The sequence below is a fragment of the Stenella coeruleoalba genome, assembly GCF_951394435.1.
Source record: "Stenella coeruleoalba genome assembly, chromosome: 10".
Lineage (NCBI taxonomy): Eukaryota > Metazoa > Chordata > Mammalia > Artiodactyla > Delphinidae > Stenella > Stenella coeruleoalba.
In genome coordinates, this window is record NC_137156.1 from 104860005 (window position 1) to 104999941 (window position 139937).

At 53.9% G+C, this 139937-nt stretch overlaps 1 protein-coding gene across 1 annotated transcript; it reads left to right on the forward strand.

Moving 5' to 3' along the window:
* Positions 1–2694: 2694 nt before the first annotated feature.
* On the forward strand, positions 2695–48795 carry CFAP100 (cilia and flagella associated protein 100; the record flags this gene model as incomplete). Its single annotated transcript, XM_079934355.1, has 17 exons — positions 2695–2767; positions 3121–3216; positions 11991–12104; positions 24009–24109; positions 25889–26075; positions 27622–27689; positions 27762–27925; positions 28114–28194; positions 28576–28757; positions 28993–29225; positions 29737–29825; positions 30940–31264; positions 31342–31493; positions 44971–45106; positions 46213–46418; positions 47415–47508; positions 48281–48795. 17 exons carry the CDS (start codon positions 2695–2697, stop codon positions 48392–48394), a joined length of 2415 nt encoding a protein of 804 aa, XP_079790481.1. The 3' UTR covers positions 48395–48795.
* Positions 48796–139937: the final 91142 nt, after the last annotated feature.

Consider the following 139937-nt stretch of genomic DNA (forward strand, 5'->3'; position numbering starts at 1 on the left):
CCCAGCCTGGACTGAGGCCACAGCCTGTCCCCTTGGCCAGCAAGGTCTCCTGCCCCTGGCAAATAGGTGTGACTCAGAAAACAGAAGCCCTCGGGGGTTTCATAGAGAGGGAATTTAATACAGGGAATTTGTTACACACACGATGGAAGTAACTAGATACCAAAATGGGGATGAATTGTGAGGGAGGGGACAGATGCTCTGGCTCCACCACGTCTCCCGCCCCCCAATCCCTCCCCCGCTGGACCCACCCAGGATCCAGAGGAGGCAGGGCTAGGACGTGTTGGCGGCTGGACCCGGAGGATGCAGGCCGTGACGGCACAGAGCAGCAACATGCTCTGCTCCAGGGATGCCTCCTAGGAGGCCAGCCCTGAACTGAGTCTTGAGAAATGTAGTGTCAGCGAGCAGGACCCTATAGGGCCTTCCTGGGACAACACCCCCCTCCCCACGTCCTCCACCTGCCTCTTGTCTGTAGAAAAACTTTACCCGAAGAATATATTTAATCAGAGAAATGAGAGAATGCGGAAAGAAAGGAAAACAGTCAAGCAAGACAAAACAATGATGGTTTAGCCATTAAACAAAGTCAAGGACCTTTAGTTCCTCCTCAAGGGCTATAGACCCTATTCTGAGCCATGTCCCTTGAGCTGTTTTGCAGATACTCAAGCCCCCACCAGGTGGGAGAAGTTAACTGTCTGCTGCCCACTAGCACGTAGGCCCAGACTAGCTGGAACCAGAAGGTTGATGAGGCCGACTCCCTGTTACCTCACCACCAGCCAATCAGAAGGATGTCCACGAGCTGACCACGCCCCCACAGCCCTCTCCTCAGCACGTAGCCCCTTCCTCTTTCCCCTATAGAATCTCCGAGCGAAACCTGGGGAGTGGGGAGCTGGTTCTTTGGGACACGAGTCCACTGTCTCCCCAGGATTGCCGGCTTCCTCAGTAAAGCCATCCTTCCTTTTATGCAACACTTGTCTCTCAGTATTGGACGCTTGAGCCGCAAGCAGTGAACCTGGGTTTGGTAACACGAGGAGTTTGACAGGAGAATAAAGGTCATTCCAAAGAAAGGGGTGGATAGAAGCACAGGCACAGAGTCGGTTTTGCGGGAGTGACCTGAGACCTGGCGCCATGGAAACACACCAGCTCCTGTCCTCAGGCTGGACCACCTGTACCTCTGACACCCCTCCTGGGCTGGGGGCCCCATCTTAGGAGTCCCCACTTCCCACCTTAGAAGATCTCTCTCCCGCCTCTCTTGCAGTCAGGGCGGAGGTGGGACCCTTAGGCTCCTGCCTATGAGACATGAAGTGTGGGCAGGTGACCCAGGTTCTGAGGATGAAAATCACACATCAGGACCCCCATCACAGCCAAGGGGTCTCCTCCAGGACACACCTGCAGCCGGCTTTGGGCTCGCTCCTGGTCACACCATCTCTCAGCCTGGCTCCCACGCCCTGCAGATTCGGGGAGCCCCCCTGCCCCTTTCCCCTTTAACCGGCTACTGTTGCTTTCTGTTTCTGTTCCCAAGAGCTCTGACTGCCACACCTTCTTCAAGGAGGAAAATAAGCTCACGTGTTGTTAACAAGGGATTGGATTTTCTCCTTTCGGGTTGCCTTTTTTCCAGATTCCTAAAGTCTCGTTAGAACAGGTGTTGCTTGAGATGAACCCTCTCAGAACTCTGTGCTCTCCCATCTCAGTCGCTGGTTCACAGAGCCTGTTGTGGCTTCTAGACCCCAAACTCAGTGCCCAGCTCTCTCTTCCGTGGCTCTGACAGCTAGCAAGGAGGCTGGGCTGCAGAGTCAGGCAGCGGCTGGATCAGTAGATTGTGAGAGTCCCGGGGGTGGGGGAGACACTTGTCTGCTCAGGGCACCCGACACCAGCTGCTGTAACATATACTCCCCCATACGTACACGCGTGTGCACACACACACAAATCCCATGTGTGGCTTAACACAATAGAACTTCCTGCCTTGTACGAAGAACACCGTGGTTACTGCCTGTTGGGTCCCACCCCTCCAGGGGTGATTCAGGGATTCTCGCTCCTTCCACCCGCGGGTTTCCCCCCTCCCACTCGTGGAACTGGTCTCCCCACCCACTAATCCCGCCTTGGGCAGACCCAGGAGCTGCTGGGACTCCCACTGGCACTACAGTACTTTGTGCCCTTGTCAATCTATAAATCCCCGAGATGCGTGGGCAGAAATGGTGGCCACGGTCAAATCTCAAGGAGGGGCCTCCTGCTGTTTTGGGGGGAAAGGGGGCCCTCAGCCGGGAAGGCAGAGGGCAGACCCTGGTGCCCGTGGCCACAACAGCTGGTGAATCTGGGCGATTTAACCGGGATCCCTCCCTCTTTTTACTGACAGATTTGTCACTCTGCCTTTATTTTATGTCTCATGCACCGTCTGGAGCGGTGGTTCTCCAACCTGAGCCAGCACCGCAGTCACCTCCTGGCGGGCTTGTTACAGCCCAGATCTCCGGGCCCCGCAGCCCCCACAGCTTCTGCTTCGGCCGGGCAGAACATCTGCTTTGCTAACGAGTTCCCAGCATGTGTGATGCTGCCGCCCGATACCACACTTTTAAGAGCCGCCCCTCTAGAAAGTGAGGTCCACTCCGCAGGAAGGACCAGGTATATTTTCGTACCACGAGCAACCTGGTGCCCGGTGAAAAAATGAATCAGAGAATGAAGGGAAATGAGCAGAAGGGGGGCGGAATGGTGAAGACCGAGAAAGGAAAGAAACCTGGGCCGGGCGCTTGCTCTGAGCTGCGCAGCCCCCCTGCGGCTCGTGGGCAGCAGGGCCCCCGGAGCCTTTGTTACGTCACAGCCCCGCCTGCCGGGAGAATGGTTGCCATGGCGACGTAAACCGAAGGCCCGGGCTCAGGGAGACGAGTCCAGGTGCGCAGAGGCTTCGGAGCGAGCGCGGTCGTGCGGATCCCGTGAGTGCGCGCTGGACCCGGGCTGGGGGCGCGCGGGGTCGGGGCGTAGTGTGGTGCGGGGCGGGGCCGCACACCTCGGGCGCCCTTCCAAGCCCCCGTTGCAACGCTCTCCCCCTTCCTTGCCCGTACTTTACTGGCCTTATCACATACCCAGCCATCTGGGCACCCTTCTTGCCTCTCGGCCCGGTCACCCTTGCCGTAGGCCCGACGGCCCAGACGGGGGTGTGGGGGGACCCCGTCCTGCCCGAGTACACGGTTCCTTTCGTGGAGGCTGCAGCCGGAGTGTGGCTGGAAGGGTGCAAGTTTTGGAGTCGAGGAACCTTGGACTGGAGTCCCAGCCTGGGCCCTTCCTGGCTGTGTGCCTTCGGACAGCTTGCCGCTTCGCCTCCGCCTCTGCAAAATGCAAACTCGTTCAGTACTTAAGAAGCGCCATGGCGGGGCCAGACGCTTGAGAAGGCACGAATCAGTGCCTCACCCCGTCCTCGTGGAGCTTACGTTCTAGGGGCAGACAGGCAATCAACCGATTGTCAAAGTGATAAATCAAGTATTGGTAATCGGTCAAATGGGAGTGGATGGGGTGTTGAGAAGATGCTTCTCCGGAGGGGTGACGCTTGAGCTCAGGGCTGGGTGTGGGGGAGGCCTGATCTGGGAACAGGAAGACTAGGTAGGGCGGCTGGAACCGAGCCGAGGAGGGGAGCGAGGTCGTACGGAACGCCAGGAACTGCAGGTGTGGGCCTCGTGGCGCGCCCTCAGGGAGTGCCGCTGTTCCCAGCCACCCCGCGCGTGGGCCGGGGGCTGGGGGCGGGCCCAGCTGGCTCAGGCCGCGTCTCTCTCCCCAGGTTGGAATCTGCTTTAGCCAATTGCAAGCTTATCGGTGAGCGCTCCCTCCTTCGCCCGGATGTCAAAGGTCCTGCCTCCTCTGGTCTCCAAGGGCATAAGTTTCAACAGTAAGTTCTGGGCTGGGGTGGGCTCTCTCAGCGTCAAAGGCAGCCTTGCGGGTCTGCACAGTGAGGTCTAGATGTAATCAAGGGCCACAGTGATTCTAAATCAGGCCGCGAACCAGAAATCCCAGGTTTGCCAGGTTCCCTAGAAACTGCATGTTTTGCTTCCTAGGGCCACTGTGACAAAGCCCCGCCCCAGGCCGGGCGCTTAAATAACAGAAGTGTGTCTTTTCACAGTTCTGGGGCCCAGAGGTCCACAATGGAGGTGTCGTGGGCAGGGCTGGTTCCTTTCTGCGGCCGCGAGGGGGGGACTCTGTCCTATGCTCTCTCGCAGCTTCTGGGGGTTTGCTGGCGATCTTTGGGGTTCTTGGGCGTGTGGAAGCATCAGCTCAGCGTGTACCTTCGTCTTCACGTGGCGTTCTACGTGTGTGTGTTCCAAATAGCCCCTTTTTCTTGAGGACGGGAGGCATATGGTATTAGGCAACCACGGTAGCCCAGCATGACCTCGTCTTAGTTATATCTGCGGCCACCCTGTTTCTGGACAGGCTCACATTCTGAAGTCCTGGGAGTTAGGATTTCAGATATTCAAAAGCATTCGTTTTGGGGGGGACAGAATGCACCCCAAACAGGCTTTGAGGAAAGCGCCGCCGCGGAGGTGGGGCTCAGCTTTGCGCAGACCCGCCCCCGTGCGAAGCCCTTCCCCTCTGGAGGCACACGTGCGCGGCCAGGTGCTCCCGCTGCGTGGCACGTGACAGGCCGCTGGGGCTGAGGGGGCGGGAGGGGCACAACGTCCGCTGTCTGCACGCTGTGCATTTCTTCAGCTTTTGGTTTAATTTTCCTGTGGTTCGGATTCAAAAGTGTGTCGATAGCCGCCCTTGTGAAAAGCCCTACCTGCCTCCCAACGTGGCGGCTGCTATGTCTCCGTCTCCCTCCACGCGTGACACCCGCCACGCTCACGCCTTGTGCACGTACAAGAAAATGCGCAGAGGCGGCCTGTCCTTTCTCGCACAAACGGCCACACAGCAGCGACGCTTCCCGGGCCTTGCTTCCCGTTGACCCAGACGTGGTGGAGACAGTTCTTTATGACCCCGTCGAGCTCCCTTACACCCTTAGTGCTTGCGGCAAAGAGCGAGCCCCGTGTGCAGGTAGAATTCTTGAACCAGTTCGCTGTTGGTGGGCTGCCCTCAGCAGCGGTCACGCGTTTACACCGTGTGCTCTGCCTCTCACCTACTCTGCTCCCTAGTAAATTGAAAAACGAAGGCTGAAATGGGGTTACCAAAAAGAGAAAAAAAAAGATAGCTCTGCAATGTTGACAGATAACAAATCAACTCTAAATGCGCACCCGAAACAATGCAACACAGGCGCGCTCACAAGACAGTTGAGAGCTTTATAAACGATGCTGATCGACTCTATGGTCCCAGGGGCTGGTTAGATGGAGGGCATCCTGTGGCCCTCAAGATTCTGTGATCATACCCGTGGAGGTGACAAGCAAGCAGGAGGCGTCCCTGAGCTGGGTTGAGGGTCTGTGCATTAGGAAACCAGGCCAGGCCGGCACGGCCAAGCCGACAGACCCAGGGCATTGGCAGGCTGGGCTGGGCGCGGGAGCTGAGCAAGGCGGGTGAGGGAAGTCGACCTGGGTGAGGGTGTGTCGACTGGGGCTCAAGCCAGGAAGACTGCTGAGCCTGGCATCCTGGGTTCGGCCACAGGGGCTGGCGACCACGGTGGGGGCCAGGAACAGCCTGAGCCTTCTGGGGGGGAGGGGCTTGGGGACACTGAACTCCGAGCCTGGGCCAGGTGCAGGTGGGGCGTCTGGACCCCAGCCGCAGACAGAGGCCGCGGGCAGGGGCACTGGCGTCAGACACACCTAGTTGCTCGGGTCGCCTCGGTCAGCCTCAGCTGCCCCATCTGTGGAGGAGGAACAGCCTGTCTTCCCGAGGGCTGCCGTGGGGCGGGAGGGCTGGGCACACGTGCAGCTCTGCCAACCGTAGGCGCATCCATGTTGCTGGTGCAGTGTCTGCACCGTTGCTGTTAGCGCGCCCACCGCCCGTCTCCAGGGCCTGGGCTGCGTCTGCATGCGTGGGGCCAGAGTTGGATGCTGCAGGCTGCAGGGTGAGGGGTGGCTGGGGGTGTGGGCAAGGACTTAGCTGGGATGGAACACGGGAGGAGTGGGCTCTGGGTTTGTTCCTCATTTGCACGTGCTTAGTGAGTGCCGGCTGTGTGTGGGCATGGGTCCTAGGCCCTGGGGACTCAGGTGAGTAGCGCTGATGGAGTTGCCCGTCCTGGGACTTAGGTTGGGGCGAGGGACGCAGACGCTGGGAATCGGGCGATCGTTCTGTATCTGCTGCAGTCCAGGGGGCGGGGAGGCCTCTGGGAGGAAGCGACATTCGACACCTGTGGGTCACTGTCCTGAAAGATGAATGCGTGGACGGGTGTCCTAGGCAGTGGGCGAGGACAGCGGAGGCCCTGACGTGGGAATGGGCATGAGGGCTGGCGGAAGAGACAGAAGGCCAGTATGGACCAGCGTGCAGGGCCTTGTGGGCGTAGGGGGACCGCTGGGCTCCGTGGGGATGACGGGGAGGGTTTGAGCAGGACACAGCCTGGTGTCTGGGTTTTACGACTCTGTGGCTGGGGTGCCATTCCGTCCCCCTTGGGCAGGGGGCCACTGGCCGCGGCTCCCTCGAGACCCTGGGCAAGGCCTGGCCCTGGCACAGAGGGCAGAGGATGCCTGGTGGGACCTTGGCCTGGCAGAGTGGCCGGCAACGCCAGAGTGGGCCCCAGGCTCCCCAGTCGGGGCTGGCGGGGGCAGGGCTGCAGGACCTCAGTGCAGAGCCCCTTCCGGGAGACCTGGCCTGCAGCTGGTCCCCGCATCTCTGGGGCTCCTCGCGGGGGCGGGGCCTGGGGGCCATCCCTTGAGCGGCCGAGTGTTTTTCCCCGTGTGGGTGGGGGGAGGGGGCTGCTGGGAGGGGTCCTCCCTGCTGAGGCCTGGCTGTCGGCCTGCGTGCTCCGCCAGCGCGTGTGCACGTGCCTTCCCCCGCCGCTGCTGACCCTGGGCATGGGGGCCGGGTTCAGTCGTTGACTTTGGCGGTTTAGGAGCCCTGTTTTTTTTTTTTTTTTTTTTAACATCTTTATTGGGGTATAATTGCGTGTGTTAGTTTCTGCTTTATAACAAACTGAATCAGTTATACATATACATATGTTCCCGTATCTCTCCCCTCTTGCGTCTCCCTCCCTCCCACCCTCCCTCCCCTCCAGGCGGTCACAGAGCACCGAGCTGATCTTCCTGTGCTGTGCGGCTGCTTCCCACTAGCTATCTACCTTACGTTTAATAGTGTATATATGTCCATGCCTCTCTCTCACTTTGTCACAGCTTACCCTTCCCCCTCCCCGTATCCTCAAGTCCATTCTCTAATAGGTCTGTGTCTTTAATCCCGTCTTACCCCTAGGTTCTTCATGACATTTTTTTTTCTTAAATTCCATATATATGTGTTAGCATACGGTATTTGTTTTTCTCTTTCTGACTTACTTCACTCTGTATGACAGACTCTAGGTCCACCCACCTCATTACAAATAGCTCAATTTCGTTTCTTTTTATGGCTGAGTAATATTCCATTGTATATATGTGTCACATCTTCTTTATCCATTCATCTGATGATGGACACTTAGATTGTTTCCATCTCTGGGCTATTGTAAATAGAGCTGCAATGAACATTTTGGTACATGACTCTTTTTGAATTATGGTTTTCTCAGGGTATATGCCCAGTAGTGGGATTGCTGGGTCATATGGTAGTTCTATTTGTAGTTTTTTAAGGAACCTCCATACTGTTCTCCATAGTGGCTGTACCAATTCACATTCCCACCAGCAGTACAGGAGTGTTCCCTTTTCTCCACACCCTCTCCAGCATTTATTGTTTCTAGATATTTTGATGATGGCCATTCTGACTGGTGTGGGATGATATCTCATTGTAGTTTTGATTTGCATTTCTCTAATGATTAATGATGTTGAACATTCTTTCATGTGTTTGTTGGCAGTCTGTATATCTTCTTTGGAGAAATGTCTATTTAGGTCTTCTGCCCATTTTTGGATTGGGTTGATTGTTTTTTTGTTATTGAGCTGCATGAGCTGCTTGTAAATCTTGGAGATTAATCCTCTGTCAGTTGCTTCATTTGCAAATATTTTCTCCCATTCTGAGGGTTGTCTTTTGGTCTTGTTTATAGTTTCCTTTGCTGTGCAAAAGCTTTGAAGTTTCATTAGGTCCCATTTGTTTATTTTTGTTTTTATTTCCATTTCTCTAGGAGGTGGGTCAGAAAGGATCTTGCTGTGTCTTGCTGTGATTTATGTCATAGAGTGTTCTGCCTATGTTTTCCTCTAAGAGTTAGACGGTTTCTGGCCTTACATTTAGGTCTTTAATCCATTTTGAGCTTATTTTTATGTATGGTGTCAGGGAGTGATCTAATCTCATACTTTTACATGTAGCTGTCCAGTTTTCCCGGCACCACTTATTGAAGAGGCTGTCCTTTCTCCACTGTACATTCCTGCCTAGGAGCCCTGGTTTTAAGTGACCCAACCTTCATCTGGGGAGCTGCAAGATCGGGCCGGGCATGAGCACAGCTGCTCTGTGCCGGGCTGGGGTGCAGAGGTCGAGGACACGGAGGCGTCGCCCGCTTTTGGAGAGTTTGGGGGGAGGGTGATAGGCAGCTGTCCTCTCTGTGCTCGTCCCGTTCGCGCCACTGGCCGCCTGTGCTGCTGGGACAGACGTGCAGGGTCCCCTGCCCAGAAGGCCCTCCCCCTGAGGCTCCGTCCCCCTCACTCCCTTCAGGAGTTTATTCAGCGTGAGGCCCCGCAGTGAGCCCCGCGTGCAGTTCAGTCACGGGGCGGCCGCACCTTCCCCGCGCTTCTCCTCGCTGTGCCCGTCTTTGTTCCCTCCTTAGCACGTCCCCGACCTGCCTGACCTTTCCCTACTTACCTTGTTTCTCTCTCTCCCCAGTAGAGTGTCGGCTCCATGAGGGCAGGGGCTGCTCTGTACCTCTTACGCTGCTGCGTCTCCAGAACCCGGCACCTAAAAAGCCTTCAGTAAAATTCTGTTAGGCTGCAAGGTTTCCCCAAAGACCAGGCGCGTTCATCAGTGCCTTTCAACACCGTGCTGAGGTTCACCAGGGCATTCAGACAAGGAAGGGAAGTAAAAGGGCTTCAGATGGGGACGGAAGAGGGGAGACTCTGTTCACAGATCCTATATGTAGAGAATGCCCAGGAATCCCCAAGAAAGCTACCTGTGCTAATACCTGAATTTAGCAACATTGCAGGGTACAAGATCAGCACTCAGGAATTAGTTGTGTTTCTGTACACCAGCAGTGCACCATCCAACATGGAAATTAAGGGGCAGTTCCGTCCACACTGGCGTCTAGAAGAACAAAATATCTGTGAATGGGGTGACGTCACGGGAGGCGACCCAGCAGGAAGACCTGGGAGTCACTCTCTCCACACAAACGAGCATTGAGCAGGCAGGAACTGTCAGAACCCCGGACGAGCTCCGCGGCTTCCAGGAGAGAACTAAATGGAGAGGCCGGGAGATCCTGGTGACCTTTGGCAGTTGGTGGAGGGGCTGCCGGTCCCCAGTCTCCGGTCCCGGAGCAGTGGGGAGGGTGGCCTGAGTTCCCGCCGTGGCTTGTGGGTGCCAGGGTGGGCAGCAAGGACCTCGTCGTCCCAGATGGGGGCTGTGTGTTTCATTGCTGAGGGGCCGCGCAGAGGCTGGTCATTATTTCAGCCCCACAGCTGCCATAGCTTCCCTGCCATGTCTGTCGGCCCCTTCGCCGGCTTTGGGAGGCAGACACCTAAGGAAAGCTTTGATGAGAGGTTAATATCCGGAACACACGGAGAGCCCTGAAACTCAACAACGAGTGAAAACAGACAACCCAGTTAGAGAGTGGGCAAAGAGCTTAATAGACGTTTCTCCACAGAAGAGGCGCAGGTGGCCAACGAGCATGCAGCAGGCAGAGACACGTCGCTAGCAGGGGCTCCCCGCTCCCTTCCTCTTGGGCTGTGGGCGTGGCTCCCCGCTCCCTTCCTCTTGGGCTGTGGGCGTGGCTCCCCGCTCCCTTCCTCTTGGGCTGTGGGCGTGGCTGCTTTGGTGCTCCCCGTGCCCCACTGAGCCCAGGCTGGCAGGGGAGCTGGTGGCCGGTGCACAGTTGCCTGCAGGGGAAGGGTGGGCATCCCAGGAGCTAAAGGCTTGTGACTTTCCTGTACCCGAGGGCTGTGAGGGAACACTCACACCCCTGCACGCTCTCCTTCGTTTGTGCCAGTTCCTCAACCGCTTCCACTGGGTACCAGGACGGCTGTGGGCCGAACCAGCCTCGTGAGGTTGGGATTCAGGGGTGGAAGGCAGAAGGAAGCAACAGGTGACTCGGGTGCTTTCAGAGAGGAAGACAGGAGCTGGGACAGAAGGAAATTCACACTGTCCGGTGTGGCGGGAGTCGGGGAGCCCCTCTGTGCAAAGGCCCTGGGGCAGGCACCATTCGTCCTGTGTGAGGGGCCCAGGGAGGCTGGGTGGCTGAAGTGCGGGGGGCAGGGGACGAGGCAGAGCGGCTCAGCGAGCACCCCCCGGGGCTTGATCTGGGCAGCCGCCCTCCACGTGCACATCCATTTAACCGTCCACATCCACGCCCTGTGCCCACGGAATGACACACCAGCATCCACCGCACCTCCTCTACTGAGGGCTAATTCCCTTCCCAGTGTTCGCTTTTTCCTCCGGCGCGGCGGTCGACACCTGTGCGTGATTCCCACGTGTCTCTGGGATAAACTAGAAGGAGGATGGCGGGTCAGAGGGCCAGGCACAGGACCCAGGCTGGCCGCTCGGAACAGCACCCAGGAAGCAGAGCTCAGGGCGGCGCTGGGGGTGGCGGGAGGACGCCTGGAACGCACCCCTCGTTCTCTGGTTCTGCCAGAGGGGAGAGTGGAGCTGGGGGCCACCGGGCAGCACCCGCTATCTGGAGGGTCTCGCCTTGATCCCTGCGGAGCCCCAGCCCAAGGATGGGGAGGGCCTGACCCCATTCACAGCCCCGTCGGGAAGCACAGATCCACGCCTTTCTCTCGTGGCACCGGGGCCACGGGCGTTTCCAGAGGGCAGCACTGTCCAGGGGGTCGGGGCCGGCAGGCGTCGGGCCTGTGACGTCCCCGCTCGGCCTCGGGTGACACCCAACTCTCGCGTCTTGTCTCCTCGGTTCCTGAGGAGCAGCACGGGTCTCCCGAGCTTTGTGGGGACTGGACGTGGCGACCGGTCTGGGGCTGAGCCTGGGGAGGCGCCGGGCGGTGTGAGCTGCCGTCGTCCCACGGGAGAGAGGGCGGCCGGACGCCGGGAAGAAGCCGGGCGGGGGCAGGACGTGGGAAGGGCGGGCGTGTGGGCGCGGGCCCCGGTGGCGGGAAAGGCACGTCGAGGACGAGCGCTGGGCCTCGGGGGTCAAGCAGGGCCTGGGGGGCAGCGGAGGCTGGTGAGGGGCAGGTGCTGAGGGGAGTAGGAGGGGGCCCGGGGGCACGTCTGGGGGAAGCTTGGGGCACCGCTTTTGCTGAGCTGCAGGCATCTGCAGGACCTTCTGGGGATGCCTGGCGAGCAGAGGAGCTCTGGGGGATTCAGTGCTGATGTGGGAGCGTCATCCCAACAGACCAGCAGGTCCCTCTCCCCCTCGTCATCCCCTTGGCTCCAGCAGTCCCTTTGCTGCCTGCCTGCCGCTGGTGCTGTGGTGTCAGCGGACAAGAGAGCAGTGGGCAGGGGGTCTCCGCGTCTTCCGCTGCAGCCCTCGGAAGCCCTGGGAGGCTTGCGGCCCAAGGGCTGGCTGGGTGGGCATCAAAGGCTTAGGGGCCGTGGCCTCCATGAAAAACAGTCCCGCTCTGCCCTTAGGAGCAAAGAGAGGGGTGCCGAAAGGGACGCAAAAGACGCCTTCTGTGCGCCAGGCACGTGTGCTAGGAATTTTTGTGGCCATTCTCTTGCACAATTCTCACAGCCTCCTGGCAAAGTCAGCATAATCCTCTCCAATGTGGAAACTGAGGGTCAGCTGGTAGGGGAGACCGTGGGACTGGAGTCCTAGTATCTGGGGTCTCCCCAGCCTCACACTGTGTTCACAGCTGTACCAAGCCAATGAGTCATTTGCTGTGGCCCTTACTTTTGTGTCTCCCCAGAGAAGAGCCCGGAATCCGTGGACAATAGTTCTTCTTCAGTCATTGAAGAAAAAAAGAAACATGGGGAAAAAACCAAAGGTAATTCTGCAGCTGGGAGTTGAGGTCCCAGTTGGTGGGAGGCAGACTCTCTCCCTCAGCACCCAGATGCCTTCAGACCTAGTTTTCAGTGTGACAGACAGAGAGAAATGCTTCTGTTTCCATTCGGAATTGGGTTACTGAAACGTGAAATGATAGGAACATAAACCACAAAGTAGGGTTTATTTTTCCTCCTGTAATGAGAAACGTGGGAGGCAGACCAGGGCTCCATGGAGCTCCACCAACGGCAGTTCTACAAAATCTTCCAGGTCACCAGGTCCCAAGTCTTTCTGATCCACCATCTTTATTTTCAGGCCTTTCAACCACAAGGTTGTCACATGGTCACAAAATGGCTGTGGCAGCTCCAGCCATCATATCTGATTCCAGGCAGGGAGAAGGAGCAAAGGGAAGGGCAAAATTGCCCACCTGCTAACTCAGATCTTGGAAGACCTCTTCCCCAGAAGCCCCACCCAGCAGTTTCTGCCTACACTCCATTGGTTATGGGCCCATCAGTATCTGCAAGGGAGTCTCAGAAGTGTAGCTTTTCAATGAGGCACGTGATTGCCACCTGTTAGGAGAAGGAAGAGGAGGCAGCTGGCTGCATGTGCCTCCTCCTCTGAGCCCCTGCTGTGTCCTCCACGCCCTGGCTTCCTGGACTCCCTCCTGGTTCCTTTGCTGTCCCCACCCCCAACCCGGCCTTACGGGCCAGTCTGATCCTTCTGCAGAGATGTGCAGATGTGAGCATTTTCCCCGAGCCTGCCCTTCCCAGGCCGAGCTCCCACCCTGGGGCCAAGCTTCCCAGTCCACCCTGCCCCAACCCCAATTCCTCTTCGTTTTAGTTACCAAAATCCAAACCTGCCCAGAAGTAGAGACTGAAGTCCATGAACTTGTGTGCTCATTGCCAGGTTGGAGGCAGACAAGGTTTTGCCACATTTGCTTCATCTGTCCTTTTTCTCTGTTTTTTTTGTCTTTGCCAGAATATTTTACTTTTTTTTTAATTTATTTTTTTATTGAAGCATGGTCGATCTACAGTGTTGTGTTAATTTCTGCTGTGCAGCAAAGGACCCAGTTATACACATATATACGTGCTTTTTTATATTCTTTTCCACTATGGCTTATCCCAGGATATGGAATACAGTTCCCTGTGCTATACAGTAGGACCTTTGGTTTATCCATTCTATATGTAATAGTTTGCATCTACTAAGCCCAAACTCCCAGTCCGTCCCTCCCCCATACTCCCTCCCCCTTGGCAACCACAAGTCTGTTCTCTATGTCTGTGAGTCTGTTTCGGTTTCATAGAGAGGTTCATTTGTGTCATATTTTAGATTCCACATATAAGTGATGTCATATGGTATTTGCCTTTCTCTCTCTGACTTCACTTATGTGATAATCTCTAGATGCATCCACATTGCTGCAGATTTTGCCACAATATTTTAAAGTAAATTCCAGATACGTCATTTCATCCCTACAGTGTGCCTTTTTCAAATGTAGGGATCTTTTCTTACAAGCCCGTAAGCAGTTAACCAGGCCATCGTCAGATTTACCCAATTGTCTCAAAAACGTCTTCCCATAGAACACTTATTCTAATCGGGAGTCAGATGAGATCTGAGCATCTTTGGTCTCTTTGAATCAAGCTGAGCCCCTTTCCACGTCTTTTCATTTTCTGTGCTTGTAGAGAAATGGCGTTAATTATCCTATAGAACGTCCCCGAGACAAACGTGTCTGTTCACTTCCTGATGGTGTCACTGAAGCTGTTTCTCTGGGCCCCCCATTTCCTTTGGCTGGACATTAACCCAGGATGATTGATAGGATCCGTGTTCCCCTGTGTCTGCAGACTCCTTCCTGGGTGGGCTCTGTGCTTTCAGCTGTCTCGTGGTGGACCACCCAGTGACCTGCGGGTTCAGGTGTGACAGCCTGACCCTGCATCGCACATCCCACCAGCCATTCACCTGACAGTTTCTTCTACCTGTGATGTTTGCACTGAACTGAACGTTACGTTAAGGGTCAGGGGTGCACACTGTGGTCTGTCTGTGTTTCTTCACTGAGGTATCATTCATTACAGTGAAACGCACAAATCTCAAGGCTACAGTTTGATAAGTTTTGATAAATGTGTACAATTTTGTGTCCAGCCTCCACCCCATATTCACCATCTAGAACTTTTCCATCCATTCCCCCAAGGACAGCCCATGTTCTGCTCTCACCATGGAATCCTCTTCTCTGCTCCTGACCCTTGTGCAGGTGAAATCACACCCTGTGCTCTTTTGCTTCCGGCTTCTTTCTCAGCATCACATCCGACATGCACGTAGCAGGAGTCCTTCGCTGTTGTGGTGTGTATTCTGCTGTGTACATACGCCAACAATGTGTGTATTCTTCTACAGGTGAACATTTAGGTTGTTTCCAGTTATTAGCTACTCCAAATAATACTGCTGCGAACATTCAGTTTTTAAAAAAATTTTTACTGGAGTATAGTTGATTTACAATTCTTGTGTTAGTTTTAGGTGTACAGAAAAGTGAATCAGTTATACATAAACATATATCCACTCTTTTAGATTCTTTTCCCATACAGGCCATTACAGAGTATTGAGTAGAGTTCCCTGCGCTATACAGTAGGTCCTTATTAGTTACGTATTTTATATGTAGTAGTGTGTATACGTGAATCCCAATCTCCCAATGTGTCCCTCCCCCCACCTTACCCACTGGTAGCCATATGTTTTGTTTTCTACATCTGTAGCTCTATTTCTGTTTCGTAGATAAGTTCATTTGTACCCTTTTTTTACATTCCACATATAAGCCATATATATTTGCCTTTTTCTTTCTGACTTACTTCACTCAGTATGACAATCTCTAGTTGCATCCATGTTGCTGCAAATGGCATTATTTCATTCCTTCTTATGGCTGAGTAATATTCCATTGTATATATGTACCACATCTTCTTTACCCGTTCCTCTGTTAATGGACATTTAGGTTGTTTCCATGTCCTGGGTATTGTAAATAGTGCTGCAATGAACATTGGAGTGCACATATCTTTTAGAATTATGGTTTTCTCTGGATATATGCCCAGGCATGGGATTGCCTGGGATTGTTTTTTAAGGAACCTCCATGCTGTTCTCCATAGTGGCTGCACCAATTTATTGATACGTTCCCACCGACAGTGTAGGAGGGTTCTGTTTTCTCCACACCCGCTCCAGCGTTTATTGTTTGTAGAGTTTTTGATGATGCCCATTCTGACCAGTGTGAGGCGATACCTCATTGTAGTTTTGATTTGCATTTCTCTATTGATTAGTGATGTTGAGCATCTTTTCATGTGCTTGTTGGCCATCTGTGTGTCTTCTTTGGAGAAATGTGTATTTAGATCTTCCGTCCATTTTTTTGATTGGGTTTTTTTTTTTGATATTGTGCTGCATGAGCTGTTTGTATATTTTAGAGATTAATCCCTTGTCGGTTGCTTCATTTGCAAATATTTTCTCCCATTCTGAGGGTTGTCTTTTCGTTTTGTTTATGGTTTCCTTTGCTGTGCAGAAGCTTTTAATTAGGTCCCATTAATTTATTTTTGTTTTAATTTTTATTACTCTAGGAGGTGGATCGAAAAAGATATTGCTGTCATTTATGTCAAAGAGTGTTCTGCCTGTGTTTTCCTCTAAGAGTTTATAGTGTCTGGCCTTACCTTTAGGTCTTTAATCCATTTTGAGTTTATTTTTGTGTATGGTGTTAGGGAGTGTTCTAATTTCATTCTTTTACATGCAGCTGTCCAGTTTTCCCAGCACCACTTATTGAAGAGGCTGTCTTTTCTCTATTGTATATTCTTGCCTCCTCTGTCATAGTTTAGGTGACCATATGTGTGTGGGTTTATCTCTGGGCTTTCTATCCTGTTCCAATGATCTATAATTCTGTTTTTGTGCCAGTACCATACGGTTTTCATGAATGTAGCTTTGTAGTATATTCCAAATTTAGGGAGCCTGCTTCCTCCAGCTCCATTTTTCTTTCTCAAAATTGCTTTGGATATTCGTGGTCTTTTGTGTTTCCATACGAATTATAAAATTTTTTGTTCTAATTCTGTGAAAAACGCTTTTAGTAATTTGATAGGGATTGCATCGAATCTGTAGATTGCTTTGGGTAGTATAGTCATTTTCGCAGTATTGATTCTTCCAATCCCAGAACATGGTATAGCTTTCCATCTGTTTGTGTAATCTTTTATTTCTTTCATCAGTATCTTATAGTTTTCTGAGTACAGGTCTTTTGCCTCTGTAGGTAGGTTTATTCGTAGGTATTTTATTCTTTTTGATGTGATGGTAAATGGGATTGTTTTCTTGATTTCTCTTCTGATCTTTTGTTGTTAGTGTATAGGAATGCAAGAAATTTCTGTGTGTTAATTTTGTGTCCTGAAACTTTACTAAAGTCATTGATGAGCTCCACTATTTTTCTGGTAGCATCTTTAGGATTTTCTATGTATACCATCATGTCATCTGCAAACAGTGACAGTTTTACTCCTTCTTTTCCAATTTGGATTCCTTTTATTTCTTTTTCTTCTCTGATTGCCATGGCTAGGCCTTCCAAAACTATGTTGAATAATAGTGGCGAGAGTGGACATCCTTGTCTTGTTCCTGATCTTAGAGGAAGTACTTTCAGTTTTTCACCATCGAGTATGATGTTATCTGTGGGTTTGTCATATATGGCCTTTATTATGTTGAGGTAGGTTCCCTCTATTTGCACTCTCTGTAGAGTTTTTATCATAAATTGGTGTTGAATTTTGTCAAAAGCTTTTTCTACATCTATTGAGATGATCATATGATTTTTATTCTTCAATTTGTTAACATGGTGTATCACACTGATTGATTTGCATATATTGAAAAAATCCTTGCATCTCTGGGATAAATCCCACTTGATCATGGTGTATGATCCTTTTAAAGTGTTGTTGGATTCAGTTTGCTAGTATTTTGTTGAGGATTTTTGTGTCATGTTCACCAGTGATATTCGTCTGTAATTTTCTTTTCTTGTGATATCTTTGTCTGGTTTTGGTATCAGGGTGATGGTGGCCTCGTGGAATGATCTTGGGAGTGTTCCTTCCTCTGCAATTTTTTGAAAGAGTTTCAGAAGGATAGGTGTTAACTTTTCTCTAGATGTTTGATAGAATTCTCCTGTGAAGACATCTGGTCCTGGACTTCGTTTTTTGGAAGGTTTTATATCACAATTTCAATTTCATTACTTGTGATTGGCCTGTTCATATTTTTGCTTTCTTCCTCGTGCAGTCTTGGAAGGTTGTACCTTTCTAAGAATTTGTCCGTTTCTTCCAGCTTGTCCATTTTATTGGCATAGAGTTGCTTGTAGTAGTTTTTTATGATCCTTTGTATTTCTGTGGTGTCCATTGTAACGTCTCCTTTTTCATTGCTAATTTCGTTGATTTGAGTCTTCTCCCTTTTTTTTCTTGATGAGTCTGGCTAAAGTTTTATCAATTTTGTAAATCTTCTCAAAGAACCAGCTTTTAGTTTCATTGATTGTTGCTATTGTTTTCTTTGTCTCTATTTCATTTATGTTTGTTCTGATCTTTATGATTTCTTTCCTTCTAGTAACTTTGGGTTTTGTTTGTTCTTCTTTCTCTAGTTGCTTCAGGTGTAAGTTTAGGTTGTTTGTTTGAGATTTTTCTTGTTTTCTTAAGGTAAGATTGTATTGCTGTAATACTTCCCTTTAGATCCTGCTTTTGCTGCGTCCCATATGTTTCGGATTGTTGTGTTTTCTTTGTCATTTGTCTCTAGGTATTTTTAAATCTCCTCTTTGATTTCTTTAGTGATCCATTGGTTATTTAGTAACATATTGTTTAGCCTCCAGGTGTTTGTGTTTTTTACAATTTTTTTTTCTGTAATTGATTTCTAATCTCACAATGTTGTGGTCAGAAAAGAGGCTTGATATGATTTCAATTTTCTTAAATTTACCGAGGTTTGATTTGTGACCCAAGATGTGATCTATCCTGGAGAATGTTCTGTGTGCACTTGAGAAGAAAGTGTAATCTGCTGCTTTTGGATGGAATGTCCTGGAAATATCAATTAAGGGTATCTGGTCTAATGTGTCATTTAAGGCTTGTGTTTCCTTATTAATTTTCTGTCCAGCTGATCTGTCCATTGGTGTAAGTGGGGTGTTAAAGTCACACTATTATTGTGTTACTGTTGATTTCCCCTTTTAGGGCTGTTAGCATTTGCCTTACATATTGAGGTGCTCCTATGCTGGGTGCATATATGTTTACAGTTTTTATGTCTTCTTCTTGGATTGATCCCTTGATCATTATGTAGTGTCCTTCCTCGTCTCTTATCACAGTCTTTATTTTAAAGTCTATTTTATCTGATATGATTATTGCTACTCCAGCTTTTTTTTGATTCCCATTTGCATGGAATATCTTTTTCCATCCCCTCACTTTCAGTCTCTGTGTGTCTCTCCAGATCTGAAGTGGGTCTCTTGTAGACAGCATTTATACGGGTCTTGTTTTTGTATCCATTCAGCGAGCCTGTGTCTTTCGGTTGGAGCATTTAATCCATTTACATGGAAGGTAATTATCGATACGTATGTTCCTATTGCCATTTTCTTAATTGTTTTGGGTTTGTTTTTGTAGGTCTTTTTTCTTCCCTTCCTCTTTTGTTCTCTTGTGGTTTGATGACCATCTTTAGTGTTGTGTTTGGGTTGCTTTTTCTTTCTTTTTTTAAAAAATAAATTTATTTATTTATTTATATTTGGCTGCATTGGGTCTTCGTTGCTGCACGTGGGGGTTTCTCTAGTTGCGGCGAGCAGGGGCTACTCATTGCGGTGGCTTCTCTTGTGGAGCATGGACTCTAGGCGTGTAGGCTTCAGTAGTTGCAGCACGTGCTCAGTAGTTGTGGCACACAGGCTCTAGAGTGCAGGCTCGGTAGTTGTGGTGCACGGGCTTAGTTGCTCCACGGCATGTGTGATCTTCCTGGACCAGGGCTCAAACCCATGTTCCCTGCATTGGCAGGCGGATTCTTAACCACTGTGCCACCAGGGAAGTCCCTGCTTTTCCTTTTTTTGTGTGTATCTATTGCAGTTTTTTGGCTTGCATTTCCCATGAGCAGTGTATTATATACAAGGTTGTTTTAAGTTGCTGGTCTCTTAATTTCAAATGCAATTCCCATTTCCTGCATTTGTGCTCTCCTCTCTCATGGTTGCTGGTTTTGATATCATACTTGTGTATGGATGATTTCCTGCCTTTACTGTATGTTTGCCTTTACCAGTGAGCTTTCCCGTTTGTTCTTTTCTTGTTTCTACTTGTGGCCTCTTTTTTTCCCCCTCCTGCCTAGAGAAGTTCCTTTAGCATTTGTTGTAAAGCTGGTTTGGTGTGCTGAATTCTCTTAGCTTTTGCTTGTCTGTGAAGCTTTTGATTTCTCTGTTGAATGTGAATGAGCGCCTTGCTGGGTAGAGTAATCTTGGTTGTAAGTTTTTTCCCTTTCATCACTTTAAATATATCCTGCCACTCCCTTCTGGCCTGCAGAGTTTACGCTGAAAAATCGGCTGATAACCTTATGGGGATTCTCTTGTATGTTATTTGTTGCTTTTCCCGTGTTGCTTTTAATACTTTTCTTGATATTTAATTTTTATTAGTTTGATTAATATGTATCTTGGCTTGTTCCTCCTTGGGTTTATCCTGTATGGGACTCTATGCTTCCTGGACTTGGGTGACTATTTCCCTTCCCATGTTAGGGAAGTTTTTGACTATAATCTCTTCAAGTATTTTCTCGGGCCCTTTCTCTTTTCTTCTTCTTCTGGGACCACTATAATTCGAATGTTGGTGCATTTAATGTTGTCCCAGAGGTCTCTGAGACTGTCCTCATTTCTTTTCTTTCTTTTTTTAAAAATGTATTATTTATTTATTTATTTATTTTTGGCTGCACTGGGTCTTTGTTGCTGGGCATGGGCTTTCTCTAGTTGTGGTGAGTGGGGGCTACACTTCGTTGTGGTGCACGGGCTTCTCACTGGGGTGGCTTCTCTTGTTGCAGAGCACAGGCTCTAGGCGTGCAGGCTTCAGTAGTTGTGGCACGCGGGCTCTAGGCGTGCAGGCTTCAGTAGTTGTGGCATGCGGGCTCTAGAGTACAGACTCAGTAGTGTGGCGCACGGGCTTAGCTGCTCCGCGGCATGTGGGATCTTCCTGGACCAGGGCTCGAACCCGTGTCCCCTGCATTGGCAGGTGGATTCTCAACCACTGTGCCACCAGGGAGGCCCCGTAGATGTATTCTTGATGCGTTTCTGGGGAGAGGTGAACTCCACGTTGTCCTACCCCTCTGCCATCTCGAGGGCCCCCCGCTGTGAACGTTCTTGTGTGTGCCATTCTGGGGCTGTTTCCCCTGGGTGTGTAGGGAGGAGTGGAATTGCTGGCTGGATGCTAAACTTTCGTAGTTGCTGCTGAACAATCTTCCAGAGCGACTGTAGCAGTTCACAGCCCACCAACAGGTGTGAGGGTTCCAGTTGCTCCACACCTCTCCAACACCAGGCACACATACTTCCTTTCTGTATTACCTGGTCCTTTGGGTGTGCATTAGTATCTCACATTCCCTGTGACCAGCGAGGGGAATTACTTATGTTCATGGGGCATTGATGACTCTGTGCTGTGAAGCACCTGTTCCTCCTGTTTCGGCCCACTTTTCTATTGGGTTGTCTGTCTCCTTATTTTAATGATTCCTAGGAGCTCTTTACATATTCTGATTACAAATCATTCGCCAGTTCTGAGTATTGCAGATACCTCCCCCTGCTGTGTGGGTTGCCTTCCCTCTCTTGGTGGTGCCTTTTAATAAACAAAAGTTTCTACTTTTGTAGTTCAATTTACCGATCACTTCCTTATGGTTAGTACTTTTCAAGTCCTGTTTTAAAACTCTTTGCTGACCCCCAGGGTCATGAAGACATAGGTTGATTGTATCTTCTCTGCATTCTTTTTTCATTTCACAAGAAGATCTGCAAACCATCTCTAATTGATCGAACTGTGTCCATTTTGTTTGCAGGTGTTTTGGATATTCTACTCTACTCCATCACCCCTCTTTCCAATCCTTACACCTTTTATTCGTTTTCTCGCCTGTGGCATCCTGAGGACCCTCATTACAACACTGCTAAGATAGGCATCCGTGCCTTGTGTCCAATGTTGGGGGGAAGTATTTTACCTAGCGGTTTCTTGTGGCTACACGGATCGGTTTCCCATTGCTGCTGTAACAAATTACCACAGACTCCGTGGTTTAAAACACACACGTTTATTAGGGTTCTAGAAATCAGAAGTCCAAAATGAATGTTACAGGGCTGGAATCAAGGCGCCTCCAGAGCTGGCTCCTTCTGGGGCTCCAGGGGAGAATCTGTTTCCCGCCTTCTCCAGCTTCTAGAGGTGCCTGCGCTCCTCCACCCCCGAGAGCAGCCTCTTCCCGTCTCCGCGGCGTCTCCCCAGCTCTGCTTCTGCTGCCACTCTGCCTGCTGCTGTTCCAGACCTCCGTCCTGTAGGGCCCCTTGTGATTACATTGGGCCCATGTGGATAATCCAGGACCATCTTCCTGTCTCAAGGTCTGTGATCACATGTGCAAACCCCCTTTCTATATAAGGGAACACAGTCACAGGCTGCGGACGAGGGCACGGACGTCTTTGGGGACCATGAGTCAGCTCACCATTCTTCCTTTGATCAGATCAGGGGTGTCTGCTTCTGTTCCTAGGTCGCTAAGACTTTTATTCAAAGTAAGTTTTGAATCTTAAAAAACACTTTTCCTGCCATCTGTTGAAATGATCATATAATTTTCTTCCTCATTCTCTTAATGGGGTGTAGTACGTTGCTTGATGTGTAAATGTTAAACCGACTGAGTTTCTGGAACAGTCTGCCTGGAATGATCACCATTCTGGGTTTGGGGCTCGTCTTCACATCACCCATTGATTCCCTTCGCATTAGTGCTAAACATTCCCTCTTCCCCGAATGCAGTTGCAGTTTCTGCTTCGGAAGCTGGTCTCGGAGTAGCTACTTACGGCTGCGTGGCCTTGGGGAGCTTCTAACCTCTCGGTGCCTCTGTTTCCTCACAGGGGTCGCAGTGTTTCCCACCTCATTGGGTCGTTACGAACATTAGTCCTTGCTAACTACTGCAGTTAACCTCTTCCACAGAGGCGGGCAGCGCTGCCAGAAAGCAGGGTGGAACTGACACAGCCCCTGCTGACTCCCTCCCGTGGGCTGGGGCCAGGAGCAGATAATTTTTCTCTATTCTTCTCAGCCTGAGCACAACTCAGTTTTTAAAACTCTTTTCTGATAGGAGCTAATTCTTACAGAAAAGCTGAAAAAAGATTTTGTAGCGTGCCCGTATTTAGGCTTCTCTGACCCCTCCTCATGAGGGATGCACGTCCTGGGCACGTCCGGGGTCAGGATGCAGACTCCTCTCACCTGGGCTGGTGTGGAGGCTGCCAGGCTTCTCCACTGCAAGCTCGTTGCGCTGTGGGAACTGACACACGTCTTGTGTGGAGGTGCTTGGAGACTCTCAGGGCATAACTTCATGTCCCTTTAACGGCATCCTCTTTCTGGGGGTGAGGGCGTAAAATGGGACCGACCTCCAGGAAGGCAGGTCAACCTAAGTCTCTGAAGCCTGGAAACTGCTCACAGCCCTCTAGCCTCCCTTCGGAAAGTCACTCCGAGGGCCAGTCAGCGATGGCGCAGTGGAGGACTCAGGATGTCCAGGGCGGTGCCGTGGGGCCCGCCTTTGCCACGTGAGTGTGCCGCGTGAAGAAGAGAGTTACGGTAGCCCTTAATATTTCCTTATGCTGTCCACAAAGGGTTAGTAACTTTAAAGTGTTTTGGTTTTTTTTTTAAGGAAGATATAGAATTATCAAAAATGTGTATTGAAAAGTATTAGGAAAAAAATACCCCCAGAAATGTTATCAGCAGTTGTTTAAAATGGAGGAGTTCTTTTTTATATATGATATTTTCTTTTACTTTTGAATTTTTTTTTTTTTTTTTTTTTTTGCGGTACGCGGGCCTCTCACTGCTGTGGCCTCTCCCGTTGCGGAGCACAGGCTCCGGACGCGCAGGCTCAGTGGCCATGGCTCACGGGCCCAGCCGCTCCACGGCATGTGGGATCTTCCCGGACCGGGGCACGAACCTGTGTCCCCTGCATCGGCAGGCGGACTCCCAACCACTGCGCCACCAGGGAAGCCCGAGATTTCCTTTTTTTTTAACAATGAACCCTGTTTCTTCTAAATCAAGGGTAGTGGGGGAGGAAGCAACATAGTTTTACGCCCTTAGTTTGGTGCCCTGGGTTCCATCTTCTCTGACACCGGGAGCTGTGCTGCGGGAATCTCCCCCGGTGAGCTGTGCTGTGGGAATCTCCCCCTTACTACTGGAGAGAGGCAGCAGGATTGGAATCCTTGGCAGCCCTCACGTCCCAGATTCCTGCCCTGCCCTCCCAGACTTCAGGTACTCTGCCCTCACCAGCTCCCAGTCTCAGCCTTCCCCTGGGAGGCTCAGGGAGACCCCTGCAAGGACAAAGCGCAGGGCTCCCCCTGCCCCCTGCAGGCAGGTGCCTCAGCTCCAGGGTCAGCTGCTTCCGTCACTTACAAAGGGCAGGTGGAGCTTCTCTCCCCTATGGACTGGGGGTTCCCGAGACTTTAAGCGAGAGAGGACAGAGGGCCAGGAACATAGCACAGGTCTGAGACACAGGAAGGTCTGTGTTCACAAGGTCTCTTTCAGATGGCAGGGACAGAAGCCCGAGTCCAAACAGGTTAAACCAGAGCTGGAAGGTCCAGGGGTGGACTTCAGGCACAGCTGGATCTAAGAGAACATTCGCTGCTCGCTTGTGCTTTCGTGGAACTCCCTTGCTGGGCTGGGAGGGTGCCGGGACCCCAGAGGCCCAGATCACCGGCTGGAAGAGCTGGCTTGTTTCTCCAGCGAGGCATCTCCCTCCCCAGGGTCTGCGATTGTTCCCGACCAGTCAGCTAATCCTTTCCATGTGTCTGGGGACCTGGATTTCTTCTTGCTCAGACACCAGGAGCGGAATAAGTCTCTATCAGTGAGTATCTGTCGAGGAGTAGCCTGCCCGCAGCTCCTTCCTCCCTCACACGGCAGCAGCCACACTGCCCTTTGCTCAGGTCACTCTCTCACTCTGGAATAGTCAATGGCTCACCACTTGCGATGAAAACCACTCGCAACTGCCTGGCCCCAGCCCCAGGTCTCTTGTCGCACTGTCTTACCGGCTTCATCACCACTGTTCCTGGGCTGTTGTCAGGGTGGGGGAGTTTCTGTGGCTACAGCCTCAGCCAACATGCCTTAACTTCTGCTGTCCCCTGCATGAGGCGCTGTCCCCTCCTGAGACTCTCCCTGACCTTCAAGGCCCTAGGAACCCTCCCGCATGCTCTAACCTTGCACAGTCCCCCTCACTGGGATTCTGGGAGGCCAGACACACACACACACACACACACACACGCACACGCACACGCCCCAGGCCGTGTTTCTGGGACACACTCTCACACGCACAGGCAAGGCCTGCGTCCCGGGCTCCCTCATGGGCTGACTGTGTCCACCCCGACTCAGGGCTCAGCATGTGAGATTCCTTAGAGCAGTGGCTCCCTCTGTGACCCCGAGCGGGACCAAGGACACACAGGGACACGCAGGTCCTCCAGCCCCGCCCCTGTGCCTAGGATCCAGGCGGTGCCGTCGGTGTTCCCCACCTCCTGCCTGGAAGGCGGAGCGACAGAGGCACAGAGCCACTCTGAGCGGCACTCATGGCAACACGCGCACGCAGGACTTCCCCTTTCTCCACCGGTGCCAGCACAGCCTGGACGTTCTTCTCCCAGCCTGACGCAGCCTCAGGGAGCCTCTGCCTTCCTTCCAAAGCCCCTGTCGCCACCTCACACTCCTCCGCCCAGCACAGCCCCGACCTCCTCACACTGACCCCAAGCAGCTGCCCCGTGTCTTTAAATTGCAGACCTTCTGCCACTGGAATTCTAGCGCGTGACATTTTCCCACCTTCATTGTACACGGACGTGCAAAGTAGGGTCCCGCCACAGACTAGAGGTGGAATAGGTGTTGCACGCGGCAGGGCCAGCAGGAAGCCAAATGAAGACCCACGTGAGGGCTTATCTGATCGGGCAGCAAGATGCCCAGGACTTGGACAGCAGGAGGGGCTGGGCACGAGGCCTCAGAAGAAGAGTCCCTCGCCCCACCCTATCCCGAGACCCTCCCCAGTGAAGGGCTGGGGCCGGATGCAGTCCTGGGGGTGGCTGGCCAGAGGCCAGGCAGGGTGGAGAATAGGTAGGGAGGTGCAGAGCCCTGCATGTGACCACGGGCTGCCCACAGTGAGTAGGGAGCTTGCAGATCAAACTTGGGATTTCCAGTTTCTTTTGGAAACTCCGAGGATCTAGTTTCCCTCAACGTCGGTTTGTCAAGATTTAGCAAATCACGATACAAGACACTCAGTTTAAGTGTGAACTTCAGACAAACGAGGATCATGTCTAGTGAGTGTGTCCCTGCACCACTGATCTGGAATGCGTATCTGAGCTGGCATCCTGTGGTTCATCTGGCGCCCCGCCTCCCTGTCAACCGCTGGGTAGCTGTGCTCAGGTACCCAGAGCAGTTCCCGCAGGCTCACAGCCCCAGGGTCTTCTCCGCAAGTCACTCCGCACGTGCGCGCCGCCACACCGGCCAAGTGCGCGCCTCCGCGCCGTGCGCGCTTCCGAAGCCCCCGCCGCCCCCGCTGCCCCAGACGGGGAGCCGAGGAGAGGACTGGTGGGCGGGTGGCTGGCCCCGCCCGACCCCGCCCGACCCCGTTGCCCTACACGGCCCACCCCAGGATCGGGAGCAGAAGAAGAAGCAGCGGGTGCACGAGAAGATGACCTACTCGTCCAACGTGGCGGCCAAGCACGCCAGCCTGCGGCGCGAGCTGCAGCTGGAGGACGAGGTGGCAGAGCAGGGGGCGCGTGCAGAGCAGCTACGCATCTTCCACGAGCAAACGGCCTGGAAGCTCTCCATGACCCGAGGTGTGCCCCTCCCCCCGCCCGCAGCCCTGACGCCCCAGAATCCCGTCTTCGCCCTTGCGGTCTGAGCAGTGCGTTTAAAGGGCTCGGGAGATGCGGGGCTGTGGTGCAGTGTGCGTGTGTGGCCGGGGTCTTCTCTGTGCCTGACCTCTGCCTCCCGGGGTACAAGGATGAATTCCACATGGATTGCTGCTCTAAAAGCCTTTGAATCCCAGCATTGCACGCACTCTGAATGCTGACCTGCAGTGAACGCAGGCGGGACAATGTATAAAACGTAGGCGCTTCCCTTGGCGGCGAGCATCTGAGCTTCAGCATTGAATGGCTTCTCTGTCCCGGACAAGTCGGCTTTGTACCGCAGCTTCCGCTCCTGGCTGGTAACAGCACCAGACTCATGGGTGGTCGGGTTCAACGTCTTCAGACACTGCAGGTAGTGAGAGGAAGCTATGTGTGTGTGTGACCTGTTATTATTTTTATGACCCTGTAGGAAATCTGAAGTACTAAAAATGCACTAATACTCTGCCAGTGAAACATAAACCAGTAAACTAGAAAGAAGCAATTGAGATCAGAGAGCCCTGGACCCCATGGGCTACAGGGGCCCTGAATGGGAATTTGAGCGTGGAGAGACCGCCAGCCTCTACCCCTGACGCCCGAGGCTTGTTGTTCTGGGTAGGAGGCCCTGAGCTTGCTTGGATGTTCTGTGTGTGGAGCTCTGCACCAGGGAAGCAGCGCTGCGTGTGTTTTGTCTCTGCCTCACTGTCCGTTTCTGAGGCGTGGGAGCGGCAAGTGGCGCCTGGGTGGGGAAAGCTGGACCCAGCAGGTCTGACCTCCCGTGAGGAGCCCGGGGAGGCCAGGCCAGACCTCAAGACTGAAAACGGAACTTGTGTACACACCGGCTTCTTCGGGAAAGGAGAGGAGTTGAGGGAAAAGGCCGAGAGCCCCGCGGTTCCATCCACAGCTGGAGGCCTTCCTCTCCAGAAAGGCAGGGAAGGAGGCCCGCATGGGCCTTGAGCCCAGCTGCGATGCCTCCCTACTTGTACTCCGGAAGGTACACGTAACTTCCGCCTGGCTGGAACCCTGCCAGGGTAGACTTAGCTGCTGCCCACATTGTGTGCTTAGGGAACCCCAAGGAGAGATCACGCTGCCCCACCTTTCTCTCACCGCCCCCATTCTCTCGCTGTCCTGGCCCATAGACCTTTTATTATTAAGTCCAGCCCGGTAAAACTTCCAGGGTGGGCGTGTCCAGAGCTTCATTCCAGGTGAGAAGGGTGCTACAGCAAGAGAGACTCGAGTCAGACATACGGAAGGACTTCCCACCTGGCCAGTCTCTAGCCATGGAGGCTGTACTATGTCAGCAGAGCCTGCTTTCCGTTTGCTGGAGCCAGAGCTGGCTCTCTCGCAATCCCTGTAGTAATCTGGGCCTCACAGCCAGGTGTAGCACCAGGCCGGCAGGCCGGCTCCGCACTGCCTGGCTGTGCCCACCCAAGGCTGCAGGCTTGGGTCTCTCTCCCACTTCCTGCCCGCCCCAGATGCCTCGTGCCTCTTGTTGCAGAAAGGAAGATGGAACCTGATGACATACACAGCTACATCACCCAGAAGCGGCAAACATTCCTCCTCCAGGTAGGCTGGCTGCCCCGCGGGCCCAGCGGGCTGTCCCTGTGCGGAGCGTGACTCCCGCTTCGGTGCCCTCAGTACGCCCTGGATATGAAGCGGAACGAGATCCAGCGGCTGGAGAGGCTGGCGGCCAAGGAGGAGGCCAAGCTGGAGCGGGCGGAGAAGTTTCTGGAGAAGGACGCTGCTCGATTTGAAGAGTTCCTCAGGGAAAACGACCGCAGCTCCCTGCAGGCCCTGAGAGCGTGAGCTGCCCGGACCCCAGCCTGTGCACACCCACCGCCCACCCAGCCCGACCCCAGCCTGGCGCACCCACCACCCAGCCAGCCAGGCCCCTCCTTGGCAGCTCCCCCGCCTCCCGCCCTGACTGAAGGCAGAGTACACGCCCCTCCTGCACACCCTGTGATTGGCTCCCTCCCCGCCCCACCCCCAGGGCTGAGAAGGAGACCAGAGCGAAGATGGAGACGATCCTGGAGATCCGCGATCTGACCAACCAGATCACGATCGTCAAGAGGTGAGGTCAGGCGCCAAGCTGGCCCTGCGCCCTCTGGGCCAGCACACCTCCGGGAGCCGGAGGAGCCCCACACAACACACACCTCTGAGCCTCGGCTCTCTAGGGACCCCAAGCCCTGTGGGGCTTTTCAGATGAGGTGACCGAGGCCAGGAGAGAGTCGGGGGCCTTCCTGAGGCCACACCACCGGGCAGGGCTCGCTCCACCCTGAGAGCGGCTGCAACTCGGGGTGTGAGCCGCGCTGGTCCCGGCAGGGCGGCCTCCTTCCCCGCACACGGAGTTCCGGCGCCTGTCCTTCGGGAGGCCTGGGAGCTCTGGGCCCGGCCTCCCCTCCTAGGGGCCCAGGGACGGAGCCTGACTTTGCCCGTCCCCTCCCGGGTCTAGTGAAATCGCCAAATTTGAAGACACTCTGCAGCGTTACAAGATCTACAAGGATTTCCTGTACAAGCTGTCGCCCAAGGAGTGGCTGGAGGGACAGGAGAGAAAGCGCTCATCTCTCACAAGCACCAGGGAGGCGGTCGAGGCCTCCGAGGAGAACGTGCTGTTCTCTACACTCGGGGACAAAGGTAGCAGGAGAGAGAGGGCGTGCCGGGTGCTCCTAGAGCCTGTGTCCAGCTGGCTCCAGGCCCCTTCCCCTGCTCGCAGAGCCCCCCCCCTCCCCGGGCTCAGCCCACACACTCCTGGGAGAATCGCCGACTGTCAAAGCAAACCTTCCTCCTGCCGCTGAGGGGGACCTCGGGGAGGGTCCTGGGGAACTCTGTGCCCCTGAGCCATCTGAGAGTCCTCCTGTGCTTCCTGTAGGACCAGAGATCAAGGGCCAGACAGATCTCAGAGGTATGTGGCTGCCCCAGGTTGGAGGGGCCCTGCTCCGGGCTGGGGCAGATGGACAGCCCTCCTCTGCTTCCTCCAGAGGAGCAGGGCCCAGAGAAGGCCACCAAGCTCCTGCAGGTGCCGCAGCTGAGGCAGGTCCGGCCCAGCACTGTCAGCCACCAGGGGGGCCCCCGGCCCAGTGGGCCTGGCAGGCTGGGCCCCAGGTGAGTGGGCTTGGTGGGGGGCGGGTGATGGAGGTGACTGGCCTGCTGCGGAGCGGCCCCCAGTGGCTCCGGCCAGAGGCACCCCAGCCGGGGTGAGAGGGTCAGGAGGGGCTGTTTCTAGCCTGGACGGTCTGGAGTCAGACTTAAGCCTGAAAAGCGAGATGTTTCCCAAGCAAAGCTTTCTTTTTGTCTGATTTGGTGAACTTGAGTTGGGGTGGCCCAGTTGGGCGCTGGTGGGACAGTCAGAGGTACACAGATGAAGCAGCTAGGTGGGCGCCTGGGACAGGACGCACCTGCCCACGCCCTCTGTGGCAGGAGTGCCGGCTGGCGGCTGGCAGAGCCTCCGAGCCTTTCAAGAGAATCAGGAAGTCTGGATTTTCATATGGAAGTCCCAAATTTTAACTGTGACAGTTACTTTTAAGTCTTTAAAAAAACATGGTAAGGGACAAGCAAATCAAACAGATCCAGACCCGGTGACTTGCCCCGTGGTCCCTCCGACACCCACCTCTAGGACCCCCAAGCCCCCCGGGCTCTCCTGGGTCCCTTCCTGCAGTGCCTCTCCACCCCCCCTCCATGCCCGCTGTTCTCCAGCTGTGACAGGTGACAATGGGACAGACCTCCTGCCCCACTCCCTCCTCCGTGTCCCCTCGCTCCTCCAGCCCAGCCACCCCAAACCCCGGCCCCTCCTGCAGTGCTGCCCACGCAGCGGAGAGGGGACTGGGGCCTTGAGCAGCCAGGCGAAGCTGGAGCCCTGGCTCCGCTTCCAGCACCTGCCCTCGGGGCCAGGGCTGCAGAGTCCAGGAAGTTTCAGCAAAGCACGGCCATGATTGCACTTGGGTCTCCTGCTACTTCCTTCTCTGATACTGTAGTGTTGTGGACATACCACCAACTGCGCAAGCCACGCAGCAGGTTGACTCTGGTCCCAGGAACCCCTGTCGGGGGTGCTGTTTCCAGCTGAAGAGGTTACGTGTGTGTGCTTCCTCGCCCTACGTTGCCCTCAGCCCTGGAGCTCCCAGCAGCAGGCTTCTGTCGGGACAGACCCTGAGAACAGAGGTCTGGGCCCCGCCCTCTACTAGCCATGTGACCAGGGCCACTGAGCACGTGTGGGCAGGTTGTGGGCTGCACGAGGCACTCGGCCGAGAGGGCAAGTGGGGGCTAAAGTCCAGCCCAGCCCCAGGCTCTGTCCTCCTGGAAGGAGGATTCTTAGAAGGGCACCTTCTGGGCCAAGAGTGTCCTAGCGGTGACCTCGGCAGGTGACTGGCTCTCTGAGGAGCGTGTTTCTCATTTGCCGAATGGGCATCAATGTGCAGACGGGGTGGGGCACAGGCCTGGGAGTGTGTTAGCTGTCGGCGTGGGCCCTGCGCTGTCATCTCCGTACTTCACCTGGAGTCTCTCAGGCCTCGGCCCAGCTGTCCCCGGCTGCAAGCCCCCCTCGCCAGCTCCGGGGCCAGCAGAACCTGCGTGTCTGCATAGGGTGCAGGCTGGAGCAGGCCAGGAGGGGTGACGAAAGCGGGTTTGAGGTCGGTCCAGGGCCCCCTGCAGTGTTGCGGCCCAAGCAGCCTTTCCTGTGGCCTCTGGGCCCGCCCAGCACGGTCCCTGCCCCGTGGCATGCGTGTCACGACAGCTGTGCGTGGGACCAGCAAGGACACGTGGCACGGCCGAATCTGACAGAGGAGGTGGGCAGAAAAGGCGCACGGTGAATGGGGAGTCGCAGGTGCACAGCTGCTGAGCACCCGGAGTGCGGGAAGGAGCCGGTGGGGAGGGGCAGAGCCGCCTCGGGATGGGGGCTCACAGGCCCCGAGGGCGCGAGCTGTAGTCTGGCCGGAATGAGAGGAGCTAGTTGGGTGCTGACCCTCTCCCCCTGGCTGCCGTGTGACAGCTGGGGGCCGAGAGGAGCCCAGCGCCACCTTCTCGGCAACTTGAGGGACAGAGGAGGGGGCGAGGGGCGGGCGTCACGCCCTCAGGCCTCCCCGACCCCGTGTCTCCGCAGGGCCTGTTCCACCCTCCCCGTGCAGGAGGACCCAGACAGCGACGGGGAGGTCAGTGCCCGCTCTGGGCGGGGGCCGCAGGAGCCGGGCCCGCGCCGTCCAGCAGCTCCACGTGGCTCTGGTTGCAGGAGCTGCAGCTGTACTTCACGGAGCCCCAGCAGCTCCTGGATGTCTTCGTGAACCTGGAAGAGCAGAACCTCTTACTGGTCCAGAACACCCAGGAGATGGAGGAGGCCTTGGAAGAGCTGAGCTTCACCCTGAAAAACACCCAGATCCGCATGTAGGTCTCACGCCGCCGGGCGCCCGGGCAGCGAGGGGGCTCTGTCACTGGCTTTCCTCCTGGGACCTCCCACAGCAACTGGGAGCTGGGCTGTGCACTCCCCGCCCTGTGCATGGCTTCAGTTTTCTGGAAAGCTCCATTTGCAGACTTAAGGCCTGGCTCTGGGAAGAGGGTGTGTCTTCTTGGGCGGGGGGCTGGGGTTGGGAGCGGGTCAGGCCCCTCCCCACCCTGGAGCAGCCTGTACACAGAGGGGGAGATCTCCAAGGCCCTCTCGCGCAGGGCCTTATTGCTGACACTAGGCCCCCCAGAGCTGGTCTGGGCAGGGTCAGGCCGGGGCACCACGTGAGGCCTGCTGGGAGCCAGGAATCATCCGTTTATTCCCAGACAGTGGCTGAGCGCCTGTTCTGGGTCAGGCTGGGGTCTAGGCTCTCCAGGGATAAGGTAAGGCCCTGCCTCGTGAGCTGACAGCCCGTGGGAGCCGACTTAGAGGCTCGCAGATTTGACTTGTAGGTAGTAACACATGCTAGGAGGAAAAGAAAGAGTGACGTAGGAAGGCCGAAGTGGAGGGTCGCAGCAGATGGGAGAGGGGAGGGGAGGCTTCCAGGGGAAGGCGTCCTTTAAGCCAGGCACTTCCTGAGCAGCGGGAAGCCACATGGGGGATCTCGGGGGAAGAGGGCTGCGCGCAAAGGGAAGGCACGTGTAAAAGCCCTGAGGCGGGAGCCGGCCCGAGGCTGTGAAGTCCCGGGGGCACCATGTTCTTCAGGGCTCAGTCTTGCTGGGCTGCATCTACCCTGGAGAATTTCCTCCTGAGGGGCTCCAGAATCATACAGAAACGTAGGCTCTCAGGAAGGACTGTTTCCTGGAACCTGGGAAGTGGCAGAGATACAAGGCGAGATGAGCTGGGGAGAGGCAGGCGGCCTCCCAGACTCCACGAACCTGCTAGAGGACATACACATGCACCCATAGGCCTCACGGCAGAATCCTGGAGGGGCTGTCTGGTAGCTGGTCTTCAGCCAGCTGAGCCACCCCCAAGATCACCAACAGTTTATTTCCAGAGGAGTCACAGCCCATAGGCATTTAACTTACATGAACTCAACCATCGTTTCTAAAATAAAATAAGGAAGAAAGAAAAAAGAAAAAGAAAACTTCGGGACTTCCTTGGTGGTCCAGTGGTTAAGACCTCGCCTTCCAATGCAGGGAGTGTGGCTTCGATCCCTGGTCAGGGAGCTAAGATCCCACATGCCTCACAGCCAAAAAACCAGAAACTTAAAGCAGAAGCAATATTGTAACAAATTCAGTAAAGACTTTAAAAATGGCCCACATCAAAAAAATCTTTAAAAAAAAACTTTAAAAATACAACAAATAAACAATCTGAGTAGGCCTGTCTTTTAAGGAAATTGTATTAATAATTAATAACCTTCCATGGGCTTCCCTGGTGGCGCAGGGTTTGAGAGTCTGCCTGCCGGTGCAGGGGACACAGGTTTGAGCCCTGGTCTGGGAAGATCCCACATGCCGCAGAGCAACTGAGCCTGTGTGCCACAACTGTTGAGCCTGTGCTGTAGAGCCCGCGAGCCACAGCTACTGAGCCCGCACGCCACAACTACTGAGCCTGTGTGCCACAACTGCTGAGGCCCACACGTCTAGAGCCCATGCTCCACAACAAGGGAAGCCACCGCGATGAGAAGCCTGTGCACTGCAACAAAGAGTGGCCCCCACTCGCTGCAACTAGAGAAAGCCAATGTGCAGCAACAAAGACCCAACACAACCAAAAATAAATAAATAAAAACTTAAAAAAACAAAAAAACCTTCCAAAACACAAGTTACCGGGGCCAGATGGATTTACTGGTGAATTCTACCAAACATTTAAGGAAGAGATAACAGTTTTCTACAGTCTCTTCCAGATGATAGAAACAGAGGGAATACTTCCTAACTCCTTCTCTAAGACCAGCATTCAGCGTTAACCTACCTAGTAACAAAACCAGACAAAGACATTACAAGAAAAGTACAGTATCTCTCGTGAACAGAGAGATGTAAAAATCCTCAACAAAATGTTAGCAAATTGAATTCAACAACGTATAAAAAGAATTATACACCACGATGAAGTGAGATTTTTCCCAGGTATGCAAGGCTAGTTTAACATTTGAAAATCAATCAATGTAATCCACCACATCAATAAGCTAAATAAGAAAAAAGCACATGATCATATCAATGGATGCAGAAAAAGCATTTGAGAAAATCTAATACTCATTCATCATAAAAACCCTCAATAAACTAGGAATAGAGGAGAATTTCCTAAACTTGATATAAGATGTCTGCAAAAGCCCTACAGCTAACGTCATACTTAAAGCTTTCTTGCTAAGATTAGGAACAAGGCAAGGATGTCCTGTGTCACCACTCCTTTTCAACATCGTACTAGAAGTCCTAGCTAATGCAACAAGGCAAGAAAAGGAAGGAAGAGGTATACAGGCTGGGAAGGAAGAAATAAAACTTTCTTTGTTCATGGAACACATGGTCATCTGTGTAGAAGAAATGAAAGAATCAACAAAGAAAACCTCCTGGAACTAGTAAACTATTATAGCAAGGTTACAGAATACAAGGTTGATATACAAAAGTCAATCACCTTCCTATACATTCGCAATGAACAAGTGGAATTTGAAACTGAAGATGTATTAGCGTCCCCCCAAATGAAATGCTTACATAGCTAACAAAATATGTACAAGATCTTTATGAGGAAAGCCACAAAATTCTGATAAAGCAAGCCATGTTTATGGGTAGGAAGACTCAAATATGTCAAAGTATCGGTGCTTCCCAGCTTGCTTTACAGATTCAGTGCACTCTCCACCGAGATCTCAGCAAGTTTTTTTTATGGATATTGAAAAACTGATTCTAAAATTTATGTGGAGGCAAACGACCTAGAAGAGCCGACTCAGTATTGAAGGAGAAGATCGAAGTTAGAGGAATGACACTACCTGACTCCAAGACTTAATTGGCAAGAGAAAAGACATAGAGATCAATGGAACAGAATAGAGAACCCAGAAATAAACCCACATAAATGTGATCAACTGATTTTTCCCAGAGGGGCAAAGGTCGTACGATGGAACAAACAGTCTTTTCAACAAATGCTGCTGGAACAGCTGGATGTCCACATGCAAAAAAAAAATAGGAATCTAGACACAGACTTTACACCCTCCACAAAAACTAACTCAAAAATGGATCACAGACGCACACCTAAAATGCAAAACTATAAAACTAGAAGAAAATATAGGAGAAAACCTAGATGACCTTGGGTACGGTGATGACTTTTCAGACACAACGCCAAAGAAGACGGTCTGTGAAAGAAAGAATTGATAAGGTGGACTTCATTAAAAATATAAAATTCAGCTTTATGAAAAGCAATGTCAAGAGAATGAGAAGGTAAGCCAGAGACTGGGAGAAGATATGTACAAAATGTATGATAAAGGGCTGTTGTCCAAAATATACATTGTTAAAAATTTAATATTGTTTAAAAATTGTTAAAATTTTAATATTGTTAAAGTTTCACAATAAGGAATAAACAACCTGATTAAAAAAATGGGCCAAAGATCTGAACTGTCACCTCATCAAAAAAATAGTCAGATGGCAAAAAAGCACATGAAAAGGTGCTCGGCGTCATAGGTCCTCAGGGAAATGCAGATTAAGACAACGAGAGGGAATTCCATGGCGGTCCAGCAGTTAAGACTCCGAGCTTTCACTGTCGAGGGCTGGAGTTCTATCCCTGCTCAGCGAACTAGGATCCCACAAGCTGTGAGGCGTGGCCAAAAACAAACAAACAAAAAAACAAAAAAAACCCCGAACTACCATTACACACCCATCAGAATGACCAAACTCAGAGCACTGACAGCAGCAGGTGCTGGTGAGGTGGTGGAGCAACAGGAACGCTCGTCATCGATGGGGGTGCAGCCACTTTGGAGGACAGTTGGGCAGTTTCTAACGAAACCAAACGTACTCTTACCTTAGGATTCAGCAGTCATACGCCTTGGTGTTCACCCAAGGCGTTAAGATCCTAGGTCTACATCAAAACCTGCACATAGATGCTTATAGCAGCTGTAGTCATAATTTATTCAAAACCTGACAGCAACCAAGATGGCCTTCAGGAGATACAACCAGACAGTGGAATGTTATTTGGTGTTAAAAAGAAATGAACTGTTGAGCCGTGAAAAGACATGGAAGAAACTCAACTGCATATGACGAAGTGAGAGAAGCCAATCTGAAGAGGCTACAAAACCGTGTGATTCCAACTGTATGACAGTCTGGAAAAGGCAAAACTAGGGAGACAGTGAAAAGATCAGTGGTTGGGCTTCCCTGGTGGCGCAGTGGTTGAGAGTCCGCCTGCCGATGCAGGGGACACGGGTTCGTGCCCCGGTCCGGGAGGATCCCACACGCCGCGGAGCGGCTGGACCCGTGAGCCATGGCCGCTGAGCCTGCGCGTCTGGAGCCTGTGCTCCGCAACGGGAGAGGCCACAGCAGTGGGAGGCCCGCGTACCACACACACAAAAAAGAGATCAGTGGTTGCCAGGAGTTGGGGGGCGGAGGGATGAATAGGGAGAACCCAGGATTTTTAGGGCAGTGACGATACTGTATGTGACACCACAATGATGGGTAAAGCCCACATCCATAGAATGTACACCACCAAGAGTGAACCCCAGTGTTAACTGTGGATTCTGGGTGATAATGATGGGCCCATGTGCGTTCATCAGTTGTGGTAAGCGGACCACCCTGGCGCGGAATGTCAATAGTGGGGGAGGTGGGGGGCAGGGGAAATTCGGGAAATCTCTGTACCTTGCACTCGGTTTTGCTGTGAACCTAAAACTGCTCTAAAATATGAAGTCTGTATTCAAAAAATATATACAACAGCAAATGAGCAGTGTATTCCCACAGTGGAAGCAAGAGTGGCCGTGTTAGAGACAGTGTCCTGAAACTCTCAGGAGTGCCACAGTGGAGCCAGGCAGAGCCGCCAGGGCTGGGCTCACGCCATGTCACCAGCAGGCGAGCGGATGGACAGTGCGGCCTGCCCACAGCACTCTCGTTGGGTGTCCACCGCTGCTGTGACAAATTAGTGCAAACCGAGGGGCTTAGAGCAACCAGAGCTATCCTCTTACAGTTCTGGAGGCCAGAATCGCGACACGGGTCTTGCTGGGTTAAAATCAGGGTGTCGGCAGAGGCCCTGAGGCAGAGCCCTTTTCCAGCTTCCAGAGGCCACCTTGCCCTTGCATTTGGAAGCCAGCAGTGCCAGCGGAGGCCTCCTCCCCTCACATTGCTTGACTCTCTTTCCTGCCCCTGTCTTCCGTTTACAAGGACCCTTGTGATTACAATGCGTCCAACCAGATAATCCAGGACCATCTCTCCATCTCAGGGTTAGCTGGCTAACAGCCCTAATTCCATCTGCAGCCCTGGTTCCCCCTTGCCGGGTAATGTAACGTATTCACAGGTTCGTGGGGTTAGGGCGCGGACATGTAAAGGGGGCCGTTACGCGCCGTACAAATCTACTGAGCAGTAAGAAGGAGCAGACTATCACGCCAGCCAGTGATGCGGGTGAGGGAGAGAAGCCAGGCACCAGAGAACACCGACTGTCTTATTATTCGGGAGGCTAGAACCAACTGTGTGTGTGATCCATTGCTGCGTCGCAAATTACCCCAAAACCCGGTGGCTCAGTCTAACACACATGTATTATGTCAGGCTTTCTCTGGGTCAGGGACCTGTGCACGGCTGGGCTGGCTTCTCTGCTCCGGGGCCTCACGGGGACTGCTGTCCAGGTGGAGGCTGGGCTGCAATCGTCCCAAGGCTCTGAGCTCCGAGCTCGTGCACGCGGCTGTTGTCAGGATTTGGGTCCTGGCTGGTTCTAGGCCAGAGGCCACCCTCAGTCCCTGCCACGTGGGCTCCTGGATAGGGCAGCTTGTGTGCAAGCCGGAAAGCCAGCGGAGAGAGTCTCCTAGCGAGACGGAAGTCAGGATCCTCTGTAACCTGGTCACAGAAGGGACGTGCTGCCCGCGTTGCACTGGTGAGAGCAAGTCGATGAGTTCAGCCTGCGTTCAGGGTGTGAGCATCTTTGAGAAGCCAAAGTGAATGGAGACTTCAGCCCATCAGGTGCCTTTGGTGGGGGAAGGGGAGGGAGGAGACCGAGGGGCACGAGGAAGTTTGGGGGTGTGAAAAGGCCCTGTGCCTCGATTATGCTGGTCCTTACACAGCGTGTACGTTTGTCTAGCCCCGCCGTATACACAAAATGGTACATTTCTGATACGTAAATTAAACCGCAACCACAAAATATTATTTGGTGAATTCAGGACTTTTTAAGGCTGACTTGGCCAGTCGCCCCTGTACATTGACTGGGCGCGTAAGGTTGCAGGACGAGCCGACAGGGCATCATATATTCTCTGTCAAGGGCACCGCATGTGAGGAGTCGCATGTGACCCTGAGGGCGAACACCTCCTTGAATCGCACGCTGGCTCCCTGGCTCCCTCCCTCAGGTCCCAGCCCTTTCCCTGCTGTGAGTTGCTTGAGACGCTCACTCCCTGGGCCCTCCATTCAGGGTCAAGGAGAGCCCAGACCAGGAAGATGGGCCTGAGACACACAAGAGACACAGGACAGGCTGAGGTAAGGACAGAGCCTGAGCGCCAGGGTCAGTTCTGTGTCTCCAGACAGGGCAGAGGTGATGGGACCAGAGAGGAGCCAAGCGGAGGTGCTCAAGCCAGAGGGAACCCGAGCCCCTCCCAGCTGTGCCGTAGTGACCACAGGAGCAGGAAAGAGAAAGCCTCGGTCCCTTCCTGGAAACCGCGCAAACCTGCCTCCAAGAAGGACCAGCCCAACCAGGAAGTCAGAGAATGTGCAGGAAGGAATCCAGCAGAGCCCCAGACACCATCGCTGGAGGTGAGGGTCAGCCCTGCAGTAGCTGGGGCCACCGGGCCAAGGCCAGCCACACCCAGCAGGAAGTGCTGGCCCGTGCCGGCCTCGGCTGAGGCCACACGCCGTGTAGGCTGAGTCTTGGCAGCCACGCGAGGCACCTGCAGCCCACGACTGCCGCTCAGTCATGGAAACGAGCCTCCACGGCCCGGTGGACACCAGCCCGCATGTCAGCCTCCAGCCCAGGCTCCATCCCGACACTCGATTAAAGCGACACAACTCACCTTAGGTCCCGGGACTGGACTTGCACTGACTCCCAGCTCTACAGAGAAGCCAACAAAAACTGGCATCGGAAACAGGAGAGAAAACATTCACGAAGGGGATGAGTTTGAGAAGTCCTAGTAAACGTAGACGCTGTGAGAATTAGGAGAACGTCTTAACTCCTCTCTGGAGAGGCTTCAGCCCCGCCGGGGAAAGAACCATCGGGGCACAGGAAAGCCCACCGGGGTTAAGGGCGTGATAAGGACTGAACACGGCCGGCAGTCAGGCGGGCAAAGTGGGCAGTAGGCTGGGACAGCTACCAGAGCTCCAAGGAGAAGAACAAGGTGGCACTGCAGGAGAAAGGGCAGGGCCCAGGGCTACGCCTGCAGGTGACGAGTGGGAGGAATTCCAGGTGCCAACAGACGGAAGGCAGGAGAGGCAAAAGCCAGTGCACCGGCAGGTGAAAACCGCCCTGGACTGAACCCAAGGCCCAGGTGCAGGGACAGGAGCTCACGCTGGACACCTCCACAGGGATAAGACCGAGAAGAAAAAGCTACGATGCTGGAGCAGACGAGGAAGACAAACAAAACCCAGGTCCTGTAAAGGAACCAGAGCCAAGCGTGTGTCATTCGTTTCCTCCAGAATCCTAATGCCGGGTCTAGGTGAGCACGGCCCTCAAGTTTGAGGGGTGAGAAGGATCTCTTCTTCTTTTTTTTTTTTTTAGCAAGCCTCTGTTACCGTAATACTGGCTTTTGTACTTGCTGATGTATTTACCTTTATTGAGATTTTTATTTGTCCACGTGGCTTCAAGTTTCTATCAGTAACCTTTCATTTCACCTGGCAGGACTCCTCTGGGCCTTTCTTGCAGGACAGCTCTAGTGGTCACCAAGTCCCTCAGCTTTTGTTCATCTGGGAATGTCTTGATTTCTCCACTTTTAAAGGACCCTTTTGCCAGATGTAGGATTCATGGTTGACTCTTTTGTTTCTTTCCTTTGAACACTTTGAATATGTTGGCCTCTGTCTTCTGGCCTGCACAGTGTCTAATGAGAAATGGGCTGAAAATCTTATTGAAGGTCCTTTGGATGTGGGGATTCGCTTCTCTCTTGCTGCTTTCAAGATTCTTTGGCTTTCGATTACCCTGTGATCGTTTGTTATAATGTGTCTCAGTGTAGGTCTCTTTGACTTCCTCATACTTGGAGTTCCTTGAGTTTCCTGGATGTGTATATTCATCCAGTTTGCAAACTTTTCAGCCATTATTTCTTCAGATACATTCTCCACCGCTTTCTCTCTCTTCTCTGTCTGTGACGCCCACAATGCGTATATTGGTCTTCTTGATGTTGTCCTACAGGTTCCTTAGGCTTTGTTTGCTTTTCTTCAGTCTTTTCTTTTCTGTTCCTCAGCCTCCATCGTTTCCATCGTCCTCTTTTCAAGATCACTGATTGTTTTTTCTCCCTGCTCAAGTTTGCCTTTCAATCCCTCTAGTGAATTATTTATTTCAATGATTGTGTTTTTTAGCTCCAGGTTTTCTTTTCTGATTTCTTGTTAAGTTTTCTACTTCTTTGTGCGTATTTCCATTTTGTTCACACATCATTTTCTCGACCTTCTCCACATCTTCTTTTAGTTCTTTGAGCATCTTTTTTTTTTTTTTTTTTTTGCGGTACGCGGGCCTCTCACTGTTGTGGCCTCTCCTGTTGTGGAGCACAGGCTCTGGAAGTGCAGTCTCAGTGGCCATGGCTCATGGGACTAGCCGCTCCGCGGCATGTGGGATCTTCCCGGACCGGGGCACGAACCCGTGTCCCCTGCATCGGCAGGCGGACGCTCAACCACTGCGCCACCAGGGAAGCCCCTCTTTGAGCATCTTTTAACACAGTTTTTTAAAAGTCTTGGTAGTATACCTGCCATCATGTTTTTTTAAGGAACAGTTTGTTTGTTTTTCCTGTCAATGGGCCATACTTTCTCATTTCTATGTGTGCCTTGTGAAGTTTTGGTAAACCCTGAATATTTGAGTTTAATAATGTGTTAACTCTGGAAATCACATTCTGTCTCTTCCCCAGGGTTTTCTGTTTATTGTTGCCATTGTTTGTTGGTTTTGGTTGTTTTGATTGTTGTACGCTATCTTTGTGCTGAGAGTCAGCCTGAGGTGTAAACTTAAGGTCTCAGGTCTTTTCTGAGACTTTTCCTTGTGGATGCTGCCACAGGGATGGAGGTGGGGGATAGGTAGCTGTTACTGTGCTCAGTGCTGAAATGGACAGAAATGAACACAGTTTTACATCAGTCTTCCCTTAGAAACTGCAAGCCTCAACAGACTCCAGAGTTACAGAAGAGCTCCATCACAGTTCTGCCAGTGCAACAGTGGTCTGGATGGGGAGGTAGACTCCTGGGGCTTCCTACTCTACCATCTTCCCCGACTTCAAAAGATGTTATTTTTGTTCTTTTTGCTGCTATTTCTGCAGGAAAATGGTAACTCCTTCTCTTTTGCTTGGTCTTTGAATGACCTTTATTCACATTTGGTTCTGCTCGCTTTTCCCTCTCTCTCTCTGTCTCTTTAATACCAGTTCAGCAAACTTTCTGAGTATATGTCCCCAGGTATTTATGAAGGGATTCTCTTTCTTGTTACTGTCTAAAAAACCTATTATAACTTCTCCAGTTCAGCCCAGTGGCTCTAAGAAAATTTCAAACACATAAACATATACAAAAGTAGAGAGGTGGGACTTCCCTGGAGGTCCAGTGGTTGAGACTTCGCCTTCTAGTGCAGGGGGTGTGGGTTCGATCCCCGGTCAGGGAATTAAGATCCCACACGCCTCGGGGCCAAAACACCAAAACGTAAAACAGAAGCGATATTTTAACAAATTCAATAAAGACTTTAAAAGTGGTCCACATCAAAAAAAAAAAATCTTCAGAAGTAGAGAGGATGGTATAATGAGTCTCCAGGATCCCATCACCAGCTTCACCAGTGATCAACTTGTAGCCAATCTCCCTTCACCTAGAACCCACCCACTTCCCTATGTCCCATATTATTTTTATAAATTTATTTATTTATATATTTATTTTTGGCTGTATTAGGTCTTCGTTGCTGCGTGCAGGCTTTCTCTAGTTGCAGTGAGCAGGGGTTACTCTTTATTGTGGTGCATGGGCTTCTCATTGGGGTGCATGGGCTTCTCATTGCGGTGGCTTCTCGTTGCGGAGCATGGGCTCTAGGCGTGTGGGCTTCAGTAGTTGTGGCACGCGGGCTCAGTAGTTGTGGCTCGCGGGCTCTGGAGCGCAGGTGCAGTAGTTGTGGTGCATGGGCTTAGTTGCTCCACGGCATGTGGGATCTTCCCAGACCAGGGCTCAAACCCATGTCCCCTGCATCGGCAGACAGATTCTTAACCACTGTGCCACCAGGGAAGTCCCTCCCATATTATTTTGAAGCAAATTCCAGGCATTGTATCATTTAATCTTTAACTGTTTCAATAGGTACTTCTAAAAAGATGAGGCCTCTTCAAATTAACCACAATACCATCATAGCATTAAAAAAAGAAATCCTTAATATTGAATATTCAAAATCCATAAACGGAGTTTTTCAATCATTAATTTGAATTAGAATCCAAATAAGATCGATACTCTGCAATCAGTTGTATCTTTAAGTCCCTTTCAACCCATAGGTTCCCTCCCTGTGTGATCACTTTTCCGGTGGCAAAATGCTCCTCAGGTGCTGTGCGTTGGATTCCCCGAGGGATCTTGCTTTTTTTTTAAATTTTAGTATTTTTTAAAATTGAAGTATAGTTGATTTACAATGTTGTGTTAATTTCTGCTTCACAGCAAAGTGATTCTGGCACACAAACATATATATATATATATATTTTTTTAAAATATTTCTTTCCATTATGGCTTATCACAGGATACTGAACATAGTTCCCTGTGCTCTACAGCAGGACCTTGTTGTTTATCCATTCTGTATATAATAGCTTAGATCCGCTAACCCCACACTCCCACTCCATCCCTCCCTCAACCTCCTCCCCCTTGACAACCACAAGTCTTTTATCTCTGTCTGTCGTCTGTTTCTGTTTCATAGATACGATCATTTGTGTCATATTTTAGATTGCACATAGAAATGATGTCATATATTTGTCTTTCTCTTTCTGACTTACTGTACTTTGTTGGACAATCTCTAGTTGCATCCATGTTGCTGCAAATGGCATTCTTTTATTCTTTTTTTTTTTTTTTTTTTTTTTACTTTCTGGCTGCACCCTGTGGCATGTGGGATCTTAGTTCCCCAACCAGGGGTTGAACCCGTGCCCCCTGCATTGGAAGCACGGAGTCTTAACCACTGGACCGCCAGGGAAGTCCTATTACATTCTTTTTTATGGCCGAGTAGTATTCTATTGTATATATGCAACACATCTTCTTTATCCATTCGTCTGTCCATGGACACTTAGGTTGTTTCCATGTCTTGGCTGTTGTGAACAGTGCTGCTCTGAAAATGGGGATGCGTGTATCTCTTTGGATTAGACTGTTGTCTGGATATATGCCCAGGAGTGGGATTGCTGGATCCTATGGTAGCTCTATTTTTAGCTTTCTGAGGACCCTCCACACTGCTCTCCACAGTGGCTGCAGAAGCTTGCATTCCCTCCCACACTGTAGGAGGGTTCCCGGGGATCTTGGTAAGTGAAGTCTCTAGCTGGGCAGGTCCTAGGTGGAGCCTGGACCCTGCGTTTCTGACAGATGTGCCGGTGATGTGCACGCTGGTCTGAAAGGACCGACACTGAGCAGTGTGTCCCTCGTGCCCTGCATTTCCTGAGACTTTTCTCCTTTACCAGTGGGATCTGGTGGAAGAGAAAAGCCTGTGACCCAACAACTTGACATTTAAAGAGAACTAGTGGGGAAAAGGTACCTTTTTATCCCAATTACCTGGAGAAGAAATAGGACATCAAAATTACCCCCCGGCCCCCAACCTGGTCCACGTAGCAGAGGTGCCGGCTCTAGGGTCACTCATGGGTCCAGGCGCTGGACGTAGAGGAAGCTTTACAAAACAGGCTAGAACCGAGTGCAGTCACGTACCCTTAGGAGATGCCTCACTGACCCCGAACGCACCCGCCCTTTTGGTGGGCACTCAGGGTTGGAGGGGTGTCCGGCCTCTGTTGTTGTCCCGGGCAACCTGCGTGCACCCCACAAGGGCCCGGGGGGAGGGTATGTGGGAGCTGCGTGTGGCCTGTCAGACCATCTGCCTCTGAGAGCCCAGGAGAGCTGGCCAGACCAGGTCAGGATCCCTCATGCTCAGGCTTCTGGCCTCAGCCCCACAGCCATGGGGCTGCAGCCCGGGGGGGCACCGGGAGGCTGAGGCCCGTAACCCTGTGGCGGTGCGTGTGACGGACCGGTGGCCCCCAGTGGGCAAAGGAGCAGCAGCCCGTGGCACTTGGCCTGTAAAGGAGAAAATGTCAGTAGGTTCCATCAACCATGTGCAGAGCCACAAAATCACCGTAGGGGTAAGGGACACCTCTAGGCCTCCCGGCACTGCTGGCTGAGGGGCCGATGTCCTGCTTACCCTGGCCAGGACTTGCATGCGGCCGCCCGTACAGGACAGCCCCACGACCACCCTAAGAGCCAGGATTCCTGCTCCAGAAACCCCAACATACAATGGTCAGTGTCTGCCATGATTGTGAAAGATTTAAAAAACTTCTCAGTATATTATTTCATGTAAGAGTTGATCGTTGCTGTCCTATTCCTAAGAGAATTGAAAACGTGTCCTCACCAAGCCCTGTCCTGTCAATGTCCATAGCAGCATTATTCCCAAGAGCCTAAAGGTGGGCAGTACCCAGGTGTCCAGTGGTGAAGAAGCCATCAGCAAAGTGTGGGCTCTGCACACAGCGCACTACTGCAGAGTCATAGATGGACCACAGCGGTCACAGGAAGGAGTGAAGCTCTGGTACGCGCTACAACACGGACAGACCTGAAAACATTGTTCTGAATGAAAGAGCCAGACACAGAGGGACAAATGTCGTGTGGCTCCACGTTACTGAGACATCCAGGAGGCAAAGTAGGGGGGACGGAAGAGTGGGAGTGACCGCCTGGGTTTCTCCCCAGGTGGTGAAAATGTTCTAAAATTAGATTATGGTGACGGTTGTACGCCTTTGCAACTCTACTAAAAACAACTGAATTGTGCACTTGTGAAGAATTTTATGGTGAATTACCTACCTCGGTGAGGCTGGTTTTTGTTTTCTTTGTTTTTTTTAGTGTGGATTGTTAAAGATCTTACATTTTCCTCCCGCATCTCACCAGCGCCTCTGACCCTGGGCCTCACCCAGCCCTCAGCATGCGGCAGAGGCCAGCAGGCTCAGAGAGGTGCTGGTCCCCCATCCAGGGAGCGGGAGGTCAGCCAACTGAAGCAGTGGATCAGCACGCTGATGATGTCCGTCGCCAGGGAGGAGGAGACAGCCGCGGAGCTGGAGCTGAAAGCTCGCATATTCCATTTCGGCGAGTACAAGGGTGATCAGGAGGTAGGGCCTCTGGATGGACAGATGGCTGCCCGTGGGCGGTGGTGGGCAGAGGGCATGTGGCCACAGGCCAGGGTGGGAGGGTGGGGGCGTTCATGGGCACCTGCTGGGACGGGGCCCAGTGCTCAGAGCTCGGATGGTGGGAGAGCGAAGCCCCGGGGACGCGGTGCTCTGGGGCTGCCGTGGCCCCTTGCCAGCGTCCAGGCTCTGGGCCTGACCCAGGGGCACCACTGGACAAGGCCGTTGGCCTCAAAGCAGAACCAGCCATGTATTCACGCCCTGTGAACAGGCAGCTCCCCGACACACCTCCTCTATCCCTTGCTTCCTTCAGTGACTACATCAGCTTCTTAAACACACACAGTGTGTCTGGAAGTGACCCTGCCAGGAGCAGGGCAGGCACGTCCCCAGCCAGGCTTGGCGGGGGGGAGAGTTCTGAGGGCACAGAGGCCAGGGATGTGTCCTGGGACCGGGCACACCCCTCCTGACAGCATGCCCGGGGCCCAGGGTGTGCACCTGACTTCCCAGTTCATTCAAATTCCCGTTGAATGCCTACTGTGCGCCAGGCACCGGGCCAGGTACCTGGGATGCCCTGAGAGCAGGCCAGGCGTCCGTGCCTCCTGCAGACTAGTGGGCGCTGGCTGTGCCCTGTGCCTGCTGCTCCTCTTGTAACCACCCCGTGGGACAGCGGTCGTTGAGTTTTCTGAATGCCAGGACAGGCTGAGAGAGGGGAGTCCACCTGCCCAGGGCTACACAGAAAGCAGGTCACAGAACGTGGTCCTGGGGAGCTGAGGTCAGCGTGGGGCCAGGACAAGGCGGGCTCCTGGAATAGGGGCTGGGCCTCAGTGGGCACCCCGAGGCCCAGACGTGAGCCCCAGTAGGTGCCGGGACCCAGGATCTGGCTGACCACAAGAGGGCCAAGGGGTCAGGCACTCTGGCCAAGAGAAGTCCAGGCGTCCAGTTGTGCCCCCCCCCCACTTCCCGAGCCCCACTGCCTGCTGGGCAGGGCCCTGGGAGGTCAAAGAAGCCGCAGTGAGAGGTCTGGCAGGCTGGGGCAAGGGGCCGGCCCAGGCCCGCGTGGCCACACTGGAGGGAGGCCTCCCACCTCGCAGGACAAGCTGCTGGAGAGCCTGAACCGCAAGGTGCTGGACGTGTACCAGCACTGTGTCGGCAGCCAGCAGGAGTCCAGCCTGGGCACCGTGAAGATGCTGGCCACCATCGAGCACCAGCTGAACGAGCTGCTCGAGAACCTGGAGCGGGTGCCCCAGGTGAGGGTCGAGCAGGCCGAGAAAGCCAAGGAGAAGGAGCGCCATTTGAGGTGAGGTGCCGCTGGTCGTGCAGCTGTCTCTCAGCGGGAGGGCCCGGGGGCGAGGGACCCTCACACCCCTGCCCCGGCTCTGGGCTGGCACTGAGGACAGAGGTCGGATGCGGCCCTGCCCGCGGAGCTCCCGAACCAGCGGCAGGACCTGGTGCTGCATGCTGAGGGAGGGGAGCCGGCATCTGCGGGCGTCTGGGGGCGTCTGGGGGTCCAGACGGGACGGCACACTCAGCCCGACGGAGAAAGTCCCTGTTTGGGAGTGGGGCGTGTGGTGGCGTCAGGGAGCCTGGGAGCCAAAGTGAGGGTGCGGCCAGCCGGCCTCGCCTCCGGAGACAAGGGACGGTGGCAGGCACTGTGCTGGCTGGACTGGAGGGGGAGAGGAGCTGCACTGCCAGAGCCCGGGGTGGGGGGCGGTGGAGGGGGAAGGCGCCCGCTCGGGAGCAGCTGAAGGGAGCCTAGGTCAGCAGGGGACGCCCGGCTCCAAAGGGAGGCCCGTGGAGCTCCCCACGGGCGCAGTGGGGTGCAGGCCAGTCCCTGGCCACCTGGTTCATTCGGTCCTAGCAGAGCCCCGAGACACGGTCACCTGCAAGCAGCCGTGTCTCTGCCACATGCACAAGGGCTCTTCTTGTGTGTCCGTGGGCCCTGCTGGAGCGGGCACTGGACAGAGGTTTGACGGCCACAAGTACAGAGGACGACACGGGACCCTAGAGCTTGCTGGGGCCTGGGCCTTCAAGGGCGGCGATGGGGGAGTGGATCGGTGACCAGGGATGACGAGCTAGGAAGTCGGGTCTCCCGGGGGCATGAGCCCAGTGCCACGACCTGCACGGAGCAAGGGTCAGAAGCCAGGCCCTGCCCCCTGGCAGGGAGGTGGAGAGGAGTGGACAGTTTTCTCAGAAGATGGAGGGCTGTGGCCTGAGGGCCGTGTGGGAGGGAGCTGGTGACTCGGTGGCCTTCCCTGGCCCTCTGGTCATGAACCCCTCTCTTCCTGCCCCCGAGACTCCGGGAAGAGAAGCTAATGCTGCAGAAGCAACTGCAGGAGGAACGTGTACAGCGGGCCCGGGCCCGGGCCCAGGCCGAGGTCAAGAAGAAGGTGGGCGAGGTGGCCCTGGGGAGGCGCCGGGGCCCGGGAGGGGTGATGGCCTGCAGCCCCCCCCGGCTCGCCCCCTTTTGCAGATGCTCTTGCTGAGGTCCTCGGGGGCAGATGGGCCAGCAGAGCGGGGTCAGGGTGGAGCAAGTTCTCCCGTTCCAGGCCCGCCGCCCCACCTGCCCCTCGGGACCTGCTTCCTCTGGGTGCCCTCCCAGCCCTGCCCGGCTGCGGGCCCTCCACCCAGAGTGCTGGCGCCCACAGCTCAGCCCCCACCCCAGGGTCCCACCTATGTTTCAGCCAGACCACAGGCCAAGGTCATCATCCCTCAGTAAGGGCCCCCCAACAGCTGCGTCCTCCACCACAGCAAGTGGGCTGGAGTGGCCTCTGGCCTCCGGCCCCGGCGTCAGGATGCGTGGTCCCTAAAGCAGGCCTGAGCATCCACACGGCCCCAAGGACAAACGAGGACACTGCGGGGTCTCCCGTAATCCTCGCGGCAGGAGAGACGGGCCCTTCAGCCTGGCGTTTCCCCTGAGTTTCCAGGTTTCCCCCCTTCTCTCCCGACGCCTGGCTCATCCCAGGGGGCAGGTCCGGTCCAGGCTGGTTAGACTTCCTCCCCCGCAGCGCTCACAGTGGCCCCGGCCCGCCTGCTGACCACGAGTGACCAGAGAGGCTGGCATGGGCCCTGGGCTCCTGGTGCACTCGGGCCAGGTGTCCAGACCTCAGTGCTGGGGCTCTGCGGTCAGGGCGCAGGCTCACGGCGTGCCCGTCCCCACAGAGGGGCAGGAGGCTGGTGTGCCGCTCGCGGCCACCTGCCCTGCAGAGCAAGGAGGCGCCCAGGCACGAGCTGGTGGACAAGGACCAGGTGGAATGGCTGTTCTTCTTCACATAGCCCACGGGCCACCTGCTGCCTAAGGAGAAGCAGAGGCGGCGGGGCTGACGCCCCAGGACACGCCAGCACTGGCACCATGCCCCCCGCTCCCACGCTGTCCCTTCAGTCTCACGCGAAATAAAAGCTATGTCGCTCTGGTACCTCAAGGCCTGTTTCAGGAGGCAGACGCTCTAGCAAAATGTCAGTCTCCCCTCGTTCGTCATCTAAATCAGCAAATAATGCGAGAGGAGCCCATTTTGCATGTCCATTCAATTAGCTGCTGAGACAGAGAGTTCCTTCCTAAGGTGAGGGCTGGGATAAACCCCAGCTGCATCCTGAGACGAGGTGTAGGATCCAACCGGTTCCACCCTGAGGTGAGGTGTGGGATAAAACGCAGAACTACCTGAGACGAGATGTGAGACCGACCCCAGTTCCACCCTGAGGTGAGGTTTGGCATCAACCCTATCTCTACCCTGTTGTGAAATGTGGGATAGACCTTAGCTCCAACCTGAGGTGAGATGTGGGATCACCCCTAGTCCCCACGGAGCTGAGGTGTGAGAATAACCCGAGTTCTACGTGAGATGCGTATGGTGAGGTTAAACCCCGTTCTACCCGAGGTAAGGCATGGAATCAACTAGGGTGAGGTGGGGGACCCCCTGCAGCTCCATCCTGAGGTGAGGTGTTGGGTCGCACACTGTGCCACCCTAACTGGAGGAGGTGTGGGATCGGCCCCAGCTTTTCACCATGGTGAGGTGTGGAAACAGCCCAGGTTGAACCTGAGTTGAGGTGTGGGATCCACACGAGCTCCACCCTGGACGGAGGTGTGGGATGAACCCCTGTTCTACTTGAGGTGAGAGGTGGGATAAACCCCAGTTCTACTTGAGGTGAGGTGTGGGATTAACCCCACTTCAACCCTGAGGTGCGGTGTGGGATCAACTACGATTCGATCCGGAGGTGACGTGTGGCGTCAAATCCAGTTCTAACCTGAGGTGAGGTGTGGGATCACCTCCGTTTCCACCTTGAGGTGAGGTGTGGGATCAGTCCCCTCTCTCTGTGAGGTGAGGTATGGGATCCACCCCGTTTCTCCCCTGATACGAGACGTAGGATCACCCCCAGCTGCACCCTGTTTGACGTGTGGAACCAACCCCAGTTCCACACTGATATGAGGTGTCAATCAACCCTAGCTCCCCACTGAATGAGGTGTTGAGTCAACCCAGATTCCGCCCTGAGGGGAGCTGGATCCGCTGCAGCTCTGCCACGTGGTGCGGTGTGGGATTAACTCCAGCTCACTTGGAGGTGAGGTTTTGCATCAACCCCAGCACCATCTGGAGTTGAGGTGTGAAATCAACCCCAGTTCCACCTGAGGCGAGATGTGAGGTCAACCAGAGTTCTCCGTGGGGTGAGGTGAGTTAAACCTCAGTTCTACCTGAGGTGAGGTGTGGAATCAACTGCAGTTCCACCTTCACTTGAGGTGTGGGGTGGACCCCAGTTCTACCCTGGGGAGAGGTGTCGCATCAGCTCCAGCTCCACCTGCAGGTGATACGTGGGACAAGCCCAGTTCCCCCTTGACGTGAGGTCTGTGGTCAGTCCAGTTTCACTCTGGGTGAGGTGTGGGATCACCCCAGGTCCATCTGTGTGTGAGACATGGTTGATTGGCCCAGAGTGATCGGGCAAGACCTGTCTGTTGGATGGAGTGGAATGCATATACATAGAGTATTTATTGCAGACATTGAGTGTGCCTGGATTGAATGTTGAATTAAAAAGTTTTCTTTCTAAAGAGTAAAAATTGGATTTTGCAGAATGAGTGTATCTGAGAAGTTGGTTATTTGCACACATCCTCTGTAAACAGCGGTTTTTAAATGCACACAGTGAGGGAGCAAGTAGGCATACCTGAATGGTATCGAGTGAGTCATAAGGCGTGAAGGCTGGCCTGCGCAGAGCGTGGGTGCAAACAGTGGCTGTTGAATAAGTCCTGAGACTCCCTCTGGCAGCGTGTCCTCGTTGGGTGGGGATGGGTGGGGAACATGAAGACACGGGGTCGGGTCAGATCTTAGAGGAGCAGCCAAACAGCTCTGTCCCTGTCCCTTCCCTGTCCAGGAAAGGGAAACCCCAGAACACTGAGAGGAGAATCAGGAGGGAAGAGGGCTCTGGGTCACAAATGGGACGCTTGTATGTTGTTATTTTAGGGTCCATTTTGTGAATGTGTGTTTTCACTAAGAAATCACCAGTTTCCTCTAGATCTTTAGTCTGATGCAATATGTTTCTCTTATTCTACAGAATTGTCACATTTAGCGAACAAACACTGATACTTTATTATGAACGGAAATCCATATTTTATTCAGTTTCCCTTTATTCTACCTTTTCCGTTCCAGTATCCCATCCAGGGCACCACGTGACATGTAGTCGTCATGTCTGTTTAGCCTCTTCTGGGCTTTGACAGTTTCCCAGACTCACCTTGTTTCTGTGACCTTGACAGTGTGGAGGAAGACCGATCAGGTTGGTGTTTTTCTTGTGATCAGACTGGGGTTATGTGTCTTGAGGAGGCAGGTCACAGAGGTCAGGTGCTTTCTCATCACTTTATATGAAGGGAATAGGCCTCAAGGCAGCTTGTCACTGTTCGTCTTACTTGGACTCCTGGCTAAGTTATTATGCGTCAGCGTTTCCCACAGTGAAGTCACTTGCTTCCCTGTGTCCATACTGTGTGTCTTCTCTTGGGTGAACTTAGCTTGGGCAACCCACACTTCTGCAGAAGGGAGTGACCTTCACCTCCTTGGCGGATGACTGAGTCTCTGCATCAAATACGTGGATTCTTCTGCATAGGAGATTTTTATTCAATCTGATTTTAAAGAAGAAACCTATGCAATCACTTATTTCTCCCAGTGTGGACACCTGGGTAGGTGTTTTAAGCTCTGGGTTATAACCCAGCACTAGAGTTTTTGGTTGCTGTTTATTCCTGCTTTGGCCATTGATCCTTTCCCTTTGGGTCCTGTTTCATTTGACATCCTTCCATCTCCTTGCAGGAATGATAATTTTTTTTTTTTTTTTTGCCTGCTTTGACTACTTCTTGGGCCCCATTTCTATGAGACCTCTGTGTGCAGGAATTAAATTTGTTTCTTTTTCTCCGGTTGATCTGTCTTGTGTGAATTTTGTTATTAGTCCAACCACAGGAACTCAGGAGGGAGAGAGGGAAAAAGGTCCCCCTCCCCAACAGTATTACCGTCAGCACAGTCATTCAAATTCTGTAGAGAGTTTCCTATTTGTCCTCATTTAAAAATGTTAAATATAAAAGTTGAGTTGAATGTTATCTGCCTTTTCTTAAATCTAAACTGAAGAAAACTTTAAGCAAGCATCTGATTACTTAGTGTAGTTGAAGCCAAACACTCACCTACTAAATTACGTATTATTTTATTTAAATGTATTTATCTTGAGTTCTCCTCTCTGTTGTAACTATAGCTGCATACATACACAATATACATAATTATACTTAAATTATATGTGTAGAGAGATTATGTTACCTCTGCATCTGATTTCAGAAGGTGAGGGGAGTGTCCCAAAGTACTTGATATAAAAGGGGTGAGGGTCTGACGGGCTGACAGAACCCTCATGACAGAGCATTTCATTCCCACTAAGGTGCTAGAATCGAAAAGACAGACGATAACAGGGGAGAAAGTGGAAGCTTCAGACAGCGCTGGGGGGAATGTGAAATGGTGCCACCAGGCTGGCAGTTCCTCAGCGTCAAACACGGAGTCACCGCGTGACCCAGCAATTCCACTCCTACGTATACACCCAAGAGAAAGGGGAACACGTCCACACGAACACCTGTGCACGCATCTTCATAGCAGCATGATTCACAACACCTAAAAGATGGAAACCACCCAAACGACCATCGACACGTAACAGACCATCAACAGGAGAACAGATACACACGATGTGGTCCATCCACACAGTGGAATATTACTCAGCCATGAAAAGGAGTTTCTACTACCATGCTGATGAGCCTTGAAAACGATGCTCAGGGAGAGAAGCCAGGCACAGAAGGACACTCTCTTAGTCTGCTCGGGCTGCCATAGCAAAACACCAGGCTGGGGCTTCCACAGCAGAAACGTATTTCCTACAGCTCTGGAGGACAGAAGTCTGAGATCAGGGTGTCGGGATGGCCAGGTTCTGGCGAAGCTCATTCTCGGCTGCAGACGGTGACTTCTCACTGTGTCCTCACGTGGAGGAAGGGCAGAGGGAGCTCTCTGGGGCCTCTTTTATAAGAACACTAATTCTGGACTTCCCTGGTGGCGCGGTGGTTAAGAATCCGCCTGCCAGTGCAGGGGACACGGGTTCGAGCCCTGGTCCGGGAAGATCCCACGTGCCGCGGAGCAACTAAGCCCGTGCGCCACAACTACTGAGCCTGCTCTCTAGAGCCCGTGAGCCACAACTACTGAAGCCCTCATGCCACGACTACTGAGCCCGTGCGCCTAGAGCCTGTGCTCCGCAACAAGAGAAGCCGCCGCGATGAGAAGCTCGCGCGCTGCAACAAAGAGTAGCCCCCGCTCACTGCACAGCAACGAAGACCCAGTGCAGCCAAAAATAAATAAAAAGTAAATAAATTTATTTTAAAAACCCCACTAATTCCATTCATGGGGTCTCCACTCTCATGACCTTATCACCTCCTCAAGGCACCATCTCCTGATACCATCACCTTGGGGGTTAGGATTTCAACATGTGAATTTTGGAGGGACGCAAACACGCAGCCTAGAACAACCACAAACTGTATGATTCCATTTATAGGAAACGCCCAGAACAGGCAAATCCACAGAGACAGAAAGTGGGCTAGTGGTGCCGGGTGCTGGGGGAGGGGAAGAGAAGTGGGAGGTGACTGCTCATGGGGAGGGGGAGGGGTTCTCCTTTGGGGGGCTGAGAAGGCTTCTTACCACAATTTAAAAAACCCCATCGTTCATCACATCGACAACTTGACGTCACAGGGGACTCGCATGTCTGCTGAAAGATCCCGCCTGCTTGCCCACGTGGTTCCCGGGTGACCATGTGGGGACCGTGGAGTGTAAAGGAGGGCGTGAACGACCCCACGCCGGGACGGTCCAGAGGCGGACCCAGGGCTCAGCCCACGTGTACACGCATCCCCGCAGCACAGGACAGAATCCTCTGGGAGGGCTGGCCGGCTTTATCATCAAGTGTAAACAGCCTCGTGAGGCCGGTGGCCGTGCACTGGTGACTGACTGACCACAGCCCTGGACGCCGGGGCCTGTGGCCTGACTCCTCTCAGCCCGAGGCTGGGGCCTACCAGGGACGGCGCTGCCGTCAGTCCGTGGTCGCTGCTGGAACACGGGCGCGGCTGCAGAGGGAGACCGGAGCACCTCCAGTTCCTTGAGAACCTCATGGTAGAAACGTGAGTTTTACATAACGCACAGGAGCCGTGATAGGGTATTTTCTTAGGCGAGCTGATAACACTGCCCCGTCCACGTGGGACACCCGCTGCCCTGCTCACTTTCCCCACGGTGGTTGGAGTTGAGCCCTTCCGTCCTCCCCCAACAGATTTGGCCTCCAAGGCCTCCTGAGGTTCCTCCCGAGCCCTGAGGATGTGTCCTGCCTGAGCCTCCTGACACAACGTGCTCCCGCTGAGGTCGGCCTGCGGAGGTCACGCAGAGGTCATGCAGAGGTCACGCAGAGGTCATGCAGAAGTCTGAGCAGTCAGGTCCCGAAGCAGCCGCCTGCCTCGGTTTTCGGGCTTACGATGCCCTGTCAGTTCGGTGGGCACTCCTTGTTCCCTCCATCCTCTAACACCTCACCCGCTGCTGTGGGTTCAGTAGTGTCCCCCCCACCCAAACTTATATCCATTCTGACCCCAGAATCAGGCCTTGTTTCTGAAACAGGGTCTTTGCAGATGTGGTTAAGATGAGGTCATGCTGGATTAGGGAGAGCCCTAAATCCAGCAGGTGGTGTCCTTATAAGAAGAGGGAAATCTGGACACAGACACAGAGGAGAAGCCACGTGACGATGGAGGCAGAGATGGGGATGATGCAGGCCCAAGTCCAGGGGCGCCAAAGATTTCTGGAGACCAGAGAAGCCTGGAGAGGCCAGGGCAGATTCCCTGAATTTCCAGAAGGAACCAACCACACCTTCATTGTGTATTTCCAGCGTCCAGAGCTGCGAGAGAGAAATCTCTGCTGTTGTGACACCCCCGGCTTGTGGCATGTTGTCACGGTCACCCCAGGACCCCCACACCCGCCAGATGATGAGACACGAGGCATCGGAGGAAAGAGCCCCTCGGTATCTGCACGAGCATCTCTACACACGCGTCTGGGTGCTGAGATGGAGGACACGCAGCCGCCTCCCCACCCGAGCTGGGCGTCGGGCTGCCTTGCTGTCCCGCTCGCTCCTGTCGTATGTCCGGTGGATGACCCACCTCTGTTGATGCAGGTGCCGCGTTTCACAGGGCAGATCCTCGTGCCGAGTCCCTGGAGGGGGTGTCAAGCAGGAGTGAACGAGGCCTGGGAACATGTGGGCCAGAGAGGTCCTCCCCAGGAGCCCAGGCACGGTGAGCCCAGGGCGTGGGCATCCCTCCCCTCCTGTACCCCATGGAGTGAGGATAAAGCCCCAGTGACCCCCAAGAAGAGACAAGACACCCAGAGGACTAGACCATCCACAGACCGGGGACTGAGTGTCCACCTCATTTCCCCGGAGAGAACAATGTCTTCACCGGGACTGCAGACGGGCCCATGTGCCCACAGACACCCAGCTTCAGTGAGCCAGCCACACAGCAAACCCCCTTCCAGGGTCCCCTGTGTTACTAGACCCAGCCTGTGGGGGAGGGGGCCGGCCCGAGGGAGGATGGACGTGCTGCAACAACGGACACTCACTGGTCCTCGACACATGCCTTGTCCTACGTGGTCTGAGGTCCCACGTGGCTGTCCTTTCGCCCACCGTGTTGAGGAAGATGAACCAGAATGTCCGGCCCTGTGTGTCTGACATGCCCCCGCTGGGCCCCTGGATATGGGGCTCCTGGTGGGAGAAAGCACAGCCCCTCAAGTCCTTCTCTTTGGTCTCAGGTGCAGGGACCAGCCCTCTGCGGCCGGATGCCTTGGTGAAAGCATGCACTGGCAGGGGCGCCCCCGCTGAAGCAGCAGAAGAGGAAGGTCGCCGTCACCACGGAGGTGACCCTCTTCAAGAAGTACTTGCCCAGGGGAAGTACTCTGCGCAGGTGCAACCACTGGACGTAGGAGCTGCTGGGGCACATGGAGGGGGAGGGATGCTCCACGCCAGGCAGGGTCGGTGGCTCGAGCCCGCGGCAGCACTGCAGCCCTGTGGTGCCCTGCCCGCTGAGACGCCATGCGAACCTGATCACGTGGGTGTGCACCGCACCTGATCTCAGACACGTGTGCTCACTGCTGACCCATCACGTGTGCCTGATGTCACACACACAGATGTGCTCACCTGCTCACTGCAGGCCCGTCACATACGCTTCATCACACGCCCACTCACTGCTGCCTGTCGCCCCCAGTCCACGTGGGTCGAGTCCTCGAAGGAGCTCGGGGTGGCCCTGCTGGAACTCATCAGCTGGTCCAGCGCTGCCGCTGCGAAGGGGAGCCTCACACGGTGCTTCCTGGTGTCCTGCACACTCGGGTCCTGAGCCACACTCTCCTGCCCAGTCAGTTTCCAAGAGACCAGGCAGGCTCAGACCTCTTCGAGGCGCTGGCTTAGGTAAGGGGCTTGCTTGTTTCCTGGGCGACATTACTGTTACCTCAGACTGAAGGGGGATTGTGTACCCCCCAGGGAAAGAGACGTCCATGCCCTGACCCCAGGGGCTCAGGCCAGGACCTCATTTGGAAGTAGGGCCTGGTCATGTAACTAGGTGAGACAGGGGCCTTAGGGTGGTCCCAATCCTGTGTAACTGCGTCCTTATAAGATGAGCGGAGACACAGACACAGAGGGGAAGCCCCATGAAGACGAAGGCGGAGATGAGAGGGATGCAGCCATAAGCCCAGGGATGCCTGGAGCCCCAAGAAGCTGGAAGAAGCAGGAAGGACCCTCCCCTGGAGCCTCAGCACTTTCCAACTGGACAGGTAGTAGGAGTGGGTCTGAAGTGAAGGCAGCACCGTGGTCCCTGACCAGTCTGTCTTGCCCGCTTGGCACGGTGGGCAGCAGCTCTCACGAGATGCTGACGAGTGAGTTGGTTTCCCATGAGACCGTAGGACGCTGGTCCTGTAAACAGGCAGGCCCATCTCACCCTTCCTCCTGGGCTCTGGTCACACATGGCGACGGTGCACCGTGTGGGGCTGGGCTGTCAGCCTCTGCACAAGATCCCTTGGTGTTGGTTCAAAGTTCAGCTTACAGCCCAAGAATGATGGAAGGTGAAATCCTCATCAGCCCTGTGTGGTGCAGGCAGGGCGACACAATTAATTATAGAGTTAAAAGCAGAGAGGCTAAGGGTGACTCAGCCACAGAAAAGCAGTGAAGCACTGACTCAGGCTATGATGAGGATGAACCTCGAAAACATGACGCTCAGTGAGAGAGGCCAGACAGAAAAAGACAATTAGGGATTCCACGTACATGAGACATCCAGCACAGGCAAGCCCACAGAGACAGAACGTGGACTGGGGATGCCGGGACTGTGGGAAATGAGGGGTGACCTCTGAAGAGTGGGGGTTTGGGGAGATGATGGAAATGTTGTCAAATGCATTGTGCTGGTGGCTGCACAGCCCTGTGAATATGCAAAGCACCCCTGAGCTTAATACTTAAAGTGGGTGAACTAACTGTGTGGTAAAGAAATTCAGTCTCAATAAAGCTGTTACCAAAAGCGAAAACCCGGAGGCTTGCAGGCCCACCTCCAGAATGTGACCCCAGGGATGCTGGGTCGGACAGGACCTGCGTGTCTGAAAGCCCCGTGTGTCCAACCAGGTGGTCTGAGGGCACCTTGCGAAATTCTCCCTGTGGCATCAGAAGTGGGCGGCGCTAGTGTGGCCAGGCCTCAGGCAGAGAGGCTGGATTCCGTGGCCTTGCTGTCCTCTCTTAGGGACTGTGGCATCGTCTCCGTAGAAGGACGGGGGTCAGCTGGAAATCCGGTTCCCTCCTCTGCACGTTTCTTCTTTCTCTCCCAGCGATGGTGCCGGCCGAGCTGTGCCAGAGCAACCAAGGCCAAAGGGTCGCGCACGGAATGACTGGGAACTCTGACCAGGTGCCGTGGGCTCCTCAGAGGCAGTGACCCAGGATTGAGGCCCCACAGCCTCCTTCTGAGTGTCGTGGCCGCGGTGCCCCTCTCACGGGAGTTGCTGTCAGGCTTGATGGTTGAAGCAGCCATGGTATCGAGATTTCACTGGTAGAAACTCTTCCTTTTCTTCCCTGGGAGAAGCAGGTGTCCTTCTACTTTGTTGGGGAGACCCCTTTTTTAATAAACCAAAATGATAAGCTGTAAGTACATATTAAGGATTAGGTTATATACATGTAAAGAATAATCATAAACATCAAGAAACAGAACCTGACGAGTGGACAGCCAGGAGTGCCCTTCCCTCGTCCCAGCCTCCCCCCCCCGCCGTGAGGTAGCTGTTCTCCCGATGTAGTGTCAGTGACTTGTCCTCATAGCTTACGCCCAAGCGCGCGTCCCTTAACAACGCAGCCCAGCTTCGCCTAGTTCCAAAGTCCGTAAGTGGGTGGACCGTGCTCGCTGCTTTATTGCTGTTCATGGCTCAGCATTGTGGCCATGAGATTCTTTCATCTTGGGAATATAGTTTTTTAAAAATAACTTTTATAGTTTTACTACCTTTAAACACAACGTACTCCATTGCTGTGGAATATTCCTTCATAGCAGCGTGCATGGTTCATTTCTGCATCCGCCTGTGATGGCCTCCAGGTGCTTTCAGGTTTGCCTCCTGTGGCTGTGGAGTCCATGTCCGTGTGTCCTGGTGCAGGGCTGGGGGGTTTGTGTTCAGCTGGGAGGAACACTGTGGGTCTGTGTGCATGGAGTGTGCTCTCTGAGGCCCGATTGTTTCAGAAGTGGTTGCACCCCCCCTGCTGCACACCAGGCTTTCCATTGCTCCACGTCCTGCTGATATTTGATGCTGTGTCTTCATGTCTGCCATTCTGGTAGGTGTGTGCACAGTAGTTTTCTTATGGTTTTAATCCCTCGGTTGTTAGTGAAGTTGTGCATCTTGTGGTATTCATGGACTACTTCCTGTTGTTTTTAAAAAAAGTTAAAAAAATTGTGGTCAAATACACAAAGCATAAGCTTTCCTACCTTAGCCATGTTAAAGTGCACATTTCAGGGTCAAGAAGTAATTCGCACTGTTGTGCAAACCTGACCACCATCCTCCTCCAGAACTTTTTCATCTTGCAAAACTGAAACAGTCCCCGTTAAACACTCACTCCCCATGGTCCCTCCCTCAGCCCCTGGCACCCACCACCCTACTTTCTGTCTCTGTTTCCGACTGCTCTAGGGGTCTTGTATGAGTGGATCAAGCACTGTTTGTTTTTTTGTGTCTCGTTTACATCACTGAGCATAATGCCCTCAAGGTTCATCCCTGCTGCAGCCTGTGTCAGAATTGCCTTCCTCTTTAGGCTGAATAACATTCCCTTGTATTGATGGTCCATGTTTTGCTTCTCCATTCGTCCATTAATGGACACATGTAATATCTACATTCATTTCTCATGTCCTAATATTTGTGGAATAACGTCAGAAAGTCCTAGGAATCAAAAGTCATTTGCCATTAACTTTTTTCTTAAACTTTTTTATTGTGAAAATCATCAAAGCTAAGAAAAAGGGAAGAATACATGTCAGCCTCACTTGTGTTCAGGAACTAATGCTTTACGAATTCACTTTATTCCCTGTGTGTGCACTATGCGTGTGCATGTGCCTGTTTGCACACATGTGCATAGGTACGTGCACGTGCACACGTTAGTGTGTGCATGGGCATATGCGTGCGTGTGTGTTCATATGCTAGCGTGTGAATATATTTGTGCTGTGCACCTGCATGTGTTTGTGCTGTGCTTGCCTGTGCGCACACTGTGTGTTTGCTGGAACCACTTGCAAGTTGGCTGCAGGCTGAATTGTGCCCCAGATATGTCCGCACGCACCTGCTCTAACAATCCTGCGTGGCCACGCAAAGGTCACAGATCTCAGGGATTTAAATGGATGGAGCAGGACGTCCTGACACAGAGTCTGTCTTCCAATGACTGTCACTGTCTCAGTAACACCCTTCACACCTTCTTTAAGCCCCATTCAGGGTGCAGTTTAGACCCCCATCACATTCAGTCACCTGCCCCAGGTCCCCTAAAGCTACAATGTCACAATGGGAGAGCCCGGCCAGGGCCTGGGGTGTCCCTCCTGTTGGCCTGGCCTCCAGGCCCTGCACTTGGCTCCCGTGTTCCCATCTCTCAGCCAGGCCCCAACTTGGATGGGGCCGCCATTCCTCACAGGGTCCCATCGCCCAGTCAAGGGGGTTCATTCTCCCAAACTCAGCATCAGGAGGGGGGTGACCGCCCCCACCGGGTCTCCTTCATGTGAGACCCTGTGCTTTTGAAAGAGCAGGCGCCCTGCCCTCGGGGGTGGGGGCTGGGGGGTGACATGCGGCCCACGATGGGCAGGCGGGTCCCCGCGTGGGGCGAGCCAGTGTGCAAGGAGTTCCGCGGTGGGTTCTCCTCTCCAACGGCTTCTGTGCCCCTACCTCTCCCCGTGCCTCCCCTCGAAGACAGCGCGGTGCCTGGGACGGGAGCCATGGGAGCCGTCAGCCACCGCCCCCTCTACACACACACATGCACACGCTGCAGGGAAGCAGGACCTGACTGCAGGGCTCTCAGCAGTCCTGAGCGCCCCGCCCGGAATCGGCCAGCGGAATAGACAGACCGGATCTCCCGGCCCGGACCATGCAGGACTGTCCTGCCTGGGCTTCCAGTGCGGCCGCCTCCTTCTGGAAGCCTGGGAGGCTGGAATCAGGCCCCTTCTTGTCTGTCCTGGCAGCAGACTGAGCTGCACTCCAAGAAGTTCGTGGCTCACCCGTGGATCCTGACCATCAGGTGGCCAGAGATATTGGTAACATTTCTGTTTTGCCTGTTGAAATGTTTAATGACAAAGATTTTGTTCAGTTTCCTGATGTGGGTGTCCAAAGATGAGAGACCCATGTGTGTGATCTGTACCTCCTATGAGATCAGCCCTAAACTAGTTTAAACATGATCAAGTCCTGTCTACACGGTAGATTTAGACCTCTGCCTGTCCTGTCTACTGATTATGTTTAGAGCTGACCATGTGTTGTCTATAATAAGAAGATTTAGACCCGACCATGTTCTGTGTACGCTAGGACTATGGGAACCTGGGTAGAGACCCGGCCTGGCCTCAGTACTGGGAAGCTCCATGCCTGCATCTGAAGGTCAGTGCTTAGATGTCTGGGGTCTGGAGCTGAGGTGGGCTTGTCTAAGTAACAGCCTCTCTTCTGAGTATGGTTACCTGGTCCTCCCAAGGGTCAGTGCTATGGTCGGGGCCTCAGTCTTAATCCCTGCAAGGTTCACCTTCCCTGGGGCTCATGGAGAATCCGCAGGGGGGCTACCTGGCAATCATTCCAATTCACCAGCACGTGCATGGTGCGTAGGGAGGCAGGTTTAGCTGGTGAATTGATTGCAGGGCAGTTTGGGTAAAAGGCCGATGGGTAACAGCTGAGGCTGCTGCTGAGCTCTCCTTCCAGTCTCCCGTCCCTACTCAGCAGCGTCCAGAGCTGCCCCTCGGCTTTCAGCCCTGCTGTCCTGTGAGTTAACTCAACAAGTATGTGAGACAAGAAAGGACTGAGCCTGTGAGAACCAAGGAAGTGTGTTCAACCCTAGCATGAAAGCTTTAAACACAGGTAAAATCAACAGAACCAAAGGGAAAAGAGGAGGACTTCTCTGGGACAAGCGTGGGCAGAGGAGACCCACCTGCCACTTTTTCCCATCCCAGAAGGCCCCAGGAACCCAGCTTGTTTCCACAGTAGGGGAGCCACCAGCAGAGCCATGGTGTCCTGACCAAGGGGATGTGTGACCCCAGGTGCAGGGTCTGGGGAGGTGAGGTCACCCTGGAGACTGTGGACCTGTGACTCAGGTGGAGGGGTCTGGGTAGGAGGGGTCACCTGTTGAGAGAGAACGTGTGACTATAGGTGCAGGGTCTGGGGAGGTGGGGTTCGCCCTTGTGAGTGTGGATGTGCGACCCCAGGTGTAGGGTGCAGGTCTGTGTGGGTCTCACCACATCTGCATGGGTCAGGATCACATGTACAGGGAGACCACATATGTGGTTTGCCTGCAGTGTGTCCTGTCCCCTTTGAGATTTCCAACCTCTGCATTGAGGGTGTTGCCCTGATTAACCTGTGGTACCTTTTCTTCTCTTAATCTTCTCACATTCCTATGAGGTCAGGCATGTTTGAGTGGGCTGCTGCCCTGTGTTCTGGTGAGTGACAACGCTTGGTGGTATCATATTAATATCATAGCATATCATATGTCTAATCTATGGGGGTCACCACTGCCTGGGTCCCCCTGGACAGAGGTCAGGTGAGCACAGACTAGCCCCCCCTAAGAATGGACCCCATGTGCCATGTGAGGGTACCATGGTGGTCCCTCAGGTGGGGGACTGTGTCTGGGCCTCCGACATTGGTGATGAAGGGGAGTCGAAATGGAATCTCAATTAACAAGACAGTATTTTAGGAATTTATTTTAAGTGAAATAAAACACACGTCACATCCCTTTACCATCGTCACCATGTTAAGTGCACGCTTCTGAGGCATCAGATCTGTTCACTTTCTCGTGGAGCCGTCACCACCATCCCTAGAACTTGTCATCTTGCAAAACCAAAATTCTACAACCATGAAAGTCTCACTCCCCGTTCCCTCCCACTGCCCCTGGCACCGACATCCATTTCAGTCCCTGAGTTGTTGACCTCAGGGCACCCACTGGAGTGGGATCCTGCAGTGTTTGCTGACGGTCACTTTGGAAGACTGACTTTCAGTCTGAAGCTCTGCCTGTTTGCATCTGAAGAATCTGCATTTAAGGAGAGGGTGTATGAGGAAGGGGATGTATGAGGGACAAAGGCGTCTGGGGTGCAGGTGAGCCAGGACCTGACCAGCTGCCTGTTGGGTCCTCTGGTCCCATCTCTTGGCCTGGGCCTCATCTGCATCATCACTGGCCCCGCTGGCACCCCTGGGGTGTTGTCTGAGTGAGATTCCCCTGGTGCCCCTGCTCTCCTCCCCCACTCCTGCTGGTTGGGGAGCGAGCTGCTTGCTGTGTGGTCTCTACTCCTGAGGCACGAAGGACCCTGCAGCATGGACCTGCAGAGTGTGGGTGTGGTCCCAAGAGCATGGGGCCCACATAGGACACAGCATTGGGGCATGACAAGTGCTAGGGCTGCCTCATCACTGACAGGGGATGTTGCCAAGATCCTGCTCGGGAGGGTGTGGTGGGTGGCCTGGGACCCCAGAGGCCCCTTTCCTCTCCTGGAGCTTGGAGAGTGCATCCCCATGGGCTCCTGATTCACCCCATATCTCAGCCATATCCCTCTGTCCTGTCTTTGAACTCAGGAAAACGAGCTCTCTTGTGCACGACGTAGGCCTGGTCCTGTCGGAATTAGGATTCTTTAATTTAGGCGTCCTGGGATAGCAGCTCTTTTTCGGCCTGAGAAGGAACAGCTCAGGAGTGTACAGCAATTTCAGATGAAACTAATATTCAGTGACTATCTCTATACTGCTGGGTTGTTGACTTCTATTAGTCATTATTCTCCTGGTTTTAGCTCTGATGTGGGGATTACAGAGGAGTCAACGTTAAAATCTTCATAATCTGTGTATTTGCAGCTTCAGTATCATTACTGACTCATAGTTTGTATGGTTTGGGAAGAGTTATTGCTTTCATGTATCATGTAAAGGGTTCACAATGATGATAGAGCAGCTAAGATGACAATAATGGCTGGTAAATTGTTCACATTTTCTCTACCTGTGCATCTATTGTATGTATATGAGGTAGTTTAGTTGTCAATATTAGTGAAGTAATATAGAGGACTAGAGAACTTATTTTAAAAATAACTATTAATGTGTGATGATGAACATGTAAAAGTTCTTCCATAATGGGTGATGTTGCATCTTGGGAGCCTAGAAGAAATTGATATGCCTTTTGATACACAGGAATTTAGCCTAGGATTTAACTTTGACAAAGTTACATCACTTTTAACTTTTATCTCATTTATTGAGAAAGACATCATTGTTATGGTGTTGGCTTGAAACTGGTTGAAAAGGACTTGAGTCCTTCCTTATTTTACATGTACATCGGTAGGATCTTCAAACATAGGATATGGTGGAGGGCCTCCGTGCAACCATTCTAGGTTAGGAGTAGCAGTTTCCACTGCTGAGACTTCTCGTTTGGACACAAATGTTTTTCACAGTATGAAGATTATTAGCATTACTGCTGCTACTGAGATGAATGAGCATAAAGACAAAATATTTCATGTGTGTGTGCCTCAGGGTACTCAGACTAACGTAGTGACATCCCTGAGAGGCCAAGAAAGTGCTGCAGGAAGTCGTATTTACTACGACAAATATACCTGTGACGTGACTGTTTGCTCACGCTGAGTTAAGTGTATAACCTGAGAATAGTGGGGATCAGTGTAGGAAGCCTCCTATAACAGTGAAGACTGCTCCCATGGACACTGCGTCATGGAAGTGTGCTCCTACATAGTATGTATCCTGGAGGACGATGTCCGGGGATGAGTTGGCTGAGATGATTCCTGTCAAACCACCTACTGTAAAAAGGAAAATAAAGCCTAAAACTCATAACAGAGTGGGAGCTCATATAATATTACCTCCGTGAAGAGTTGCTGATCAGGGACTTCCCCGGTGACGAAGTGGTTAAGAATAGGCCTACCAATGCATGGGACACGGGTTCGATCCCCGGTCCGGGAAGATCCCACATGCTGCAGAGCAAAAAGCCCGTGCGCCGCAACTACTGAAGCCCACGCGCCTAGAGCCTGTGCTCTGCAGCAAGAGAAGCCACTGCCACGAGAAGCCCGTGCACAGCGACGGAGAGTAGCTCCCGCTCACCGCAACCAGAGAAAGCCGGCGTGCATTAACGAAGACCCAACGCAGCCAAAAAAAAAAAAAAAAAAAAAAAAAATTAGGGCTTCCCCGGTGGCGCAGTGGTTGAGAGTCCGCCTGCCGATGTGGGGGGCGTGGGTTCGTGCCCCGGTCCGGGGGGATCCCACATGCCGCGGAGCAGCTGGGCTCGTGGGCCGTGGCCGCTGGGCCTGCGCGTCCGGAGCCTGTGCTCTGCAACGGGAGGAGGCCACAACAGTGAGAGGCCCGGGTACTGCAAAAAAAAAAAAAAAAAATTAAAAGAAGAGTTGCTAATCGGCTAGATACTTTTACTCCTGTAGGGATAGAAGTAATTACGGTAGCTGATGCACAGTGTGCTTCTGAGTCGACAGCTGTCCCTATGGTAAATATAAGATGGGCCCACAGAGAAATCCTAAAAAGCCGGTGGACATGACTCATATTATCCCCAAAGAGCTGAAAGGCACTTTTCGTCCTAAATAGTATGTAATGATATGTGAGTTTATAACAAAGCCTGGTAGGCCATGAGTGCAGACTTCAGGGTGACCAAAGAATCAGAATAGGTGTTGGTATAGGATTCGCTCTCCTCCTGCAGCGTCAAAGAAGGTAGTGTTGAGATTTCTGTCTCTTAACAGTATGGCAATTCTGGCTGCTCGGACTGAGCGTGGTAATTATAGTAATATGGCTATATTTGGGGAAAATTAAACTAATAATGGTGTTTGGTATTGGGATATGACTGCTGGTTTTGGATTAAAGACTATAGTGATACAAGAAATAGCAGGAAGAATTGAAGAGACACCTGCTAAATGTAAGGAGGAAATGGTTAGGTCGACAGAGGCTCCTGCGTGGGCCACACTGCAGGCTAGAGCTGAATACACGGCTCCACCTGTGCCAGAACCAGCTTCTATTGGTGATATGAGGAGGAGTAAGAATGATGGGGGAAGTAGTCAAACGTTTATATGCTTTATTTGGGGAAACGTTACCTCAGGTGCCCCAGTTATTAGTGGCCCAAGTCTGTTTTCAAGCCCTGCAATCATAATGGGTACAACTGTAGAGAATATTATTACAAGTGCAGGGACTGTTATGACTACGTTAAAGATTTGGGCATCTCCAAGTAGCGCTCCAGGTTAGCATAGCTCAGCCTGGATTAATATACTCAAGGTGCTGCCTGGTACTCCACTTCAAGCACCAAATAGTAAATATAAAACGCCAATATCTTTGTGATTTGTTGAAAATAATCAGCAGTGTATGAACAGAGGTACAATGACTTGAGCTAGCATTAGACTGTAAACCTAGAGACAGAAACTGAGCCCTCTGCTCTTGTCCCGTTTAGCTGTGGATCTAGATGGGGTCAATGCAGGTTTCATCACAGCCCCTGAACGAATTTTGTAACAGTTTCTCTCTGTGGTTTGTTTTTTATTTTGTAATTTATTTTTATAACGAGGTGTACCTGATTTTCCATGCTGTCTTTCTTGCTGCTGCACATCCACTTGATTCACTTACAGAGAGACATCCATAAATTCTTTTTCACATTCTTACCAGTCGTACATATTCTTTTCTGGTGACTAGAGTGTGCCCAGTCCAGTTCCTTGAGCTCTAGAGGAGGTCTTGTCGATTACCTATTTGGTCTTTGGAACAGTATCTGTGCTAATTTCAACCCTCTGGTTTATGCCTCACCCCACCCCACCTTTCCCCTTTAGCAGCCATAAGTTTCTTTTCTGAATGTGTGACTCTGTTTTGTAATTTAGTTCATGTGCAGCCATTTTTAGATTCCACCTATAAGTGATCTCTTATGCTAAGTGTCTTTTTGTGTCTGACTTATGTCACTTAGAATGATCGTACCTAAGTCCACCTGAGTTGCTGCAACTGGCCTTATTTCATTGATTTCATGGCTGAGTAATATTCCATTGTACAGAAGTACCACATCTTCTTTATCCATTTTTTCCTTCCAAGGACATTTATATTGTCTCCAAGTCGAGGCTCCTGCAAAAGGGCTGCACTAATAGTTGAAGTTCCTGTGTCCTATGGATTTATGGTTATCCCGAGATATACACCCAGGACTGGAGGTGCCGTATGCTCTGTAGCTCTATTTTTTTTTTAATTAATTCATTTTTTTTTGCCTGTGTTGGGTCTTTGTTATTGCACGTGGGCTTTCTCTAGTTGCAGCAAGTTGGGGCTACTCTTCGTTGAAGTGCATGGGCTTCTCATTGCACTGGCTTCTCTTCTTGCGGAACACAGGCTCTAGGCGTTGGACTTCAGTACTTGTGGCACATGGGCTCAGTAGTTGTGGCTCATGGGCTCTAGAGCACAGGCTCAGTAGTCGTGGCGCACGGGCTTAGTTGCTCCGCAGCATGTGATATCTTTCCACACCAGGGCTCGAACCCGTGTCCTCTGCATTGGCAGTTGGATTCTTAACCACTGCGCCACCAGGGAAGTCCCTATAGCTCTGTGTTTTAGAATTTTTAGGAAACGTCGTAGCCTTCTGCAGCGTGGCTGTTAGCAGTTGACATTCCCACCATCAGCGCAGCAGCGTTCCCTTTCCTCCACGTCCTCGCCTCCATGTCTGCTTTTTACACTGTGAGGGCGGCCATTGTGACTGGGCAAAGCGACGCATCTCTGTAGTGTTGATTTGTTTTTCCTGCGTGTTTGGTTGGCACAAGGGCGTATGGATTTACACCTTTACGCCCTTTTTGGCCAACTGACTCGTAGGCAATGTTGAGCAGCTTTCATGTGCTTTAACGGCGAGTCCAGCCTACGTCATGCAAGCCGGTTCCTGCAATTCTGCCTGTTTTCAAGTCCTTTTCAGTTACTTACCCCAAGACATTTTTCCACCATAGTTGTCATTTACAACTCTGCAGGCGTTGTGGATTGCAGTGCCCTGAGCACCTGTCTTCAACATGTTTCTGGAACCGGCCACAAAGTGGCAGGATCGCTTTAAGCCCCATTCTGGTTACAGGGGCAGCCTGAGCCTTTGGGAAATTCCTCTTCCTGATTGGAAATTAGAGTGGCATGTGCTGTCCAAACACGTAGAGCTTGTTTCTCATTCTTTCCCCCGCTTCCCCTTCATCCTCTGGACAAATTCCAAGCCATGCACAACCGGCTGTTGAGTGTGCTGACTTCCCCAGGTGGGGAGACTCTAAGGAACGAGGCTGGAGCAGGGACCCCTCCCCCAGGACATGTGGAGATAAGGTGACTTTTCCAAACTCTTCCCGCCCATCCGGGCCCCCATCCTCTGGGGTTCTGTCTGGACACTGCGTGGTTTCCAGCGGTGCGGGGCTCTGGCGCTGCCCTGCAGGGAGCAGCCCTGCTACCCGCGCCTGCAGCGCCGCCTGCTGGTCTCTCCGTCCTGCCATCGGGCACAGTCTTCACCTTCCCCGCTGCCTCGGATGCTCTGTCTCCGCACTGTCCTGTGATCAGCCCCTCGTCCCCACCGCCGTCACCCCCAGCTCCACACCCCTCCTCCAGCCTCAGGGATGACCCAGGACCCTTCGTGGGCTCCCCGCCTGCCCACCCTTGGTCTCTGTCCTCAGTCCACCTGTGCAGACAGGTGAGGATCCCCTCCAGAGGCTCCCAAACGCTTCACCCCTACATCCTCCCCGGGGTCGGCCCGTGTCCTGTCGGGATGGTCCACCCTCAGCAAGCCCCCAAGTACATGGCAAGGGCAGGCATCAGGCCTGCTGCGTGCACTGCTGTACGTCCGTCTCTATACACAGGCATGACACTGCCCAGGGGGCAGGAAAGGCAGCCTTACCTCGGGACGTGGGGAGAGGGGCTGCCCACAGGGTGGACGTCAGCTCTCGGCTCACCAGGCAAGGGCAGCCGGGTTCTCGCTCCTTGGACCCTTTCTCACCCAGCCGGACCATGACCCGCCTTTGTTCCCACCCCTGTTGTCCCTCCATTGGCCTCACTCTTGTGAGCAGAGCAGGACAGTGTGGTCTGTGGTCACAATCTGAGACACACAGACACTGGCTGAGCCGCGTGCACCCAGCTGACCCCACGGAACGGGCACTGCACCAGGGCCTGTGCAGTGTGGGTTCACCTGCCCACAGAGAGGCCGGGTCTCTGTCCTGGCTCCAGAGGTCACCTTGAGTCTGACGGGAGTGTCCGTGCTCCGTGGGCCTCGCTCCAGGCTGGTCTATGCTGACGGCCTGATACACGGTGGGGCTTCCTGAGTCGCCCCCGGGGGCTGGAGGCCAAGGTCAGGCACACGGCGGTCCCCACATTGACGTGACAGACCCCAATAAACCCTGCACCTCAGGACTCAGGTGGGCTTCCCTGGGCTGCCACAGCCGAGGAGGCTGGACCCTGCTCGTCCCCCTGTCCTCGCTGATTTTAACTTGCATCCTTCACCATAATAAACGCTGAGTATAACAGCTTCAGGGAATTCTGGGAGCCTCCAAGGAAAAAGAAGCCGGGGAGGGGTCTCTGGGTCCCCAGCCCTGCAGTTGGGGGCAGAAGTCGGTGGGGAGGATCTTGGGGCCCTGGAATCTGAAGGGCCCCCCTACCAGGGGAGGGGTAGGAGACCCTGGGTGGCAGTTAAGCTGAGTCCAAGGCCCTCCTGCGTAGGAGGCATCCTAGCCCCGGGGATCCTGAAGCGGCCAGCTCCCTCCTCCCCTCTACCTCCAGGCCTGCTCCCTGCTCTTGAGAGATTCCCTAGGGTGGGGTCCTGGTGCTGGAGGTGCCCCGATGCTGTGGCCTCCTGAGTCTCCAGTGAGGATAACAGGAGTGGGGGAAGACCTGTTCACAGAAAGGGAGCTTCTGCCGGAACAGAGCCTGGGTCTGCTGCCCCCGACCCCAGGTGCACTGGGGCAGGAATGTGAGAGCGAGGCTCCCTCCCCTCCCAAGACACACAGGACACATGGGCGCCGGTGGCTGGACTCCCGCACAATATTAAAATCTCCCACGCAGGCCTCATGGATGAGAGACACTATTTAAAGATTATGAATGGGGCCAGGGGGGCCCAGGGAGTGAGGCTGATGTGGGGAGACTTGGAAAATCACCCAAGGATGCACTCTCCCTGCAGCGACCCCACAGGTGAGCCCAGGTGGAGGTGGACCCATCAAGTCAGAGCCCACATCCTGGGTCTTTGGGGGACAAATAGCCAAGCACCCCCAGTCCTTGCCTCCACCTGCTGCAGTTAGGGCCTGCCCTGTCTTCTTCATGGCCAAGTTCTCACCCCTCCCAGAAGGCCTCTTGGAGGTTAATGCGACGGGGGTGTCCATGGCAGGACTGGAGGGTCTGTGGTGGGCTGGAGGCCACGTGGCAGGCAGGAGGGCTCCCACCGATCCTGCCGGTCCACACCTCCTGGTCATAGGCCCGCACAGAGTCCACCAGGCTGTGGATGTGGTAGAAGGTGCCAGGGACCAGTCCAGCCCATGCAGGTGTCTGACCACTGAGCGGTCAGTGTGGAGTATTCCCAGGGAGCCCTGGCCATGCTCGCACCCTCCCGGGAAGGACACGTCAGCGTGGTCCCTGGAATGACCGGGAGGTCAGCCAGAAGCGCCCCCCACCCGACCTCACTGTTACCACAAGAAACAGGAGACAACTCCGTGAGGAAACACAGAACATCACCAGCCTGATGCTGTCCTGAGGAAGGTCGGCTGGCATCTGGGAACTGGGTGCTATGGTGGGTTGAATGGGGGGGTCCCCAGAAGTTATGTCCACGTCATGGCTCCCAGAATCTGAGAAAAGAACCTTACTTGGAAGTAGGGTCTCTGCAGGTATAGTTAGTTACGGATCTGGAGATGAGGTCATCCTGGATCCGGGTGGCCCTGAATCAGTGACAGTGTCCTTCTAAGAGACTAGAGGAGAGACACAGACACACAGGAGACACCATGTGAAGTTGGAGGCAGAGACAGGAGGGATGAGGCCACAAGCCCAGGGACGCCTGGAGCCCCCAGAAGCTGGAAGAGGCAGGAAGGACCCTCCCCTGGAGCCTCCGGAGGGGACACGGACCTGGGACTCCTTGACCTCAGACGTCTGGTCTCCGGGACTGAGAGAGGACAGGTTTCTGTTGCTCTGAGCCTCTGTGGTCGTTTGTCACAGCTGCCCCGGCAAGCTAATGCAGCTGGTGAGCAGCTCCCTGGCCTGATCTAAACCCTCCCGCCTCCCGTTAGGGGCAGCCCGCTGCGCCTGTGCTGTTTGTACAAACCACGTGGCTCGTGCTGAACCCTGGCTCCCCTTCTGGGCACTGGCATTTTGGAGGGTGAGGGCAGAGCACACCACGTGACCAGCCCCCAGCCGGGTACCAAGCCTCTAATGAGCTTCCCTGGGGGGACGGGGGTGGGGGTAACTGTAATGGTTCTGCCCTTGTCGCTGGGGGAAGAGACACCCTAGAGACCCTCGAGGGAAGGAGGGGGCATGAAGGGTCACGACGTGACCGGAGCAGGGGCCCTCCCCCCCGGGCATCCCTACTGCGTGCTGTGACCCATCTCAGCTGTGAGGACACAAGTCACAAGCATGTGCCGGGTCCTGTGAGCCTCCCAGCCGGTACCTGAAGGTGAGGGCGGCCCTGCAGACCCCAGCCCTCTCCTGCACGTCTAGTAGGTGGAAGACCCACTTCTCCTTGCCATTCCAGAAGCGGTTCTGGAGCTGTCCTGGGAGGGCTTCTGGGGTTATGCAGGCTGAGCCCCTGTTGCTACGCCCCACTTCCCCACAAGAGCCTCCAGAGCAAGCAGTTTGCCCTGTTGCCTGAATGACCGCCCACCAGTTTTCTCAGGAAAGAATCGGGGGTTTCTGTAGCAGCATCTGCAGGCAGCTCTGCATCTGGGCCCACGTTCACATCTTCTGTGTAAACACCGAGAACCTTCCCTGACACGTGCCCCCGGCTGACCACCTCCACATGCCGAGCACAGGTCCCAGTGCGGGCGTCAGACTGACCGCCCGTCTCAGCCTCCTCTTGTTGTCAGAGCTGCTCCAGGCCCTGCTCAAGCCCCGTGCACCCACCTTTCACAGGGCTGTCCTCCACCCCCACCTTCAGCAGCAGTTCACCTAAGTATTTAAGTGAAGGGGTCCAGAGGTAAGAAAGGAAGCCAGAAACAAACAGATGGAACCAGCTGGGACCAAGATGGCAATGAGTGTGACCTCCAACCAACCCCGAGTCTCATCACGTGTTGAATTTACTATATCAGCATATTAAGAGACACACCCACCGGTGGCCATGGCTGGACATGAAGGACCAGAAACGGGTAAAAGGAGGTGGTACCCCAGCCCCTTGGAAGAAGCCCCGCCCCTTCCCCGGAAGGCCTCTTCATCCCATCACTAGCCTCCCTCCTCCTCCCTTTGTCTTTACTCTTTAAAATTAAACCACTCTCTCCAGGGGGGCGAGAAGGTGATCTGTGAACTCAGTTCCTGCTTCTCCACTCTTTGGTCACTGAATGGAGCCTGTGCTGTGTTGGTCTCGGCTTTGGTTCTGTTATTTGCCTACTTGAACCCACGTGGGAAAAGGAAACCTCCCCCGCTGAGGCAGAGCGCCTCGCAGGCTGGGGCCCGAGCAGGGTCCACATGACTTCACCTGGTAACAGTCTGTAAGGGGACGGTGGTCTCTGCCCGCAGGGTGGGGGAGGGAACTCCTAGAGCCACAGCACCGGCTCCGTGGACGGCACGGCCCCTCGTGGGCCTGGACCGTGTGCTCTCGTCCCCCCACACCTGACAACCCTGACAGTCGTGACGTGGTGACACTGGCTGCTGGGCGTCCAGTCAGGCAGGACCAGAGGCAGCACCTGGTGCCAGGTGAGACGTGCCTTTTCACGGGCAGGGGACATAGGAGATATTAGGACTTTGTGTCTAGAAAACAAACCAAGCGGCTAGAAGGTGATCTGAGCCGTGGACTTGAAACCCACGTGCGAGGTGAGGGCTCCCACTGGACACTGGCTCGGGAGCTTCCGCACAGGCGAGACCACACCCGTGCTTCCCGCCCGACCCCTCCAGGCCTCCCTGCGGGCACAGCTGGGCCTGCGCCCCTCAGGCTCCCCGACCCGTAACCTGGAGGGCTGATGCTGGCAGAGCATGGGAATGCGAGGGGTCCCTCCACCAACGCTGCTCGGCCCCTCCTGCCCAGTGAACAGGGGAGGGAGGCCCCGGCACAGGCGAAGCTCGCACGCCCCCCCCCCCAGCAACCCCGGCCCTACCCTGCTTCCTCAGGCCCACCGCCTGCCCCTCCCGGTGCCCGCGTCCCACCGACCCACATTCCCGGTGTGGACGTCCACATGCACAAGCTGCTCTGTGTCCTGTTCCCACATGGGACACCCCCATCCCTGCTTCTCCCTAATGACGGCCTGGACCCCGAATGTTCTGGGCAGGAAGAGGGCCGAGGAGGATGCCGGCCTGTCCCGCCTTCCTCCCGGGGGCCCAGACACAGGGCTCGGGGCTGCTGGGCCTTGAGGTCTGGATGCTCCCAGGTGTGGGGTGAACCTGCCACTGCCCGCTGGAGCTGCTCCTTCCGAGACTCAGGAAACAGGGGGACCCACCAAACGGAGCCCGTCCCCAGGCTCTGCTGCAAGTCTGCTTGGATTTGCTCTCCCGATCCTGAAGACAGACCTGTGGGAAACAGGGCCTGCGATTCCCATACTGACGGTGTTCTGTGGAATTTCCACTAGACCCGTTCCTACCCTGTTCTGAGCAAATTACTAGTCAGTCCATGCTACCATCACCCCACGAGCAGACCAGGAAGCTGAGGCTCCGAGAAGCCAAGTAATCCAGCCGGAAGCACAGCTGTGGGACACGGAGTGGGGTCTGCACCCGCCGCCCGCCCAGGGGGACTGCCCACTCCCCGCAGCTTCCACGCCTGTTCCCTTCACCCCCTCCCGGGGCCAGCTCACAGAGCCTCCTCTTGGGGGGATTCACTTACCTTCTTCTAACAGGATCCGTCTCACTGTCCTGTTCTGGGATCACCCGGAAGGCTTGTCACTCTGAAGCAGGATCAGCCTCACGTCACCAGGGCAGCTTTCCTGAATCACACTCACCACCTGCACGTCCACTCTCAGCTCAGACCCAGAAAGGCCCCCTCGGCCCCGAGCCCCATGGCTCTGCCTGGGCTCCCACCCCCTCCTGCCTGGTCTGTCCCTCTCATGTCCCCTGCAGCATCACCAGGAGCTCCCACCTGCCCCAGACAGGCTGTCTGCTCTGTCCTGGGGAAGCCTCCGTGGTGTCAGGTGGAAGACACAAGAGGTACCCGTGGGGCCTCCCTCATGCAGCACAGTGGCCAGCACCTGCCTACTGACCTCATCACTCTAGATGGACAGGGGTTCAGGGGGCCCGTGGCATCTCCCGGTTCTCATTTCATCCCAGCACTGCCCACAGGGAAGTTGGTAAGCAACTCTGTGCCGGCTGCACAGAGAGGGCGCTCATACACACGCCCCCCCACCACAGCACACAGGGCTCTCATGGCCAGGCCCCTCTCAGTATATGGAGCTCACCTGAGCAGGTCCCCAGCAGCCCCCGGGGCCCTCGTGGTCAGGCCCCTCCCAGGATATGGAGCTCACCTGGGCCGGCACCCAGCAGCCCACGGGGCTCTCGTGGTCCGGCCCCTCCCAGGATACGGAGCCCCCCTGGGCAGGTACCCTGGCAGGGCTGGACACACAGGAACCGTGCACGTAGCCCTCATTGCAGAGCACCCCCAGCCCACCTGTCGGTCAGAGCTGACACAGAGCACCTCAGAGCAGGACCTGAACTAAGAAACAGCAGCTCCGGGACACGTCTGTGACCCTGGGCTTCACTCTGTGTGGTCTCCTTCCGCCTGGTCTTCCAGAGGCTTCCACTGCAGCCGAGGCACCAGGCCTCTGTCTCCACCCACCACCCCTCCTCTCCCTGACTCCTGGGTTCCTCTCATTAGGAGAGGGTCTTCTTGAAGTTGTCTCCCACTCATGGGCCAGATAAAATGATTATAAAACAAGCCAGCGCTGCAGCCCCTTGTCTATCCTGACTCAGGAACCCACACCTGTTCCTTGGACCTGGCCGGTTCAGCAAGGTCCATTTTCTGCAACTGTGAGCCCCTGAGGGGTGATGATTGGCTGACCTGGGCAGCCTTACCGTGCCGGCCAGCCCTCCCCAGGTGTGCCTGGGTTGAGGTCAATATAAACAGCGCTCCAGGGAGCAAGAGCTCCTGCAGCTGTGCCTGACGCCATATTCTCTGCCCCGTCAGCAGTGTCGGGGCTGGGCTGGTGGGTGGGAGTGAGGGGCCACGGCTTTGTGGGTGGCCTGGTGTGAGTGGGGCTCTGCTGGACTTTCTGCAGGAGTTGCCAAGCTGCTACCTGCTAAAGAAGAGGATGTGTCACCCGTAACTGCCGCTGGAATTTCTCCCCGGGCAGAGGTGAGGAAGGAAAACAGTGGGGGCCTGGACAGGAGGGGTACCTCAGGCAGGGAAATGGAAAGCTTCCAGAAGAGCGCCCGGGGCCAGGACAATGCTGGCTGGCCTGCAGGCACCAAGTCGGCCTGCGTGCTGTGGCTGGGGTGACTCCAAGCCCTTTCCTGTAGGCTTTCAAGTCCTTGCACACATTCGGGTGTTTTACCTGGGAAGGGTGGGAACAGTTCAGCAGCAGCTGGCCTGGGGCTCAGCTCACGTTTACTCACAGACACCTCGGCACCGTCCCCCAGGCTTGCGACGAGGACACTCCTTGCGGGGGGGCTGCTGGCTGCATGCGAGACGATTCCCCACCTCTGACCAACTTCAGAATTGTCTACCACTGGAGCAAGTGCCCTGATAGGGTTTTCATCTGTATAACTGGTGGGTTCTGTTTTTTTTTTTTCTTTTTTGGTTCAAGGTAGGTTTTATTCCTCTTTTTTGTACTTATAGATATAAGCATGGAAATAATTCATTCATATAAAAAAGGGAATAACTTTTTTCCGTTTTTTTAAAAATTTTATTTTTCATTTTATTTTATTTATTTTTTATACAGCAGGTTCTTATTGGTTATCTATTTTATACATATAAATGTATACATGTCAATCCCAATCTCCCAACTCCTCCCACCGCCACCCCCCCACGGCTTTCCCCTCTTGGTGTCCATACATTTGTTCTCTACATCTGTGTCTCTATTTCTGCCCTTCAAACCGGTTCATCTGTACCATTTTTCTAGGTTCCACATATATGCATTAATATACAATATTTGTTTTTCTCTTTCTGACTTACTTCACTCTGTATGACAGTCTCTAGATCCATCGATGTCTCTACAAATGACCCAATTTCATTCCTTTTTATGGCTAATAGTCCATTTTATATATGTACCACATCTTTATCCATTCGTCTGTCTGTGGGCATTTAGGTTGCTTCCATTACCTGGCTATTGTAAATAGTGCTGCAATGAACATTGTGGTGAATGTGTCTTTTTGATTTATGGTTTTCTCTGGGTATATGCCCAGTAGTGGGTTGCTGGATCATATGGTAATTCTATTTTTAGTTTTTTAAGGAACCTCCATACTGTTCTCCATAGTGACTGTATCAATTTACATTCCCACCAATCGTGGAAGAGGGTTCCTTTTCTCCACACCCTCTCCAGCATTTGTTGTTTGTAGATTTTCTGATGATGCCCATTCTAACTGGTGTGAGGTGATACCTTATTGTAGTTTTGATTTGCATTTCTCTAATAATTAGTGATGTAGAGCAGCTTTTCATGTGCTCCTTGGCCATCTCTACGTCTTCTTGGAAGAAATGTCTATTTAGATCTTCTGCCCATTTTTGTATTGGGTTGTTTGTTTTTTTAACAGCTGCATGAGCTGTTTATATATATTGGAGATTAATCCTTTGTCCATTGATTCATTTGCAAATATATTCTCCCATTCTGAGGGTTGTCTTTTTGTCTTGTTTGTAGTTTCCATTGCTTTGCAAAAGCTTTTACGTTTCATTAGGTCCCATTTGTTTAGTTTTCTTTTTTATGGCACTACTCTAGGAGGTGGATCAAAAAAGATCTTGCTGTGATTTATGTTAGAGTATTCTTCCTATGTTTTCCTCTAAGAGTTTTATACTGTCTGGTCTTACATTAAGGTCTCTAATCCATTTTGAATTTATTTTTGTGTATGGTGTTAGGGGGTGTTCTAATTTCATTCTTTTACATGTAGCTGTCCATTTTCCCCAGCACCACTGATTGAAGACACTGTCTTTTCTCCATTGTATAGTCTTGCCTACTTTGTCATAGATTAGTTGACCATAGGTGTATAGGTTTATCTCTGGGCTTTCTTTCTTTTTTTTTCTTTTTTCCTTTTACACCTTTATTGGAGTATAATTGCTTTACAATGGAGTGTTAGTTTCTGCTCTATAACAAAGTGAATCAATTATACATATACATATATCACCATATCCCCTCCCTCTTGCATCTCCCTCCCACCCTCCATATCCCACCCCTTTAGGTGGTCACAAAGCACCGAGCTGATCTCCCTGTGCTATGCAGCTGCTTCCCAGTAGCTATCTGTTTTACATTTGGTAGTGTATATATGTCAGTGCCACTCTCTCACTTCGTCCCAGCTTACCCTTCCCCCTCCCCGTGTCTTCAAGTCCTTTCTCTATGTCTGTGTCCTTAATCCTGTCCTGCCCCTAGGTTCTTCATAAACTTTTTTCTTTAGATTCCATATATCTCTGTTAGCACACGGTATTTATTTTTCTCTTTCTGACTTACTTCACTGTGTAGGACAGACTCTAAGTCCATCCCCCTCACTACAAATAACTCAGTTTTGTTTCTTTTTATGGCGAGTAATATTCCATTGTATATATGTGCCAGATCTTCTTTATCCATTCATCTGTCGATGGACACTTAGGTTGCTTCCATGTCCTGGCTATTGTAAGTAGAGCTGCAATGAACATTGTTGTATATAACTCTTTTTGAATTATGGTTTTCTCAGGGCAAATGCCCAGTAGTTGGATTGCCGGGTCATATGGTACTTCTATTTTTAGTTTTTTAAGGGACCTCCATACTGTTCTCCAAAGTGGCTATAGCAATTTACATTCCCAGCAACAGTGCAAGAGCGTTCCCTTTTCTCCAGTAAATGCCTCTCCAGCATGTATTGTTTGTAGATTTTTTGATGATGGCCATTCTGACTGCTGGGAGTTGATACCTCACTGTAGTTTTGATTTGCATTTCTCTAATGATTAGTGATGTTCAGCATCCTTTCACGTGTTTATTGCCAATCTGTATATCTCCTTTGGAGAAATGTCTATTTAGGTCTTCTGCCCATTTTTGGATTGTGTTGTTTGTTTTTGTGATATTGAGCTACACAAGCTGCTTGTAAATTTTGGAGATTAATCTTTTGTCATTTGCTTCATTTGAAAACATTTTCTCCCATTCTGAGGGTTGTCTTTTCGTCTTGTTTATGTTTTCCTTTGCTGTGCAAAAGCTTTGAAGTTTCATTAGGTCCCATTTGTTTATTTTTGTTTTTATTTCCACTTCTCTAGGAGGTGGGTCAAAAAGGATCTTGCTGTGATTTATGTCACAGAGTGTTCTGCCTGTTTTCCTCTAATAATTTTATAGTGTCTGGTCTAACATTTAGATCTCTAATCCATTTTGAGTTTATTTTTGTGTATGATGTTATGGAGTGTTCTAATTTCATTCTTTTATGTGTAGTTGTCCAGTTTTCCCAGCACCACTTACTGAAGAGACTGTCTTTTCTTCATTGTATATCTTTGCCTCCTTTGTCATAGATGAGTTAGCATAGGTACGTAGGTTTATCTCTGGGCTTTCTATCTTGTTCAATTGATCTATATTTCTGTTTTTGTGCCAGTACCATATAGTCTTGATTAATGTAGCTTTGTAGTATAGTCTGAAGTCAGGAAGTCTGATTCCTCCAGCTCTTTTAATTTCCCTCAAGACTGCTTTGGCTATTCGGGGTCTTTTGTGTCTCCATACAAATTTTAAGACTTTTTTGTTCTAGTTCTGTAGAAAATGCCAGTGGTAATTTGATAGGGATTGCATTGAATCTGTAGCTTGCTTTGGGTACTATAGTCATTTTCACAATATTGATTCTTCCAACCCAAGAACATGGTATATCTCTCCATCTGTTTATATCATCTTTGATTTCTTTCAGCAGTGTCTTATAGTTTTCTGAGTGCAGGTCTTTTACCTCCTTATGTAGGTTCATTCTTATGTATTTTATTCTTTTTGTTGCAATGGTGAATGAGATTGTTTCCTTAATTTCTCTTTCTGATCTTTCATTGTTAGTGTATAGGAATGCAAGAGATTTCTGTGCATTAGTTTTGTATCCTGCAACTTTATCAAATTCATTGATTAGCTCTAGTAGTTTTCTGGTGGCATCTTTAGGATTCACTATGTGTAGTATCGTGTCATTTGCAAACAGTGACAATTTTACTTCTTCTTTTCCAATTTGTATTCCTTTTATTTCTTTTTCTTCTCTGATTACTGTGTCTAGGACTTCCAAAACTATGTTGAGTAATAGTGGTGAGAGTGGACATCCTTGTCTTGTTCCTTATCTTAGAGGAAATGCTTTTAGTTTTTCACTATTGAGAATGATGTTTGCTGTGGGTTTGTCATATACTGCCTTTATTATGTTGAGGTAGATTCCCTCTATGCCCACTTTTTGGAGACTTTTAATCATAAATTGGTGTTGAATTTTGTCGAAAGCTTTTCCTGCATCTATTGGGATGATCATATTTTTATTCTACAATTTGTTAATATGGTGTATCACATTGATTGATTTGTGTATATTGAAGAATTCTTGCATCCCTGGGATAAACCCCACCTGATCATGGTGCATGATCCTTTTAATGTGTTGTTCAATTCTGTTTCCTAGTATTTTGTTGAGGATTTTTACATCTATATTAATCAGTGATATTGGTCTCTAGTTTTCTTTTTCTGTAGTATCTTTGTCTGGTTTTGGTATCAGGGTGATGGTGGCCTCATATAATGAGTTTGGGAGTGTTCCTTCCCCTGAAAAGTTCTGAAGAGTTTGAGAAGATTGGGTGTTAGCTCTTGTCTAAATGTTTGATAGAATTCACCTCTGATGCCATCTAGTTCTGGACTTTTGTTTGTTGGAAGATTTTTAATCACACTTTCAATTTCGTTACTTGTGATTGGTTTGTTCATATTTTCTATTTCTTCCCGGTTCAGTCTTGGAAGGTTATACCTTTCTAAGAATTTGTCCATTTCTTCCAGGTTGTCCATTTTATTGGCATAGAGTTGCTTGTAGAGGTCTCTTAGGATGCTTTGTATTTCTGTGGTGTCTGTTACAGCTTCTCCTTTTTAATTTCTAATTTTATTGATTTGAGTCCTCTCCCTCTTTTACTTGAGTCTGGCTAAAGGTTTATCATTTTTGTTTATCTTCTCAAAGAACCAGCTTTTAGTTTTATTGATCTTTGCTATTGTTTTTATTTCATTTATTTCTGCTCTGATCTTTATGATTTCTTTCCTTCTATTAACTTTGGGTTTTGTTCTCTGTTCTCTAGTTCCTTTAGGTGTAGGGTTAGATTGTTTATTTGAGATTTTTCTGGTTTCTTGAGGTAGGCTTTTATTGCTATAAACTTCCCTCTTAGAACTGTTTTTGCTGCATCCCATAGGTTTTGGATCATCGTGTTTTTGTTGTCATTTGTCTCTAGGTAGTTTTTGATTTCCTCTTTGATTTCTTCAGTGATCTCTTGGTTATTTAGAAACGTATTGTTTAGCCTCCATGTGTTTGTTTTTTACGTTATTTTCCCTGTAATTGATTTCTAATCTCATAGCATTGTGGTCGGAACAGCTGCTTGATATGATTTCAGTTTTCTTAAATTTACTGAGGCTTTATTTGTGACCCAAGATGTGATCTATCCCGGAGAATGTTCTGTGTGCCATTGAGAAGAACTTGTAGTCTGCTGTTTTTGGATGGAATGTCCTATAAATATCCATTAAATCTATCTGGTCTATTGTGTCATTTAAAGCTTGTGTTTCCTTATTAATTTTCTGTCTGGATGATCTCCATTGGTGTAAGTGAGGTGTTAAAGTCCCTTGCTATTATTGTGTTACTGTTGATTTCCTCTTTTATAGCTGTTAGCAGTTGCCTTATATATTGAGGTGTTCCTGTGTTGGGTACATATATATTTATAATTGTTATATCTTGGATTGATCCCTTGATCATTATGTAGTGTCCTTCCTTGTCTCTTGTAACATTCTTTATTTTAAAATCTATTTTATCTGATATGAGTATTGCTACTCCAGCTTTCTTTTGATTTTCATTTGCATGGAATATATTTTTCCATCCCCTCACTTTCAGTCTGTATGTGTCCCTAGGTCTGAAATGGGTCTCTTGTAGACAGCATATATATGGGTCTTGTTTTTGTATCCATTCAGTGAGCCTGTGTCATTTGGTTGGAGCATTTAATCCATTCACATTTAAGGTAATTATCAATATGTATGTTCCTATTATTATTTTCTTAATTGTTATGGGTTTGTCTTAGTGGGTCCTTTTCTTCTCTTGTGTTTCCCACTTAGAGAAGTTCCTTTAGCATTTGTTGTAGAGCTGGTTTGGTGGTGCTGAATTCTCTTAGCTTTTGCTTGTCTGTAAAGCTTTTGATTTCTCCATCAAATCTGAATGAGATACTTGCTGGGTGGAGTACTCTTGGTGGTAGGTTCTTCCCTTTCATCACGTTAAATTTATCATGCCACTCCCTTCTGGCTTGTAGATTTTCTGCTGAGAAATCAGCTGTTAACCTTATGGGAGTTCCGTTGTATGTTATTTGTCATTTTTCCCTTGTTGCTTTCAATAATTTTTCTTTGTCTTTAATTTTTTCAATTTGATTACTGTGTCTCAGCATTTTTCTCCTTTGGTTTATCCTGCCTGGGACTCTCTGCGCTTCGTGGACTTCGGTGGCTATTTCTTTTCCCATGCTAGGGAAGTTTTCAACTATAATCTTTTCAGATATTTTCTCGAGTCCTTTCTCTCTCTGTTCTCCATCTGGGACCCCTATAATGCGAATGTTGTTGCATTTAATGTTGTCCCAGAAGTCTCTTAGGTTGTCTTCATTTATTTTCATTCTTTTTCTTTATTCTGTTCCATGGCAGTGATTTCCACCTTTCTGTCTTCCAGGTCACTTATCCGTTCTTCTGTCACAGTTATTCTGCTACTGATTCCTTCTAGTGTATTTTTCATTTCAGTTATTGTATTGTTCATCTCTGTTTGTTTGTTCTTTAATTCTTCTAGGTGTTTGTTCCTTAATTCTTCTAGGTCTTTGTTAAGCATTTCTTGCATCTTCTCGATCTTTGCCTCCATTATTTTTCTAAGGTCTTGGATCATCTTCACTATCATTATTCTGAATTCTTTTACTGGAAGGTTACCTATCCCCACTTCATTTCGTTGTTTTTCTGAGGATTTATCTTGTTCCTTGATCTGGTATAAAGTCCTCTGCCTTTTCATTTTCTCTATCTTTCTGTGAATGTGGTTTTCCTTCCACAGGCTGCAGAATTGTAGTTCTTCTTGCTTCTGCTGTCTGCTCTCCAGTGATTGAGTCTATCTGAGAGGCTTGTGCAAGCTTCCTTATGCGAGGGACTGGTGGTGGGTAGAGCTGGGTGTTGCTCTGGTGGGCAGAGCTTTAATCTGCTTGTCTGTGGATTAAATAAAAGTTTAATAAAAAGTTTAATCCGCTTGTCTGCTGATGCATGGGGCTGGGTTCCCTCCCTGTTGGTTGTTTGGACTGAAGCGGCCCAGCCCTGGAGCCTACCTTGCTCTTGGTGGGGCTAATGGTGGACTCTGGGAGAGTTCACGCCAAGGAGTATTTCCCAGAACTTCTGCTGTCAGTGTCGTTGTCCCCATGGTGAGCCGCAGCCACACCCCACCTCTGCAGGAGACCCTCTAAAACTAGCAGCTAGGTATGATCATTCACCTACGGGGTGACTGCTCCTTCCCCTGGGTCCTGATGTGCACACTACTTTGTGTGTGTCCTCCAAGAGTGGAGTCTCTGTTGAGACTCTGAGTCTCTGAGTGCAGTTGAGACTCTGAGTGGAGTCGCACGGACTCTGGGTCCTGTGAAGCTTCGATGTTTTGTGGTTCTAGAAATCCTATAGGAGACGGTCCACAGCAGGTGAAGCTAATGCTGTCATAGAGGTGGTGAAGCCAAAGATCTGCAGTTCCGACTAGAGGTGCTGATGTACAAACAGGACAAAATCATCTCATGTGAATGTAGTTCAGGCACGTTTAAAATGAATGCAGTCATGTTAATGCCTAACATATTCTATCTTGTGCCTCTCCTCAAGGACCCCCTCCTCAGTTCCTGAGGCTCCTGTAAGTCATGTACAGGGGAATGGAGAGTGGGCTCTGTCCAGTCTGAGCCCTGAGTTACCCTGTGTGTATCTTAGGATACTTTGTATTTCTGTGGTGGCTCTTGTAACATCATCTCTTTCAGTTCTGATTTATTTGGGCCCTCTCTTTTAAGAAAAGTACTATTGTTGTCTTTTATTCTTTACAGAAGTTTAATAAGTGTTTGATCTACTACCCTTACTCTATGTATACTTTTTGCCGTGAGATTTTTACTTTTGTTTGTTTTCTTGTTACCGTCAATAATTAGTGAGAATTCTTTTAAGCTACCTTCAACATTGCTTATAAAGCTGCTTTATTAGTGATGACAGAGCTTTAATGGAAGTCGTGTTCTGGTTGTAAACTAGAATGCAACGTGCCAGCAAAAAGCCCCTAAGTGTATGTCTCATTACTTCTTGTTCTTTTTTTTTCCTTTTTTCTCTCTTTTTTTTCTTGTTCTTTTTTTAATGTTTATTTTTTATCAGAGCAAATTTGATTAAAATGTTTTGTTTGTTCTAGGTGTGTAAGATGTGGTTCTTTTACACATATACATGTATCTATACTTCTTCAGATCGTTTTCTCATGTAGCTTGTGACACAATGTTGAGTAGTCTTCTCTTGGTATTCCGTAGGTCTTTGGTGATTATATATTTCACATGTGTTTCTATATCTATGTTAACCCCAATATCCTAATGTATCCAGTCCTCACACCTTTCCATTTGGTGAACCATAACTTTGTTTAATGAATCTGTGATTGCCTTTCTCTGTGGAAATATCTTCATTGGTAGCAATTTTTAGCTAACACCTATAAGTGATATTATAGGATATGTGTCTTTTGCTGTCTGACTTAGTACAATTTGCCTGATTACCTCTAGAATCATCTACGGTGCTGCAAATGGCATTGTTTCATTTTTTTCCCTAGATAATATTCCATCTGTACATGTACCAGTTCTTCTTTGTCCACTCACCTGTTGATGGACTTTTTGGTTGCCTCCATGTCTTGGCTATTGTAATACTGCTGCACTGCACATTTGCCTGCCTGTGTCTTTACAATTCTGTCTTCTTATGTTATAGGCCCAGGAGTGGGCATCCTGTATCATATGGTATCTCGGGGTTTACCGTTTAAATGCACCACGATTCTGTGCTCATTATTGGCTCTTTCCAGGTTACATCCCACTTAAAGTTGAGGGTATGCATTTCTCCACAACACCTTCAGCATTTATTTATTTATTTATTTTTAATATCTTTATTGAAGTATAATTGCTTTACAATGGTGTGCTAGCTTGTGCTTTACAACAAAATGAATCAGTTATACATATACATATGTTCCCATATCACTTCCCTCTTGCGTCTCCCTCCCTCCCACCCTCCCTCCCCTCCAGGCGGTCACAAAGCACCGAGCTGATCTCCCTGTGCCATGCTGCTGCTTCCCACTAGCTATCTACCTTACGTTTGGTAGTGTATATATGTCCATGCCTCTCTCTCCCTTTGTCACAGCTTACCCTTCCCCCTCCCCATATCCTCAAGTCCATTCTCTAGTAGATCTCTGTCTTTATTCCTGTTTTACCCCTAGGTTCTTCATGACATTTTTTTCCCTTAAATTCCAGGTATATGTGTTAGCATACAGTATTTGTCTCTCTCTTTCTGACTTACTTCACTGTGTATGACAGACTCTAGGTCTATCCACCTCATTACAAATAGCTCAATTTCGTTTCTTTTTATGGCTTCAGCATTTATTGTTTGTAGTTTTCTTGCTGATGGATATTCTGACTGGTGTGAGCTGATACCTCTTTGTGGTTGAATTTGCATATGACTCATAATCCTTTGAAATTGAGCTTTAAGTCATGTCCTTTTTATTTTTCAAACTGTGATTACAGCTTAGCTCTTCAAAGTGTTTTCTAAAGTATGTGTTACATTTTGAAATTTATTGGCCATTACCTCCCTCAAAACATTTTGAGGGCAGGTTTCATTTACAGCCCTGCAGTACTTGTTCACATGAAGTGACCATTAGCACAGGCTTTAAAGCTGCTTTTGCAGGTAACGGCCAGATTGCGGCAGCCTTTCTTTGTTCCCCATGCTGGTACTAGGGAAACAGAGCTTCCGGCCGGTGGTCTTCCTCGGTTATAAATTAGAGTGGAATGTGCCCGGATAAACCCCCAAAGGCTGATGTCTCCTTACTTTTGTTTGTTTTTTTAATTTAATTTATATTTTTATCGGAATAATATTCCATTTTGTATATGGACCACTTCTTGGTGCATTGCTCTGTTGAGGGACATTTTCGTTGCTTCCAAGTGTTGGCTATATTAAATATTGCTGGAGTGCAAGATTGCCAGCTTGTGACTTTTTGATTCTCATTTTCTCAGGTGATAGGCCCAGCAGTGGGTATGACTGATTGACTAGTAGCTCAATGTTTACCTTTTCAAAGCACCTCCATTGTGTTTTCATTAGTGGCTCTTACCATGTCTCCCTTAGAGCCGAGGGTACGAACTTCTCCACAATCCCTTCAGCATTTATAGTTTGCAGCATTTTTGCTAATGGCCAATCTGACTGTTGTGACCTGATAGGTTTTTGTAATTTGGGTTTGCATGACTTTAAAAATTCCTAAAATTCATCATTTTCCACGCCTTTTTCCTTTCTGTTAAAAATCAAGTGTGAGTACAATCTATCTCTTGAAGCTGTCTTCTTGGAAGGTTGCCCTCTTTTGAAGTTTTGGTGGATATTCGACCCCAGGATTTTTTTGGAGGGCAGATGTCATTACAGAACTGCAAGTTTGGTGAATATTTAGTGACCATTAGCACTGGGTTTAAAGCTGCTGTTGTGGGAAACGGCCACAAGGAGGCAGCATTTGTCCTTTCCCAAATCTGGGTACTAGGGCAGCAGAGCCTTTCTGGAAGTCGTGGTCCTAGGTTTTAAGTTAGAATGGAATGTGCCAGGAGGAACGCCCATAAGTTTATGTCTCATTACATCTTGGTTTTTAAAATTTATTTAATCGGGGTAATGATTAGATATTGTTTGTCCAGATGTACACAATCTGGTTCATTTGTACAATATATATGTCTATTCATGTTCAGATCCTCTTCCCATGTAAAATATTACAGTGTTCCATAGACCTCCCTTGCTATATGGTCCGTCTTTTTGATATATGTTTATTATATGTATTTGTATACGTATGGTAACGTTAATCTTAATTTATCCATTCTGCCCACCTTTCCTTTTAGATAAGCATACTTAATTTCTAAGTCTGTGAGTGTCTTTCTCTGTGGAAATATGTTCATTTGTGTTAGTTATTAGATAACGCCTATAAGTGATATCATAGGATATAGGTCTTTTGCTTTCTGACTTACCTCATATTCTGTGATTATCTCCAAGCTCATCTATGGCACCTCAAATAGCAGTGTTTCATTGTTTTCCATGGCTAATATTCTATTGTGAACGTGGACCACTTCTTCTTCATCCATACATCTGTTGATGGACATTTTGGTGGCTTCACTGTCTTGGCTATTGTGAATAAGGCTGCAGTGCAGCTTTTGCAGCCCGCGTCTTCTCGATTCTGGTCTTCTCAGGTGAGAGGCCCAGTGGTGTGACTGCTGCATCGAATGGTACCTCAACTTTTACTTTTAATCGTAGCTCCTTTCTGTTCTCATTATTGGCTCTTACCACGTTACATCTCACCAGCAGCTAGAGGGTACACAGTTCTCTAAAACCCCTTCAGAATTTATTGTTTGTAGACCTTTTGCTGATGGTCAGTCGACTGGTGTGAGTTGAAACCTTTTTGTACATTAGATTTGCATGAGTCTAATAATTCCTGAGGTTGAGCTTTCACCCATTTTCCTTTTTTTAAACAAGAGAGTGAGTCAAACTTACCTCTTCATACTATCGTCTTGAAAAATTTGCCAGTTTTGAATTTTATTGTCCATTCCCTACCTCAGCACAGTTGTTTAGGGCAGGTGTCCTTTGCAGCCCTGAGTCCTTGTGAATGTTAAGAGAACATTAGCTGTGGGCTTAACGCCGCTCTTGCGGAAAACGGCCACAAGGCAGCAGAATTTCTACATTTCCAACTCTGGGTTTTTGGGCAGCAGAGCCTTCCTGGAAATCGTGTTAGTAGGCTGCAAATTAGAGTGGAATGTGCCAGAGCACATCCCCAAGAGCTTATATCTCCTTACTTCTTGTTTGTTTTATAAATTTAATTTTTATTAATTATCAGAGCAAACTTGATAAAAATATTTTGTTTCTCCTAGGTGTACAGAATCTCGTTCATTATATCAATGTATCTGTCATTTATCTTTGCATTCTTTACCATGTAGGTTATTACAGAGTGTTGCCTAGACCTCTCTTGGTATTCCATAGGTATTTTGTGATTATATATTTCATATGTATTAGTACATGTCTGTTAACCCTCATATCCTAATTCACACATTCCTTACACTTTTCCATTGGTTAAACATAATTTTTTTTTCTTAATCCATGCTTTTCCTTCTCTTGGAAATAAGTTCATGAGTATCAACTTTTAGGTAACACCTAGAAGTGATGTCATAGGATATCTGTCTTTCACTTTCTTTCTTTAATTTGAGTGATTATCTCTAGGTCCTTATATGGTGGTGCAAACGGCACTGTTTCATTGTTTTCCATGGCTTATATTCCATTGTTTACATGGACCACTTCCTCTTTGTGCATTTTTCTGTTGATGGACATTTTGGTTTCTTCCAAGTCTTGGCTATGTTAAATATTCCTGCAGTGCAGGATTGCCAGTCTGTGTCTTTTCCATTCTGCTCTGCTCAGGTGATAGGCACATCAAAGGACCTACCAGATCACATGGTAGCTCAATTTTTACCCTTAAACGCACCTCCATTATGTTCTCACTACTGGCTGTTACCAGTTTACATCCCCCCCAGCAGCTGGAGGGTACACAGTTCTCTGAAACCCCTTCAGCATTTATTCTTTGTAGACTTTTTGCTGAAGAACATTCTGACGGCTGTGAGGTGAACATTTCTGTAATTGGATTTGCATGGCTTTATTCATTGCTGATGTTGCGCATTTTTCAATTCCCTTTTATTTTAAAGAGAAAAAAAAGAAAAGACAAAATGTGCGTAAAATATGCCTCTTGACATTGTCTTCTTGAAATGTTGACGTCTTTTGAATTTTCTGGTCGATTACGACCCCAGGACATTTTTGAGGCCCGGTGTCCTTTACAGTGCTGCACATATTTTGAATATTAAGTGACCATTACCTCTTGGTTTAAAGCTGCTGTTGTGTGAAACAGTCACAAGGCGGCAGCATTTCTCCTTTACCAAATCTGGTTACCAGGGCAACAGAGCCTTAATGGAAGTCCTGTTCTAGGTTGAAAATTAGAATGGGATGTGCCAGGAAAAATTCCTTTCAGTTTATGTCTCATTATTTCTTGTTCATATTTTTAATTTAATTTTTATTTTTTATCGCAGCAAATTTGATTACAATGTTTTTTTTTTTTTGTTCTAGGTGTGCAAGATGTGGTTCTTTCACACACATACATATATCTATTCTTCTTCGGAACCTTTTCCCAGGTAGGTTATGACACAATGTTGAGTAGTCTTCTCTTGGTATTCCGTAGGTCTTTGGTGATTATATATTTCACATGTGTTTCTATATCTCTGTTAACCCCAATATCGTAATGTATCCAATCCTCACACCTTTCGATTTGGGGAACCATAAGTTTGTTCAATGAATCTGTGATTGCCTTTCTCTGTGGAAATATCTTCATTGTTATCAATTTTCAGGTAACACCTATAAGTGATATACGTTAGGTGTCTTTCGCTTTCTCACTTACTACAAGTTGCATGGTTACCTCTAGACTCATCTATGGTGCTGCAAATGGCATTGTTTCACTTTTTTCCCGAGCTAATATTCCATCTCTACATGTAACAGTTCCTCTTTGTCCATTCATCTGTTGATGGACTTTTGGTTGCTTCCATGTCTTGGCTATTGTAATACTGCTGCAGTGCAGATTTGCCTGCCTGTGTCTTTCCAATTCTGTCTTCTTATGTTATAGGCCCAGGAGTGGGCCTGCTGGATCATATAATAGCTCAATATTTACCTTTTAAAGGCACCTCCACCCTGTTCCCATTAGTGACTCTTACCAGGTTACGTCCCACTTCAAATTAAGGGTATGCATTTCTCCACAACCTCTTTAGCATTGATCGTTTGTAGTTTCTTTCCTGATGGTTATTCTGAATGGTGTGAGCTGATACCTCTGTGTGGTTGGATTTGCATGTGTCTCATAATCCTTTGAAACTGAGCTTTCAGGCATGTCCTTTTATTTTTCAAACGGTTATTACAGCTTAGTTCTTCAAATGGTTTTCTTGAAATATGTGCCACATTTTGAAATACTTTGGCCTTTACCTCCCGCAAGACATGATGAAGGCAGGTTTCCTTTACAGCCCTGCAGGACTTGTTCATATGAAGTGACAATTAGCATAGGTTTTAAAGCTGTTTTTTCAGGTAATGGCCAGAGGGTGGAGCATTTCATAATTCTATGAAACGTAACTGAACACACAATATATATTTTTTCTTTTAAATTTCCATTGTTACTTTTTTAAAGTACAATTATAATTGAAGTTCTTTGTAACAAGTGAAATTTAAAAAATTAAAGGAAAAGATAATATTTTACCACTTGCCATCCTTTCCCATTTACTGAAACGACCAGCATAATGTGTAGATTTCTCATTTTATCCAGGTGTTCTATACATCTGGAATATCATGCTTCTCACTGTAGAAAAACAGATTTAGCTCTCACACTTTTTATAGGCTACATAACATTCCATAGAACAGAAGTACCAACTATTTCAGACTTAGCTTTTTGAGGGACACTCAGGTTACTTTCTGTTTTATTTTGTTGTTCTTTTTTTGGGGGGGGGGTAGGAGTTTATTATTTATTTATTTATTTTTGTTGTGTTGGGTCTGAGTTTCCGTGTGAGGGCTTTCTCTAGTTGTGGCAAGTGGGGGGCCACTCTTGATCTCGGTGCGCAGGCCTCTCACTATTGCGGCCTCTCTTGTTGCAGAGCACAGGCTCCAGATGCGAGGGCTCACTGGTTGTGGCTTATGGGCCTAGTTGCTCCATGGCATGTGGGGTCCTCCCAGACCAGGGCTCGAACCTGTGTCCCCTGCATTAGCAGGCAGATTCTAACCACCGCACCACCAGCGAAGCCCTCTATTTTGTTGTTCTGCTAGTTTGTTTTAACCCAAGAAAATATTTTTTTAAATACAAAAAAACAAAATTAAGCTAAGGGTAAGGATTAGGGTTTAGGGTAAGATTTAGGGTTAGGGTACGGGTTAGGATTATTGTATGGCTTAGAGTATGGTTTAGGGTTATGGTTATGGTACGGGTTAGTGTTAGGGTACAGTTTAGGGTATGGCTATGGTTCAGTGTTAGGGTACGGGTTAAGGTATGGGTTAGTGTTAGGGTATGGGTTAGGATTCAGGTACGGTTTATGTTCAGGGTTATGGTTAGGTTTAGTGTATGGGTTAGTGTTAGGTACGGGTTAGGGTTAGGTTTAGTGTTAAGGAAGGGGTAGAGTTTAGGGTACAGGATAGGGAACAACAAAGGGTTAGGGTTAGGGTACGTGTTAGGGTACAGTTTAGTGTTAGTGTACGGGTTAGGATTAGGGTACGGTTTAGGGTAAGGTTTAGAGTTAGGGTTAGGGGACGGGTATGGTTTGGGGTACAGTTTAGGGTATGACCACGGGTTAGGAGTAGGGTAAGTGTTAGGGTACGGTTTAGTGTTAGTGTACAGGTTAGGATTATGGTACGGGATAGTGTAAGGGTTAGGGTTAGGGAATGGGTACAGATTAGGTTGCAGGTTAGGGTATGACAACGGGTTAAGGTTAGGGTACGTGTTAGTGTATGGGTTAGGATTAGGGTACGGGTTAGGTTATGGGTTAGTGTTAGGGGATGGGTTAGGATTAGGATACGGGTTATGGTACGGTTTAGGGAAAGGGTTAGGATACGGGGTAGGGTTAGGATAAAGTTTAGTGTATGGCTATGTGTTACTGTTAGGGTACATGTTAGCGTACGGGTTAGTGTTCGTGTACAGCTTAGGGTAAGGGTTAGGGTTAGGGAACGGGTACGGTCTCAGGTACAGGTTAGGGTATGGTAGCGGGATAGGGATAGTGTACGTGTTAGGATGAGACTTCTTTGTAGTGCAGATTTGAATTTCCCACTTGCTTGGTGGGCCAAAAAGTGTGTATGCATTTTATCCTGAATATACTCAGGAAAAAACGTATACGCCCTTTTTGGCCAAGTGCATCGCTGCCAAACGATGTGCCAAACAGGAGGTTACAAGCACTGACTCTCCAAGTGGGGAGATTGTTAGTAAAGCGTCTGGAATGGCGAACCCGAGTACCAGAGGACGAATAATGAGATGCGTTTTAGAAACCTTGCCCGATCACACTGTGGACCATCCTCTGGGTTTCCCACGCATGTTTTAGCTGTAGGAAGAATCCCTTAAACCTGGAGGGTTGGGACCCATGGAATGGGTAGCACGCAGTACTACTTCAAAGGGTCTGCATTTGCTCACCGAACCTCACCAATCCTCACAGCCCCAAGTGTCCAGCCTTATGCCTCACTCAGCTGTGGGTGTAGATGTGGTAAATCCAGGTTTCATCACAAGCCTGAACGAATTATTTAAGAATTTCTCTCTCTTTCACTGTCTTTGTGTTTTGATTTTGAAATTTATTTTTATAATGGGGTTTAGCTGATTTGCACTGCTGTGTTTATGCCGCTCGATGCACACTTGATTCTCTTACGGAGACATATAAATACATAGGTTTTAAGATTCTTACTACTCAGATATATTCCTCTGCGGTGAATAGGGGGTGTTGAGTCCACTTCGTTGAACAAGGAGTATATCTTGTCTATTACTGGCTTATGGAACGGTATCTGTGCTCATTTCAATCTCTGGTTTTATGCAGCACCCCAACTCACCTTTCCCCTTAAGCAAGCATAAGTTGGTTTTCTAAATGTGAGACTCTGTTCTGTTTTGTAATTCAGTTCATGTGTAGCCAAGTTTACATTCCCTCTATAAGTGTTATCTTATGACTAGTTTCTTTTTCTGTGTGACTTATTTCACTCAGAATCATCGAACCTAAATCCACTCATTATGCTGCTACGGGCCTGATGACATTGATTTCATTGCGGAGTGATATTCCATTGTATGTAAGTACCACAACTTCTTTATCCATTTTTCTCTTTCTGGGATATTTAAGTTGTTCCGTTGTCGAGGTTCTTGTAAACACAGCAGCCCTAAACTTTGGGGTGGCTGTGTCTTTTTTATTTTAATTTCCCTAAGCTATAGGACCATAAGTGGAAGTGCCCGAGTCTCTGTAGCTTTGTTTTTTAGATGTTTCAGGAAACACCATACACTTCTCCAGAGTGGCTGTTGGCCATTTACATCCCGCCCATCAGCATAACAAGGCTCCCAGTTCTCCATGGCCTGTCCTGCCTTTCTGGATTTTACACTTTTTTCAGATGGCCCATTTAACCGGTGGGAAGAGAGACTTCATTGTAGTGCGGATTTCCATTGCACGCTTCCTTGGTTGGCAAAAATGGCCGTATGCGTTTTTTCCTGGATATATTCAGGAAAAAACGCATATGCATTTTTTGGCCAAGTGCATCATTGTCGAAGTTCTGCCGCTTTTCATATGCTTTAAATGCAATTCCAATCTACCTCCTGAAATCTGTTTCCTGCAATTGTGCCTTGCTTTCAAGTCCTCTTCGCAGCCTTACCTCAATATATTTTTGGACGATAGTTGTCCTTTATAACTCTGCAAGTTTGTGAATTGCAGTGACCCTGAGCTCCTTTTTCCAACTCGCTTTTTTGTGAGCTGGACGCAAAACGGCAGGATTGCTTCAGGCCCTAATCTGGTTCCAGCGTGGCACGCTGAGCCTTTGGTTAATTCTTCTTCTTGGTGGGAAATTAGAGTGAAATGTGCCCGTCCAAACAACTACAGCTAGTCTCTCATTGGTTCTCCCTATTCCCGTTCATCCTCCGCAGAAATTGCAGAGTGTGCCAAACAGGAGGTTACAAGCACTGACTCTCCACGTGGGGAGATTGTTACTAAAGCGTCTGGAATGGCGAACCCGAGTACCAGAGGACGAATAATGAGATGCGTTTTAGAAACCTTGCCCGATCACACTGTGGACCATCCTCTGGGTTTCCCACGCATGTTTTAGGTGTAGGAAGAATCCCTTAAACCTGGAGAGTTGGGACCCATGGAATGGGTAGCACGCAGTACTACTTCAAAGGGTCTGCATTTGCTCACCGAATCTCACCAATTCTCTCAGCCCCAAGTGTCCAGCCTTATGTCTCACCCAGCTGTGGGTGTAGATGTGGTAAATCCAGGTTTCATCACAAACCTGAACGAATTATTTAAGAATTTCTCTCTCTTTCACTGTCTTTCTGTTTTGTTTTTGAAGTTTATTTTTATAATGGGGTTGAGCTAATTTCACTGCTGTGTTTATGCGTCTGTACACACACTTGATTCTCTTACGGAGACATATAAATACATAGATTTTAAGATTCTTACTAGTCAGATATATTCCTCTGCGGTGAATAGGGGGTGTTGAGTCCACTTCGCTGAGCAAGGAGTAGGTCTTGTCTATTACATATTTGGCTTATGGAGCGGTATCTGTGCTCATTTCAATCTCTGGATTTATGCAGCACCCCAACTCACCTTTCCCCTTAAGCAAACATGTTTGTTTTCTAAATGTGAGACTCTGTTCTGTTTTGTAATTCAGTTCATGTGTAGCCAAGTTTACATTCCCTCTATAAGTGATATCTTATGATAAGTTTCTTTATCTGTGTGACTTATTTCCTTAGAATCATCGTACCTAAATCCACTCATTATGCTCCTATGGGCCTGATGATATTGATTTCATTGCTGAGTGATATTCCATTGTACATAAGTACCACAACTTCTTTATCCCTTTTCCTCTTTCTGGGATATTTAAATTGTACCGTAGTCGAGGTTCTTGTAAACACAGCAGCCCTAAACTTTGGGGTGGCTGTGTCTTGTTGATTTTAATTTTCCTAAGCTATAGGACCATAAGTGGAAGCAACCTAGGCTCTGTAGCTTTGTTTTTTAGAGGTTTCAGGAAACACCATACACTTCTCCAGAGTGGCTGTTGGCAATTTACATCCCGCCCATCAGCATAACAAGGCTCCCAGTTCTCCATGGCCTGTCCTGCCTTTCTGGTTTTTACACTTTTTTCAGATGGCCCTTTTGACCGGTGGGAAGTGAGACTTCATTGTAGTGCAGATCTCCGTTGCAGGCTTGCTTATTTGGACAAAAAGAGCATATGCGTTTTTTCCTGCATGTATTCAGGAAAAAAACGCATACGCCCTTTTTGGCCAAGTGCATCATTGTCAAAGTTCTGCCGCTTTTCATATGCTTTAAATGCAGTTTCCATCTACCTCCTGAAATATATTTCCTGCAATTGTGCCATGCTTTCAAGTCCTCTTCGCAGCCTTACCTCAATATATTTTTGGACGATAGCTGTCATTTATAACTCTGCAGGTTTATGAATTACAGTGGCCCTGAGGTCCTTTCTTCAACTCGCTTTCTTGTGCGCTGGCCGCAGAACTGCAGGATTGCTTCAGGCCCTAATCTTGTTTCATCACGGCACGCTGAGCCTTTTGTTAATTCCTCTTCCTGGTGGGAAATTATAGTGAAATGTGACCGTCCAAACACCTACAGCTAGTCTCTCATTGGTTCTCCCTATTCCCGTTCAACCTCCGCAGAAATTGCTAACTGTGCCAAACAGGAGTTTTAAGGCACTGACTCTCCACGTGGGGAGATGTTTAGTAAAGCGTCTGGAATGGCGAACCCGTGTACCAGGGGACAAAAAATGAGATGGGTTTTAGAAACGTTGCCCGATCACATGGTGTACAATCCTCTGGGTTTCCCATGCATGTTTTAGCTGTAGGAAGAATCCCTTAAACCAGGAGAGTTGGGACCCAGGGGATGGGTAGCATACAGTATTACTTCAAAGGGTCTGCATTTGCTCACCGAACCTCACCAATCCTCTCAGCCCCAAATGTCCTGCCTTATGTCTCACCCAGCTGTGGGTGTAGATGTGGTAAATCCAAGTTTCATCACAAGCCCTGAACGAATTATTTAAGAACTTTCTCTCCTTCACTGTCTTTGTTTTTGAAATTTATTTTAATAATGGGTTTAGTTGATTTTCACGGCTGTGTATACTGCTCTACACACACTTGATTCTCTTACGGAGACATATAGATACATATGTTTTAATATTCTTATTGTCAGATATATTCCTCTGCGGTGAATAGGTGGTGTTGAGTCTAATTCGTTGAGCAAGGAGTATATCTTGTCTATTATATATTTGGCTTATGGAATAGTATCTGTGCTCATTTCAATCTCTGGTTTTACGCAGCACCCCAACTCACCATTCCCCTTAAGAAAGCATAAGTTTGTTTTCTAAATGTGAGACTCTGTTCTGTTTTGTAATTCAGTTCATGTGTAGCCAAGTTTACATTCCCTCTATAAGTGATATCGTATGATAAGTTTCTTTTTCTGTGTGACTTATTTCCTTTGAATCATCGTACCTAAATCCATTCATTATGCTTGTACGGGCCTGACGACATTGATTTCATTGTTGAGTGATATTCCATTGTACGTAAGTACGAAAACTTCTTTATCCATTTCTCTCTTTCAAGGATATTTAATTTGTACCGTAGTCGAGGCTCTTGTAAACAGAGCAGCCCTAAACTTTGCGGTGGTTGTTTCTTGTTATTTTAATTTTCCTGAGCTATAGTGCTATAAGTGGGTTTAGGGTTAGGGTTAAGGTTAGCATTAGGGAACGGGTATGGTTTAGGATGCGACAATGGTTTAGGGTGAGCGAAATTGTTAGGGTACAGGTCAGTGTTAGTGTACCGTTTAGGATAAGGGTAATGCTTCGGGTTAGGGTTACGGTTAGGGAACAGGGACAGTTTAGGGTACAGGTTAGGGTACGACAACGGTTTAGGGATAGCGTACATGTAAGGGTAAGATTTAGTGTTAGCGTACGGGTAAGGATTAGGGGACGGGTGAGGGTAAGGCTTCAGGTAAGGGTTAGAATTAGGGTTAGGGTTAGGGGAGAGGGACAGTTTAGGGTACAGGTTAGGGTGCGACAATGGTTTAGGATGAACGTATGTGTTAGGATACGGGTTAGTGTTAGCGTATCGGCTAGGATTAGGTGACGGGTTACAGTAAGGCTTCGGATAAGGGTTAGGGTTAAGGTTAAGGGACGGGGATGGTATAGGGTACAGGTTAGGGTACGACAAAGGTTTAGGGTGAGCATATGTGTGAGGGCACGGGTTAGTGTTAGCGTACAGGTTAGGATTAGGAGAGGGGTTAGGGTAAGGCTTCGGGTAAGGGTTAGGGTTAGGGTTAGGGGACGATTTAGGGTACAGGTTAGGGTACGACAATGGTATAGTGTGAGCGTAAGTGTGAGGGCACGGGTTAGTGTCAGCGTACGGGTTAGGATTAGGGGACGGGTTAGGGTAAGGCTTCAGGTAAGGGATAGGATTAGGGTTAGGGTTAGGGGACAGGGACGGTTTAGGGTCCAGGTGAGGGTACGGCAACGCTTTAGGGGGAGCGTGCGTGTGAGGGCGCGGGTTAGTGTTAGCGTACGGGTTAGGATTAGGGGACGGGTGAGGGTCAGGCTTCGGGGAAGGGTTAGGGTTAGGGTTCGGGCTAGGGTTAGGGTTAGGGGACGGGGACGGTTTAGGGTCCAGGTGAGGGTACGGCAACGCTTTAGGGGGAGCGTGCGTGTGAGGGCGCGGGTTAGTGTTAGCGTACGGGTTAGGATTAGAAGACGGGTGAGGGTCAGGCTTCGGGGAAGGGTTAGGGTTAGGGTTCGGGCTAGGGTTAGGGTTAGGGGACGGGGACGGGGACGGTTTAGGGTCCAGGTGAGGGTACGGCAACGCTTTAGGGGGAGCGTGCGTGTGAGGGCGCGGGTTAGTGTTAGCGTACGTGTTAGGATTAGGGTACGGCTGAGGGTCAGGCTTCGGGGAAGTGTTAGGGTTGGGGTTCGGGCTAGGGTTAGGGTTAGGGAACGGGGACGGTTTAGGGTCCAGGTGAGGGTACGGCAACACTTTAGGGGGAGCGTGCGTGTGAGGGCGCGGGTTAGTGTTAGTGTACGTGTTAGGATTAGGGGACGGGTGAGGGTCAGGCTTCGGGGAAGGGTTAGGGTTAGGGTTCGGGCTAGGGTTAGGGTTAAGGGACGGGGACGGTTTAGGGTCCAGGTGAGGGTACGGCAACGCTTTAGGGGGAGCGTGCGTGTGAGAGCGCGGGTTAGTGTTAGCGTACGGGTTAGGATTAGGGAACGGGTGAGGGTCAGGTTTCGGGGAAGGGTTAGGGTTAGGGTTCGGGCTAAGGTTAGGGTTAGGGGACGGGGCGGTTTAGGGTCCAGGTGAGGGTACGGCAACCCTTTAGGGGGAGCGTGCGTGTGAGGGCGCGGGTTAGTGTTAGCGTACGGGTTAGGATTAGGGGACGGGTGAGGGTCAGGCTTCGGGGAAGGGTTAGGGTTAGGGTTCGGGCTAGGGTTAGGGTTAGGGGACGGGGACGGTTTAGGGTCCAGGTGAGGGTACGGCAACGCTTTAGGGGGAGTGTGCGTGTGAGGGCGCGGGTTAGTGTTAGCGTACGGGTTAGGATTAGGGGACGGGTGAGGGTCAGGCTTCGGGGAAGGGTTAGGGTTAGGGTTCGGGCTAGGGTTAGGGTTAGGGGATGGGGACGGTTTAGGGTCCAGGTGAGGGTACGGCAACGCTTTAGGGGGAGCGTGCGTGTGAGGGCGCGGGTTAGTGTTAGCGTACGGGTTAGGATTAGGGGACGGGTGAGGGTCAGGCTTCGGGGAAGGGTTAGGGTTAGGGTTCGGGCTAGGGTTAGGGTTAGGGGACAGGGACGGATTAGGGTCCAGGTGAGGGTACGGCAACGCTTTAGGGGGAGCATGCGTGTGAGGGCGCAGGTTAGTGTTAGCGTATGGGTTAGGATTAGGGGACGGGTGAGGGTCAGGCTTCGGGGAAGGATTAGGGTTAGGTTTCGGGCTAGGGTTAGGGTTAGGGGACGGGGACGGTTTAGGGTCCAGGTGAGGGTACGGCAACGCTTTAGGGGGAGCGTGCGTGTGAGGGCGCGGGTTAGTGTTAGCGTACGGGTTAGGATTAGGGGACGGGTGAGGGTCAGGCTTCGGGGAAAGGTTAGGGTTAGGGTTGGGGCTAGGGTTAGGGTTAGGGGACGGGGACGGATTAGGGTCCAGGTGAGGGTATGGCAACGCTTTAGGGGGAGCGTGCGTGTGAGGGCGCGGGTTAGTGTTAGCGTACGGGTTAGGATTAGGGAACGTGTGAGGCTCAGGCTTCGGGGAAGGGTTAGGGTTAGGGTTGGGGCTAGGGTTAGGGTTAGGGGACGGGGACGGATTAGGGTCCAGGTGAGGGTACGGCAACGCTTTAGGGGGAGCGTGCGTGTGAGGGCGCGGGTTAGTGTTAGCGTACGGGTTAGGATTAGGGGACGGGTGAGGGTCAGGCTTCGGGGAAGGGTTAGGGTTAGGGTTCGGGCTAGGGTTAGGGTTAGGGGACGGGGACGGTTTAGGGTCCAGGTGAGGGTACGACAACGCTTTAGGGGGAGCGTGCGTGTGAGGGCGCGGTTTAGTGTCAGCGTACAGTTTAGGATTAGGGGACGGGTGAGGGTCAGGCTTCGGGGAAGGGTTAGGGTTAGGGTTCGGGCTAGGGTTAGGGTTAGGGGACGGGGACGGTTTAGGGTCCAGGTGAGGGTACGGCAACGCTTTAGGGGGAGCGTGCGTGTGAGGGCGCGGGTTAGTGTTAGCGTACGGGTTAGGATTAGGGGACGGGTGAGGGTCAGGCTTCGGGGAAGGGTTAGGGTTAGGGTTCGGGCTAGGGTTAGGGTTAGGGGACGGGGACGGTTTAGGGTCCAGGTGAGGGTACGGCAACGCTTTAGGGGGAGCGTGCGTGTGAGGGCGCGGGTTAGTGTTAGCGTACGGGTTAGGATTAGGGTACGGCTGAGGGTCAGGCTTCGGGGAAGGGTTAGGGTTAGGGTTCGGGCTAGGGTTAGGGTTAGGGGACGGGGACGGTTTAGGGTCCAGGTGAGGGTACGGCAACGCTTTAGGGGGAGCGTGCGTGTGAGGGCGCGGGTTAGTGTTAGCGTACGGGTTTAGGTTTAGGGGACGGGTGAGGGTCAGGCTTCGGGGAAGGGTTAGGGTTACGGTTGGGGCTAGGGTTAGGGTTAGGGGACGGGGACGGATTAGGGTCCAGGTGAGGGTACGGCAACGCTTTAGGGGGAGCGTGCGTGTGAGGGCGCGGGTTAGTGTTAGCGTACGGGTTAGGATTAGGGGACGGGTGAGGGTCACGCTTCGGGGAAGGGTTAGGGTTAGGGTTCGGGCTAGGGTTAGGGTTAGGGGACGGGGACGGTTTAGGGTCCAGGTGAGGGTACGACAACGCTTTAGGGGGAGCGTGCGTGTGAGGGCGCGGTTTAGTGTCAGCGTACGGTTTAGGATTAGGGGACGGGTGAGGGTCAGGCTTCGGGGAAGGGTTAGGGTTAGGGTTCGGGCTAGGGTTAGGGTTAGGGGACGGGGACGGTTTAGGGTCCAGGTGAGGGTACGGCAACGCTTTAGGGGGAGCGTGCGTGTGAGGGCGCGGGTTAGTGTTAGCGTACGGGTTAGGATTAGGGGACGGGTGAGGGTCAGGCTTCGGGGAAGGGTTAGGGTTAGGGTTCGGGCTAGGGTTAGGGTTAGGGGACGGGGACGGTTTAGGGTCCAGGTGAGGGTACGGCAACGCTTTAGGGGGAGCGTGCGTGTGAGGGCGCGGGTTAGTGTTAGCGTACGGGTTAGGATTAGGGTACGGCTGAGGGTCAGGCTTCGGGGAAGGGTTAGGGTTAGGGTTCGGGCTAGGGTTAGGGTTAGGGGACGGGGACGGTTTAGGGTCCAGGTGAGGGTACGGCAACACTTTAGGGGGAGCGTGCGTGTGAGGGCGCGGGTTAGTGTTAGCGTACGTGTTAGGATTATGGGACTGGTGAGGGTCAGGCTTCGGGGAAGGGTTAGGGTTAGGGTTCGGGCTAGGGTTAGGTTTAAGGGACGGGGACGGTTTAGGGTCCAGGTGAGAGTACGGCAACGCTTTAGGGGGAGCGTGCGTGTGAGGGCGCGGGTTAGTGTTAGCGTACGGGTTAGGATTAGGGGACGGGTGAGGGTCAGGCTTCGGGGAAGGGTTAGGGTTAGGGTTCGGGCTAGGGTTAGGGTTAGGGGTCGGGGACGGTTTAGGGTCCAGGTGAGGGTACGGCAACGCTTTAGGGGGAGCGTGCGTGTGAGGGCGCGGGTTAGTGTTAGCGTACGGGTTAGGATTAGTGGACGGGTGAGGGTCAGGCTTCGGGGAAGGGTTAGGGTTAGGGTTCGGGATAGGGTTAGGGTTAGGGGACGGGGACGGTTTAGGGTCCAGGTGAGGGTACGGCAACGCTTTAGGGGGAGCGTGCGTGTGAGGGCGCGGGTTAGTGTTAGCGTACGTGTTAGGATTAGGGTACGGCTGAGGGTCAGGCTTCGGGGAAGTTTTAGGGTTGGGGTTCGGGCTAGGGTTAGGGTTAGGGAACGGGGACGGTTTAGGGTCCAGGTGAGGGTACGGCAACACTTTAGGGGGAGCGTGCGTGTGAGGGCGCGGGTTAGTGTTAGTGTACGTGTTAGGATTAGGGGACGGGTGAGGGTCAGGCTTCGGGGAAGGATTAGGGTTAGGTTTCGGGCTAGGGTTAGGGTTAGGGGACGGGGACGGTTTAGGGTCCAGGTGAGGGTACGGCAACGCTTTAGGGGGAGCGTGCGTGTGAGGGCGCGGGTTAGTGTTAGCGTACGGGTTAGGATTAGGGGACGGGTGAGGGTCAGGCTTCGGGGAAAGGTTAGGGTTAGGGTTGGGGCTAGGGTTAGGGTTAGGGGACGGGGACGGATTAGGGTCCAGGTGAGGGTATGGCAACGCTTTAGGGGGAGCGTGCGTGTGAGGGCGCGGGTTAGTGTTAGCGTACGGGTTAGGATTAGGGAACGTGTGAGGCTCAGGCTTCGGGGAAGGGTTAGGGTTAGGGTTGGGGCTAGGGTTAGGGTTAGGGGACGGGGACGGATTAGGGTCCAGGTGAGGGTACGGCAACGCTTTAGGGGGAGCGTGCGTGTGAGGGCGCGGGTTAGTGTTAGCGTACGGGTTAGGATTAGGGGACGGGTGAGGGTCAGGCTTCGGGGAAGGGTTAGGGTTAGGGTTCGGGCTAGGGTTAGGGTTAGGGGACGGGGACGGTTTAGGGTCCAGGTGAGGGTACGACAACGCTTTAGGGGGAGCGTGCGTGTGAGGGCGCGGTTTAGTGTCAGCGTACGGTTTAGGATTAGGGGACGGGTGAGGGTCAGGCTTCGGGGAAGGGTTAGGGTTAGGGTTCGGGCTAGGGTTAGGGTTGGGGGACGGGGACGGTTTAGGGTCCAGGTGAGGGTACGGCAACGCTTTAGGGGGAGCGTGCGTGTGAGGGCGCGGGTTAGTGTTAGCGTACGGGTTAGGATTAGGGGACGGGTGAGGGTCAGGCTTCGGGGAAGGGTTAGGGTTAGGGTTCGGGCTAGGGTTAGGGTTAGGGGACGGGGACGGTTTAGGGTCCAGGTGAGGGTACGGCAACGCTTTAGGGGGAGCGTGCGTGTGAGGGCGCGGGTTAGTGTTAGCGTACGGGTTAGGATTAGGGTACGGCTGAGGGTCAGGCTTCGGGGAAGGGTTAGGGTTAGGGTTCGGGCTAGGGTTAGGGTTAGGGGACGGGGACGGTTTAGGGTCCAGGTGAGGGTACGGCAACACTTTAGGGGGAGCGTGCGTGTGAGGGCGCGGGTTAGTGTTAGCGTACGTGTTAGGATTATGGGACTGGTGAGGGTCAGGCTTCGGGGAAGGGTTAGGGTTAGGGTTCGGGCTAGGGTTAGGTTTAAGGGACGGGGACGGTTTAGGGTCCAGGTGAGAGTACGGCAACGCTTTAGGGGGAGCGTGCGTGTGAGGGCGCGGGTTAGTGTTAGCGTACGGGTTAGGATTAGGGGACGGGTGAGGGTCAGGCTTCGGGGAAGGGTTAGGGTTAGGGTTCGGGCTAGGGTTAGGGTTAGGGGTCGGGGACGGTTTAGGGTCCAGGTGAGGGTACGGCAACGCTTTAGGGGGAGCGTGCGTGTGAGGGCGCGGGTTAGTGTTAGCGTACGGGTTAGGATTAGTGGACGGGTGAGGGTCAGGCTTCGGGGAAGGGTTAGGGTTAGGGTTCGGGATAGGGTTAGGGTTAGGGGACGGGGACGGTTTAGGGTCCAGGTGAGGGTACGGCAACGCTTTAGGGGGAGCGTGCGTGTGAGGGCGCTGGTTAGTGTTAGCGTACGTGTTAGGATTAGGGTACGGCTGAGGGTCAGGCTTCGGGGAAGTGTTAGGGTTGGGGTTCGGGCTAGGGTTAGGGTTAGGGGACGGGGACGGTTTAGGGTCCAGGTGAGGGTACGGCAACACTTTAGGGGGAGCGTGCGTGTGAGGGCGCGGGTTAGTGTTAGCGTACGGGTTAGGATTAGAGGACGGGTGAGGGTCAGGCTTCGGGGAAAGGTTAGGGTTAGGGTTGGGGCTAGGGTTAGGGTTAGGGGACGGGGACGGTTTAGGGTCCAGGTGAGGGTACGGCAACGCTTTAGGGGGAGCGTGCGTGTGAGGGCGCGGGTTAGTGTTAGCGTACGGGTTAGGATTACGGGACGGGTGAGGGTCCGGCTTCGGGGAAGTGTTAGGGTTAGGGTTCGGGCTAGGGTTAGGGTTAGGGGACGGGGGCGGTTTAGGGTCCAGGTGAGGGTACGGCAACACTTTAGGGGGAGCGTGCGTGTGAGGGCGCGGGTTAGCGTTAGCGTACGGGTTAGGATTAGGGGACGGGTGAGGGTCAGGCTTCGGGGAAGGGTTAGGGTTAGGGTTCGGTCTAGAATTAGGGTTAGGGGACGGGGACGGTTTAGGGTCCAGGTGAGGGTACGGCAACGCTTTAAGGGGAGCGTGCGTGTGAGGGCGCGGGTTAGTGTAGGCGTACGGGTTAGGATTAGGGGACGGGTGAGGGTCAGGCTTCGGGGAAGGGTTAGGGTTAGGGTTCGGGCTAGGGTTAGGGTTAGGGGACGGGGACGGTTTAGGGTTCAAGTGAGGGTACGGCAACGCTTTAGGGGGAGCGTGCGTGTGAGGGCGCGGGTTAGTGTTAGCGTACGGGTTAGGATTAGGGGACGGGTGAGGGTCAGGCTTCGGGGAAGGGTTAGGGTTAGGGTTCGGGCTAGGGTTAGGGTTACGGGACGGGGACGGTTTAGGGTCCAGGTGAGGGTACGGCAACGCTTTAGGGGGAGCGTGTGTGTGAGGGCGCGGGATAGTGTTAGCGTACGGGTTTGGAGTAGGGGACGGTTGAGTGTCAGGCTTCGGGGAAGGGTTAGGTTTAGGGTTCGGCCTAGGGTTAGGGTTAGGGGACGGGGACGGTTTAGGGTCCAGGTGAGGGTATGGCCACACTTTAGGGGGAGCGTGCGTGTGAGGGCGAGGGTTAGTGTTAGCGTACGGGTTAGGATTAGGGGACGGGTGAGGGTCAGGCTTCGGGGAAGGGTTAGGGTTAGGGTTCGGGCTAGGGTTAGGGTTAGGGGACGGGGACGGTTTAGGGTCCAGGTGAGGGTACGGCAACGCTTTAGGGGGAGCGTGCGTGTGAGGGCGTGGGTTAGTGTTAGCGTACGGGTTAGGATTAGGGGACGGGTGAGGGTCAGGCTTCGGGGAAGGGTTAGCGTTAGGGTTCGGGCTAAGGTTAGGGTTAGGGGACGGGGACGGTTTAGGGTCCAGGTGAGGGTACGGCAACGCTTTAGGGGGAGCGTGCGTGTGAGGGCGCAGGTTAGTGTTAGGGTACGGGTTAGGATTAGGGGACGGGTGAGGGTCAGGCTTCGGGGAAGGGTTAGGGTTAGGGTTCGGGCTAGGGTTAGGGTTAGGGGACGGGGACGGTTTAGGGTCCAGGTGAGGGTACGGCAACGCTTTAGGGGGAGCGTGCGTGTGAGGGCGCGGGTTAGTGTTAGCGTACGGGTTAGGATTAGGGGACGGGTGAGGGTCAGGCTTCGGGGAAGGGTTAGGGTTAGGGTTCGGGCTAGGGTTAGGGTTAGGGGACGGGGACGGTTTAGGGTCCAGGTGAGGGTACGGCAACGCTTTAGGGGGAGCGTGCGTGTGAGGGCGCGGGTTAGTTTTAGCGTACGGGTTAGGATTAGGGGACGGGTGAGGGTCAGGCTTCGGGGAAGGGTTAGGGTTAGGGTTCGGGCTAGGGTTAGGGTTTGGGGACGGGGACGGTTTAGGGTCCAGGTGAGGGTACGGCAACGCTTTAGGGGGAGCGTGCGTGTGAGGGCGCGGGTTAGTGTTAGCGTACGGGTTAGGATTAGGGGACGGGTGAGGGTCAGGCTTCGGGGAAGGGTTAGGGTTAGGGTTCGGGCTAGGGTTAGGGTTAGGGGACGGGGACGGTTTAGGGTCCAGGTGAGGGTACGGCAACGCTTTAGGGGGAGCGTGCGTGTGAGGGTGCGGGTTCGTGTTAGTGTACGGGTTAGGATTAGGGGACGGGTGAGGGTCAGGCTTCGGGGAAGGGTTAGGGTTAGGGTTCGGGCTAGGGTTAGGGTTAGGGGACGGGGACGGTTTAGGGTCAAGGTGAGGGTACGGCAATGCTTTAGGGGGAGCGTGCGTGTGAGGGCGCGGGTTAGTGTTAGCGTACGGGTTAGGATTAGTGGACGGGTGAGGGTCAGGCTTCGGGGAAGGGTTAGGGTTAGGGTTCGGGCTAGGGTTAGGGTTAGGGGACGGGGACGGTTTAGGGTCCAGGTGAGGGTACGGCAACGCTTTAGGGGGAGCGTGCGTGTGAGGGCGCCGGTTAGTGTTAGCGTACGGGTTAGGATTAGGGGACGGGTGAGGGTCAGGCTTCGGGGAAGGGTTAGGGTTAGGGTTCGGGCTAGGGTTAGGGTTAGGGGAAGGGGACGGTTTAGGGTCCAGGTGAGGGTACGGCAACGCTTTAGGGGGAGCGTGCGTGTGAGGGCGCGGGTTAGTGTTAGGGTATGGGTTAGGATTAGGGGACGAGTGAGGGTCAGGCTTCGGGGAAGGGTTAGGGTTAGGGTTCGGGCTAGGGTTAGGGTTAGGGTATGGGGACGGTTTAGGGTCCAGGTGAGGGTACGGCAACGCTTTAGGGGGAGCGTGCGTGTGAGGGCACGGGTTAGTGTTAGCGTACGGGTTAGGATTAGGGGACGGGTGAGGGTCAGGCTTCGGGGAAGGGTTAGGGTTAGGGTTCGGGCTAGAATTAGGGTTAGGGGACGGGGACGGTTTAGGGTCCAGGTGAGGGTACGGCAACGCTTTAGGGGGAGCGTGCGTGTGAGGGCGCGGGTTAGTGTAGGCGTACGGGTTAGGATTAGGGGACGGGTGAGGGTCAGGCTTCGGGGAAGGGTTAGGGTTAGGGTTCGGGCTAGGGTTAGGGTTAGGGGACGGGGACGGTTTAGGGTTCAGGTGAGGGTACGGCAACGCTTTAGGGGGAGCGTGCGTGTGAGGGCACGGGTTAGTGTTAGCGTACGGGTTAGGATTAGGGGACGGGTGAGGGTCAGGCTTCGGGGAAGGGCTAGGTTTAGGGTTCGGGCTAGGGTTAGGGTTAGGGGACGGGGACAGTTTAGGGTCCAGGTGAGGGTACGGCAACGCTTTAGGGGGAGCGTGCGTGTGAGGGCGCGGGTTAGTGTTAGCGTACGGGTTAGGATTAGGGGACGGGTGAGGGTCAGGCTTCGGGGAAGGGTTAGGGTTAGGGTTCGGGCTAGGGTTAGGGTTACGGGACAGGGACGGTTTAGGGTCCAGGTGAGGGTATGGCCACATTTTAGGGGGAGTGTGCGTGTGAGGGCGAGGGTTAGTGTTAGCGTACGGGTTAGGATTAGGGGACGGGTGAGGGTCAGGCTTCGGGGAAGGGTTAGGGTTAGGGTTCGGGCTAGGGTTAGGGTTAGGGGACGGGGACGGTTTAGGGTCCAGGTGAGGGTACGGCAACGCTTTAGGGGGAGCGTGCGTGTGAGGGCGCAGGTTAGTGTTAGCGTACGGGTTAGGATTAGGGGACGGGTGAGGGTCAGGCTTCGGGGAAGGGTTAGGGTTAGGGTTCGGGCTAGGGTTAGGTTTAGGGGACGGGGACGGTTTAGGGTCCAGGTGAGGGTACGGCAACGCTTTAGGTGGAGCGTGCGTGTGAGGGCGCGGGTTAGTGTTAGGGTACGGCTTAGGATTAGGGGACGGGTGAGGGTCAGGCTTCGGGGAAGGGTTAGGGTTAGGGTTCGGGCTAGGGTTAGGGTTAGGGGACGGGGACGGTTTAGGGTCCAGGTGAGGGTACGGCAACGCCTTAGGGGGAGCGTGCGTGTGAGGGCGCGGGTCAGTGTTAGCGTACGGGTTAGGATTAGGGGACGTGTGAGGGTCAGGCTTCGGGGAAGGGTTAGGGTTAGTGTTCGGGCTAGGGTTAGGGTTAGGGGACGGGGACGGTTTCGGGTCCAGGTGAGGGTACGGCAACGCTTTAGGGGGAGCGTGCGTGTGAGGGCGCGGGTTAGTGTTAGCGTACGGGTGAGGATTACGGGACGGGTGAGGGTCAGGCTTCGGGGAAGGGTTAGTGTTAGGGTTCGGGCTAGGGTTAGGGTTAGGGGACGGGGACGATTTAGGGTCCAGGTGAGTGTACGGCAACGCTTTAGGGGGAGCGTGCGTGTGAGGGCGCGGGTTAGTGTTAGCGTACGGGTTAGGATTAGGGGACGGGTGAGGGTCAGGCTTCGGGGAAGGGTTAGGGTTAGGGTTCGGGCTAGGGTTAGGGTTAGGGGACGGGGACGGTTTAGGGTCCAGGTGAGGGTACGGCAACACTTTAGGGGGAGCGTGCGTGTGAAGGCGCGGGTTAGTGTTAGCGTACGGGTTAGGATTAGGGGACGGGTGAGGGTCAGGCTTCGGGGAAGGGTTAGGGTTACGGTTCGGGCTAGGGTTAGGGTTAGGGGACGGGGACGGTTTAGGGTCCAGGTGAGAGTACGGCAACGCTTTAGGGGGAGCGTGCGTGTGAGGGCGCGGGTTAGTGTTAGGGTATGGGTTAGGATTAGGGGACGGGTGAGGGTCAGGCTTCGGGGAAGGGTTAGGGTTAGGGTTCGGGCTAGGGTTAAGGTTAGGGGACGGGGACGGTTTATGGTCCAGGTGAGGGTACGGCAACGCTTTAGGGGGAGCGTGCGTGTGAGGGCGCGGGTTAGTGTTAGCGTACGGGTTAGGATTAGGGGACGGGTGAGGGTCAGGCTTCGGGGAAGGGTTAGGGTTAGGGTTCGGGCTAGGGTTAGGGTTAGGGGACGGGGACGGTTTAGGGTCCAGGTGAGGGTACGGCAACGCTTTAGGGGGAGCGTGCGTGTGAGGGCGCGGGTTAGTGTTAGCGTACGGGTTAGGATTAGGGGACGGGTGAGGGTCAGGCTTCGGAGAAGGGTTAGGGTTAGGGTTCGGGCTAGGGTTAGGGTTAGGGGACGGGGACGGTTTAGGGTCCAGGTGAGGGTACGGCAACGCTTTAGGGGGAGCGTGCGTGTGAGGGCGCGGGTTAGTGTTAGCGTACGGGTTAGGATTAGGGGACGGATGAGGGTCAGGCTTCGGGGAAGGGTTAGGGTTAGGGTTCGGGCTAGGGTTAGGGTTAGGGGACGGGGACGGTTTAGGGTCCAGGTGAGGGTACGGCAATGCTTTAGGGGGAGCGTGCGTGTGAGGGCGCGTGTTAGTGTTAGCGTACGGGTTAGGATTACGGGACGGGTGAGGGTCAGGCTTCGGGGAAGGGTTAGGGTTAGGGTTCGGGCTAGGGTTAGGGTTAGGGGACGGGGATGGTTTAGGGTCCAGGTGAGGGTACGGCAACGCTTTAGGGGGAGCGTGAGTGTGAGGGCGCGGGTTAGTGTTAGCGTACGGGTTAGGATTAGGGGACGGGTGAGGGTCAGGCTTCGGGGTAGGGTTAGGGTTAGGGTTCGGGCTAGGGTTAGGGTTAAGGGGCGGGGACGGTTTAGGGTCCAGGTGAGGGTACGGCAACGCTATAGGGGGAGCGTGCGTGTGAGGGCGCGGGTTAGTGTTAGTGTACGGGTTAGGATTAGTGGATGGGCGAGGGTCAGGCTTCGGGGAAGGGTTAGGGTTAGGGTTCGGGCTAGGGTTAGGGTTAGGGGAAGTGGACGGTTTAGGGTCCAGGTGAGGGTACGACAACGCTTTAGGGGGAGCGTGCGTGTGAGGGCGTGGGTTAGTGTTAGTGTACGGGTTAGGATTAGTGGATGGGTGAGGGTCAGGCTTCGGGGAAGGGTTTGGGTTAGGGTTCGGGCTAGGGTTAGGGTTAGGGGACGTGGACGGTTTAGGGTCCAGGTGAGGGTACGGCAACGCTTTAGGGGGAGCGTGCGTGTGAGGGCGCGGGGTAGTGTTAGCGTACGGGTTAGGCTTAGGGGACGGGTGAGGGTCAGGCTTCGGGGAAGGGTTAGGGTTAGGGTTCGGGCTAGGGTTAGGGTTAGGGGACGGGGACGGTTTAGGGTCCAGGTGAGGGTACGGCAACGCTTTAGGGGGAGCGTGCGTGTGAGGGCGCGGGTTAGTGTTAGTGTACGGGTTAGGATTAGGGGACAGGTGAGGGTCAGGTTTCGGGGAAGGGTTAGGGTTAGGGTTCGGGCTAGGGTTAGGGTTAGGGGACGGGGACGGTTTAGGGTCCAGGTGAGGGTACGGCAACGCTTTAGGGGGAGCGTGCGTGTGAGGGCGCGGGTTAGTGTTAGGGTATGGGTTAGGATTAGGGGACGGGTGAGGGTTAGGCTTCGGGGAAGGGTTAGGGTTAGGGTTCGGGCTAGGGTTAGGGTTAGGGGACGGGGACGGTTTCGGGTCCAGGTGAGGGTACGGCAACGCTTTAGGGGGAGCGTGCGTGTGAGGGCGCGGGTTAGTGTTAGCGTACGGGTTAGGATTAGGGGACGGGTGAGGGTCAGGCTTCGGGGAAGGGTTAGGGTTAGGGTTCGGGCTAGGGTTAGGGTTAGGGGACGGGGACGGTTTAGGGTCCAGGTGAGGGTACGGCAATGCTTTAGGGTGAGCGTGCGTGTGAGGGCGCGCGATAGTGTTAGCGTACGGCTTAGGATTAAGGGACGGGTGAGGGTCAGGCTTCGGGGAAGGGTTAGGGTTAGGGTTCGGGCTAGGGTTAGGGTTAGGGGACGGGGACGGTTTAGGGTCCAGGTGAGGGTACGGCAACGCTTTAGGGGGAGCGTGCGTGTGAGGGCGCGGGTTAGTGTTAGGGTATGGGTTAGGATTAGGGGACGGGTGAGGGTCAGGCTTCGGGGAAGGGTTAGGGTTAGGGTTCGGGCTAGGGTTAGGGTTAGGGGACGGGGACGGTTTAGGGTCCAGGTGAGGGTACGGCAACGCTTTAGGGGGAGCGTGCGTGTGAGGGCGCGGGTTAGTGTTAGCGTACGGGTTAGGATTAGGGGACGGGTGAGGGTCAGGCTTCGGGGAAGGGTTAGGGTTAGGGTTCGGGCTAGGGTTAGGGTTAGGGGACGGGGACGGTTTAGGGTCCAGGTGAGGGTACGGCAACGCGTTAGGGGGAGCGTGCCTGTGAGGGCGCGGGTTAGTGTTAGCGTACGGGTTAGGATTAGGGGACGGGTGAGGGTCAGGCTTCGGGGAAGGGTTAGGGTTAGGGTTCGGGCTAGGGTTAGGGTTAGGGGACGGGGACGGTTTAGGGTCCAGGTGAGGGTACGGCAACGCTTTAGGGGGAGCGTGCATGTGAGGGCGCGGGTTAGTGTTAGCGTACGGGTTAGGATTAGGGACGGGTGAGGGTCAGGCTTCGGGGAAGGGTTAGGGTTAGGGTTCGGGCTAGGGTTAGGGTTAGGGGACGGGGACGGTTTAGGGTCCAGGTGAGGGTACGGCAACGCTTTAGGGGGAGCGTGCATGTGAGGGCGCGGGTTAGTGTTAGGGTATGGGTTAGGATTAGGGGACGGGTGAGGGTCAGGCTTCGGGGAAGGGTTAGGGTTAGGGTTCGGGCTAGGGTTAGGGTTAGGGGACGGGGACGGTTTAGGGTCCAGGTGAGGGTACGGCAACGCTTTAGGGGGAGCGTGCTTGTGAGGGCGCGGGTTAGTGTTAGCGTACGGGTTAGGATTAGGGGACGGGTGAGGGTCAGGCTTCGGGGAAGGGTTAGGCTTAGGGTTCGGGCTAGGGTTAGGGTTAGGGGACGGGGACGGTTTAGGGTCCAGGTGAGGGTACGGCAACGCTTTAGGGGGAGCGTGCGTGTGAGGGCGCGGGTTAGTGTTAGCGTACGGGTTAGGATTACGGGACGGGTGAGGGTCAGGCTTCGGGGAAGGGTTAGGGTTAGGGTTCGGGCTAGGGTTAGGGTTAGGAGACGGGGATGGTTTAGGGTCCAGGTGAGGGTACGGCAACGCTTTAGGGGGAGCGTGCGTGTGAGGGCGCGGGTTAGTGTTAGCGTACGGGTTAGGATTAGGGGCCGGGTGAGGGTCAGGCTTCGGGGTAGGGTTAGGGTTAGGGTTCGGGCTAGGGTTAGGGTTAAGGGGCGGGGACGGTTTAGGGTCCAGGTGAGGGTACGGCAACGCTTTAGGGGGAGCGTGCGTGTGAGGGCGCGGGTTAGTGTTAGTGTACGGGTTAGGATTAGTGGATGGGTGAGGGTCAGGCTTCGGGGAAGGGTTAGGGTTAGGGTTCGGGCTCGGGTTAGGGTTAGGGGAAGTGGACGGTTTAGGGTCCAGGTGAGGGTACGGCAACGCTTTAGGTGGAGCGTGCGTGTGAGGGCGCGGGTTAGTGTTATCGTACGGGTTAGGATTAGGGGACGGGTGAGGGTCACGCTTCGGGGAAGGGTTAGGGTTAGGGTTCGGGCTAGGGTTAGGGTTAGGGGACGGGGACGGTTTAGGGTCCAGGTGAGTGTACGGCAACGCTTTAGGGGGAGCGTGCGTGTGAGGGCGCGGGTTAGTGTTAGTGTACGGGTTAGGATTAGTGGATGGGTGAGGGTCAGGCTTCGGGGAAGGGTTTGGGTTAGGGTTCGGGCTAGGGTTAGGGTTAGGGGACGGGGACGGTTTAGGGTCCAGGTGAGGGTACGGCAACGCTTTAGGGGGAGCGTGCGTGTGAGGGCGCGGGGTAGTGTTAGAGTACGGGTTAGGATTAGGGGACGGGTGAGGGTCAGGCTTCGGGGAAGGGTTAGGGTTAGGGTTCGGGCTAGGGTTAGGGTTAGGGGACGGGGACGGTTTAGGGTCCAGGTGAGGGTACGGCAACGCTTTAGGGGGAGCGTGCGTGTGAGGGCGCGGGTTAGTGTTAGTGTACGGGTTAGGATTATGGGACGGGTGAGGGTCAGGTTTCGGGGAAGGGTTAGGGTTAGGGTTCGGGCTAGGGTTAGGGTTAGGGGACGGGGACGGTTTAGGGTCCAGGTGAGGGTACGGCAACGCTTTAGGGGGAGCGTGCGTGTGAGGGCGCGGGTTAGTGTTAGGGTATGGGTTAGGATTAGGGGACGGGTGAGGGTTAGGCTTCGGGGAAGGGTTAGGGTTAGGGTTCGGGCTAGGGTTAGGGTTAGGGGACGGGGACGGTTTCGGGTCCAGGTGAGGGTACGGCAACGCTTTAGGGGGAGCGTGCGTGTGAGGGCGTGGGTTAGTGTTAGCGTACGGGTTAGGATTAGGGGACGGGTGAGGGTCAGGCTTCGGGGAAGGGTTAGGGTTAGGGTTCGGGCTAGGGTTAGGGTTAGGGGACGGGGACGGTTTAGGGTCCAGGTGAGGGTACGGCAACGCTTTAGGGGGAGCGTGCGTGTGAGGGCGCGGGTTAGCGTTAGCGTACGGGTTAGGATTAGGGGACGGGTGAGGGTCAGGCTTCGGGGAAGGGTTAGGGTTAGGGTTCGGGCTAGGGTTAGGGTTAGGGGACGGGGACGGTTTAGGGTCCAGGTGAGGGTACGGCAACGCTTTAGGGGGAGCGTGCATGTGAGGGCGCGGGTTAGTGTTAGGTTATGGGTTAGGATTAGGGGACGGGTGAGGGTCAGGCTTCGGGGAAGGGTTAGTGTTAGGGTTCGGGCTAGGGTTAGCGTTAGGGGACGGGGACGGTTTAGGGTCCAGGTGAGGGTACGGCAACGCTTTAGGGGGAGCGTGCGTGTGAGGGCGCGGGTTAGTGTTAGCGTACGGGTTAGGATTTGGGGACCGGTGAGGGTCAGGCTTCGGGGAAGGGTTAGGCTTAGGGTTCGGGCTACGGTTAGGGTTAGGGGACGGGGACGGTTTAGGGTCCAGGTGAGGGTACGGCAACGCTTTAGGGGGAGCGTGCGTGTGAGGGCGCGGGTTAGTGTTAGTGTACGGGTTAGGATTAGGGGACGGGTGAGGGTCAGGCTTCGGGGACGGGTTAGGGTTACGGTTCGGGCTAGGGTTATGGTTAGGGGACGGGGACGGTTTAGGGTCCAGGTGAGGGTATGTCAACGCTTTAGGGGGAGCGTGCGTGTGAGGGTGCGGGTTAGTGTTAGCGTATGGTTTAGGATTAGGGGACGGGTGAGGGTCAGGCTTCGGGGAAGGGTTAGGGTTAGGGTTCGGGCTAGGGTTAGGGTTAGGGGACGGGGACGGTTTCGGGTCCAGGTGAGGGTACGGCAACGCTTTAGGGGGAGCGTGCGTGTGAGGGCGCGGGTTAGTGTTAGCGTACGGGTTAGGATTAGGGGCCGGGTGAGGGTCAGGCTTCGGGGAAGGGTTAGGGTTAGGGTTCGGGCTAGGGTTAGGGTTAAGGGGCGGGGACGGTTTAGGGTCCAGGTGAGGGTACGGCAACGCTTTAGGGGGAGCGTGCGTGTGAGGGCGCGGGTTAGTGTTAGTGTACGGGTTAGGATTAGTGGATGGGTGAGGGTCAGGCTTCGGGGAAGGGTTAGGGTTAGGGTTCGGGCTACGGTTAGGGTTAGGGGACGGGGACGGTTTAGGGTCCAGGTGAGGGTACGGCAACGTTTTAGGTGGAGCATGCGTGTGAGGGCGCGGGTTAGTGTTAGCGTACGGGTTAGGATTAGGGGACGGGTGAGGGTCACGCTTCGGGGAAGGGTTAGGGTTAGGGTTCGGGCTAGTGTTAGGGTTAGGGGACGGGGACGGTTTAGGGTCCAGGTGAGTGTACGGCAACGCTTTAGGGGGAGCGTGCGTGTGAGGGCGCCGGTTAGTGTTAGTGCACGGGTTAGGATTAGTGGATGGGTGAGGGTCAGGCTTCGGGGAAGGGTTTGGATAGGGTTCGGGCTAGGGTTAGGGTTAGGGGACGTGGACGGTTTAGGGTCCAGGTGAGGGTACGGCAACGCTTTAGGGGGAGCGTGCGTGTGAGGGCGCGGGGTAGTGTTAGCGTACGGGTTAGGATTAGGGGACGGGTGAGGGTCAGGCTTCGGGGAAGGTTTAGGGTTAGGGTTCGGGCTAGGGTTAGGGTTAGGGGACGGGGAGGGTTTAGGGTCCAGGTGAGGGTACGGCAACGCTTTAGGGGGAGCGTGCGTGTGAGGGCGTGGGTTAGTGTTAGCGTACGGGTTAGGATTAGGGGACGGGTGAGGGTCAGGCTTCGGGGAAGGGTTAGGGTTAGGGTTCGGGCTAGGGTTAGGGTTAGGGGACGGGGACGGTTTAGGGTCCAGGTGAGGGTACGGCAACGCTTTAGGGGGAGCGTGCGTGTGAGGGCGCGCGATAGTGTTAGCGTACAGCTTAGGATTAGGGGACGGGTGAGGGTCAGGCTTCGGGGAAGGGTTAGGGTTAGGGTTCGGGCTAGGGTTAGGGTTAGGTGACGGGGACGGTTTAGGGTCCAGGTGAGGGTACGGCAACGCTTTAGGGGGAGCGTGCGTGTGAGGGCGCGGGTTAGTGTTAGCGTATGGGTTAGGATTAGGGGACGGGTGAGGGTCAGGCTTCGGGGAAGGGTTAGGGTTAGGGTTCGGGCTAGGGTTAGGGTTAGGGGACGGGGACGGTTTAGGGTCCAGGTGAGGGTACGGCAACGCTTTAGGGGGAGCGTGCGTGTGAGGGCGTGGGTTAGTGTTAGTGTACGGGTTAGGATTAGGGGACGGGTGAGGGTCAGGCTTCGGGGAAGGGTTAGGGTTAGGGTTCGGGCTAGGGTTAGGGTTAGGGGACGGGGACGGTTTAGGGTCCAGGTGAGGGTACGGCAACGCTTTAGGGGGAGCGTGCGTGTGAGGGCGCGCGATAGTGTTAGCGTACGGCTTAGGATTAGGGGACGGGTGAGGGTCAGGCTTCGAGGAAGGGTTAGGGTTAGGGTTCGGGCTAGGGTTAGGGTTAGGGGACGGGGACGGTTTCGGGTCCAGGTGAGGGTACGGCAACGCTTTAGGGGGAGCGTGCGTGTGAGGGCGCGGGTTAGTGTTAGCGTACGGGTGAGGATTACGGGACGGGTGAGGGTCAGGCTTCGGGGAAGGGTTAGGGTTAGGGTTCGGGCTAGGGTTAGGGTTAGGGGACGGGGACGGTTTAGGGTCCAGGTGAGGGTACGGCAACGCTTTAGGGGGAGCGTGCATGTGAGGGCGCGGGTTAGTGTTAGGTTATGGGTTAGGATTAGGGGACGGGTGAGGGTCAGGCTTCGGGGAAGGGTTAGGGTTAGGGTTCGGGCTAGGGTTAGCGTTAGGGGACGGGGACGGTTTAGGGTCCAGGTGAGGGTACGGCAACGCTTTAGGGGGAGCGTGCGTGTGAGGGCGCGGGTTAGTGATAGCGTACGGGTTAGGATTAGGGGACGGGTGAGGGTCAGGCTTCGGGGAAGGGTTAGGGTTAGGGTTCGGGCTAGGGTTAAGGTTAGGGGACGGGGACGGTTTAGGGTCCAGGTGAGGGTACGGCAACGCTTTAGGGGGAGCGTGCGTGTGAGGGCGCGGGTTAGTGTTAGCGTACGGGTTAGGATTACGGGACGGGTGAGGGTCAGGCTTCGGGGAAGGGTTAGGGTTAGGGTTCGGGCTAGGGTTAGGGTTAGGGGACGGGGATGGTTTAGGGTCCAGGTGAGGGTACGGCAACGCTTTAGGGGGAGCGTGCGTGTGAGGGCGCGGGTTAGTGTTAGCGTACGGGTTAGGATTAGGGGCCGGGTGAGGGTCAGGCTTCGGGGAAGGGTTAGGGTTAGGGTTCGGGCTAGGGTTAGGGTTAAGGGGCGGGGACGGTTTAGGGTCCAGGTGAGGGTACGGCAACGCTTTAGGGGGAGCGTGCGTGTGAGGGCGCGGGTTAGTGTTAGTGTACGGGTTAGGATTAGTGGATGGGTGAGGGTCAGGCTTCGGGGAAGGGTTAGGGTTAGGGTTCGGGCTAGGGTTAGGGTTAGGGGACGTGGACGGTTTAGGGTCCAGGTGAGGGTACGGCAACGTTTAGGTGGAGCATGCGTGTGAGGGCGCGGGTTAGTGTTAGCGTACGGGTTAGGATTAGGGGACGGGTGAGGGTCACGCTTCGGGGAAGGGTTAGGGTTAGGGTTCGGGCTAGGGTTAGGGTTAGGGGACGGGGACGGTTTAGGGTCCAGGTGAGTGTACGGCAACGCTTTAGGGGGAGCGTGCGTGTGAGGGCGCGGGTTAGTGTTAGTGTACGGGTTAGGATTAGTGGATGGGTGAGGGTCAGGCTTCGGGGAAGGGTTAGGGTTAGGGTTCGGGCTAGGGTTAGGGTTAGGGGACGTGGACGGTTTAGGGTCCAGGTGAGGGTACGGCAACGCTTTAGGGGGAGCGTGCGTGTGAGGGCGCGGGTTAGTGTTAGCGTACGGGTTAGGATTAGGGGACGGTTGAGGGTCAGGCTTCGGGGAAGGGTTAGGGTTAGGGTTCGGGCTAGGGTTAGGGTTAGGGGACGGGGACGGTTTAGGGTCCAGGTGAGGGTATGGCAACGCTTTAGGGGGAGCGTGCGTGTGAGGGCGCTGGTTAGTGTTAGCGTACGGGTTAGGATTAGGGGACGGGTGAGGGTCAGGCTTCGGGGAAGGGTTAGGGTTAGGGTTCGGGCTAGGGTTAGGGTTAGGGGACGGGGACGGTTTAGGGTCCAGGTGAGGGTACGGCAACGCTTTAGGGGAAGCGTGCGTGTGAGGGCGCGGGTTAGTGTTAGGGTACGGGTTAGGATTAGGGGACGGGTGAGGGTCAGGCTTCGGGGAAGGGTTAGGGTTAGGGTTCGGGCTAGGGTTAGGGTTAGGGGACGGGGACGGTTTAGGGTCCAGGTGAGCGTATGGCAACGCTTTAGGGGGAGCGTGCGTGTGAGGGCGCGTGTTAGTGTTAGCGTACGGCTTAGGATTAGGGGACGGGTGAGGGTCAGGCTTCGGGGAAGGGTTAGGGTTAGGGTTCGGGCTAGGGTTAGGGTTAGGGGACGGGGACGGTTTAGGGTCCAGGTGAGGGTACGGCAACGCTTTAGGGGGAGCGTGCGTGTGAGGGTGCGGGTTAGTGTTAGGGTATGAGTTAGGATTAGGGGACGGGTGAGGGTCAGGCTTCGGGGAAGGGTTAGGGTTAGGGTTCGGGCTAGGGTTAGGGTTAGGGGACGGGGACGGTTTAGGGTCCAGGTGAGGGTACGGCAACGCTTTAGGGGGAGCGTGCGTGTGAGGGCGCGGGTTAGTGTTAGCGTACGGGTTAGGATTAGGGGACGGGTGAGGGTCAGGCTTCGGGGAAGGGTTAGGGTTAGGGTTCGGGCTAGGGTTAGGGTTAGGGGACGGGGACGGTTTAGGGTCCAGGTGAGGGTACGGCAACGCTTTAGGGGGAGCGTGCGTGTGAGGGCGCGGGTTAGTGTTAGCGTACGGGTTAGGATTAGGGGACGGGTGAGTGTCAGGCTTCGGGGAAGGGTTAGGGTTAGGGTTCGGGCTAGGGTTAGGGTTAGGGGACGGGGACGGTTTAGGGTCCAGGTGAGGGTACGGCAACGCTTTAGGGGGAGCATGCGTGTGAGGGCGCGGGTTAGTGTTAGCGAACGGGTTAGGATTAGGGGACGGGTGAGGGTCAGGCTTCGGGTAAGGGTTAGGGTTAGGGTTCGGGCTAGGGTAAGGGTTAGGGGACGGGGACGGTTTAGGGTCCAGGTGAGGGTACGGCAACGCTTTAGGGGGAGCGTGCGTGTGAGGGCGCGGGTTAGTGTTAGGGTACGGGTTAGGATTTGGGGACGGGTGAGGGTCAGGCTTCGGGGAAGGGTTAGGGTTAGGGTTCGGGCTAGGTTTAGGGTTAGGGGACGGGGACGGTTTAGGGTCCAGGTGAGGGTACGGCAACGCTTTAGGGGGAGCGTGCGTGTGAGGGCGCGGGGTAGTGTTAGCGTACGGGTTAGGATTAGGGGACGGGTGAGGGTCAGGCTTCGGGGAAGGGTTAGGGTTAGGGTTCGGGCTAGGGTTATGGTTAGGGGACGGGGACGGTTTAGGGTCCAGGTGAGGGTACGGCAACGCTTTAGGGGGAGCGTGCGTGTGAGGGCGCGGGTTAGTGTTAGCGTACGGGTTAGGATTAGGGGACGGGTGAGGGTCAGGCTTCAGGGAAGGGTTAGGGTTAGGGTTTGGGCTAGGGTTAGGGTTAGGGGACGGGGACGGTTTAGGGTCCAGGTGAGGGTACGGCAACGCTTTAGGGGGAGCGTGCGTGTGAGGGCGTGGGTTAGTGTTAGCGTACAGCTTAGGATTAGGGGACGGCTGAGGGTCATGCTTCGGGGAAGGGTTAGGGTTAGGGTTCGGGCTAGGGTTAGGGTTAGGGGACGGGGACGTTTTAGGGTCCAGGTGAGGGTACGGCAACGCTTTAGGGGGAGCGTGCGTGTGAGGGCGCGGGTTAGTGTTAGCGTACGGGTTAGGATTAGGGGACGGGTGAGGGTCAGGCTTCGGGGAAGAGTTAGGGTTAGGGTTAGGGCTAGGGTTAGGGTTAGGGGACGGGGACGGTTTAGGGTCCAGGTGAGGGTACGGCAACGCTTTAGGGGGAGCGTGCGTGTGAGGGCGCGGGTTAGTGTTAGCGTACGGGTTGGGATTAGGGGACGGGTGAGGGTCACGTTTCGGGGAAGGGTTAGGGTTAGGGTTCGGGCTAGGGTTAGGGTTAGGGGACGGGGACGGTTTAGGGTCCAGGTGAGGGTACGGCAACGCTTTAGGGGGAGCGTGCGTGTGAGGGCGCGGGTTAGTGTTAGGGTATGGGTTAGGATTAGGGGACGGGTGAGGTTCAGGGTTCGGGGAAGGGTTAGGGTTAGGGTTCGGGCTAGGATTAGGGTTAGGGGACAGTGACGGTTTAGGGTCCAGGTGAGGGTACGGCAACGCTTTAGGGGGAGCGTGCGTGTGAGGGCGCGGGTTAGTGTTAGGGTATGGGTAAGGATTAGGGGACGGGTGAGGGTCAGGCTTCGGAGAAGGGTTAGGGTTAGGGTTCGGGCTAGGGTTAGGGTTAGGGGATAGGGAAGGTTTAGGGTCCAGGTGAGGGTACGGCAACGCTTTAGGGGGAGCGTGCATGTGAGGGCGCTGGTTAGTGTTAGCGTACGGGTTAGGATTAGGGGACGGGTGAGGGTCAGGCTTCGGGGAAGGGTTAGGGTTAGGGTTCGGGCTAGGGTTAGGGTTAGGGGACGGGGACGGTTTAGGGTACAGATGAGGGTACGGCAACGCTTTAGGGGGAGCGTGCGTGTGAGGGCGCGGGTTAGTGTCAGCGTACGGGTTAGGATTAGGGGACGGGTGAGGGTCAGGCTTCGGGGAAGGGTTAGGGTTAGGTTTCGGGCTAGGGTTAGGGTTAGGGGACGGGGACGGTTTAGGGTCCAGGTGAGGGTACGGCAACGCTTTAGGGGGAGCGTGCGTGTGAGGGCGCGGGTTAGTGTTAGCGTACGGGTTAGGATTAGGGGACGGGTGAGGGTCAGGCTTCGGGGAAGTGTTAGGGTTAGGGTTCGGGCTAGGATTAGGGTTAGGGGACGGGGACGGTTTAGGGTCCAGGTGAGGGTACGGCAACGCTTTAGGGGGAGCGTGCGTGTGAGGGCGCGGGTTAGTGTCAGCGTACGGGTTAGGATTAGGGGACGGGTGAGGGTCAGGCTTCGGGGAAGGGTTAGGGTTAGGTTTCGGGCTAGGGATAGGGTTAGGGGACGGGGACGGTTTAGGGTCCAGGTGAGGGTATGGCAACGCTTTAGGGGGTGCGTGCGTGTGAGGGCGCGCGTTAGTGTTAGCGTACGGCTTAGGATTAGGGGACGGCTGAGGGTCAGGCTTCGGGGAAGGGTTAGGGTTAGGGTTCGGGCTAGGGTTAGGGTTAGGGGACGGGGACGGTTTAGGGTCCAGGTGAGGGTACGGCAACGCTTTAGGGGGAGCGTGCGTGTGAGGGCGCGGGTTAGTGTTAGCGTACGGGTTAGGATTAGGGGACGGGTGAGGGTCAGGCTTCGGGGAAGGGTTAGGGTTAGGGTTAGGGCTAGGGTTAGGGTTAGGGGACGGGGACGCTTTAGGGTCCAGGTGAGGGTACGGCAACGCTTTAGGGGGAGCGTGCGTGTGAGGGCGTGCGATAGTGTTAGCGTATGGCTTAGGATTAGGGGACGAGTGAGGGTCAGGCTTCGGGGAAGTGTTAGGGTTAGGGTTCGGGCTAGGCTTAGGGTTAGGGGACGGGGACGGTTTAGGGTCCAGGTGAGGGTACGGCAACGCTTTAGGGGGAGCGTGCGTGTGAGGGCGCGGGTTAGTGTTAAGGTATGGGTTAGGATTAGGGGACGGGTGAGGGTCAGGATTCTGGGAAGGGTTAGGGTTAGGGTTCGGGCTAGGGTTAGGGTTAGGGGACGGGGATGGTTTAGGGTCCAGGTGAGGGTACGGCAACGCTTTAGGGGGAGCGTGCGTGTGAGGGCGCGGGTTAGTGTTAGCGTACGGGTTAGGATTAGGGGACGGGTGAGGGTCAGGCTTCGGGGAAGGGTTAGGGTTAGGGTTCGGGCTAGGGTTAGGGTTAGGGGACGGGGACGGTTTAGGGTCCAGGTGAGGGTACGGCAACGCTTTAGGGGGAGCGTGCGTGTGAGGGCGCGGGTTAGTGTTAGCGTACGGGTTAGGATTACGGGACGGGTGAGGGTCAGGCTTCGGGGAAGGGTTAGGGTTAGGGTTCGGGCTAGGGTTAGGGTTAGGGGACGGGGACGGTTTAGGGTCCAGGTGAGGGTACGGCAACGCTTTAGGGGGAGCGTGCGTGTGAGGGCGCGGGTTAGTGTTAGCGTACAGGTTAGGATTAGGGAACGGGTGGGGGTCACGCTTCGGGGAAGGGTTAGGGTTAGGGTTCGGGCTAGGGTTAGGGTTAGGGGACGGGGACGGTTTAGGGTCCAGGTGAGGGTACGGCAACGCTTTAGGGGGAGCGTGCGTGTGAGGGCGCGGGTTAGTGTTAGGGTATGGGTTAGGATTAGGGGACGGGTGAGGGTCAGGCTTCGGGGAAGGGTTAGGGTTAGGGTTCGGGCTAGGGTTAGGGTTAGGGGACGGGGACGGTTTAGGGTCCAGGTGAGGGTACGGCAACGCTTTAGGGGGAGCGTGCGTGTGAGGGCGCGGGTTAGTGTTAGCGTACGGGTTAGGATTAGGGGACGGGTGAGGGTCAGGCTTCGGGGAAGGGTTAGGGTTAGGGTTCGGGCTAGGGTTAGGGTTAGGGGACGGGGACGGTTTAGGGTCCAGGTGAGGGTACGGCAACGCTTTAGGGGGAGCGTGCGTGTGAGGGCGCGGGTTAGTGTTAGCGTACGGGTTAGGATTAGGGGACGGGTGAGTGTCAGGCTTCGGGGAAGGGTTAGGGTTAGGGTTCGGGCTAGGGTTAGGGTTAGGGGACGGGGACGGTTTAGGGTCCAGGTGAGGGTACGGCAACGCTTTAGGGGGAGCGTGCGTGTGAGGGCGCGGGTTAGTGTTAGCGTACGGTTTAGGATTAGGGGACGGGTGAGGGTCAGGCTTCGGGGAAGGGTTAGGGTTAGGGTTCGGGCTAGGGTTAGGGTTAGGGGATGGGGACGGTTTAGGGTCCAGGTGAGGGTACGGCAACGCTTTAGGGGGAGCGTGCGTGTGAGGGCGCGGGTTAGTGTTAGCGTACGGGTTAGGATTAGGGGACGGGTGAGGGTCAGGCTTCGGGGAAGGGTTAGGGTTACGGTTCGGGCTAGGGTTATGGTTAGGGGACGGGGACGGTTTAGGGTCCAGGTGAGGGTACGGCAACGCTTTAGGGGGAGCGTGCGTGTGAGGGCGCGGGTTAGTGTTAGCGTATGGTTTAGGATTAGGGGACGGGTGAGGGTCAGGCTTCGGGGAAGGGTTAGGGTTAGGGTTCGGGCTAGGGTTAGGGTTCGGGGACGGGGACGTTTTCGGGTCCAGGTGAGGGTACGGCAACGCTTTAGGGGGCGCGTGCGTGTGAGGGCGCGGGTTAATGTTAGCGTACGGGTGAGGATTACGGGACGGGTGAGGGTCAGGCTTCGGGGAAGGATTAGTGTTAGGGTTCGGGCTAGGTTTAGGGTTAGGGGTCGGGGACGGTTTAGGGTCCAGGTGAGGGTACGGCAACGCTTTAGGGGGAGCGTGCGTGTGAGGGCGCGGGTTAGTGTTAGCGTACGGGTTAGGAATACGGGACGGGTGAGGGTCCGGCTTCGGGGAAGGGTTAGGGTTAGGGTTCGGGCTAGGGTTAGGGTTAGGGGACGGGGATGGTTTAGGGTCCAGGTGAGGGTACGGCAACTCTTTAGGGGGAGCGTGCGTGTGAGGGCGCGGGTTAGTGTTAGCGTACGGGTTAGGATTAGGGGACGGGTGAGGGTCAGGCTTCGGGGAAGGGTTAGGGTTACGGTTCGGGCTAGGGTTAGGGTTAGGGGACGGGGACGGTTTAGGGTCCAGGTGAGGGTACGGCAACGCTTTAGGGGGAGTGTGCGTGTGAGGGCGCGGGTTAGTGTTAGCGTACGCGTTAGGATTAGGGGACGGGTGAGGGTCAGGCTTCGGGGAAGGGTTAGGGTTAGGGTTCGGGCTAGGGTTAGGGTTAAGGGACGAGGACGGTTTAGGGTCCAGGTGAGGGTACGGCAACTCTTTAGGGGGAGCATGCGTGTGAGGGCGCGGGTTAGTGTTAGCGTACGGGTTAGGATTAGGGGACGGGTGAGGGTCAGGCTTCGGGGAAGGGTTAGGGTTAGGGTTCGGGCTAGGGTTAGGGTTAAGGGACGAGGACGGTTTAGGGTCCAGGTGAGGGTACGGCAACTCTTTAGGGGGAGCATGCGTGTGAGGGCGCGGGTTAGTGTTAGCGTACGGGTTAGGATTAGGGGACGGGTGAGGGTCAGGCTTCGGGGAAGGGTTAGGGTTAGGGTTCGGGCTAGGGTTAGGGTTAGGGGACGGGGACGGTTTAGGGTCCAGGTGAGGGTACGGCAATGCTTTAGGGGGAGCGTGCGTGTGAGGGCGCGCGATAGTGTTAGCGTACGGCTTAGGATTAAGGGACGGGTGAGGGTCAGGCTTCGGGGAAGGGTTAGGGTTAGGGTTCGGGCTAGGGTTAGGGGACGGGGACGGTTTAGGGTCCAGGTGAGGGTACGGCAACGCTTTAGGGGGAGCGTGCGTGTGAGGGCGCGGGTTAGTGTTAGCGTACGGGTTAGGATTAGGGGACGGGTGAGTGTCAGGCTTCGGGGAAGGGTTAGGGTTAGGGTTCGGGCTAGGGTTAGGGTTAGGGGACGGGGACGGTTTAGGGTCCAGGTGAGGGTACGGCAACGCTTTAGGGGGAGCATGCGTGTGAGGGCGCGGGTTAGTGTTAGCGTACGGTTTAGGATTAGGGGACGGGTGAGGGTCAGGCTTCGGGGAAGGGTTAGGGTTAGGGTTCGGGCTAGGGTTAGGGTTAGGGGATGGGGACGGTTTAGGGTCCAGGTGAGGGTACGGCAACGCTTTAGGGGGAGCGTGCGTGTGAGGGCGCGGGTTAGTGTTAGCGTACGGGTTAGGATTAGGGGACGGGTGAGGGTCAGGCTTCGGGGAAGGGTTAGGGTTACGGTTCGGGCTAGGGTTATGGTTAGGGGACGGGGACGGTTTAGGGTCCAGGTGAGGGTACGGCAACGCTTTAGGGGGAGCGTGCGTGTGAGGGCGCGGGTTAGTGTTAGCGTATGGTTTAGGATTAGGGGACGGGTGAGGGTCAGGCTTCGGGGAAGGGTTAGTGTTAGGGTTCGGGCTAGGTTTAGGGTTAGGGGTCGGGGACGGTTTAGGGTCCAGGTGAGGGTACGGCAACGCTTTAGGGGGAGCGTGCGTGTGAGGGCGCGGGTTAGTGTTAGCGTACGGGTTAGGAATACGGGACGGGTGAGGGTCCGGCTTCGGGGAAGGGTTAGGGTTAGGGTTCGGGCTAGGGTTAGGGTTAGGGGACGGGGATGGTTTAGGGTCCAGGTGAGGGTACGGCAACGCTTTAGGGGGAGCGTGCGTGTGAGGGCGCGGGTTAGTGTTAGCGTACGGGTTAGGATTAGGGGACGGGTGAGGGTCAGGCTTCGGGGAAGGGTTAGGGTTACGGTTCGGGCTAGGGTTAGGGTTAGGGGACGGGGACGGTTTAGGGTCCAGGTGAGGGTACGGCAACGCTTTAGGGGGAGTGTGCGTGTGAGGGCGCGGGTTAGTGTTAGCGTACGCGTTAGGATTAGGGGACGGGTGAGGGTCAGGCTTCGGGGAAGGGTTAGGGTTAGGGTTCGGGCTAGGGTTAGGGTTAAGGGACGAGGACGGTTTAGGGTCCAGGTGAGGGTACGGCAACTCTTTAGGGGGAGCATGCGTGTGAGGGCGCGGGTTAGTGTTAGCGTACGGGTTAGGATTAGGGGACGGGTGAGGGTCAGGCTTCGGGGAAGGGTTAGGGTTAGGGTTCGGGCTAGGGTTAGGGTTAGGGGACGGGGACGGTTTAGGGTCCAGGTGAGGGTACGGCAATGCTTTAGGGGGAGCGTGCGTGTGAGGGCGCGCGATAGTGTTAGCGTACGGCTTAGGATTAAGGGACGGGTGAGGGTCAGGCTTCGGGGAAGGGTTAGGGTTAGGGTTCGGGCTAGGGTTAGGGTTAGGGGACGGGGACGGTTTAGGGTCCAGGTGAGGGTACGGCAACGCTTTAGGGGGAGCGTGCGTGTGAGGGCGCGGGTTAGTGTTAGGGTATGGGTTAGGATTAGGGGACGGGTGAGGGTCAGGCTTCGGGAAAGGGTTAGGGTTAGGGTTCGGGCTAGGGTTAGGGTTAGGGGACGGGGACGGTTTAGGGTCCAAGTGAGGGTTCGGCAACGCTTTAGGGGGAGCGTGCGTGTGAGGGCGCGGGTTAGTGTTAGCGTACGGGTTAGGATTAGGGGACGGGTGAGGGTCAGGCTTCGGGGAAGGGTTAGGGTTAGGGTTCGGGCTAGGGTTAGGGGACGGGGACGGTTTAGGGTCCAGGTGAGGGTACGGCAACGCTTTAGGGGGAGCGTGCGTGTGAGGGCGCGGGTTAGTGTTAGCGTACGGGTTAGGATTAGGGGACGGGTGAGGGTCAGGTTTCGGGGAAGGGTTAGGGTTAGGGTTCGGGCTAGGGTTAGGGTTAGGGGACGGGGACGGTTTAGGGTCCAGGTGAGGGTACGGCAACGCTTTAGGGGGAGCGTGCGTGTGAGGGCGCGGGTTACTGTTAGCGTACGGGTTAGGATTAGGGGACGGGTGAGGGTCAGGCTTCGGGGAAGGGTTAGGGTTACGGTTCGGGCTAGGGTTATGGTTAGGGGACGGGGACGGTTTAGGGTCCAGGTGAGGGTACGGCAACGCTTTAGGGGGAGCGTGCGTGTGAGGGCGCGGGTTAGTGTTAGCGTATGGTTTAGGATTAGGGGACGGGTGAGGGTCAGGCTTCGGGGAAGGGTTAGGGTTAGGGTTCGGGCTAGGGTTAGGGTTCGGGGACGGGGACGGTTTAGGGTCCAGGTGAGGGTACGGCAACGCTTTAGGGGGAGCGTGCGTGTGAGGGCGCGGGTTAGTGTTAGCGTATGGTTTAGGATTAGGGGACGGGTGAGGGTCAGGCTTCGGGGAAGGGTTAGGGTTAGGGTTCGGGCTAGGGTTAGGGTTCGGGGACGGGGACGGTTTCGGGTCCAGGTGAGGGTACGGCAACGCTTTAGGGGGAGCGTGCGTGTGAGGGCGCGGGTTAGTGTTAGCGTACGGGTGAGGTTTACGGGACGGGTGAGGGTCAGGCTTCGGGGAAGGGTTAGTGTCAGGGTTCGGGCTAGGTTTAGGGTTAGGGGACGGGGACGGTTTAGGGTCCAGGTGAGGGTACGGCAACGCTTTAGGGGGAGCGTGCGTGTTAGGGCGCGGGTTAGTGTTAGCGTACGGGTTAGGATTACGGGACGGGTGAGGGTCCGGCTTCGGGGAAGGGTTAGGGTTAGGGTTCGGGCTAGGGTTAGGGTTAGGGGACGGGGATGGTTTAGGGTCCAGGTGAGGGTACGGCAACGCTTTAGGGGGAGCGTGCGTGTGAGGGCGCGGGTTAGTGTTAGCGTACGGGTTAGGATTAGGGGACGGGTGAGGGTCAGGCTTCGGGGAAGGGTTAGGGTTACGGTTCGGGCAAGGGTTAGGGTTAGGGGACGGGGACGGTTTAGGGTCCAGGTGAGGGTACGGCAACGCTTTAGGGGGAGCGTGCGTGTGAGGGCGCGGGTTAGTGTTAGCGTACGCGTTAGGATTAGGGGACGGGTGAGGGTCAGGCTTCGGGGAAGGGTTAGGGTTAGGGTTCGGGCTAGGGTTAGGGTTAGGGGACGAGGACGGTTTAGGGTCCAGGTGAGGGTACGGCAACGCTTTAGGGGGAGCGTGCGTGTGAGGGCGCGGGTTAGTGTTAGCGTACGCGTTAGGATTAGGGGACGGGTGAGGGTCAGGCTTCGGGGAAGGGTTAGGGTTAGGGTTCGGGCTAGGGTTAGGGTTAGGGGACGGGGACGGTTTAGGGTCCAGGTGAGGGTACGGCAACGCTTTAGGGGGAGCGTGCGTGTGAGGGCGCGGGTTAGTGTTAGGGTATTGGTTAGGATTAGGGGACGGGTGAGGGTCAGGCTTCGGGGAAGGGTTAGGGTTAGGGTTCGGGCTAGGGTTAGGGTTAGGGGACGGGGACGGTTTAGGGTCCAGGTGAGGGTACGGCAACGCTTTAGGGAGAGCGTGCGTGTGAGCGCGCGCGATAGTGTTAGCGTACGGCTTAGGATTAGGGGACGGGTGAGGGTCAGGCTTCGGGGAAGGGTTAGGGTTAGGGTTCGGGCTAGGGTTAGGGTTAGGGGACGGGGACGGTTTAGGGTCCAGGTGAGGGTACGGCAACGCTTTAGGGGGAGCGTGCGTGTGAGGGCGCGGGTTAGTGTTAGGGTATGGGTTAGGATTAGGGGACGGGTGAGGGTCAGGCTTCGGGGAAGGGTTAGGGTTAGGGTTCGGGCTAGGGTTAGGGTTAGGGGACGGGGACGGTTTAGGGTCCAGGTGAGGGTATGGCAACGCTTTATGTGGAGCGTGCGTGTGAGGGCGCGGGTTAGTGTTAGCGTACGGGTTAGGATTAGGGGACGGGTGAGGGTCAGGCTTCGGGGAAGGGTTAGGGTTAGGGTTCGGGCTAGGGTTAGGGTTAGGGGACGGGGACGGTTTAGGGTCCAGGTGAGGGTACGGCAACGCTTTAGGGGGAGCGTGCGTGTGAGGGCGCGGGTTAGTGTTAGCGTACGGGTTAGGATTAGGGGACGGGTGAGGGTCAGGCTTCGTGGAAGGGTTAGGGTTAGGGTTCGGGCTAGGGTTAGGGTTAGGGGATGGGGACGGTTTAGGGTCCAGGTGAGGGTACGGCAAAGCTTTAGGGGGAGCGTGCGTGTGAGGGCGCGGGTTAGTGTTAGCGTACGGGTTAGGATTAGGGGACGGGTGAGGGTCAGGCTTCGGGGAAGGGTTAGGGTTAAGGTTCGGGCTAGGGTTAGGGTTAGGGTATGGGGACGGTTTAGGGTCCAGGTGAGGGTACGGCAACGCTTTAGGGGGAGCGTGCGTGTGAGGGCGCGGGTTAGTGTTAGCGTACGGGTTAGGTTTAGGGGACGGATGAGGGTCAGGCTTCGGGGAAGGGTTAGGGTTAGGGTTCGGGCTAGGGTTAGGGTTAGGGGACGGGGACGGTTTAGGGTCCAGGTGAGGGTACGGCAACGCTTTAGGGGGAGCGTGCGTGTGAGGGCGCGATGTAGTGTTAGCGTACGGGTTAGGATTAGGGGACGGGTGAGGGTCAGGCTTCGGGGAAGGGTTAGGGTTAGGGTTCGGGCTAGGGTTAGGGTTAGGGGACGGGGACGGTTTAGGGTCCAGGTGAGGGTACGGCAACGCTTTAGGGGGAGCGTGCGTGTGAGGGCGCGGGTTAGTGTTAGCGTACGGGTTAGGTTTAGGGGACGGGTGAGGGTCAGGCTTCGGGGAAGGGTTAGGGTTAGGGTTCGGGCTAGGGTTAGGGTTAGGGGACGGGGACGGTTTAGGGTCCAGGTGAGGGTACGGCAACGCTTTAGGGGGAGCGTGCGTGTGAGGGCGCGGGTTAGTGTTAGCGTACGGGTTAGGATTAGGGGACGGGTGAGGGTCAGGCTTCGGGGAAGTGTTAGGGTTAGGGTTCGGGCTAGGGTTAGGGTTAGGGGACGGGGACGGTTTAGGGTCCAGGTGAGGGTACGGCAACGCTTTAGGGGGAGCGTGCGTGTGAGGGCGCGGGTTAGTGTTAGCGTACGGGTTAGGATTAGGGGACGGGTGAGGGTCAGGCTTCGGGGAAGGGTTAGGGTTACGGTTCGGGCTAGGGTTATGGTTAGGGGACGGGGACGGTTTAGGGTCCAGGTGAGGGTACGGCAACGCTTTAGGGGGAGCGTGCGTGTGAGGGCGCGGGTTAGTGTTAGCGTATGGTTTAGGATTAGGGGACGGGTGAGGGTCAGGCTTCGGGGAAGGGTTAGGGTTAGGGTTCGGGCTAGGGTTAGGGTTCGGGGACGGGGACGTTTTCGGGTCCAGGTGAGGGTACGGCAACGCTTTAGGGGGCGCGTGCGTGTGAGGGCGCGGGTTAATGTTAGCGTACGGGTGAGGATTACGGGACGGGTGAGGGTCAGGCTTCGGGGAAGGGTTAGTGTTAGGGTTCGGGCTAGGTTTAGGGTTAGGGGTCGGGGACGGTTTAGGGTCCAGGTGAGGGTACGGCAACGCTTTAGGGGGAGCGTGCGTGTGAGGGCGCGGGTTAGTGTTAGCGTACGGGTTAGGAATACGGGACGGGTGAGGGTCCGGCTTCGGGGAAGGGTTAGGGTTAGGGTTCGGGCTAGGGTTAGGGTTAGGGGTCGGGGATGGTTTAGGGTCCAGGTGAGGGTACGGCAACGCTTTAGGGGGAGCGTGCGTGTGAGGGCGCGGGTTAGTGTTAGCGTACGGGTTAGGATTAGGGGACGGGTGAGGGTCAGGCTTCGGGGAAGGGTTAGGGTTACGGTTCGGGCTAGGGTTAGGGTTAGGGGACGGGGACGGTTTAGGGTCCAGGTGAGGGTACGGCAACGCTTTAGGGGGAGTGTGCGTGTGAGGGCGCGGGTTAGTGTTAGCGTACGCGTTAGGATTAGGGGACGGGTGAGGGTCAGGCTTCGGGGAAGGGTTAGGGTTAGGGTTCGGGCTAGGGTTAGGGTTAAGGGACGAGGACGGTTTAGGGTCCAGGTGAGGGTACGGCAACTCTTTAGGGGGAGCATGCGTGTGAGGGCGCGGGTTAGTGTTAGCGTACGGGTTAGGATTAGGGGACGGGTGAGGGTCAGGCTTCGGGGAAGGGTTAGGGTTAGGGTTCGGGCTAGGGTTAGGGTTAGGGGACGGGGACGGTTTAGGGTCCAGGTGAGGGTACGGCAATGCTTTAGGGGGAGCGTGCGTGTGAGGGCGCGCGATAGTGTTAGCGTACGGCTTAGGATTAAGGGACGGGTGAGGGTCAGGCTTCGGGGAAGGGTTAGGGTTAGGGTTCGGGCTAGGGTTAGGGTTAGGGGACGGGGACGGTTTAGGGTCCAGGTGAGGGTACGGCAACGCTTTAGGGGGAGCGTGCGTGTGAGGGCGCGGGTTAGTGTTAGGGTATGGGTTAGGATTAGGGGACGGGTGAGGGTCAGGCTTCGGGAAAGGGTTAGGGTTAGGGTTCGGGCTAGGGTTAGGGTTAGGGGACGGGGACGGTTTAGGGTCCAAGTGAGGGTTCGGCAACGCTTTAGGGGGAGCGTGCGTGTGAGGGCGCGGGTTAGTGTTAGCGTACGGGTTAGGATTAGGGGACGGGTGAGGGTCAGGCTTCGGGGAAGGGTTAGGGTTAGGGTTCGGGCTAGGGTTAGGGGACGGGGACGGTTTAGGGTCCAGGTGAGGGTACGGCAACGCTTTAGGGGGAGCGTGCGTGTGAGGGCGCGGGTTAGTGTTAGCGTACGGGTTAGGATTAGGGGACGGGTGAGTGTCAGGCTTCGGGGAAGGGTTAGGGTTAGGGTTCGGGCTAGGGTTAGGGTTAGGGGACGGGGACGGTTTAGGGTCCAGGTGAGGGTACGGCAACGCTTTAGGGGGAGCATGCGTGTGAGGGCGCGGGTTAGTGTTAGCGTACGGTTTAGGATTAGGGGACGGGTGAGGGTCAGGCTTCGGGGAAGGGTTAGGGTTAGGGTTCGGGCTAGGGTTAGGGTTAGGGGATGGGGACGGTTTAGGGTCCAGGTGAGGGTACGGCAACGCTTTAGGGGGAGCGTGCGTGTGAGGGCGCGGGTTAGTGTTAGCGTACGGGTTAGGATTAGGGGACGGGTGAGGGTCAGGCTTCGGGGAAGGGTTAGGGTTACGGTTCGGGCTAGGGTTATGGTTAGGGGACGGGGACGGTTTAGGGTCCAGGTGAGGGTACGGCAACGCTTTATGGGGAGCGTGCGTGTGAGGGCGCGGGTTAGTGTTAGCGTATGGTTTAGGATTAGGGGACGGGTGAGGGTCAGGCTTCGGGGAAGGGTTAGGGTTAGGGTTCGGGCTAGGGTTAGGGTTCGGGGACGCGGACGTTTTCGGGTCCAGGTGAGGGTACGGCAACGCTTTAGGGGGCGCGTGCGTGTGAGGGCGCGGGTTAATGTTAGCGTACGGGTTAGGATTAGGGGACGGGTGAGGGTCAGGCTTCGGGGAAGGGTTAGGGTTAGGGTTCGGGCTAGGTTTAGGGTTAGGGGTCGGGGACGGTTTAGGGTCCAGGTGAGGGTACGGCAACGCTTTAGGGGGAGCGTGCGTGTGAGGGCGCGGGTTAGTGTTAGCGTACGGGTTAGGAATACGGGACGGGTGAGGGTCCGGCTTCGGGGAAGGGTTAGGGTTAGGGTTCGGGCTAGGGTTAGGGTTAGGGGACGGGGATGGTTTAGGGTCCAGGTGAGGGTACGGCAACGCTTTAGGGGGAGCGTGCGTGTGAGGGCGCGGGTTAGTGTTAGCGTACGGGTTAGGATTAGGGGACGGGTGAGGGTCAGGCTTCGGGGAAGGGTTAGGGTTACGGTTCGGGCTAGGGTTAGGGTTAGGGGACGGGGACGGTTTAGGGTCCAGGTGAGGGTACGGCAACGCTTTAGGGGGAGTGTGCGTGTGAGGGCGCGGGTTAGTGTTAGCGTACGCGTTAGGATTAGGGGACGGGTGAGGGTCAGGCTTCGGGGAAGGGTTAGGGTTAGGGTTCGGGCTAGGGTTAGGGTTAAGGGACGAGGACGGTTTAGGGTCCAGGTGAGGGTACGGCAACTCTTTAGGGGGAGCATGCGTGTGAGGGCGCGGGTTAGTGTTAGCGTACGGGTTAGGATTAGGGGACGGGTGAGGGTCAGGCTTCGGGGAAGGGTTAGGGTTAGGGTTCGGGCTAGGGTTAGGGTTAGGGGACGGGGACGGTTTAGGGTCCAGGTGAGGGTACGGCAATGCTTTAGGGGGAGCGTGCGTGTGAGGGCGCGCGATAGTGTTAGCGTACGGCTTAGGATTAAGGGACGGGTGAGGGTCAGGCTTCGGGGAAGGGTTAGGGTTAGGGTTCGGGCTAGGGTTAGGGTTAGGGGACGGGGACGGTTTAGGGTCCAGGTGAGGGTACGGCAACGCTTTAGGGGGAGCGTGCGTGTGAGGGCGCGGGTTAGTGTTAGGGTATGGGTTAGGATTAGGGGACGGGTGAGGGTCAGGCTTCGGGAAAGGGTTAGGGTTAGGGTTCGGGCTAGGGTTAGGGTTAGGGGACGGGGACGGTTTAGGGTCCAAGTGAGGGTTCGGCAACGCTTTAGGGGGAGCGTGCGTGTGAGGGCGCGGGTTAGTGTTAGCGTACGGGTTAGGATTAGGGGACGGGTGAGGGTCAGGCTTCGGGGAAGGGTTAGGGTTAGGGTTCGGGCTAGGGTTAGGGGACGGGGACGGTTTAGGGTCCAGGTGAGGGTACGGCAACGCTTTAGGGGGAGCGTGCGTGTGAGGGCGCGGGTTAGTGTTAGCGTACGGGTTAGGATTAGGGGACGGGTGAGGGTCAGGTTTCGGGGAAGGGTTAGGGTTAGGGTTCGGGCTAGGGTTAGGGTTAGGGGACGGGGACGGTTTAGGGTCCAGGTGAGGGTACGGCAACGCTTTAGGGGGAGCGTGCGTGTGAGGGCGCGGGTTACTGTTAGCGTACGGGTTAGGATTAGGGGACGGGTGAGGGTCAGGCTTCGGGGAAGGGTTAGGGTTACGGTTCGGGCTAGGGTTATGGTTAGGGGACGGGGACGGTTTAGGGTCCAGGTGAGGGTACGGCAACGCTTTAGGGGGAGCGTGCGTGTGAGGGCGCGGGTTAGTGTTAGCGTATGGTTTAGGATTAGGGGACGGGTGAGGGTCAGGCTTCGGGGAAGGGTTAGGGTTAGGGTTCGGGCTAGGGTTAGGGTTCGGGGACGGGGACGGTTTAGGGTCCAGGTGAGGGTACGGCAACGCTTTAGGGGGAGCGTGCGTGTGAGGGCGCGGGTTAGTGTTAGCGTATGGTTTAGGATTAGGGGACGGGTGAGGGTCAGGCTTCGGGGAAGGGTTAGGGTTAGGGTTCGGGCTAGGGTTAGGGTTCGGGGACGGGGACGGTTTCGGGTCCAGGTGAGGGTACGGCAACGCTTTAGGGGGAGCGTGCGTGTGAGGGCGCGGGTTAGTGTTAGCGTACGGGTGAGGTTTACGGGACGGGTGAGGGTCAGGCTTCGGGGAAGGGTTAGTGTCAGGGTTCGGGCTAGGTTTAGGGTTAGGGGACGGGGACGGTTTAGGGTCCAGGTGAGGGTACGGCAACGCTTTAGGGGGAGCGTGCGTGTTAGGGCGCGGGTTAGTGTTAGCGTACGGGTTAGGATTACGGGACGGGTGAGGGTCCGGCTTCGGGGAAGGGTTAGGGTTAGGGTTCGGGCTAGGGTTAGGGTTAGGGGACGGGGATGGTTTAGGGTCCAGGTGAGGGTACGGCAACGCTTTAGGGGGAGCGTGCGTGTGAGGGCGCGGGTTAGTGTTAGCGTACGGGTTAGGATTAGGGGACGGGTGAGGGTCAGGCTTCGGGGAAGGGTTAGGGTTACGGTTCGGGCAAGGGTTAGGGTTAGGGGACGGGGACGGTTTAGGGTCCAGGTGAGGGTACGGCAACGCTTTAGGGGGAGCGTGCGTGTGAGGGCGCGGGTTAGTGTTAGCGTACGCGTTAGGATTAGGGGACGGGTGAGGGTCAGGCTTCGGGGAAGGGTTAGGGTTAGGGTTCGGGCTAGGGTTAGGGTTAGGGGACGAGGACGGTTTAGGGTCCAGGTGAGGGTACGGCAACGCTTTAGGGGGAGCGTGCGTGTGAGGGCGCGGGTTAGTGTTAGCGTACGCGTTAGGATTAGGGGACGGGTGAGGGTCAGGCTTCGGGGAAGGGTTAGGGTTAGGGTTCGGGCTAGGGTTAGGGTTAGGGGACGGGGACGGTTTAGGGTCCAGGTGAGGGTACGGCAACGCTTTAGGGGGAGCGTGCGTGTGAGGGCGCGGGTTAGTGTTAGGGTATTGGTTAGGATTAGGGGACGGGTGAGGGTCAGGCTTCGGGGAAGGTTTAGGGTTAGGGTTCGGGCTAGGGTTAGGGTTAGGGGACGGGGACGGTTTAGGGTCCAGGTGAGGGTACGGCAACGCTTTAGGGAGAGCGTGCGTGTGAGCGCGCGCGATAGTGTTAGCGTACGGCTTAGGATTAGGGGACGGGTGAGGGTCAGGCTTCGGGGAAGGGTTAGGGTTAGGGTTCGGGCTAGGGTTAGGGTTAGGGGACGGGGACGGTTTAGGGTCCAGGTGAGGGTACGGCAACGCTTTAGGGGGAGCGTGCGTGTGAGGGCGTGGGTTAGTGTTAGGGTATGGGTTAGGATTAGGGGACGGGTGAGGGTCAGGCTTCGGGGAAGGGTTAGGGTTAGGGTTCGGGCTAGGGTTAGGGTTAGGGGACGGGGACGGTTTAGGGTCCAGGTGAGGGTATGGCAACGCTTTATGTGGAGCGTGCGTGTGAGGGCGCGGGTTAGTGTTAGCGTACGGGTTAGGATTAGGGGACGGGTGAGGGTCAGGCTTCGGGGAAGGGTTAGGGTTAGGGTTCGGGCTAGGGTTAGGGTTAGGGGACGGGGACGGTTTAGGGTCCAGGTGAGGGTACGGCAACGCTTTAGGGGGAGCGTGCGTGTGAGGGCGCGGGTTAGTGTTAGCGTACGGGTTAGGATTAGGGGACGGGTGAGGGTCAGGCTTCGTGGAAGGGTTAGGGTTAGGGTTCGGGCTAGGGTTAGGGTTAGGGGATGGGGACGGTTTAGGGTCCAGGTGAGGGTACGGCAAAGCTTTAGGGGGAGCGTGCGTGTGAGGGCGCGGGTTAGTGTTAGCGTACGGGTTAGGATTAGGGGACGGGTGAGGGTCAGGCTTCGGGGAAGGGTTAGGGTTAAGGTTCGGGCTAGGGTTAGGGTTAGGGTATGGGGACGGTTTAGGGTCCAGGTGAGGGTACGGCAACGCTTTAGGGGGAGCGTGCGTGTGAGGGCGCGGGTTAGTGTTAGCGTACGGGTTAGGTTTAGGGGACGGATGAGGGTCAGGCTTCGGGGAAGGGTTAGGGTTAGGGTTCGGGCTAGGGTTAGGGTTAGGGGACGGGGACGGTTTAGGGTCCAGGTGAGGGTACGGCAACGCTTTAGGGGGAGCGTGCGTGTGAGGGCGCGATGTAGTGTTAGCGTACGGGTTAGGATTAGGGGACGGGTGAGGGTCAGGCTTCGGGGAAGGGTTAGGGTTAGGGTTCGGGCTAGGGTTAGGGTTAGGGGACGGGGACGGTTTAGGGTCCAGGTGAGGGTACGGCAACGCTTTAGGGGGAGCGTGCGTGTGAGGGCGCGGGTTAGTGTTAGCGTACGGGTTAGGTTTAGGGGACGGGTGAGGGTCAGGCTTCGGGGAAGGGTTAGGGTTAGGGTTCGGGCTAGGGTTAGGGTTAGGGGACGGGGACGGTTTAGGGTCCAGGTGAGGGTACGGCAACGCTTTAGGGGGAGCGTGCGTGTGAGGGCGCGGGTTAGTGTTAGCGTACGGGTTAGGATTAGGGGACGGGTGAGGGTCAGGCTTCGGGGAAGTGTTAAGGTTAGGGTTCGGGCTAGGGTTAGGGTTAGGGGACGGGGACGGTTTAGGGTCCAGGTGAGGGTACGGCAACGCTTTAGGGGGAGCGTGCGTGTGAGGGCGCGGGTTAGTGTTAGCGTACGGGTTAGGAATAGGGGACGGGTGAGGGTCAGGCTTCGGGGAAGGGTTAGGGTTAGGGTTCGGGCTAGGTTTAGGGTTAGGAGACGGGGATGGTTTAGGGTCCAGGTGAGGGTACGGCAACGTTTTAGGGGGAGCGTGTGTGTGAGGGCGCGGGTTAGTGTTAGCGTACGGGTTAGGATTAGGGGACGGGTGAGGGTCAGGCTTCGGGGAAGGGTTAGGGTTAGGGTTCGGGCTAGGGTTAGGGTTAGGGGACGGGGACGGTTTAGGGTCCAGGTGAGGGTACGGCAACGCTTTAGGGGGAGCGTGCGTGTGAGGGCGCGGGTTAGTGTTAGGGTATGGGTTAGGATTAGGGGACGGGTGAGGGTCAGGCTTCGGGGAAGGGTTAGGTTTAGGGTTTGGGCTAGGGTTAGGGTTAGGGGATGGGGACGGTTTAGGGTCCAGGTGAGGGTACGGCAACGCTTTAGGGGGAGCGTGCGTGTGAGGGCGCGGGTTAGTGTTAGCGTACGGGTTAGGATTAGGGGACGGGTGAGGGTCAGGCTTCGGGGAAGTGTTAGGGTTAGGGTTCGGGCTAGGGTTAGGGTTAGGGGACGGGAACGGTTTCGGGTCCAGGTGAGGGTATGGCAACGCTTTATGTGGAGCGTGCGTGTGAGGGCGCGGGTTAGTGTTAGCGTACGGGTTAGGATTAGGGGACGGGTGAGGGTCAGGCTTCGGGGAAGGGTTAGGGTTAGGGTTCGGGCTAGGGTTAGGGTTAGGGGACGGGGACGGTTTAGGGTCCAGGTGAGGGTACGGCAACGCTTTAGGGGGAGCGTGCGTGTGAGGGCGCGGGTTAGTGTTAGCGTACGGGTTAGGATTAGGGGACGGGTGAGTGTCAGGCTTCGGGGAAGGGTTAGGGTTAGGGTTCGGGCTAGGGTTAGGGTTAGGGGACGGGGACGGTTTAGGGTCCAGGTGAGGGTACGGCAACGCTTTAGGGGGAGCATGCGTGTGAGGGCGCGGGTTAGTGTTAGCGAACGGGTTAGGATTAGGGGACGGGTGAGGGTCAGGCTTCGGGTAAGGGTTAGGGTTAGGGTTCGGGCTAGGGTTAGGGTTAGGGGACGGGGACGGTTTAGGGTCCAGGTGAGGGTACGGCAACGCTTTAGGGGGAGCGTGCGTGTGAGGGCGCGGGTTAGTGTTAGGGTACGGGTTAGGATTTGGGGACGGGTGAGGGTCAGGCTTCGGGGAAGGGTTAGGGTTAGGGTTCGGGCTAGGGTTAGGGTTAGGGGACGGGGACGGTTTAGGGTCCAGGTGAGGGTACGGCAACGCTTTAGGGGGAGCGTGCGTGTGAGGGCGCGGGGTAGTGTTAGCGTACGGGTTAGGATTAGGGGACGGGTGAGGGTCAGGCTTCAGGGAAGGGTTAGGGTTAGGGTTCGGGCTAGGGTTATGGTTAGGGGACGGGGACGGTTTAGGGTCCAGGTGAGGGTACGGCAACGCTTCAGGGGGAGCGTGCGTGTGAGGGCGCGGGTTAGTGTTAGCGTACGGGTTAGGATTAGGGGACGGGTGAGGGTCAGGCTTCAGGGAAGGGTTAGGGTTAGGGTTTGGGCTAGGGTTAGGGTTAGGGGACGGGGACGGTTTAGGGTCCAGGTGAGGGTACGGCAACGCTTTAGGGGGAGCGTGCGTGTGAGGGCGCGGGTTAGTGTCAGGGTACGGTTTAGGATTAGGGGACGGGTGAGGGTCAGGCTTCGGGGAAGGGTTAGGGTTAGGTTTCGGGCTAGGGTTAGGGTTAGGGGACGGGGACGGTTTAGGGTCCAGGTGAGGGTATGGCAACGCTTTAGGGGGAGCGTGCGTGTGAGGGCGCGGGTTAGTGTTAGCGTACAGCTTAGGATTAGGGGACGGCTGAGGGTCATGCTTCGGGGAAGGGTTAGGGTTAGGGTTCGGGCTAGGGTTAGGGTTAGGGGACGGGGACGTTTTAGGGTCCAGGTGAGGGTACGGCAACGCTTTAGGGGGAGCGTGCGTGTGAGGGCGCGGGTTAGTGTTAGCGTACGGGTTAGGATTAGGGGACGGGTGAGGGTCAGGCTTCGGGGAAGAGTTAGGGTTAGGGTTAGGGCTAGGGTTAGGGTTAGGGGACGGGGACGCTTTAGGGTCCAGGTGAGGGTACGGCAACGCTTTAGGGGGAGCGTGCGTGTGAGGGCGTGCGATAGTGTTAGCGTACGGCTTAGGATTAGGGGACGGGTGAGGGTCAGGCTTCGGGGAAGGGTTAGGGTTAGGGTTCGGGCTAGGGTTAGGGTTAGGGGATAGGGAAGGTTTAGGGTCCAGGTGAGGGTACAGCAACGCTTTAGGGGGAGCGTGTATGTGAGGGCGCTGGTTAGTGTTAGCGTACGGGTTAGGATTAGGGGACGGGTGAGGGTCAGGCTTCGGGGAAGGGTTAGGGTTAGGGTTCGGGCTAGGATTAGGGTTAGGGGACAGTGACGGTTTAGGGTCCAGGTGAGGGTACGGCAACGCTTTAGGGGGAGCGTGCGTGTGAGGGCGCGGGTTAGTGTTAGGGTATGGGTAAGGATTAGGGGACGGGTGAGGGTCAGGCTTCGGAGAAGGGTTAGGGTTAGGGTTCGGGCTAGGGTTAGGGTTAGGGGATAGGGAAGGTTTAGGGTCCAGGTGAGGGTACGGCAACGCTTTAGGGGGAGCGTGCATGTGAGCGCGCTGGTTAGTGTTAGCGTACGGGTTAGGATTAGGGGACGGGTGAGGGTCAGGCTTCGGGGAAGGGTTAGGGTTAGGGTTCGGGCTAGGGTTAGGGTTAGGGGACGGGGACGGTTTAGGGTCCAGGTGAGGGTACGGCAACGCTTTAGGGGGAGCGTGCGTGTGAGGGCGCGGGTTAGTGTTAGCGTACGGGTTAGGATTAGGGGACGGGTGAGGGTCAGGCTTCGTGGAAGGGTTAGGGTTAGGGTTCGGGCTAGGGTTAGGGTTAGGGGATGGGGACGGTTTAGGGTCCAGGTGAGGGTACGGCAAAGCTTTAGGGGGAGCGTGCGTGTGAGGGCGCGGGTTAGTGTTAGCGTACGGGTTAGGATTAGGGGACGGGTGAGGGTCAGGCTTCGGGGAAGGGTTAGGGTTAAGGTTCGGGCTAGGGTTAGGGTTAGGGTATGGGGACGGTTTAGGGTCCAGGTGAGGGTACGGCAACGCTTTAGGGGGAGCGTGCGTGTGAGGGCGCGGGTTAGTGTTAGCGTACGGGTTAGGTTTAGGGGACGGATGAGGGTCAGGCTTCGGGGAAGGGTTAGGGTTAGGGTTCGGGCTAGGGTTAGGGTTAGGGGACGGGGACGGTTTAGGGTCCAGGTGAGGGTACGGCAACGCTTTAGGGGGAGCGTGCGTGTGAGGGCGCGATGTAGTGTTAGCGTACGGGTTAGGATTAGGGGACGGGTGAGGGTCAGGCTTCGGGGAAGGGTTAGGGTTAGGGTTCGGGCTAGGGTTAGGGTTAGGGGACGGGGACGGTTTAGGGTCCAGGTGAGGGTACGGCAACGCTTTAGGGGGAGCGTGCGTGTGAGGGCGCGGGTTAGTGTTAGCGTACGGGTTAGGTTTAGGGGACGGGTGAGGGTCAGGCTTCGGGGAAGGGTTAGGGTTAGGGTTCGGGCTAGGGTTAGGGTTAGGGGACGGGGACGGTTTAGGGTCCAGGTGAGGGTACGGCAACGCTTTAGGGGGAGCGTGCGTGTGAGGGCGCGGGTTAGTGTTAGCGTACGGGTTAGGATTAGGGGACGGGTGAGGGTCAGGCTTCGGGGAAGTGTTAGGGTTAGGGTTCGGGCTAGGGTTAGGGTTAGGGGACGGGGACGGTTTAGGGTCCAGGTGAGGGTACGGCAACGCTTTAGGGGGAGCGTGCGTGTGAGGGCGCGGGTTAGTGTTAGCGTACGGGTTAGGATTAGGGGACGGGTGAGGGTCAGGCTTCGGGGAAGGGTTAGGGTTACGGTTCGGGCTAGGGTTATGGTTAGGGGACGGGGACGGTTTAGGGTCCAGGTGAGGGTACGGCAACGCTTTAGGGGGAGCGTGCGTGTGAGGGCGCGGGTTAGTGTTAGCGTATGGTTTAGGATTAGGGGACGGGTGAGGGTCAGGCTTCGGGGAAGGGTTAGGGTTAGGGTTCGGGCTAGGGTTAGGGTTCGGGGACGGGGACGTTTTCGGGTCCAGGTGAGGGTACGGCAACGCTTTAGGGGGCGCGTGCGTGTGAGGGCGCGGGTTAATGTTAGCGTACGGGTGAGGATTACGGGACGGGTGAGGGTCAGGCTTCGGGGAAGGGTTAGTGTTAGGGTTCGGGCTAGGTTTAGGGTTAGGGGTCGGGGACGGTTTAGGGTCCAGGTGAGGGTACGGCAACGCTTTAGGGGGAGCGTGCGTGTGAGGGCGCGGGTTAGTGTTAGCGTACGGGTTAGGAATACGGGACGGGTGAGGGTCCGGCTTCGGGGAAGGGTTAGGGTTAGGGTTCGGGCTAGGGTTAGGGTTAGGGGTCGGGGATGGTTTAGGGTCCAGGTGAGGGTACGGCAACGCTTTAGGGGGAGCGTGCGTGTGAGGGCGCGGGTTAGTGTTAGCGTACGGGTTAGGATTAGGGGACGGGTGAGGGTCAGGCTTCGGGGAAGGGTTAGGGTTACGGTTCGGGCTAGGGTTAGGGTTAGGGGACGGGGACGGTTTAGGGTCCAGGTGAGGGTACGGCAACGCTTTAGGGGGAGTGTGCGTGTGAGGGCGCGGGTTAGTGTTAGCGTACGCGTTAGGATTAGGGGACGGGTGAGGGTCAGGCTTCGGGGAAGGGTTAGGGTTAGGGTTCGGGCTAGGGTTAGGGTTAAGGGACGAGGACGGTTTAGGGTCCAGGTGAGGGTACGGCAACTCTTTAGGGGGAGCATGCGTGTGAGGGCGCGGGTTAGTGTTAGCGTACGGGTTAGGATTAGGGGACGGGTGAGGGTCAGGCTTCGGGGAAGGGTTAGGGTTAGGGTTCGGGCTAGGGTTAGGGTTAGGGGACGGGGACGGTTTAGGGTCCAGGTGAGGGTACGGCAATGCTTTAGGGGGAGCGTGCGTGTGAGGGCGCGCGATAGTGTTAGCGTACGGCTTAGGATTAAGGGACGGGTGAGGGTCAGGCTTCGGGGAAGGGTTAGGGTTAGGGTTCGGGCTAGGGTTAGGGTTAGGGGACGGGGACGGTTTAGGGTCCAGGTGAGGGTACGGCAACGCTTTAGGGGGAGCGTGCGTGTGAGGGCGCGGGTTAGTGTTAGGGTATGGGTTAGGATTAGGGGACGGGTGAGGGTCAGGCTTCGGGAAAGGGTTAGGGTTAGGGTTCGGGCTAGGGTTAGGGTTAGGGGACGGGGACGGTTTAGGGTCCAAGTGAGGGTTCGGCAACGCTTTAGGGGGAGCGTGCGTGTGAGGGCGCGGGTTAGTGTTAGCGTACGGGTTAGGATTAGGGGACGGGTGAGGGTCAGGCTTCGGGGAAGGGTTAGGGTTAGGGTTCGGGCTAGGGTTAGGGGACGGGGACGGTTTAGGGTCCAGGTGAGGGTACGGCAACGCTTTAGGGGGAGCGTGTGTGTGAGGGCGCGGGTTAGTGTTAGCGTACGGGTTAGGATTAGGGGACGGGTGAGTGTCAGGCTTCGGGGAAGGGTTAGGGTTAGGGTTCGGGCTAGGGTTAGGGTTAGGGGACGGGGACGGTTTAGGGTCCAGGTGAGGGTACGGCAACGCTTTAGGGGGAGCATGCGTGTGAGGGCGCGGGTTAGTGTTAGCGTACGGTTTAGGATTAGGGGACGGGTGAGGGTCAGGCTTCGGGGAAGGGTTAGGGTTAGGGTTCGGGCTAGGGTTAGGGTTAGGGGATGGGGACGGTTTAGGGTCCAGGTGAGGGTACGGCAACGCTTTAGGGGGAGCGTGCGTGTGAGGGCGCGGGTTAGTGTTAGCGTACGGGTTAGGATTAGGGGACGGGTGAGGGTCAGGCTTCGGGGAAGGGTTAGGGTTACGGTTCGGGCTAGGGTTATGGTTAGGGGACGGGGACGGTTTAGGGTCCAGGTGAGGGTACGGCAACGCTTTAGGGGGAGCGTGCGTGTGAGGGCGCGGGTTAGTGTTAGCGTATG